The sequence below is a fragment of the Solea solea genome, chromosome 1, assembly GCF_958295425.1.
Source record: "Solea solea chromosome 1, fSolSol10.1, whole genome shotgun sequence".
NCBI classification, from domain to species: domain Eukaryota; kingdom Metazoa; phylum Chordata; class Actinopteri; order Pleuronectiformes; family Soleidae; genus Solea; species Solea solea.
Window position 1 is genome coordinate 33,513,199 of NC_081134.1, and position 144,179 is coordinate 33,657,377.

Here is a 144,179-nt window from a genome sequence, read left to right on the forward strand (position 1 = left end):
ATTCATCTGCTTGTTAATGCAAATATCTCATTAGGAACTCACATTTAAGCGAGACTTTTCATGTATTTTACCAATTTACGTCTTGACTAACGATTATTTCTTCTTCTTCTTTAAATAATTTCCAGCAGGTTGGCCCTAAGAGGTGTTATGCTGCCCTCCACAGTCCAAAGTTGTGAATCACAGTTCCTCTCATCTCCTCAGTCTCACCCTCTTCTTATCCTTCTTCATCACAGTACAAATTTCTTAAACACAGCTCAAGGTTCTCCACCCCGGCTACTTTCACATCTCCTCGGTCTCTTCATCACAGGTCGAGGTTCTCTTTCATTCTCATCCTTTTTATTTAATCCTTTGGGATTTTCCTCTCTCTCTCTCTGGAAAATATTTTTCTTCTGCCATTATATAAGGGTTGCAACTAATCTTGGTGATTATTTTCTCGATTAATCAAGCACGCGTTTGTCTGTAAAATGTCAGAAAATGTTGACCGATGTTCAGCAAACCTGGATATGATGAAGTTCTCAGATGTCTTGTTTTGTCCGCAAACCGAAATGATTCAGTTTGAATGATTTATTTGTGATATGGAGCAAATAAACCAGAAAATATTCACATTTACGTAGCTGAAAATTCAGAAGGGTTAACCCTAACCCTAACCCTAACCATATGGCAAATTTGAGGCCTCTAAATTAATTGAATAATTGTTGCAGCCCTACATTATGTATGTAATATATGATTATTATGTGTTTCGATTAAATTTGTTTTGCAAAACTGTGGCCTACAGCACGTGCTTTGAAAACAACTTTTACTTTGAACAACTGTCTCTCAAATAAATATAGTAATATACTGTAATACAATAAAAATAAATAACACATAATTATAAAATAGGAAGTGAATAACAACATAATTGTTCCAGTCTTTCTTTCCTGGTGGTCACTGAGTTGATTCTCAATCTCCAGCCTCTCATCTCATTTCATCACATCACAACATGAAACATCAGCAGCTGCAGTGTGATTGACTGACAGCACCGTTGGCCAATGGGAAGAGAGACATTTCCTGCGCAGCCAATAGAATACAGTGGGGGCGGGGCATGGAGTCGGAACAGCTTGTGTAGCTGGTGCTAGCCTAGCCTAGCCGTGCTGCTGAGCAATGACATGCTTTGGCGTAGAAATGCTATTCCACCGGGGCACAGCGTCTCATCGGCTAGGCTAGCTTGTGGGAATGGAAAAAATAACTGGCCACTAGCCACACTGGAGTCTAGATACAACTCGCGTGCTTCAACGCTCACTTTTTTATGCCGCATTCCATACGTTACATCTTTTTTTTCTCAAAGGAAATAAGTGAGGTTGGCCGTCAGAAATCAGGTAAGACTGTGTGTGTGACTGTATGAATCTGAGCTGCCACTGATGGTGGAGCTATCCGAGTCAGAGCTACAGGCTAGCTCCCGCTATCCTTAAATTCGCCAAATAACGTTAAAACTCACGCCAGTTACTGGTCAAGAGTGAGCCCAGACAAAAAACAGGCTGCCTTTGTGCCAACATGGCCAACATTACCGTTACCCAGCCGGCCAAATACTTTATACAACATTTGTCAGCATTGAAAGCCAATTTTTCCCCCAGGTTTCGTGTAAGGCACGTTAACGTTAGCTAAGTAAGGTTGTGTGACACGCTGTCAAGCTTGAGTCATAAGATAAAAGCTGAAATAAAACTGTTATTTCTTTTAAATGTGGCTTCATTTCGTGCTGACAGTGCACCACGGTAACGCTGTGATTTCTGAGGCTGGAAATGGAGAAGCCACTGCAAATGTATCCAGGTTTTACAGCGCAAACATCATCATCCAATTGTACTGCATTCACAATGCCTTGTTGTATTTTTAGTTGTTGTGTGCACAGATTGGAGTTGGGTCGTGATGCAGGCATTCCATCACGTTAACTTAGTAGTTCTTGTGCTTGGGTGAAAGAACTGTAAATGATGTTGTCTCTTCCTGTCTGTCCTTTTTAATATGGCCATTTTATAGATGGACTGGCATTAGGGATTGTTTCATTATTGATTGTCTGTGTCTTGTTATACAATGAATTGAGTGTGTCATGTAGTCCATTAAATGTCAGCAGAGGATGTCTGGTCTGACACAGAGGCAAAGACATTTTGCATATAAAATAAGATTTCATCAATCCCATGATGGGAAATTCAGTTGATGCATCAGCATGAAGGCAGTAACGGTTTACTGTCGGTACATGTCGGTACACATATATATTAACTGAACAGAAGATGGCACATGAAAAGCAAACTGTGTTGACGTAGAGACTACTACCCTCTGCCTTAGTTCACCAGAGTGTCAATACAGTCCAAAGGATACAGAAAACTCTAATCATCGCTGACTTTAGCCTTAACCTGCATCCCAAGGGGAAATTGCATCAAAATCCATCTTTACGTTTTTGAGCTATACCACTCACAAACAGACAAATGCCAGAAAAGACATAGCCTTTTTGGTGCAGCACAACTGTCTTTCCCTGGAACTGTTGGTGATTTTATTTTGCGTCAGCACACAATCTCAGCTGTAACTAAAGTAGATAAACTAATAATTGCACGGAAGTAGGGAACTGTCTCATCATTCTAGAGTAACCAGTAGTAGGTAGGGATATGTGCTTTGAAACTGAGATTATTTCTGTTTCTGTGACTGGTATTTACATGTTTGCACCCCCCAGTTTAACGCCCAACATTGTTTCTACCTTACACAACTAAAGCCTGACTCAAATGTTGTGCTTCTGTAGTACAGTGGGTGGCAAATCTGTGTACTTGTGGCTTATGTTTGTTTGACTTGTTACAAAACGTGAATAAACTGTAAGATTAATGTGATATTGTGCAGCATTGAGTCAAATGTGTGGTTGGTTGGCTCTGAATGATGTCAGGAGGGGTAGCACATGTGTGTCATCAAAGAGGAAGGGTGTCTCGCAGCTGCTGAATAGTACAGTTTCTGTAATTATTGTCACACTGACAGACCTCTTCACAGTCTCTCATTAAGGTTTCAGGGAGGTGAGAGGGGAAGAGGGACATTTGGTTCGCTGTAGCATTACTCTCAGTAGGAGTCAGAGGGAGGGTGGCCACAGTTTGCAGGGAGGGAAATGGTGGAAACGTGCTTACCAGTAGTAATTGCTCGAAGGCTGATATTATATTTCTCTTGAGCTTTCAGGCTAGAGATGTGGAAACGGCCCTTAGGAGACCTATGGAGAATGTTTACACAAGCTCAAACTCATTTTAAGGATTGTCAACTCCCCCTGATTCAAAGCTTGTGCACAGTGATATTGCAGTAGTGTAGCTATATTTCCATCTGGCTCGGAAAAAACACTGTATTAGCAACCTTGTTTTGAATGTTGTGTCAGTACAGTCTTGCAGTGATGAGCCCTTTTTGTAGAAGATGGTGCCTGCCTGCGAACACATTGGCCTCCAGCAGCCAAATCTGTCCCTGCAGCCTAGAGGAAAATACCAACTGAGCAGTTTCATGATGGCCAAAAAAACTAATGTGGCTGAAGATTTTCCTGGTAAAGTGACAAGCGTGGTGCGAGGAATCTAGACTGTTGTGTGCTTCAGATTAAAATTAAAAATGGGGAATTTTGCATTTGTCCTTTCTGCATTTTGTTTCACTTCTCTCTTTTCTCCCTCATCTTGTAAATTTCTCAAGATGTTTTCCATTTCCTCATTTTCCTTTTATGATTTGTTTTCTTTTTCTGTCTGACAGATTTGGCTTTGACAGCAAGTGCATGTTGGCATATATCACTGAATTCAGTACCTTTTTAAGTTACCGTAAATCACCTGTTGGAAAAGGAACCACCAGAAGCAAGTAGACCTGAAAACGTAGTGAGGCTGTGTTACAACTGCATGGGGACGTTAAGTGGGATGATATTCCTCCTCACTTCTGTAAAACATCATAATTTTGGCTGCGTGTGGTCCAATATATTTGCTCTCATTTCCCATTAAGAGTGAGAGAGTTGGATGTGCAGTTTCGATGGTGTTTTTTCTTATTAGCTTATCATCATTATGGTGCATGGTTTTGTTCTGTGGGTTTGGCAGAGATGAAAAAGAGGATGTGTGCAATCACAGCTGTCATTGTGATTGCAGAAGCTGTTGTGTATCCATAACTAGATTGAGCATTATTGTCAAAATATGGTCTTGGTTCTTGAGGAAAGTATACTTTTTAAGACTACTATGATTCAGTATATTTAGTCTGCTCAATGAAATGATGTCATGAAATTGTTGGTCTGTAGGGTAATTTATTCCTCCAGGCTTTTCCTGTCATATTTATGTTCTTTTGTTCTGCCCAATTGACTTCTCTTGTCTGATCTCTGCCTGTTTCTCTTGATAGTTCTAATTTAAACTGTATGATTAGTGAAACTAAACAAAACTTTGTCATCAACATTTGTGGTCACATCTGGAGAGGATATCAAAACTTCATATAGTGGCTACGTATTGTATTGTTATGAGGAAGTACACCAATTAAAACCCTTGAATGTTATTTTTGGTACATTATTTTGACCACACAGCACTCTTTAAATAGTTGCATTAGGTAATAAGTATGTTAGATACTGGTTCCTGTGTACTCTTATTTTGTATATTGTGTTAACATACACTGCACAGTTCTGTTGGCCTTTATGCACGCCCAGAATCTGCAACTTTTAAGCTCAAACGATGATTCATGCATTTTGACAAAAGAGAGAATGAAGAGTAGACCAGATCATTACGGTTCCCATTATTCAGTTAATGTCAGTTACATGACCACATTCACAGTCAAGACTGTTGGTTATCCACAACATGTTAAAACAAGCATATTACATCTTTTTAAAGAGACTGCACATAAAATGATGTAAACTCTGTCCGTCAGCACTAGTTTCAAAATCTTCATCAGATTCATTCTTACATTACGTTTTTAATGTGACAGAAAACTGCAATTATATTTCAATAGTGAAATCTCCAAATCATTTGTGTATTGGGTTATAAGTCAAGAACTTTTTTAGCTACACACATGGGGCTTTAAGTTAAATGGGATGAAAACACGGTATATTCTTGAAATCAATAATGTCTTGTTTCTTGAAAAACACAGTCCTGCAAAATGTGTGCTGTCTCACTCAGGCCTCATGGGGTTTAGAGTTTCTGTGGAAAGTGTTTGCTCTTTTTGTTGCTAATTTGCACAGATCTCAAGATTTTTGTGGCATCACCATGCAATCTGGAATGCCTTGTGCTTTCACGACGCTCAGACATGTTCCAACACGTGGCTCTTGCAAGACTTATGTCCCAAGTGGCTGCTTCAGTCCTAATGTGACAGCACCCTAGGGCTCATATTTGCCAGGATGTACGGATTCTGAGAGGAAGTCAGTGTATCCATTTCATCTCTCCAACACAGGCTGTCTGGGATTATTATCTTAGGGTTTACAAATGATTTGCTATTTTGACAGCAACAATAGCTTTTTCCAGAACACTGCATTTGCAATGAGGTATGCAGCTACCAGTGTATTTTGCCTCATCTGTTGTATTCACTCCTTAATGCTACTAATAGTTTAAAGTAGCCCGACAGCACACAAGACCAAACAGACCACAAATAGCTTTATCGTACTGTAGTACTGGATGTTAGGAATCTTTCTGCTTTGTAAACTTGGATTAGTCATTGGGAAATCCCCTGGAGTTCCCAGAGTTGATGAGGTAGCATGAAGGTTTATTATGTTGCTGCACTGATCTCTTGGATGTGGCCATCGTTGGACCTGGTACATATAAACAAATAGGCCACACGGAGCAACCACTGGCAACAGCAGGGTGTGGATGTGTAGGCTCTGCTTGTTTAGGTGGGGTCTGAGGAAATGGATCCTTTCTTTCACAGAGGTTTAATGTTCTGGTTGGTATCTGTTTACAGAGACGGAGAGATATTGCAAGTATTTTCATACTAGAAGGCCTCCTGCTAAGACCAGCTGTACACCCTTCATTGAGTGTAAATAATTCATGTTTGTTTTGCTCATTTTCCTTGTTCTTTGAAGTAGGTATGCTGTAATATTTCAATATTTGTTTTGTTCTATAACACTGTGGCTTCTCCCATACACTTGAGTTATGTATGGCTGTGATCAGACTTTTCAGGGCTGATACATATTCTGATAATACACTTTCACACCCTCTAAATGTTTAAATGTTGGGTCCTAATGCATAGCAAAACAGTGGCAGAGTGTTCCCGCATGTTATAAACTTAAATTAAAAACGTCGCCTTTTACAGAGAACGGGGTGACTGAATTAGACATTTATAGTCACAGATGTTTTACTAAAATTGGATTATTGTCAGCCGCTTCAGGCCGTGTGGTTCAGCCCTTTCTGTTTTTCAGCCATAAAAATGGCCAATCAGTTCACCAACACCATCTCTGTGTGTGTCTGACTTTAAAATTCTGCTTCGGGCTTGTGAAATAAAGAATATAGAGCCGTTATGAACTGGGAAGTGACTATGGCAGTGTGAAAGATTTTCATATTGTTTATTTGCCTTCTCTTACAATCAGTTACTTACGGTGATTTGTACTCACTCGTGAGTATCCTGTGATTTGTGTGGGTGCTTGGTCAAAAATACAGAGTCTGGTAAAAATGTTCCTCCTGCAGATTTATTTGTGTAATAGTGAGTGATAAAAGTTGTGTACACTTAAGTCTAGTAACGGAAAGATGTAAGCATAAAGTTTTTTTTGGATGAGATTCTCATAAGCTTAATAAATTCTACCCTTGTCCTTTTAAATGTACTTCATCTGGACAGTGAGTTAAAGTGGCTTGGCTTGAAACTTTGCATGTTGCGTCTAAATTGCTTTGCATCATATTTCAAGTGGTGACACTTGTGTACTTTTTTCACAGATTGGTTGTGTGTGGAAAGGGAGCCATTTGATGGGAAGTTGGCCTGAAAGCTTGAAGTTTTTGGTGTTTGTTGCTATGAGAGAAAATCTCCAGCAATTCTCAGAGGACATGAGCCGTGGTATATTTTAAGCTATTCTGAACAACCAAGGGTGATCCCGAGGGGTGGATAACCAACTGCTTTCACACAGTTATGAGTCAATATGAATCACCCAAAACACCGAGGGCCTCTCTGTCCCTAATTAGGTTTTAATTTGATTTAGAAATAATGTTGTTCTCTAATGTAGAAAAGCATTGGTTCTCCCATTAAAAGCAATGTTTATTCCAGTCCTTGACCTGATGTTTCATCTTTTTAATGATATTAACTGCATGCATCAATGCTAAGCAGTGATAGGTTATCTAAACTCGGGGGTCAATCCTGTTCTCTGTCAGATTGCATCACTTTCCCATCATCCGGTCACCTTTGTGTCCACATTTCCTGTCTCACAGCTGGCCTGCCAAGTATCCCATGACCCTTTGCTGCTATGCTGCTGTTTTGTTTTGAGAGAATCTAGGACAGCTGGGGTGAGCTGCAGTCTCATGGTTTTTAGTTACCACGGTTCAATTTAAAGGAAAAAAAAAAATAACACAAGCATGTGTTCGTTGGTTCATAGCTGTTCTGTTATGCTCTGGCGTTTGTGAAGCGGACCTGCCCTGAGGTTAAAATGTAAGTGGCTATAAGTTGGAGGAAGCGAGACAGTACTAGAGAGGCTGAGTGAGCAGTGTGCACACAGAGCACATTCCAGAAAGCAGCAGAGCCCTGTGATTTTAGCAGGCTGTCACAGGGATTAGGTTACTCTGTCTGCCTCTGTGAGCTCATGCTGTTGCTGTCCTAGTGCCTCAGCAATCCTGCTGAGCATTGGTACATTATTTTCTCTCACAGTGAAGACACAGTATCCACTTGTGGTGACTTGAGTCTCTCAAAGAACCTCTCATGTCTGTAGAGTAAATAAAGTTGGGGCCGTTTACAAGCATCTTTGCTGAACACCATATCCACAATATTCCAAACCTATCGACTTCCTGCTCCTAGTAGTCTTCCTGTATCATCATGCATTACCAAATAGGCCACTGGGCGTGCTATTGGCTGAGTCTCTATTTCTGAGTCTGTTTTCCCTGCACATACACAAGGGATTGTGGCAGCAGCTGTAGACTGCAGGATGTGGTGAACTCCTGTCACTGTTGGTTCATAGTAACATTAGAACTTGCAAGTTGCACTCTGCATCGCTGTGACACCATGTTGTGCAGTTGTTGTGGTTTGTGGCCTTCATTTTTGAAGTGTTGCCTATGTATATATTACTATTAACGTGTAGTCTACCTGCACATGCACCAACCTATTGTACAGCAATGCCACATTTGGAAGATTGATCTTCTGCTTATGAGAAACAGTTGTGATCAGTGTTGACACTCTTAAGAACATGAGTGGGTTGCTAATTGTAACACTGGTTCTGTCACCCACAGCTGCCGCTGCTATGGCAGCAGATAAGGTGGACATGCTTTATCAGCTTGGTATTTAGTAGTTCATAGTCCTATGTATTTATAAATAGATGCTTTTGTTGTTCTTCCTGCACTCTCCCCCATGCATAAACCTTGTGTTATGAGTATATTAAATGTTTTGTAGCACTATGGCAGGTCATTCTCTAAAATAAAGCCTAAAATATTAAGTTCAGGTGGCCATTTCATCTGTTGAAATTGAACCTCCAGCAAATTAGTTATCAATAAATCTTTGTAAATAGAAATAAAAAATAATTGGTTTCAGCCCTAAACAAATGTTCTGTACAGAATTCAGCTGCTGTCACTCACAACTCCTGTGAACTCCTGGTTGTGAACCCAGGTTCCAGGAATGTGCTTTCATTATATTGTTTAATCATAAACAAAGTGGAGGAACGAACAGTCCACTGTTGCTGTTCTGTCAGCAGATCAGTTTGAAATATAGCAAGGACGAAAGGGATGCAGAAGCATCAGCGAGCTGGGAAAACCCTGCCGTAACCACTGGCCACTGGACCCGACCACCTGTCTACTGCTCAGTGCAATTTGGTCGCCCTTGTTGACAACCACAAAGCTCATGCATACTGATCTTGTTTTTGCTTTACGTCTGGTAGCCGTGCTATTTTCAGAGTTTGTGTCTTCTTCAAAACATCTGAGCAGTTAATCATTGTATGAAAAAATTATTCATGACATCATTACTTCCGACACTATTACACAAAAGAGGCTTGCCTACCTTAAATTCTTCATAGCCACCAAGTTTTCCATATTTCTTGAAATAATTCTGAAAGAAATCAAAGTGTAGACGAATTGAGGCACAAATCAGTCAAGGACCAGTTCAGACTTGCTAATCTGTTCTCTGAATGAGACCATAATATGCCGTGGCAGTGGTGATGGATTGCACTACCTGTTAATTCTGCTCGGCAGCAGAGTAAACGGAGACCCATGACGACGTGAATGTGACACCATTTGAGCTGTTTGACCTGTCTGACCTTGAGTTTAGTGCTTTAGAGTGACGAGTGGCCTTGGCTCAGTCTGCAGCTGCGCGATTAGCTCGGAGCATCTGTTGCCTAACTTTTTGATCCTCCCTCACATCTGCACCGTCGTAAGTCACTGTAGTGTTAATGTGCACTTTAGTGGCGAGCCACCCTAGGCACGGGGGGTGGTGGCAGTTACAAAAGGTGAGACTGGGGATGCAATGTGTTTCTTTGAGAACGAGAGATAGCTGGGAAAGGGACAATCCTTCCCTGATGATTCTGTCATGCATTGCTGGGGAAAGTAGAAAATGGGGTGGAAAAGAGAAAGTCAAGGGGATGTTGTAAATGGAAATGGAGCTCACATTTCTCAGCCTCTTTGGCAGACAGTCACTCTGCCCAGCCCAGGGAGTGAGATTGTTGCCTTTGTCTTGGTGTAAGAGGCAGCACACAAGGATAGTAAACCACCTCTTTTGTTTTTGTGTGCCGCTCCCTAACATGGCTCCTAGTGTTCACTAATTTGATCAGCTGGAAAAATAGCAGGCAATGACATGCCATGAGATGAAACCACAGTATACAGTGTTCATCCCAGTGAATTCTGGTAATGGGAAAATACAGTTAAACTTTAAGCCCTAAACTCGTCACAGTCTTATTCATAAACATAGTGTTGTGTGATGTTGTGCTGTTACACCCCATTTCCACTGGTTTTAAAAACCCATTTAAACCCGGGTTTAAAAGGGATTTTGACCATTAGGAATGTGTTTAATCAGCGTACACTCCCGGGTAAAATGACTGCAATGCACGCAGGGTTTTATTGGCTTTGGCTCCAGTCGACAATGTTGGGAACGCAAGACTTTGAACACACTAATTTATTCTTCATCATCTTGTCTACATGGGACAAACTATCTCTCAACCTCTGCTTATTTACTTCTTATTCTACTCCTCTTGGTCCCATTGAGAAGTTTACATTACCTCCCTATCCTCCTCATGTTTGCCTTGAGATCAGGTCATGGTGGTGGTCTTATCTCAAGGCCAGCTGCAGCTGAAACTTAGACACCACTGCTTAAATTAAAAACCAGGCTCTCAATCAATAAGGTCAGTGTCTGGTCCCTGAAGTCATTCAGGGGGGAAAGGTGAAACTCCATCCACTCCCATGACGTCAGAGCAGCTTATTGGCAGCTCCAGTGGTGCCTCTCTCCCTCAGCGGTGACCTGAGAATCAGCAGTATTAAACAAACCGTGTCGATAGCTACATTGGTCATAAGACCAGTTGTTGTGAATGTGCTCATTGTCAACCGCCAACAATTTTTGCTTGTGGATCATAGCACTCCCAAGTCATAATTTTAGAAAGCCTAGAGAATGTGAAATGTGTGCAAATGAAATGCAGTTTATGCAATCACAACAGTTGCATAGGATGCACACATTATATGCCATTGCGAAATTATAATATTCCCTGACATAATTTCTCAGATCTGCACGCTATGACGCACACTGCCCCTTTTCTTTACTTCCCTTTTACAGCAATCTCTGCCATCTTCCTTGCTCCCAGGTTCATGTTTGATGCCTAAAACAATAGACAATCATTGGAGCACTGCTGAGAGGAAATCATCTCCTCTGTAAATTTATGAAGAATTCAGATTCTGGGAGATTAGCACTATATTATTCCTCTGGCAGCCTTCAGTGTTGAAGCCTGGAAAGAATAGACAATTATATCTGTTGTTTCAAGAATACAATTAGTCTGGTGGAGTTTATGTCTGAAGAGACTAAACTGTGGAAGTAAAACTTGGCATGTCATCGGAGTTCTGGCCTGGCTCTATTATATTAGACACTTTATGTTTCTTGTCATGAAGATTGATATTTTCTATAGTGAAGTGTGTATATTTGTCACCATCTTGTATTTGTCTACCTCTGGGAATCGCGCAGTATCGGTCATACACTGGTCAAAATCACTGGATAGGATTTAAATAAAAATTAATCTGATACAGTCCAAAAATCCTACATATTACATACAGTAAAAAAGTTAAATAAAAATGAGCAAAAGCATTTAGCTGAGTCATGTTTGGGCTGTCAATGTCAAAGCAATATTTGTTACACAGTTGGAGAATTATGTTTTTGAAATAACTCGGTAAAAATGTGTTGTTAACTGCTTCATAGTTCATAAATGGTCTGAAATGTGTGGAAGTCTAGACACAAAAACAACAATAATATTTAGAAATATGCATCGGTATTAACAGTAGAATGAGAACAAATTTTTAACTGAATCCAATTTTAATTCCCTTCCTTTTTCTATGTACAGGTCAACAGTGACGTCTCAGAGCCCTTGAAGTTCTAAGCTTTGATGCAGTACAGGTATATAGCCATACATTTCCATACACTGTTTTTTTAAATGTACTGCATGTGTGTCTCATGCTGTATCGTTGAGTCTTGAGCAAATGGCACAGTTTAAGAATAAATATTGTGAAATCAGCACACCACCCACACTACACTTGGTATTGTACTACCTACTTCTGCAATTCATCAACAATGGTTATGGCCATTATTAATGAGAAATATCAACCATTTTCTTCCTTTTTCTTTCCACCAGTGTACCTCGTGCAAGATGACGGAAGAGGTGATTGTCATCGCCAAGTTCGACTACATGGCCCAGCAGGACCAGGAGCTGGACATCAAGAAAAACGAGCGCCTCTGGCTCCTCGACGACTCCAAGTCCTGGTGGAGGGTCCGAAATGCCACCAACAAAACAGGCTTTGTGCCGTCCAACTATGTGGAGAGGAAAAACAGTGCCAGGAAAGCTTCTATTGTCAAGAACCTCAAAGATACACTAGGTAAAAAAAAAAACTTCTGCATTTAATCATTGTCCAGAAACATGTTTACTTTTAATCTCTCTCAAATCCTTGTTTGTTTTTATTACAGAAGATTTCAGTGATACGATTATTTATGTTCAGTCACTCAGAAAGTCTTGTCGGCAGACTTGAATTGTTTTATGCTCATGCACAGAAACAATAGTGTAACCTTTCATCAGGAAGTGCTCTTTTGTTTTCTGACCACATTATTGTGGTATCAAATGTATAAGAACATCTACAGGAAGATGGTCTCAGGCTGAGGTCTGATTGGTTGAAATACAGTAAGCTACTGTCTTTTTTTCAGTTACAGTGATTGAAAATTTAGTGTTTGACAATCGTGTGTGTGTATCCTTTTCCTTGATACTCGGGTAAGGCATTAATATATTTTCTTTATTTTAAGTGTTCATTTAAAGGGTAAATACAAATTGGATTTCAGTTTCACAACTATGTGGTTTGTGTGAACAGAAAATCTGAATATTTCCACTCTTTCACAACATAGAATGTCCTCCTACTCATTGTATCACGACCAGTGTGAATGCTGCACAGGTGTTGTTATCTTAACCGTCAACACAGCAGTCATATTTCTGGGTACTATCATTCGCCAAAAGGGCTTTGTGGTGCTAGTAGCAAGCCACACATAACTGAGTATGGAAACCAGAGTTACTGTTTGCCTTAGCTTAATTCTTGTGGTGACAGATATTTGTGATAATTTGGGTTACACTCTCTGACCACTGGCATCCAGCCTGGATCACTGCCAGATGCCTTGAATTTTGTTTTGGGGGGGTTTTCCCCTCTGAGTTCTCACTTTGGTCACTTCTTTTTCATGCCTATGTAAAATGTGAAAATCTTGAGGTTGTGATGTAAATGAAGTGCGTCTTGTTTTATCAAATTCATTGAAACTTTATTATCAATTTAGTGCTGGGGAGTATGACCAAACATTTACAGATGTATATCACGGTATCATGTAGCTGTTGAGTTCCGCTTAGCGCTACTATCAACCTGACAAGCCTGACAGCATGTGGTGTTTAGTGTTTGTGGTCCCATTATATCATATAACTATAACAAGAGATACCCTCTTCTCATCTGCTCATCTTTGATGTTGCGATGACGACTAACACCTGCACAGCGTGGCCTCAGCGAGGGGCCCCAGATGTGGCTTTTTCCCTTCAGAGAGACCTGAAGAATAGCAGTGTTCCGGCAACTGCTAAGCTAAAACCATATCACATAAATGCTGTGTTTGCAAAACACTTATCTGTTGGCCACGGGATCTGCGTCTTCCTGTTAGCCATGTGTGTGTTTTGTTTTTTTGAAAGTGTGTGTAGTGTTGTAAGAGGAGATGTTGTCGTGTGCTAAACTGATGCACTGATAAAAAAAGGAAGTGGTCTCTTGAATTTCACACACAGCTCATTAATGTTTGTCACATACAGCACTGTGCAAAAGTTTCAGGCACCACCAGCTCTGTTGTCTTTTCTGTCTGTCAAATTCTGTGATCATTGGAATTTGGAATGAAGTGATGTGACTTAAAGCTGGTCTTCTATATTAGCGAGCTGTCAATGAGATTAACTCATGCAACATGTGTATGTAATGCTCAAGCATGTCTTAAATAAACCTGGCGTAATAGATGTTTCTTACAGCAGATATTTCTTTAAATGAACTAGTAGGACAAACGCAGGGTTTACCAGTAACATTTATTAAGGTTCCACTCCAGTATTAACAGAGCTGTGTTATTGTTCAAGTGTAAGGGTAGATCACGCTAAATACTTGAGACCTGTAGAGGATGGTGTGTATTTTTTCTCGTTTTTTTTCTTTTAAACAACAAAAAACTGCATACATATTGTGTTCCAGTAAAGTGAAATAGAAATATCTATCCTCTATTGTCGTTATAGCATTGCTAAAACAACACATCTGATGGTGGCCTAAGACTTCTGCACAGTACTGTAGAGCTGAAACAATTAATCGATTACTAATCTATTACTAAATTAATCAGCAAGAATTTTGATAATCGATTTATTGGTTTGAAGCTTTTTTTTTCATGATTAAAACAAGATTTATGATTGTTTAGCTTCTTAAATGTGAACATTTTCTTAATTTCTTTGCTCTGGATAACAAAGAAATCATTAAAAGTTAATCATTTTGGTTTGTGGACAAAACAAGACATTTGTGAACATCATCATTGAGGTTTGACAAACACCGATCAACATTTTTTTTTAACGTTTCCTGATATTTTATGGACCAAATGATAAATCGAGAAAATAATCGACAGATTGATCAATTATGAAAATAATCTTTAACTGCAGTTCTACAGTACTGTATCTCTGATTAAAAATGACATTTACTCACAGGGTGCCTCCACCTTAAGGCTTTTCCCCCCCTGTAGAGTGCAGGTTTACATGTGCTAAATGTATGTATGTGTGTGTGGTTGTGGTTGTGTGGAAGTGTGTGGTCATGCACCACCACGGCCATGAACTGCCCAATAACCTCCCACCTGTCTCTAAATTCATTGATTGAATGTCCCCAGGTGAACAGCTGCAAGAATCACACACGCAGGCTTAATAACACACACTGGCTCAGGTCTCACTCACACATATCCAGTAAAGCACGGGCTAATGTAAAACATTAGTTACAGCGAAACTAAGCCTTGTTAAACACTAATGCAGCCCCGTAGCTTGTAAATACTTCACCTTCATGTCTTCGAGTTTATGATCTGTAAGTAGACTTTGGACATTTTAACGGGGGATATTGTGGGAGGCTATGTTTTGTACACAAAGGTAAAAAGGGAAAAACGTCCCCATGACCACACTGACATGTGTTATGTGGGAGGAAAAAAAAATCTATCTTTTTTTTTTTCTTTTAAACAAGCCTATTTCTGGGTGTGGAGTGCTGTCATCGTTCGAAAGAATGTGTGAGTGTATGATGCGTCCGCTGCAGATGGTTGTGCGTTTGTGTCGTGTGAGTGTGTGCTGTGTTTGAGGTCTCATGTTCCTGGGTTTGTTGTAAAGTTATGAGTGTGTGTCTACAAACAACTGCAGTCATGTGACACTGAGCTCTCACTGACTCACTCCGCTTTTGCTGCTTCCTTGCAGATCTCTGTAGTTTTTCTTGTGCCTTTTTAAGACCAGTAACTTCTTACACACATCAATCTCACTCCTCTGTTGAAAACTGTTCCTTTGCTTTCTCTATTTCTCACTTCTTTCATTTGTCTTTCTCTATTTCTGTCAGTCTAAGCTTCAACTCCCCCCTCCCTCCCTTCTTCTTTCCCTCTCCATGAGGCCTCTATACTGTGCCTTCCAGAATTGCACTGGAGGCCTCCCTATCCTGCTCTCTCATTGGCCAAGCATGACCACATGGTCAAAGGAGTGGGCTGCCCTGCTCCGCTGTCCGCCCAGCTCTCTGGGTGTTCCAATGGAATAACTCTACAGCTGCAGTGGGAAGAGAGCAGGGGCCGGGAAAGACACAGAGAGAGGGAGAGCGAGCCCAAAATGGACATGGCTAACCTATTCAAACATTTCTTTCGTGAGTTTTCAACTTTCCTAGTCTTCTGTTGTGAGCTACACTTGTTGGGATTCCTTGTGTTGTTTTACAAGTGGTGAAAAGAGCTTTTGTTTGAAGTTCGAGCGTTTCTTTTTTTCTCTCTCTCTCTAGCTGTGCTGAAGCCATTCTCCGGGGGGTGGGGGTGTTTTTATCTTCCTTTTCTAAACTCTCCGCTTTGGTCTTTGCTTAGTTTCAGTTGTAGATTAGTCAAATGATGTGTCACGTTTGGTGTGGGAGGAAAGTTGGGTTTTTGTGCTAACATGTTGTGCTGGCAGAGACAAGGAGAGGTTGTCTTAACAGCTTTTGAGGCAGTGTCTGTGTGAGCGGCAGCAAAGACTGGGTGGATATGCTTTTGAAAAGCCTTCTCCTGAGCTGAAGCCTGTAATTGACTCAGCAATCCTCCTCCTCTGTCTTTCTTTTTACACACACGCACAGGTTTGAGCAGCTATCCTTTTAAGGACTTTACATTTACTTCCATTCATTTGGACTGCCCAATCAAAGCGTTATCTCTAACCTTAACAATAGCATAACCAGTTAATGCTAACCTTGACCTAACAATTTAAATCTGAGGCCTAAACTTAACCGGTTCCTCAGAAATGAGGTTCTGCCTCATTAGGACCACTGGTCCCGACAAGATCAGTGTTGAAGCCGGAAAAGGTCCTAAAGAGGTAATAAATACAAGTCCACTCACATGCACGGTAATCCTTAATTTCTTTTCTCGCACTTTGTCCCACTGTGTGGGCTGTAACCCAGCAGATTACATTATCATGCTTGAAGACCCCGTCTCCACACCCTGTTTGGGAATATCTCAAGACATAGCCAAAGTCTGTTTTCCTTTATTCTACCCTCGGGGCGAGCTTGCTCAGTCTGGGAAGTGACAACCCGACCCCCCCCCTTCCCTTCCTCCCTACACACCGCCAGTCATGAGCTACAGTTGAAGGGACATGGGGTGCCCATGTAGAACACTGTAGTTATTGTGCTGAGAGGAGGAAGGGGGTCTCTGCTGATTGATGGGACCTAGACTCCCATCTCCTGCACCTCGCTCACTTATCAGAGGAATGAAATTTCCCAGCTAACTCTGTGGACTGTGGATACTTTACAGTGACACACACCACACTTTATCAACAGTCCCTGGCGCACGCAGCGCTGTAATATCACCTTGTAGCCATTGAGTGTTATCTTCTGGCTCTGTCCGTCTCCCCTATCCCTTTTGTGTGTCTACTGACTGGTCTGTTTACAGAGCCAAGGATCCAGAGAGTGACAAAAACACAGAGCTGATGTGTAAAATGCGAAGCAGTTAGCCTCCTCTATCCCTTTCCCCTCCCTCTGTTTTCCTGTTTCTCAGCATCCCCAGTGAGCGGAAACTCTAATTTGAGCCACATTTCTCCCTGAGCTGTGGAGGAGTGCAGGCCAGAGAGGAAGTGAGAAGTTGGGAGGAAGTTGAATCATTGTGCAGGGTTTGTCTGCTGGACCTTCTGGCAGTCCCTGTCCATCACTCCTCCTTTTCATCTCCAGCTTCTTTCCTCCAAACTACTGCTTACTATTCTCTGTCCAGAAATGATCATAATTGAGAGACTGGCAGGGGAGTTGTCAAAATCATTTAGAACTAAGATTGTTTTTGTGTAAAGCTGTCCAATTTCTCTTTGATTTCCTGTGTCTCCTGCAAACATTTACTGAATGGTTTGTAGAGCTGCAATCAATTATTTTATTTATTATGATTTACAGTCGATAATTCATTTTCTTCCCCCACAATAAATATATTGTGGTGTTTGTTTTAGTTTTGGCAGAGTGACGATCAAAAGGATATTCAGTTTGCCAGTAAACCATAAAATAATAATGTGATGAGCTGGAATCACTCAAGTTTTGCTTTTACTACTATAATAGTCTCATTTTAATATTTGAATGGTTTTAATGGCCCTCTAAAAAAAGTAGATTTGTAGTTTGTGTTGGCTTCGGTAACACTGTTATGTTGCTTGCTGCATTTATGTCATAAAAACAGTAATAAGTAAATCAAGTGGTTTGAGCTGAGGTATTTTCTAGTTTTCTGAATTTAGGGTGGATCTGAGGTATATACAGGTGTACTTTGAAGTGAATATGTTCAATTTGCAGTCTGAAGACCAGAGGTTAAGAAAAATAGATCAGCCAGAAATGTGAAATTAGTAGTGTGTTGGACCTTTATACTAACAATTGAGTGTTTTATGATAAGCACGTGTTCTTCTTGATGTAGTGTCTGACAGTAACCCTGCACTGTCCAGAACTCTTAATCTCTGCTCCAGTCCATCATAAAAATGGATGACTGCTGCGCTTGATGACTCGGAAAGCTTTAGTTGAAAGTGTTCAGGATGTTGCCTGCTCACCCGTCAGTCAGCCACGTTAGCAGCTTGATTGAATCCATTAGGTTAAAAAGCACTCCTAACCTTATCCCCCCTCTGAAGATCTGAAGAACACGGCAGCTCACCTTTTTGCGTTTGTTCCCTTTTAGTTTGTTTGACTCGGTCTCTCTGATGCCATGTGGTGCTATTACATTTAATGTGCAAGTCTCGCACTGAAACGCACGGCCGAACGTTGCTTCACGGTGTCACATGTCTGGTAAAACACGAGTTGCACTCGGACTTGAGGCGATACTTTCAGAAGTGATGGCAGAAATTGATAAACATTTCTCCATTTTAGGGACCAAACAACACATGTACTGTATTAATGAAGAAAATAACACACAGAATATATATTTGAATAATTTTTTAGTATGTGTAGTATGTAGGCAACTTGGTTAGATTTAAACCATGGTGATACGTTATGTTGTACATGAGGTTTTGTCAGTCGGATAACAAGCCACTACACTGCTGTTGCTCTTGTTCTGTTCCAAGTGTTGGGATGTTCAGGCGCTGTCAGACAGTCTGACGCGGGGTGTTGTCATCCACAGAGGAAGAGTCCTGAAATGGAGGGAAGCCGAGGGGTCGCAAGGGTCCTGGCAGACAATGGGCAGCCAGGCACTGTGGGGAAGCCAGTGTTAAAAAAAAAAAAAAAAAAAAAAATGAAAAAATAACTATTCCTATTTGTCATAATAGTGATAAACTCCCCACCACTTTATACTTCTCCTCCTCCTCCTGTGCCTCATCTGTAAACAACATAGTTATTTTTTTCGTGTAGGGGGGGTTGACGTGTGTCTTAAGGTCTTTGTCATTGTTTGCAGTGATTTACTCGCATCTGAAGCCACACGGTTTCCTCCCTCCACATCCCTCCACGGGAAATGCACAGGAAAAAGCTTATGAGGTAGAATGAGAGAAGAATTTCCAGTACACCGTACAGAAACTATTTAGTTTATTTTCCTGTCCTGTAACTTTAAGAGCAGGCATTGTTTGTGTGATTCAGAGGAAACACTAATGCCAGCTTTTCCACTACATGGTCCAGGCACAACTCGACCCGCCTGATACCTGCTATATTTTTTTTTTAGCTCTCCGAGGTTCCAAGCGAGCTGAGTCAATACTATGCGTGACGTCATCGCACTGCGAGTCACTGATTGGTCAGAGAGTGACGTAACAGGAAGAGTCATGAGCGTGACGTCCGACACGAGAATCAAAGTGAACAATGCCGATCTGTAGCTCAATTAAAACGACTTCAAAATCCTCAAAACGAGCGTTAATCTCCAACATATAGCAAGGGAATATCTAAAATCTCAATATTTAACAGAGGAGTCTGGTGTATTTAGCGACAGCACTGCCGACCGAACTTTGTGGAGTTGAGCCCAGGCGAGGCGAAGCGGTACTGTGTAGTGGAAAGGCGCCATAAGCTGCCACATATTCTCTCATGTAAACCTCACACGGTTGATAGTATTTAGGGTTAACATCAGGTGGATGGAGCACATGTGTGCAATGAGGTGAAGATGTCTTCTCTCTGGGAGGGAGGAGTTTAGGGAGCTATTGGGGGCTAAATGGTGTGTATCTTTGTGGTTTTTGCCCTCGACTATTAAACTATTTCTTCCCCTTTTCTGTCTGATATGAAAGGACAAATATAGTTAATTCTCCTAGATACTGACATAATGTCAGGTTAATCCAGGTCTGCTTTTCCTCACGATTGTTGTGGTAAAGGTGGTGGGTCTGAATATTGCTGCTTGGTCCCAAGAAGACCACCTCCAGTCCTCAGAACAACCAGTGATGTCTCTGGCAGAACAGCTATTTCCCGTCTGAGGTGCTCAACTGTGAAAGTGCTTTGTGGCCTTTCTCAAACAGCTGATCTGCTGTGCTACACAGCTTTGGGCTTGTTTTTAAAAAAAATATGTTTAGAGCAGAGGTCTCAAACCTGCGGCCCCCCAGTAAATTTCATGCGGCCCTCCATTATCTATCGAGATATAATGAAGTTATAATCTCTTTTTGTCATTTATAGGTTCATTTTCTAACTATATATATCATTCCATATCAAAACAAAGTATTTTATTTTGAAATTGTGTAGAATATTATCATGAACAGTTGATTTTTTTCCCCCCAAAACTGTTGGCCATTTTATTTTACATGATTTACTCTCCTGACCACAGACTAGAGGTTCACTGGCCCCCAGGTCATTTGAGTTTGAGGCTCCTGGGTTAGAGAATATAGTGCCAAATGAAAAGGTTGTCCGACAGTGTTGTAAGTTTCTGAACATAACTAAAATACAGCGTATACGTTGAATGATATTGTTTTTTTTTATGTGGCATGGGTACATTAAAGGCTGAACGATTAGTATAATGATTATTATTATTATTATTATTATTATTGATAAATCTTCTTCTTTCGGCATCTCCCTTTAGGGGTCACCACAGCAGATCATCTGTCTCCATCTTGTTCTGTCCCTTGTGTCCTCTTCTGTTACACCAGCTGTCTTCATGTCCTCCTCAACAACATCCATCCATCTCTGTGGTCTTTTCCTCTTTTCCTCCCACCAAGCAGCTCAATTTTTAACATCCTTTGTACAATATAATCACTGTCCCTCCTTTGCATGTGACCAAACCACCTCAACCAAACCGTTTAACCTGTGCTGTCCCTTTTTTAAAATAACAGATTTAGGTAAATGAAGCATAAAATTGCATGGCTACAACTAACGATTGAGAGAAACACACAATTCCAGAATGCCACTGGACATGTCTTGAGGCAGACAGCATGTTTAAGGGTTCAAAGACTCCCCACTAAAGTTCAACGTCCCTGAACTGACAAACCTTGACAGAATATGAAGGACAGCGACCTCGGCTCTTAAGCAGTGTCTTGTTGCGCGTGTCTTTGGTGCGACAGTCCAGTAAACATGAGATCCTTTGCTGAATTGAGAACGGAAACACTAAATCACAGTTCTCACAAATGAACTCTCTGCAATTGACTGACACCGACTTGAAAGACTGATGTCAATAGGTCTACAACTGCACAGGCAAAACCCACTTGCTTTGATTGTTTTCTTTTTAGTCAAATGCAGCAGTCATGGACTCTGCTCTTGTTTTTAATGCAAAGCTTTCGTGCGGCTGAAGCAGGAAGTGGCAATAAAAAGCCCTGATGGTGACACTGATAAGTGATGAGTTAAATGCTTGGTGTGATAAAATGGAACCTGTTGCCTCTCTGTTCCCCAGCTTGAACTAAAGGAAACTGTATTCATGCAGCGTTGAACTCTAACCTTTGTGTCGAGTTAACTAGGTCATTTTCCAACTGTACATGAGACACATCCTGGGGGCTTGCACCTGCATGAACATGTATCTTTTTTTTCCCCCTGCAACACGCTCATATGATACTTTTAACTGCTGTGGACCTCGAGTTTTTGTCATGGAAGGTTTTGTTTTAGGTTTTGTGAGATTTTATACACACATTTTGATTTTTTTTTTCAGGGCTGAGACAGTGTTATTTGATTTGTTTTGGAATTCTGATTTATTGTGATTCCCTAGTACCAACAATTGTGATTTTCTTTTCCACCTTGAAATCAAAATGAGTAGATGCATTTCTTGAAACGATGATCCACGAGTCCTGTTTATAAAATCAATACATATGGCATTTATCTAAACTGAATCAGACGGTGGACATAACTTTTACAACAGAAAAAGCTACGTTTTGCTGCCCCTCCTAAGAATAAAATAAATATAATCAGGAAAAGTGGAAAATAAAGTGTTTACTGCGCTACTGTTGCAAGAAAAGAAAAGAAAATGCTGGCCCAAAATGAAAAGAGCCTCTCAAAACAGGACACGGCACAAATGTGAACCTTCAAATGAAACGCTGTTAAGCAGAACTTCTAATTGTACCTTTTGAGGTAAATTGGCAGCTGCTACTTTTAGCCGTTTGTGTCCATCAAACTCTTATAAATGTCAAGATTCTCTGGGAGAAAACAATTTTGCAATTGTCTAAAAAAAACAAAGGCATTTTAAGGCAGTTATCTCTTCGAATTATTTAAGACGAGTTTGAGTCATGACTAGACCTTACCTGGACCGACAGACAGACATCAGCTCTAAACACCCTGTCTGTACTCTGTAGTTATGTACAGTGGTGTGTCTAATAACAGGCTCTACCTGGAAGCAATTTTGATGTCGGACTCCAGCTCTACCATGAAATTTGTCTGCGCTCCCTGAGTCACGGACACCTCTCAGTAACAATCTATCTGCGGCGCAAACACATTCGGTGTGGCGTTGTGACACATAAGTCATAATCCACAGCAGGAAAACAAACACCGGCCTCCCAGCAGTGTCCCGAGGGCTACACCCTGCCTTCGGGTATAATTTAACTCTGCTGACTTCTCGATTATTCGAGTTGAAGCCTTGCAAACGTAATCAGGAATAGAATCACTAGTTTCCCCACGCTCTCCGTGTCTGGTATCAGTGTCTGTCTGGTCCCACCTGTAGTCTGGTTTGCCTGCATCGTCATTAAGACGCTAGCGTTTGCAAGTGTGACGTCATTTCATCTTTGCGTGACGACGCAGAATTGTTGACTGTTCTTGTTGCCACGGAGGAAAGTTGTGTATAGACTGCCCGGCCTGTGAGTGTTAGAGCTGCTCTCTGGAGAGTAGGGAGAAGGCGTGATCTCAGCACTTGCATAGTGTGGTAGCTACACGTGTTTCATACAACTGTTTGCATGCCAGGCTGCCAAGTGGAAATTCTTGTCCAGAAGGACGATGACCGCAGGCCTGGCGCGGCTCAGCCTCAGGGCATATGGTAATATCCCCTCACTTTGGAGAGATGGTGTCACCGAGTGCACGTTTTACACCGAGCCAAGAACCTGATAAAATTCACTGATGTCATCCCTGATGATAAATTCTTTTAGTCATTTACATCAAGTGGCAACTCACTGTGGTGTCACCCACTGGCTTGTAAACTGCCATTTCAAAGCCTCTAAAGTTGCCATGTTTGGAAAAGTGGGAGATGAGGATGGGTCAAATATTGTCGTCCTTCCTCTCGCAATATCAGAATCAATATGCTAAGGCAAATATTTCTATTTTAATTAACAAATTAAGGTGCTCTAGATAAAACAGTCCCTGCCAGTTGCCACGAAACCCCACAAGGGAACTTGGCTTGTAACTGGAAGGTTGCTCCGCCCGCTGCTCCCAGTTCTAGGAAAGTTTCTAGTAGAGGATGGGTTAAATGCAGAGAAAGAATTTCCGCCTGTGGGACTGATAATCGACTAATTTATTTTATTTATTTTTCACTTGCAAGCCGTTACTACTTGATGTCTTTTACAGCAGAATAATGGCAGAGAAACCTACTTTAAGAGATGCTCCATCCACGTTCAATCCATAGACTTTATAAAGAGAGACATCCTGCACTCCTACACGGACGTTTTGTTTTCGTCAATATATCGGAATCGTTGTATCGTGATGTCATTGGTATCGTGGACAGTGTATTGCATATGTGAGGCACCCTGTGTTTCCCACCCCTAATGTCCACCTACACCTGCAGTCATGGACGGCATTAGCCGTCAAGCTCATTGTTTCAACGCCACAATAGAAGCCGTCAGCCGTTTGACTCAAAATGAGAAGATAATGTACAACATGGACATTATGCTGTATTTAAGAAGACCTGAAACTAATGAATTTAAAAAGGTTTACTGATGTTATTACTGCAAAGTACATTATGTTGGCATTTTGTTTCCCAAACGCATCGAGGAATTACAGTGGCCTTTACAGACCAATAAAAGGACGTTGTTCTTTACTATTTGACACCGTAACCTCGGCCTCAAAACGTGAAACACAATGAAATGAATGGCCCTTGCCTAAAGCACATACACAAGGCTTAATCTAAGGCTACGAAAACCAAAGTCTTTTTTATTTTTAAGCAATTATAGACTTAAACAAACATCTGCTACTAAATGTGACCTTTAATTGGGAAGTAGGGTCATTTTCTCAGACAGTTGCCCCCTGGTGGCTGTTCAAGGGAATATAGGTTTCAGACACTCCATTTTTTCATATACTGAAGTCCACTTCTAGGCTCACTTGGCTGGTTGAAGGAATGAGGGAGTGGAGAGTTTGCTGAGACAGAGCAGAGGAATGAAAGCGAGAGAGAGAGAGAGAGAGAGTTTTGGCACAAATGAAATAAGAGTTTGGTGTCCAGCTGTAGTGCAGGCAAGGCAGCAGGTGTCGGGGGAAGCCGAGGTGATTACTGCAACGGGATTAGCCGCTATCAGATGTGACTTAACCTTTTTTTTTTCTTTGCCCACAAAGTTCAAGTGTAGGTTGTAATTAATTTCGACCCGGTGTGACCTTAAAGGACAATGCCAAAACGAGTTTTCTTTAAAACCAGACATTGTGTTTTTTCTGGTTTCCCTCAGCAGCCCTGTCCTAATCCAAAAGAATGTATTTGGATTAGGAATGTGGGGGGTTAGGGCACTGTAATGTGGAAAACAAATGATATTCGGCTTCTGCTTACCCACCCTGCCTGTACTTCTGCACAGAACCTAATGCTTATTATCACAGCCTGGTATTTGTCTGGGATTTTTTCAACCCCCCCGCCCTTAAAAAATTTTTTTTGATGGTGTGGTTTTAGTTTTTCTGTTGGGACTTGTTCCACTTCAATGGATGGGTGTGAAAATAGGAATTCTGGGCACTTATGTTATAGTGAAATGATGACTTTAAAGTTCTAATTTACACCAAAAAAAGACTTGACCTTTTCCACTAAGTTCACTCTGTTCTTTTTGTTAACTTTACACCGTGTTCTCATTCTTTCTTTTTTCTTTCTTTTGTGTCCAGGAATTGGGAAGGTGAAGAGCAGAAAGGGAGGGATGAGAGACACGGCGTCCAACGCCGACACAGACATGTATGCAGATAACGGGGAGCGGCTGTACGACCTCAACCTGCCCGCCCTGGTGAAGTTCAACTACACGGCGGAGCGCGAGGACGAGCTCACTCTGGTGAAAGGCACGCGGGTGGTGGTGATGGAGAAGTGCAGCGACGGCTGGTGGCGCGGCAGCTACAACGGACGGTCAGGCTGGTTTCCGTCCAACTACGTGACGGAGGACGTGGACGGGACGGCGGGGGGCGGGGGAATGGGCGGCCTCGGCGAGCAGGGCGGGTCGCTCACGGAGAAGCTGGCGGCCGTGATGAACAGTACCACAAACGGGAACCGGGTGCTGCACACGGTGCAGGCGCTCTACCCCTTCAGCTCGGGCAACGACGAGGAGCTGAACTTTGAGCGCGGCGAGGTGATGGAGGTCGTGGAGAAGCCGGAGAACGACCCCGAGTGGTGGAAGTGCCGCAAAGCGGACGGACAGCTGGGCCTGGTGCCCAAGAACTACGTCACGGTGCTGGACTCCGCCTCCCACAAATCCTCGGCGGCGCTCGCCGGGCCGCCCACGCCCGACTGTGACTACATCTCGCCTTCAGGCACCGGGCGCTTCGCAGGGAAGGAGTGGTACTACGGGAAGGTGACGCGCCACCAGGCGGAGGTGGCCCTCAACCAGAGAGGCACAGAAGGAGACTTCCTCATCCGAGACAGCGAGTCATCAGTCAGTGATGTTTGAAACAGATAATTGTGTGGATATAGGGAGCTGGGCTTGCTTGAGTCTTTTTTTTAAAGATGTTTCAGCTCTTATTTAAAAAAAAGTTTAAATAGAACTGATGGAGCCTCTTGAATGAGAAGTGAAAATATCTTTACGAAAACTCAAGCAAGTCCAGTTCCCCATGAGCTGGACGACTTAGACCTACGCAGATAATTAACCTTGCGTCTCTTTCCCTTTTCTCTTCTCTTCGCAGCCAAACGACTTCTCCATCTCCCTGAAGGCACAGAGCAAGAATAAGCATTTCAAAGTGCAGCTGAAGGAAAGCCTTTACTGCATCGGACAGCGCAAGTTCAACTCTATGGAAGAGCTTGTGGAACACTACAAAAAAGCCCCCATCTTCACCAGTGAGCAGGGCGACAAACTGTACCTGGTCAAGGCCTTGGCAGCTTCCTGATCCCTCTCTGTCTCCCACACACACACACACACACACACACACACACCTCTACACAACTGCATCCATACAGTATATACACACACACCAGAACACACACTAACATATTAAACTCCAAGCCTGAGGACTTAACACATCATCAGGACTTTTTAATGCCCGATTTGTGAGCATTCCAAGAGGAGGAAGCAAAGGCACGGGAGAGACTCAGAGGAACAGAGAGAGAGCGAGAGAGAGAGGGGGGGAGAGAGGGAGACAAAGAGGAAAAAGACTATGGACTCCTGAGAGTTGACTACAGACCTCTTGGTCGCCCTATTTTAAATTATCCAGATGTGTTAGGTCATAGGCAAACAAACGCCATGTATTTCCATCTTGATATCTATTAGTTACATTTAGTTTCTTTTCTTTTTTTGTTTTGTTTTTGTCAATAATATATAATCCTTTTAACAGTTTCTTTTTTAAAAAAAAAAATGTGATTTTTTTTTTTTTTTTCTTTTTTAACTATCGAACACACGACATCCACCGCGAGGCATTCTCTCTCTTTTCTTTTTCTTTTGTCGTTTTCCAGACTCTATCCCCATAGAGGTCTGCATTTCAAACGTTCTGTGTTTGTGTTGGCTGTCTTAACGGTTGTGGACGACGCACCGGGTTCACAACTTCCTGCTAAATGCTAATCATGAATAAAAATTAAGTGACCAAAATATATTTATTGAAACAGTTCTATTAGGATTCACCGTTTGTGTTTTTTTTTTTAAATTTCTTTTTAGAGATATCGGGACATCCGCACCGTGCGGGTGTGCGAGTGTGTGCGTGAAAACGGAAGATGAATCATCTTCTCGTGCGAGGTCGTGTTATTTTTATTTTTTTTCATACCGCGGAACTGCTTGTCTCACGTATTGCTGTATCCTTATCATGTGAATGTTACAAAGGCCGAGTTGGCGAGAGGTCATACATGTGTCGGGTCGTGTGAGGAGTTAAGTGTTTTCCCATAAAGTTCTAAACCTCCTCCTCCTCCTCCTCCTGCTCCTCTTCCTCCAGTTCTGTGGAAACGGGAGGGGGAAATCCAGGCAGGATGATGTCACCGATCCTGAATTAGTGATCACTTGAGGGAATGAGGGAGTTAAAGGGTCACCCGGGGGTCACGTTTGTGCGGTTGCCGAGCGTATACATATACATCAAACTAAAAGCAGCAGGCGCACAAAGGACTTAAAGGAGAATACAGTTCCTTAGGGGAAGTCGGGCCATTTGTTTAAAGCGTGAGCTTGGAAGTGAAGTGTCCTCGTCTTGTGCAGCCTGTGTGAAGTCACAATACATGTCTTTTAACGCAACACATGGTTTGTATTTACAGCGCAGTGTTTAGCGGAAAGAATGGACAAAGTAGAAGTTTGAGCGTTGGAAGATCAGCAATCAGAGCCACGGCGGCAGCGACAGGGACGGCGACGATGGCGATCACAATGTCTGCGATGATGAGTTCTCCAGCTGTGGCCAGTTGGACCCAAGTACAGTGAAAGTAAGAGAGGGGGAGAAAGGGAGGGGAGGGGAGAGAGGGATTTCACAGAGGAGGAATGGAAAAAAAAAAAAGTGAATCAGGATCCAGGGAGGAGGCTTGGAGAATCTGTTCCACAGGATAAGAATATCTGGATTATTGCTCCCAGTCAGATTCGGGTGGGGGAGAATGAGCGGAGGCCAACTTTGGACGTTTTAATCAAAGCGTTAAAGAGACACTGGGTGTTTTTTCTCTCTCTCTCTCTCTCTCTTCATTCCCTCAGGTGATTGACAGAGCGATGAATACAACAAACGCTGTGGGGATGGACGACGCGCGTTTTCTGTCATGAAGTCACTTTTCAGTTTGATTCGCGGCAACTTTTCACATCCACAGCACGAGTAGTTTTTCTATATTAGAACATTCCGAGGTGAGAGCACGTGCGAGGACTGAACACATTTCTAAAACGATATATATATATATATATATACATGTATGCCTTTCTAAGTGAAAATCACGTGATTGTTTTTCATATAACTTGAGTGATTTTCCGTCATTTAAGGTCATGCATTACTTTTATTTCCAACATATTTGTGCCTGTTTTCCCACTTAAATTTCCCAATATCTAACCCGCCGTGTTGCCAGATAAGTATTTAAAGTTAGTTAAAGAATTCATGTCATGTATTTCACTCTTTCCCCCGCCCCTGGTATCGGTGCCATATTGCTGACACGTCGTGCAAAGATAGTATTTAGCGATCCACTGCTGTCAGCAATTGATTTTTATTTATTATTTTTGTTGTTGTTTGTGTACGTGTGTGTGTGTGTGTGTGTGCGTGTGTGTGTGAGAAAATCCCCTCCTCTTGGCTTCTGTTTCTGCACTAAAATGACAAACGCCAACACAGTGTGAAGGATTTAGGACGAGGAGATGTTAATGTGCCTTCACAGCTCTCCGTCAACCAAAGGTTCCTTTTTTTTCTCCTCCATTTTTCACCTTTCCTTATCCGATTCTTCCCACTTGTCACCGCCTCGTGCTCTTTAGTTATAACTTTTTTCATGTGGAGTCTGACCGGCGAGCGAATGTGTGCGACATTTTTTTTTGTCTCGATTGATGCATAAAGACGTCCAAACCCCCCCCCCCCGTTAGCTGACGACTGTGTTGTAGTTTCAAGTGACCTTATCATAGATGAAAACTTCATGTACAGAATAAAAAAAACAACAACTTACCCCGGGTGTAACCATGGCCTGAATCTCACGTTACTGGTTCTAAAGAAATTGCTTTTTGTCAAGACGTTCACTTCTGCAGTTTAGCCACTTAAATAACTGAAGAAATGTGTTCAAAATAAAGTCAAGTATAAAGTGAAGGCCCGCATGAGCAGAGCCTTCTGCTGTACAGGCATGGTTTTTAGATTTAACGTCAGTGGTGATGGATGTTATTGAGAGACTGATTCATTTCTTGATGATACTGAGGACAAGTGACCTTGTGCTTTTCCTGTCTTTGTTTGTTTGTCTCGTTTTGACGCTTCAGTGCTTTTGTTTTTTCTGTCTTTCTTCTGTGCTGCTTCCACGTTTCTTTGAGCGTTTCTTTGTCTCACCGAGCTTCCTTCTTCGTATGTGACGGTGTGACAGAGTGAAGGAGGACAGACGGGTGAGATTTTTTGGAAAAAAGTGACGGGATCCGATGCCACGGAACGATCAAGGCAGTGCTGTGAAAACGAGGGAGAAAAAAAAAAAGAAGCAAACGATGTATAATGTCATGCTCTTAATTACTGTTCTTATGGCGGCGACGATGTGTTCAGGTGTAATAATTTTAGGAGAGTTTATTATAGAGTGTTCAAAAAAAAGACGTAATAAAGCCACATAAAAATGACGATGTCTGCTGTTTTTATGGATCATCTCAACTCGGCCTCTTTCAGTCATAACATGACAAGACGAGGGCCACAAGGCGTGCAGTGGCTAGCATTATTGCCTCACAGCAAGAAAGTCACCAGTGTGGAGTTTGCGACACTTCTGAACTGACTGTCGTTGTTTTTTGTCTCTTTGTTTGCCCAGTGATGGACCTGGACGACCTGTCCCAGGGTGTCCCCTGCTTCTTGTCCTACATGTCAGCTGGGACTGTCTCTAGTTCCCCTTCAACCCTCACAGATCACTGTTGCCTCGGAACAAGGGCCTTACTGCATTGAGTTTGCATGTTCTCCCCGTGTGTGCCTGGGTTTTCTCCAGCTTCCTCTTACAGTCCAAAAACATGCAATTAGGTCAATTGGACACTCTAAATTGACCGTGAGAGTGGGTGGTTGTTTGTCTATATATGTGTCTGGGGGTGCCCCAGCTTTTTGTCCTCTGTCACCTGTTACTGTCTCTGGTTTCCCTTCAATCCACCCTCATGGATCACTGTTGCCTTGCCTAGTTTTTGGGGAATTTGGTCAAAGCTTTAGACGATGAGTGAGAAGATGACGTGAAAAATGGCCGATGTAAGTGATTTCAGCAAGGGTCAGGTTGTGACGGTTTCAGGGCAGGAACTACTTTAAGTCGTCCAAACGCTTCTGTAGCTCAGACTGCTTAAAGGTTAATGCTGGTTCTGATGCGGAGCCAAGTCATAAAGGTCAGAGTTATGTAACTGTGGTGCCTTTTAATATGGGAGGATATTGTCGTTCTGTAATCACCTGCAGGTTGATTTTGTTCTGGAAACAGCACAAGGTTTAGAAGTGTTTGAATGATGCTTCAGCACCACCCAGTGGCCAAAATGCCTCATTACATCACAGATGACACATTTGCTCACTTTATTTAAAATCATTTGTAGCAAAAGTACAAGGCTTTTGCAAAAGTACACATAACAAAGTAATGTGTACTTTTCATACACATTATTGTTTATACAAAACAACAAAAAAATGCTCATTAATCACTTCAATCAAACCCACTGTGGGAGTAATGCGAAGCGTGTGGGACAAAGTGTGATTGTGTTGCTGTTGCGCAACATTGACGGTGAGTCGAGCCAAATCTCACCACAGATTTACAGTAACTGACCTCGGTTTGTTCCGGAGGCTGTCACAACAGAACAGCGGGGGCGGGGCTCGACAGTTTCTGTCGAGCTCTGGTCCTCGTGCCAGTGTGGGGGCCCCAGAAAATTCCCATGAGGCAACATAAAGACACACGTTTTTAAAAAAGTATAATGTCACAGCAAATTTTAAAGACAAGGAGTGAATACTACTATAAAATGAGTGTCTGTAAGATGTAGAAAAGTGCAGCAGTTATGTTTTTTGCAAAAGTTTTAAGGCTTTATCAGTGAATTTCAAGTGCTGAGGAAAGATGTTTCTGTGAAGTGCGACGCACGTACACGACTGCAAACGTCTGCTTGTTTTTATGTCCGTCAGATTCTCTGATCGTGGACATTTGGATTGGAATGATGTGACGGAAAGTCGTCAACGACGGTGTGTCCTGGCGTCATAGACACTTTTTCACAGCAGATATTTGTTGACATGATATCGCGGGAGAACCAGGGCTGTCGTGCTATTGTTAGAGTGTAAAGTCAGGTCTCACGTTCACCTCTAGAAATGTGTGTTTTCAGTGTTTTTCTGAAGGTGTTAATGATGAGAAATAATTATAACATATGGTCATTCTAGTGTTGTAACATTCAGGGTTTCTTGCTCTCCCTAGTGTCTTTCATTCCTGACCCTTCTCTCTGTCCTCATCTTGCAGGATCCAGGTCCATTTTCATTATTATTATTAATAATAACAGTAGCAGTAGTGGTATTGCTAATGTATTGTGTGTCTAAATGACATTGTAGTACTTTAACATGTCATGACTGATTCAGAACTGTTGTGTCTAAACCTATAACTCTATACATGTATCTGCTTCTTGTCTCTTTTTTTTCTGTCTTTCACTTTCTCCCCCTCATTTTTCCTTTCACCGCAACCGGTCGAGGCAGATGGCCGCACATCTTTGTGTCTGGTTCTGTCAGAGATTTCGTCCTGTTAAAAAGACAGTGTGGAAAAGAAGAATCTTCGTTTTTAGAAGTAGAGCAGGTCAGATATGGCGGCGGGCAGGTGGGTCATCAGTTGCGCTCTGATCCACCAGTGTGGCTCTGTGGAGTTGTAGCGCGTGTAAGGGCGTTTGGACATAATAGCGTCGGTGATGTCGTCCAGAACGGGGCCCACGTCCTTACTGCCGCTGTTGCAGAAAGAGCGCATCTGAGCCATGTGATGCTCAAAGTGCGCTTTCCCATAATCCTCCTTCACAGACGCGGGCGCCTCGTTCCACAGCTTGTTGGTCTCGCTGGCCACAAATTCGCGCGTCATGATGCCTGTGGCCATGATGAAGTTTCCCGGCTCGATGATGGACACCTTCACTCCCCAGGTCTTCATCTCGTAGCGCAGGCAGTCGGAGAAAGCTTCCAAGCCGTATTTGGACACGCAGTAAGCCGAGCGCATCACGTTTCCCATCCTCCCGTACAAGCTCACCATGTTCACGACGCGACCTGTGGACACAAGAACCAGGTTTGTTCCATGTTAAATGCCAGTTTTAAAGAATGCATAAAATATCAGGTTAGAAAAATGAATGTCTGTAAGTTTTAAATGAATACGCTTAGTGAGTGTATAGTAGTTCATATTTTGATGGTATCTCATGTAGTAAGGCTCCATCTTGTTTTTAAATCTGTAGCACCGTAAATATTGAACTAAGGATTTAATGACAATTACAGTTCGGCTCATTTTCATTTGAATGACAATTAAATTGATTTACTGTGTGATATTTGTGCAGATCTGAGAGAAACAAAGATCTTCAGTCTGTAGAATATGATGTGTTTGTTTATAGATCAGGACAGTATTTATTTTAGTATCTAAAATGGTTCATTTGACACAACTTTGCGGTTTAAGGAATATTGCACCTCCTGCGATTTGAAAATTTAGATTCAGTTCTAATTAAAAAATTAAGTAAAATGAAGTAGCTTCAAAAACTTCCAGGTCCATAAATCAAGTCTTAAAAAAAAAAAAACAACACAAGGTTTTATTCATATTCTAATATTGGCTCCAGTGGTTATTGCATCTAAAGTGTAGAATAAACTACCAGCCACTTATTTTTATTTTTTTCTTTATTATTATTATTATTATTATTATTATTATTAATAATAATAATAATAATAATAATAGTTATCATTTAAATTGTCACCTAAACACATCATTTACAATATATTATGTTTATGTTTAAACACAAATAAATGAATTAGAATAATTTAAAGTATAAAAACCATTACAGGGCAAGACTGTTAACATTCCTCACTGAAATCATGGGACACGACTTATTGGATTTCTCCCTTCCAGGAATTCTAACTATGTTAATAATACACATATATATATATATGTATATATATATATATATATAGGTATAAGGTATAAGGTATGATAAACTAAGGTATAAGGTATGATAAACTAAGGTATAAGGTATGATAAACTTCTCCAGTGTTTAATCTACAGTGCAGACACAGATACAGCTGCTGACCTTTGGCTCTGCGGATTAACGGCAGCACAGCTTTGGTGACCCTGATGGTGCCCCACAGGTTGACCTCTGACACCTGCTTGTAGGTGTCCAGGGAGGTGAACTCCACTTCCCCGAAGGTCGACACGCCGGCGTTGTTCACCACAGCCCACAGACCTGAGTCAAAGACGGGAGGAGAGGATTGAGTGTGTGAGTGATCCTCAGGTTTTTAGCTGAGGCAGTGTTGTTGTTGTTGTTGTTATTTTACCTCTTTCAGAGTTCTGGAGGTTTTCTTGGACATATTCGACGGCCTGGTTCACCTGTTCCTCGCTGCGGACGTCCAGCTGCACCACCTTCATTCGATCTGAATGAAACTCTTCCAGCTCCTTTGCACCTTCTCCACCTTCGTCCTGCAGGAACGACAGAACGTCACACCTGTGGTACGGTATATTTTTTGAGAAGGTCTTACCACTTATGGATCAAATATTTGACGGTTCTTTTTATTTTGTATATTGTACGTGTTATTTTAAGTGTCAAAAAGAGATTTTTGAGGACTTCCTGGGTAAATAAATGAATGATGAAGACGTGGTGTCGCTGGCGTTGTCTCACTGCAAGCTCGTCGCCGTTTTGGATCCTGTTTTCGACTGAGGGCTTTTCTGTCTGAGGGAATGTTTGTTTGTCTCTGTGTGTTTGCCCTGTGATGGACTGACAACCCGTACAGACTAGTGTACCCAACCCTTTGTCCCTATGTCAGCTGGGACTGGCTCCAGCTCCCCCCACGTCCCTCATGCAGAGGATAAAGCAGTAGAACGGATGTCAAAAATGTGACTTTAAATCTGTCCCTGTACGGCCTCAAATTAAACCTGAGAATGTGGGGGAGATATATACATATATATATATACATACGGTGTAAAGTAGAACCTGCAATGCAGCACGTGTGTTCAATTATTCATACCGTTACCTTTAAAAGACACCCAGCGAAGACGGTGAAGCCCAGACTGTGCAAATGTTTGGCGAGTGCATGTCCAAACCCACCGTCGCAGCCTGTAATAAACACAGCTTTCCCGTTCACCTGCACAGGAGGAGCAACAAATACATTTACTTTAGCTCATGAAAAACACACATTAAAACAGATACAATCATATATAGAGAGTATGCATTAGGTTATGCCCTTTAAATATGAACAGAAAGTCAGGAAGTAAGCAGAAGGTTTATAAAAAGCACAATGTAACCTTTTAAAGTAATATTCATGAGGCATATATTCCGCTATAAGCGTATATATCCACACAAGTTGTGGGGGACATAGTGAACACAAATTAATAACTTAAAATAGTATAGTAATGTTCGTTGAAGGCACAATATCAACTGATTTTAGATTATTGCAGGAGTGGTTTGGTCCACTCTCACATTTTACATATTTCTTGTGACGTATCATATGAGTCTCCAGATCCAGATGTCATGTTCCAGCTTTACTGTTATATTATGAAGTTATTTCTTTGATTTTAGATCTTAATTCAAGGTGTTCAGCTTCTAGTTAAGTCAAATACTGTTAAATTCCCACTGTTTGTCCTCCCTGTGTCATTTTACAGCATACTCTACACAGGTTAATGGCATGTGGACTAATAAGGACACAGTTAATGACAAGGGATTGTAAGAATGTGGTTATTACGCAACATGTGGCCATGGTGTTGTAATACGTCTTAGTGAACGTGTTACAGGATTATTATATACAACAAAAACAATACTTCTCTCTAACATAAGTGCATGCAGATTTTGACGTTACCTCCACAAATCCTCTGGAAATTCTTGGCGTCGCGACAGACAGCACAAACACCAAATAGAGCACGACTATGCACTCGGTGACGCTGCTCTCCGGTAAACCGAACATTCTCATCACGGAGTTCAGCAGTGCGGGGAGTCCAAAGCCCAGCAACAGCGTGAGCAACACGGAGAAAGACACAAGCAGAGCCGCTCGGAGCGTGGACACCGAGGCCATGTTGACGGCGGTGTGCGTTTACATTCCTGGCGAACGGAGCTGTCACATTATCCGCTGTGCGGTCACGGCCAAATACGCCCACTCCTAGCAGACGTTATTAAAAAATAAATAAATAAAAGTAAGTGAGTTCTTTAGCGTTCTTCCCTTCACAAACCTGTAATAGAAACGTTTCCCAACCGTCACGTAAAACCTCTCTAAGCTTATATTTAATAAAACTAAATAAAAGTTTTATAAAAGTAGTCGTTTCTTTTTCCGGATGTAAGTGGTGCTCTTATGGGGGCTAAACCGGAAATACACACCAGGGTACCGTCTTGGCAGAAACCCCCTTTACTATATTTTAGATCAAATGCAGTAAATTAAACAGAAACTATGAAGTTCTTGTACGAGCAGGCGATAAACTGCATTATTTTCCACTATCTTCTGTAATCACACTTTTTTTTTATCGGACTGGAAACGTTCTTAATATGAATATTCACATAGAAAATTAGGACACATATTTAACAGTGATATTTGCATTAGCGTGGAAGCAGCCCCGGCAGCCCCCCCTTGTGGTTGCTGGAAACCCTGCAAAATGTATGTATGAGTAACATAAGTATCATATAAACTATAGTTTTGTGCACAGAAATAGTTAAAATGTATTAATGTAGTTGCTAATACATTATTTTAAAGGACATTTTAAGAAGGGTTAGGGTTGCACCACCATGCAGCCATTTCCTCTTCAAATGAGAACTTATTGACGGCCCCTATTTTACTATGAAAAACTGAATATCAGTCATGATTAGAAGAACTTCCTCTTGGAGCAAAAATTTAATTTATTTAATTTATTTCCCACCTGAAAAATTAGGTCAACACTAGGGAGACGTTGTTGAAAACCCTGTATCTCTAACAAGGGACTGGATGTGTATGCATGTTAAATTAACATACAAGGCTCTAAAAATCTAAAAACCCAGTGTTGCACACACACACAAACAAAATGAAGTGAAGAAAAGTCAGCTGAGCAAAACTTTTTCCATGTTTTTAATATACTACTATTGCAAGAATGTTTAAAAACCTAATAACTCACTGAAAAACTCCAGTCAAGGTAGTAGAGCGTGCAATAAACACCAAAGGCACTGAGGATTTAGTGTAAACTCTATGTGACCAAATGACGGCCTTAAGAAACACTGTAAACATGCTTTTTATACCCATGTTCAAACAGAGGCTGTTCAACTGCAAAGAAATTAAAACTTGTGAGAACACCACGCCAGTACTAAACGACTACTAAATCATAGAAAAAAAAAGAAAAATTAAGAATGTACATGTAAAGAGACTGCAGTGCTTACTATGACAAACGTGAGACCCGGCTGAGATTTCAAGAAAAACTGCAGTTTTTAAATGAAATTAACTCCTTTTTTGTAACTTTCACTCCCAGTGAAGCAGAACAGATACACGTGCCACAGTTAAGCAACATTTAAACAGCACTAACACTGATGTATGGAGAGGATATCGCTGGTGGAGTGAGTCACCTCGGATGCGAAAACCAGTAGCGGAAAAGAGACAAAAACAAACATGTGGTGCATTTGTTTTTACTGCAAGTGCTCTGTTATTTTTTAATTCTGCTTTCTTTCTTTCTTTCTTCATTTATTTTTTGAGAAAAGTATCAAGCTTTTTCTTGATATTGTCAAATGAGTCCACTCCCATGTAGTCCGCCTGACCTTGCTCCCATTTCTCCCGCCGCTCGTCCGACGTCAGCTTCTCCGTCGCCGCCGCCACTTCCTCTTGTGCCTGCGCTTGTGCGTGCACTTGTACGTGAGAGGAGGGGCTTTCAACCTAAGCCAAAATAGACAATCAAACACAACGATGAGACCATAGCAGGCACAGAAATAGACGCAGCGTGGAAAAGCACTAAGAATCGCCATACATAGCATTTTTCTAATAAATGGCCACAGCCAAACACAAGCAGAAGCTTCTCTTTTTCTATTTTCTTTTTTCTAGACGAGTAGTAGGAGCACTAAACCAGGCGCCAACAAGCTAGAAAAAACAACAGACGATTATCTCCATACCTGTATGCTCTCAGAAGTGACTGTGTCACCACTATACTGGGGCTTTTTGAGATGAATGGTGAGGGGGGAATAGAAAGTGGGTAGATCATCCAGAATCAGAGCAGAATGAATGTAGGTGACAATGCAACACATTTATGAAAACAATATTCCTTTTTTCTTTCAGACTCTCCCTCTCAAGGAGTCACCACAGCAGGTAAATCAACAAAAAGTGTCAAATAAAAGTCACAATTTGAACCGCAGCTTTCCGTTTGCTCCCCATTTACCTCCTCGCATCCTGAGTGGAACGGCTGGTCTCCGTACTCCTCGTGCATCATGGGTACGACAGCGGTGGAGTACAGGTTCCACCAGTCCAGGAGGAAGGTGGAATGCGTGTCGGCCTCCTGCACACTTCCGGTCACCCGTTTGGTTTTGGGATCATACTTGTAACTCCACGGCTTGGTCTTCCCTAAGAAATGGACCACCTTGGCACTGCCACCATATCTGAAAAGAAAGGTATTTGTTTTATCAAATTATTACTTAATTGTGACTTGATCCATTCAATTCAATGTGAAAACTGATTTTCTACAGCTTTGCTTGAGGACATATTCTATTCATTCTCTCCCTGACAGCTCCTTAAGAGTGGAACTGATCGCCCCCTGGTGGATGACTGTAGGATAAGTTGAATAAACACAGCCATCTCCAGGTCAGTGGACATGCAAACTAAAAAGAAATACACAAGAAATTTAGTTTTTTCAAAGTTTCAATCAATCACCAAGTGTTTTGATTTGTCAAGACAGCTGAGAAGACATCACATGTGGGAGATTTGTTCAGTTGTGTAACGTTTATGTCTCATCGCTGATATTTTCAAATACAATTTAAAGTCTTAGCTTTTCCACCCCACCTTTAGTTTGACTGTATATACACATTTTTAAAAGTGTTATATCTACTTTTATAAAGCGACGAGAGCTATAACTGACGACAATTTTCATAATCGTTAGGTCCATAAAATGTCGGAAAACGTTAAAAACCTTTGTTCAGTGTTTCCAAACCTGTTAATGATGATGTTTCTCAAATGTCTTGATTTGTCCACAAACAAAATTGTTTTATGGAGCAAAGAAACAAAGATAAAAAAAATCTGAAATCCTGTTAAAAAGCCTAAAACTGATTAAATCTATAAACAAAATAGTTGACAATTTATTGTTTCAGCTCTAAAAGCGACATGTAGACGCCGCAGGATTAGATAAAGAGTTAGATTGGGCGTATAAAGCATTTCAACACGGATGTTTTTAAATGTGCTATGTTAAGAAATTTAAAAGAGCTTTGACCTAAAATGTGTCTTCAACGTCATTCTTCAAACATCAGCAGTGGTGTCGACACCAAAAACATTTTTATTACCAGTGTCATTCTGATCTGGTTGCCAAGAAATGCCCATTGATGAGGATTGTTTTCCATGATGAGAGGTTTCAATGCAGAGAGACAGATACGGGAAGGAAGGGCGGCGGGTGCTGGGGTTTAAGATGCAAAGCACAATGACGAGGCTTAACGTTTTTAAAAAAAAGAAAAGAAAAAGCTCTTTAAATAAACAGGCTCTATTTTAGGGTTCGGCATCAGCTGTTCGCGAGCTCATGCTTGGACATTCGACCCAGAGACGAGGGCCTGCTGGGCTCAGCCCGCTGCAATCGCGCCCCTTGCCTCACTCGTAACCTAATGTCATGTCACGATGTCACTACATGTTCATGTGATCAGTGTCCGCTTACACCTTGGCTTTGTGTCCCCACACAACAGTCTTTGAGCCACACTCACCGGCAGCCCCGGCTGAAATCTAATAACCATGTTTAAAATATCATAAAGATATTTTTATTTCCTTTTTTTTTTTCCCCTGTAATAGCCACGTGACCTTGGCAGACTAACACTTACTGTTTGAATGCCGGGAGGTAAGTGTAGATGGCTATGCTGCTGAGGTTGTAGATGAAGGGGAGGTGTTTCGAAATGTCAGCTGTGGCCCAGTCGCTAAAGAAGCCATTCAGAACACCTTGGTCTCCTCCTGCAACACAGACAAGTGAGAAAATATTGACATAAGCTTCTTTTAGACCAACCTCATCAGTCTTTACATAGATTTAAAAAAAAAAAAAAAAGACATATTCAAGAAAAAAAAGGTGTTTTGAGATTAAACTTGAAATGTCGAGGATTCACGCGTATTAGGACAGGTTACAGAGTGTCCTGGTTTCTACACGGTCGGCAATGCCACTAAAACCAGAGAGACTTCACCGCTTCCTGTCAAGAAAAAGAGTTTCAGCAGGACAAAGACTCACGTTCACAACATCCCAACCACGTCTGACACAGACTGTCTGGATTCAACTTCGGCAGCTTCTGTGGAGCGGTCGCTCCCTCTGACGTGAGACAAAACGTCGGAGATTAACGTGGAGAACGTGAATCTCCACGTGTTATTCCTACTTTATCCTTGTCATTCTTCATGCACAGCCCTGATACTCCCGTAGTAGTTCACAGCAATTGTCACAAATATAAAAAAATAAATAAAAACGTCAACGTCAAGCTCAGCACTGCAAAAATTTAGGTTTGCAAATTAAGTGGAAAATGTAGAGGAGAACGTTAGTTGTGTGGACATGCCGTCACAAACTGCTGCGCTGGTGTAAATCGCTTATAAAAGGACCTCAGTTTGCCCTGAGTTGAGAAATATCTTCATTCTTTTCTTTGTCACATGCCCACCAGTGACACTTGGTCCTGTTAGCATAACTGTTAGCAAAGATGGCAGACCCGGTTTACATTCTGGGAATGAGGTCCTGTCCCCCTACGAGTGGGTCTAAAAAGTGCAGAATTAGCGTTGTAGTTTCAAGGCTCGGGCCAAGTGTCACCGGTGGGCACGTAACAAAAAAAAAGAAGACGTTTTTTCAATAATTTTTCAAACAAAGCTAAATGCAAATCGGTGGTTTTCCTTTAACTTTAAGTAAAAAAATTAATAACCATCACTTAAAAACCAAGAATATCATCACACTGTACCTGGTTTAACAGCAAGTGCCTGAAAGAGTCGCAGTAAAAAGCCTCCATTATACTTCTAATGCTGAGCTGACACGTGTTTGTGTGTGTACTTCAAACACTGGCAGCTGAAAGTGACTGTCGCCTGCTCAAAGTGCTCTCAGTTGTGGTTACAAAGAGAATCTAATCCTTTTACTTTTTAACTCTCACTGAGCATAATGACAATCAAAGTTGAATTACTTGTCAGCATTTAAACAAAGTTTGCAGTAGTTTAAAGGCGTTTAATAACACAGTGAGACGCGGGTACTTAAAATATTTTGTGTGTGTGTGCGCGCGTTAGTGACGTGAATAAACATTTCCCTCTGTGACAGCGCTCGCTTTCAAGTTTGTACTTGAGCTGCCTCCAGTGATAGAGCCCCACTCTCTCTGGCTGCTTTTTGAAGCGGGGCAGAGCTCATCATGGAGGTGGATTATACAAACACAGACCTCAGGACAGTCTGTGCAGCGCAGGGTTGCACAAGTAGGTCAGTTATCCTCCGAGTGTGAAACCAAAACAGATCTGGACAAATATGTGGAGTTACATCATCGACACAACACCGTGTTTTAGAGGCGGGCAAACACCGCGGCGGCAGATCGCCGACCCCAAACCCCTTCACAAGAGTACGTGTCTGTTCCAACTCTGAAGTTTTTTCTGGTCGCGCAGAGACAGACACACGTCTCCTCACAGGCACAGCTCTGTGCTCCCCGCACGCCAGAGATGGCTGTAGTTTAAAATAACACACATAGCTGCACTTTGTGTACGGACATACACACACCACCCCCACTCCCCCCCGCCCCTATGGATTTCTCAACTTCATACGACGCAAGCGTCTTCATTTTGAGGGTCCGAGAATGTGCATCAGTGCGGCCGTCTTCAGTGAGGTTTCCACTGTGACCCACAGAGAGAGACAAGGGAGTGCATGTGTGTGCGTCATGTGTTCCATGCAGTAGATATGTTAAAAAGGTCATCGCATGTACAGCTATTTATATACACAGCTTCACTCATTAGCATACCAGCGGGCTTACAGACGCTACACATAAAAACTTCATGGACCGTTATTGACAAAGAGAGCACACTTTCCTGGAAGGAGGACAATGATGTCTTGTGTGTGGATGTGACTAATGAAAAAACATTTTGGCACAAATGAGCTGGACGCTGGGCACTTGAAAGCGTTGTCCGTTATTCAGCAGACCAATTGGTCCCGACAGACTCTCTCGCTCCTATTCCACAGTACTTCTACACAAGTGAAAAAGGGCAAGTTTATTTAAGTGGCCATTAAATTCCACAAAGAACCATAGACATGTACGTCGCGGCGTATTCTAATATCCTCCGTTATGAAGTCTATGGGAAAATTTCACACTTGATTTATAACGTAAACAAGTAAACACTTACCTGAGGTGCTAATGGGTAGACCATTTTGTAAACAATGCTTCCATATAGGAGGAAAATAGATTTATGCCACATGTGAGTGCACATCAGTGTGATTGACAACTGGTTACAGGCTCTGGAGGCTTCAAAATGGAAATTTAAGATTCTTATTGGCGACATCAATCTGAAAATAATGCTTTTAAATGTTGCAACGATGATTACTTTTGTTTTTCTAAATGATTGTAATTGAAACACCAGTTTCGATTGTGGTTGTTTATCACAAGAAGACGAGATTTGTTTGAGGAGGCTGCCGTGCAATTTCTGTTTTTTCGTCCACGGCACAGAAGTGATTTTTTTTTGCTGACAAAATCAACAGACTGCACTGTGTCAAGCTCCACACTGTAGGAATTGGACTTCTGTGCTCGGTGCCCACAATAGGACGCAAAAACAACTGGGACAGTATATCCTGGGACAGACTATTCAGAGCGACATTCCTTGCATTTATAGAGAGCTCATCACTCAGGATCACTTTGGGAAGTCGGTGGTGATAACGGCGCTAGAATCTAAACGTCTCATCAGATCCCAGGGCAAAGTCAAATTTTCTATACAGGGAGGCAATTGTGCAATTCTTAGACTTATGTAATCAGAAGCTTATAGAGGGTTCAACAAGTTCATCTACAGTAATACTGTCTCATGTCGACTGGATACTTTTGCAACGTTAAAATAAAAACACCAATATCCGATTCCAGAACTTCCAGAAACACTGCAGACTTTTCCTGGAAAGTCAGAAAACCCAAAGATCTTTTCAGCCACTGATCCGAGAGCAGCTGTTTCAGGGGAGACCAGAACTCGAGACGAGGAGGCCGAACAACAACCAAAATTCAGTTACAGCAGAGTGTGTCTCACCGAGAGGAGAAGCAGAATGTCAGCCAGCGCTGCGAGCTAAACAGGCCCTCTCAAATTTAACTTCCACCCCACCCACCTGATCCAGCGAGAGCCCCCTGTGAATAACTCGGCAGAGCTCGACAGTCTGACAGGAGAGCCTTGTGTCCACACACTCTGGCCTCCACAAAGACTTCACTTACAGCTAAAAAAGATAAATATGCTCAGTTGAGCGTCACGTTACGAGTGGCGAGAAATAATGATCACGTCAAACTATGCTGTGGTGAACCAGGAATTAGTCCCATGCTGAATTCTTTCTGATACCGATTTGGTTTTAGGGATTGTGGATCTTAGTTTTTCTTCTGCCAACATTCAACAAACAATTTTAATTGGCTTATCCCTAGAAATGACTAACTAATTCTCATTTGTCTTTCAAGATTATGAAGAAGCCAGAAGCTTAGCATACCACAGAAAACACAAGAATTTCTTTTTAAATGCACAGACTAGAATTAGTATGTTACGCATCACATCTTTAAACAATGTGAAAAAGCATCAAGATTTGGCAGTTAATTTCACAAAATGGCATTTTTAAAACACTTATTTTGTGTTCTCACGACCTAAAATGACATCAGTTATCCAACTTAAAGATTTAAAAACAAAAAAGACGCATTATTATATACATTTATACCAAAGAAAAGGTTAACTCCCCCAATTTCTTCCCAAGTTATGGCAGTGAATAAATACCAGCTATTCAAACATGGTAAACATTTGAACAAGATATGAAGAGATTCGCTCAGAGCTGGCACAGGACAGGTTTCCCCCCCGAATGTCACAGGCATGGAGGCCCGATAAAAGGCTCCGAGATAAACACTGACTCAATAAATAATATCAATGTCTTCTGATCAAAAGCAAATAAAACACAGTAAAACGTTAGAAAATGCTCCCTCCTCTCTTACCGTCAAAGCTGCCATGTTCTGTACAGTACTGAAGCAGTTTGCCGTGAGTCTCCATGGAAGGACAAAAAACGAACACGCCGGAGTTAAAGCAGTCAGGCCAGCCAGGGTCGGGGGCGGCAGATAATTCTTCTCTGTCAAACAGTTCATCTATATTTGAAAGCACCTGAGATACAAACAAACAACTTTTGAGAACAACAACAACAACAACAACAACAACAACAACAACAAGAAAGTTTATTCCCGCTAAAAAAATAAATAATTTCTTTCTCACCAGCGTGTCTGCGTCCATGAACACACATTTGGAGTATTGCGTCAGCGTCCAGCAGTGGAGTTTGGTGAAGGTGACACCCAGGTCGGGCCTCTTCATCATGGACAGGTGTGCCGTGTCTCCACTGTCCACCACGTCCACCACCCTCACCTCGTCATAGATGCTCTTCAGCAACGACCTGACGAACACAACAACTCGGGTTCAGAAGCGTTCCAAAAAGCCACAAATGAAAAGTAAGATTGTTGTTTCTTACTTGCATGGCTCTGACACTTGTGGCCCAATAAGCACCACCAGCTTCTTGGATGTGTTGTGGTTACGCAGGGACTTGCCCAAAACCATGGCACCTCGAGCATAGCTGTCGTTAGTAGCCAACGTCACAAAAGCCTGGTCTGAAAAAGGGACACAAACCAGGAGACAGAAGTCAAACTTTGCATACTAATGTATGTGAAGATTAAGTTACATTGTTTACTTTTCTTTGTCGTACAAAAACAAACATTTAGATCATTGGCAACTATGGTATTTCAGTTAAACAGAGGTATAATGTAAACTTCTCTTATCTTAGTGTCCACTAAGATCAGTCAACTTAATCTACTAAAAAATGTAAAAGAAAATAATTAACAAAATGTTGTATTAATATCAGGAAAGAGGTCAGCTCCATGGACGCCACCATACATTGGTTCTCCAAGGGGTGAGGTAAAGGACACTGTTGCCAAATTTTGCACATAGAATCCCTAAAAAATAAAGTTTACCCATATAAAAAATAAATAAATCATTATTTGTCTGATTATTGTGAGTTTTATTCGCAGCATGGCGCCTGCTCCGTACCACCACCTCTCATGGCAGGGAGGGGGAAAAGTCGTCAGCTACCTGCCAACTCATGCTACTGAACAATGACTCGCCTGTGAGAGGACGAAATAAATTGAAACGATGAAGTCAGTGTGGCAGCTGCGGTGGCTGTGTGGACTGTAGCATGTGAGCCAAACATGAGTCCCAACTGCGGTGAGTGTGTATCAACACCTTGGTAATGCCGTTAAACCAATAATAAAGACAGAAAAAGCAGCACAGGAGTCGGAGGGTGCAGTGCAGCGTCAGTGAGGGAAAAGTTGCCGTCTCACTGCTTCCTCTCCTCACGCCCCCTTTTCGATTGGTGCAGCCCGTGGTGTAGTATTTATACAAGTAGCCTCCCATAAAACACATAAACTAAAAGACAGCGCTTCACAGTGAGAGGCATGCAATCCTCCGCCAAGGACGCACAGTTTCCCACAGCGTCAGATACACGGATCGAGATCATTAAGTTCAACCACACCACACTTACATGAGATAATACTGATAATATTTTGCAGGGTTACGTTGAAAACTTCCCTATTGTAGTAAAGGTAAACCTGATATTTTCATGAAAATCCACTTTTATTCACAGACTCTATAAGACATGGGCGAAGCCTTTGGAGATTGAAAAGTAAAGCCAATGAAGTAATAAGCAGTTATCCACCAGGGGGCGACTCCTGGGTGCTTGTTGGAGAAAAACAACAACAACAACAACAACAACAGAATTTCACTTGATTTATAACCTCACTGACATTTTCATGGAGTAAAATTGTCTCTGCGTGTCTTCTTTAATAGCAGAGAATGTCAATTTTGTCATTGTGTGATCAAATTGCAAATCTTGTTTTGGAAACCGAGAGACTCCGTCCATTCCTGTGCTTTTACTATGAATTATGCTGCTCATAAAAACAGACAAACATTTAAAAGAAACCAAGAGTAGCGAACGTGCACACGTCCCCGTTAAAGAGAGTCGTCGCGATACGGTTAAAGAGTTCAGTCATGCAATCATGCATAGGTTCAAGCACCTACATCGAGGTCAAAAGACAGTTTCAAATCATTTAACAGGCACACATGTCATGACACATATGACTGGGGTCCTGTGTCAATAAGGCAAAGAGCATTTTCCTCCAATGGAACACACGAAAAACGCACCTTCCACACCTACTTTACCTCATATAGTTCCTTTTTCAACTGGTGCTGCAGTATTTTTACATGTAGCCTCACATTAAAGGAGGAAAAAGTTGATAGAAACCAGTGCATGTTGCAATTATTGCCGTCCATTATGACTGTGGAGTGATAAATTATGATAATAATGTCATACAAAAGTCTCAACTCCAAAGTCCTGGGACAAACAGAGGTTTAAATCATTGACCACAAGGCTCAGAGGGTTATCTTTGTCTCCACACTGAAGCACAAAGAGTTAAAACAGAGTCTACATGAAGTAACTTTCAAGTATTGCTTTGTCTTAACGTTTAAGATAATTATGTCTGAAATAAACTACGTCAGAGATGCATGCAGTCACGTGGACAGCTTTTCTCTTTTAAATGTCCAAAATCAAAGTGTCTGAAAGTGACATCACGTCTGACATCATATCACTCCGCCAATCTAATTTCTCATTCACGCGTGTAAGATGCGCCGCATGATATAGTCCCCAGGTCTTAAAATAAATTAACTAATTAACTTAGTTATCAATGATTGACAGAAACCAGTCTACAAATAAACATAATTCAACTACGCCCTGTCTTGGTAGAACAACTCATGTCACCCGGACAAGACAAGAGATGTGCAACAAGTGCAGCCATTTTCACACTATTAACCCAACACTGACACAAAGTCCGGGACACTTTTTCTACTTTGACAAACTCTGCAGTCAACACGTTAGGGAGCTCACTCACTTACAAACCTCCGCGCAGCGTCAAGCTTCCACATGTTTCAATGTCAAAATGTAACGTACCAGCCATGACTGAAGAAGAACGAGTCGAAGCTACTTTGTAGCCCGAACTTGGAGACTCAGCGACTGAGTGTGCGGGGGAAAGAAGGGCTGAGCAAATCTCCAGAGGTAGATTTATACCAGCGCGACAACAGCCAAACGCGGCGTCATGTGACGGTGTCTCCACACACCCACCTGCTCCCTGAGTGAGCCCCCACGCCCCCTCACCCCTGTGTGTGGAAAAGACATTTTTAAAGGTCCAGTGTGTGACATTTAATGACGTTTTCTTGTCCAAAACTAAATAAACTACTCACAACTATGTTTGTGTGAGTGTATAATCTCTTAAAAATCACAACCTATTTGGTTTCCTGAGGCTTTAATATCAGCGCTTTACGTGTACGTGAGGCAAGGGGCTTGCTTTGTGGAGGCTAGCTACATTTGTGGATTTAAGAAGAAGCTTTACCACATTTATTTGACTACTTTATATCAAAAATGATCTGCTGTTAATACTTATTATTATAATTACTATCATTATTATTATTATTATAATAATAATAATTAGTATTATTATGTGAATCATATTCAAGGATAGTAGCATTTGATTATGGAATGACATCACATTCCAGAGTCTCTATTTACTGAAATAGATGTTTTTATTTTATTTTATATATATATTATTTCTCAAACTGGAATTATGGATAGTCATAATTCAGTTGCAGAAATATGTATGGATTAACAATATCTGTAATGACAACCTACATGCACATACATTATGAATGGAAGACGTGATGTCATTTGGATATCTGACATTTATTTGACCAGTAATAATTAAATTATATTGTATATGTATCTATATTGCATAACCATTACAGTACAGCAGGTCATGGAGTTCAACTATCTACATGTTTACATGTATAGTGTGATAGTGGCATTTGATACCTATACATAAGCCAAAAACGTCACGATGAGTCAGATATAACTCAACAGTGCTGCCTTGACCTTTGAAGCAACTGCCATGCAGTCGCTCCGCCCAGTGTCGTCTTCACCAGCAATGACAATGTGCCGCGGAAGTCACTCTGTGTTGCTGGAATGAGGGGGCACTGGAACATTTTTCCTCTCCAGTTTACATTTGGCATTTTGTCACCACCTGATGGAGCAAACGGCACACAGCAGCGGCGGGGAGGTGGCCCAACAGAGGCTGTAACCCTCTACTGTATTACACTACAGTGCTTTATTTTTAGCCGCCTCGGTGGAGCTCCTGAATAAATTCTTGGGGGCAAGTATAGTGTAGTGTTGCTTAATCTGGACACTGACCTAATACTTAAGAGAGGGGGATAAACCGTGCCCTACAGTTTTCATGTTCCACTCGAGTGTTCTTTAAAACACTGGTATGTGTGAGAGGATTTCTTTTAAAATTCTTTCTTTTGAAATAGACTTCCATGCTTGCGCTGTCGTCTTGTCATGTTTTGTCTTGTCTTCTTGTTCTTGTGTCAATCACACTCATGCGATGACTAGCTGTGAAAAATGATATGGCAATAAACCTATCCTTGATCCTTGACCCTTAATCCTTTTAAAGGAAAAATTAAGAAATGATCAAATTTGACAAAATTGCATTGGTCATTTCACTAAAAACAGACTCTGATGATTGTTTTTTTTCTACCTTCTGCTTCACAACTCCGTGCCAGGGCAGTTAAACTCCCTACTGTTTCTTTGGCTCCTTTATTTTCTCCACTCAAGCAGATGCTTGGTGGAGTGGACGCGCTGCCAGGGAGAGCTCTGTGCTCGCCTCACACTGAGCTGCTGGACTGCAATCCTCAAAGAGCGATGCCCCCGCCCGTCCGACCTCCACCACTGGAACGGTGCCAGCTGAGCCAGAGGGATCACCGGGGTTCAAAGGCGGCGGTGCACTAAGATGGTGCATCCCTTTGTTTCTCCAAGCATGTATATCCTTTTAAAAATACATCAGAGCTCAACGGTTTATTTAGCCAAGATTGAAAACATAATACAAATGAAGCTGCAGTTTTCTGCCTTATCTTATTTGTATTCACTGTGTTTGTCATTGTGAGACTCAGTCCACCAGACACTGCGTCGCTGTATACACATAAAAAAATTGATTCAGCGTGTTGGGGATGGATCATTGATTTTATTGTTTGCACTCATCTTGACATTCTGTCAAGCACAGCGAGGAAACATGGCGGGTGGTGCCCGTATCCATGGATACGGGCTGGAGACGGCTGAGAGGTTGGATGGGGCTGGGGGGGCTGGTACAGAGGAGAGAGGAGTTGGCAGGGGTCCTGGCAGTGCGGCTCCTAATAGAGGTTCTTCTGCACGTAGGAGGCGATGTACTTGACGGCCAGCATGGTCTCCTCGCATGTGGGCTTGATCTGAGACTCGGGCAGCAGGAAGCCGTAACGACCAGTGTCGCGCAGCTCGAAGGTGTAGGAATATTTCACTCCCAGGTCGTAGGCCCAGTCGTCAGAGCCTCCGGCAGCAGGGTCTGAGGGCAAATGAACACACGGGATTATTCCAGAGTGGAGTATATTGGTGACTTTGAATGTTGTTTCATACAAATACTGCGTTAGGGGGCTTTGTTTGCTAGAAATAGCTTTTGGTATCACTAACACAATATTAGATGGAAATAGATTCTTTTAGTACAATACAACTCCCCAAGGTACTCACAGATGGTCGTAGCACCAGGTCCGCTGGTGTATCTGGTGCCGTACAGACTGCGGAGAGCAGCAGATGCTCCCTCAGCGACCCTCATCTACAGTGCAGACAGGAAACAAGAATCAAAGGTCGTCATTTAGCCTGTTTTTCACTGTATGAAATAACACATTCAAAAGGCCAACGTGTAACATTCAGGAGGCTTTGTTGGCAGGAATTGAATATAAGTGTAGAATCGCTTTAGAATAAAAATGATTTGGTTTTTTGAAGCATAGGAAAATTGCCGTGGGAATAATTACACAACTCCTTATATGGACATCCTGGGGGTGTGTGTTTATAGGTCACATATTCAGGCTTTAAAACATCTTATGTGTTGTTGAGTCAAAGTTTGCCTCAAAATGAATCGGTTTTATTCGAGAGGGGTAATATTTGGCAGATTATACATTTTTACTTTGTGGCATGCACTTAAAGGACGACTATAAGCCACAACATGATTTGTTGTACTTGCCAAAAAACTCCTACCTTGTTAACGTAAATATTTTTATGCCCTAAAATCACTTGATTTCAATCATGAGGCTAATATTCGGCAGATTATACCTCACCCAGTCCTTTGTACTTGTTGGAATACACTTAAAGGGCCAGTGCAACTCATAAAATGTGCATTCACGCTTGCCAAATAGTGATTGCAGCTCCTACCTTGTGACTTTAAGGTTGTTATTTTGCCTCAAAATCACTTGATTTCATTCATGAGGCTAATATCTGGCAGATTATACCTCAACCAGTCCAGTGTACTTGTTTGAATAACTTTAAATTGCCAGTACAACCCATGAAACGCTCATTCGCACTTGCCATAAAGTGATTGCAGCTCCTACTTTGTGACGTAAAGTTTTCAGTTTTTACTGATAGAAAAAAAAAATCTATCAGAGAGAAGAGTTCCCACAGGAAATGAAACCCTCATGCAGGATGTGATATTTGTGGACCGCCCGATGAGTTACGGCTTCTCCCCAGAGCTCTTTTGTTCTGTGAAGTGTCAGGAGACAGCGTAAATTACAAGTGAGTAATAGGAATTAGAGAGAGAGAAGCAGAGACATGTGAGCTGCTCCAGTTAGTGTGAGAGCTGGAGTCGGGGTGTAAGTGTTAACTACACAGCCCTGTGGACACCCTGGTGAGAGGTAAAAGAGCCATGAGGAGGAGGTGTAAGAGCAGTAAGAGCACCGAGTAAATGATTTTGCAGGAGCTAAGTGAGACAAGAGTCACTTCGGAGTCGCTATAATATCCGAATTATCTGACCCGACGCACACCGTGCGCATGAAGCAGTTTGTGTCATCAATGCGTGCAGCCCAGATTTTGGAATCGTGCATAAAGAACGCGTTGGGTACTACAGGACCCTGACGCGAGAGTATACCAGGGTCCACGTGCACTTTGGTGCACGCTGCATGTGCGCGGAAGTATATCAGGGCCTTAAATTGTAATGCACATGTGTAAATGGTAAAACTCAAAGGCTTAAAATTGTTGAAAGTGCACCTATATTTTTTCAAGAAATTTGAGAAAGACATTTCATTCACTGCAAAACAAAGGGAAACATTTGGAGTTCTTGTTGTTTATAGGTTATTATGCTATGAACTAAAATGCGTTTGCCGCGGTATGACGACCGAGCCGCGATCTCAATATCGTGACACTTTATCATACTCATACCCGGTTGCACCCTTTCACCAAAGCATGTGACACTGTTGTGGTGAATAGTGACGTGACAGTGAGTGAGACTTACCAGTTCACTGTGGTCGGCAGCCAGCTTATAGCTGTAGGAGTAGGGGAAGAGCAGCAGCTGGGAGTAGGAGTGGACGGTGATGTAGGCCTTGATGCTGGCCTTGTTGTTGCGGATGAAGTTGGCAACGTTCTTGGCCTCGATCTCAGACTCGGGCTTGAAGCCACAGAAGGTGTCGCTGCAGGGGTTGCTGGAGGCTCCCAGGGCTGAAATTAAAATTAAAATAGTAAAAAAAAAAACCTGTCCTCTAGAGGTTAAATCTAATAACACAAAGCATGCACTAAAAACTCTGTGTGAAATGTAAGCGTGGAAGGGTCTTATGACAAATTCCACCCACTTTCATTTTGAAAAATGAAAAATGAAGACTCTAAGACATCTGAATAAAAGTTATATTCAGGATTTAGCTGCGGGTGACTGGACTTATTGAGTTATTTTGAAGAGATTTCACCTCTCATCCAAGAGGCTTCTTCAGTTCAGAACTGAATTTGCCTAAAGCCAACTCCTGACGTAAGATTACATTACAAACCATAAGATACAGATCTTTTTCTGCACTTCACTACACCTTATTTCATGTAAGTGCATCCCACCCCTTCAAGATAAAAACGTGTACATGACACACTTACTGCACCAGCCGGCGTCAAAGTTCCTGTTGGGATCAGCTCCAATGCAGCTGGATCCACTTTTCCTGGAACGGGTCTTTCTCCACATCCTGTTCTAAAATCCCCCAAGTGGATTATAAAAATTAAAATAAAAATATCAACATATTCTTTACGGTAACAATAGAGAAATGGTCTTGGCGTGACTCATTTTGAGGCTTTGAATTGCAACGTACGCTCTTGTGGGTGTAGTCGTAGCCGTCGATGTTGAAGACGGGCAGAACGTAGACGTCCATCTGGTCCAGCAGGCTGGTCATCTGTTGATCCTGGCCATAGGTGGACAGAGCCTGAGGAAGAAAAAGGCCCGCGTTGTCACCAATGGGGAACCTCCACGTAAACGTTTGCCGCTTTTATCCATGTGTGTGTGTGTGTCCTCCTTACCTCCTTAACAAACCACTGGCAGAAAGCAGTAGAGATCCACTCTCTGGCGTGAATGCCACAGTCCATGAAGATGGCGGGCTTGGAGGAGGAGGACTTCTTACCAAGCTGTGGTTGTAAAAGTGAATCATAGTCAGATGTTTTTTTTTTTTTTGACAACGAGATACAAACATACACAGGTTTTTAAGTCCTGGAATGTACCTTGAGAAGATTCATGGGGCGGCCCTCATAGGTGTTTCCAATCACCTGCTTACTAATGAGGTTAGAATTGGAGGAGGCAATAGAGTTGATCCAGGCCTGGATCTGGAATCACAAGCAAGACAAATGAGAAAAAAATATAACAGAACAGCAGCTTCTACAATTGTTAATAATACAAATTTTGCCTCATACTTTGTCCCAGCTGTTGTAGTTCGTGTAGCTGTGAGCTCTGGGAGAAGGTCCAGTGTCTTCCTGGGCTTCAACCGCGACCTGCACGTCCTCAATAAGAATCCTAGAGAGGTTTTAATTAACAAACGTGTAAGTGAAAGAAGTTTTTATTTGTGTTTATGTTTTGGATCTGGGGTTCTGTGACGTACTCGTGCTCCATTTCACTCTGCTGCAGGAGGGTGTTCACCATATCCAGGTAGATGGCAGGCACACGGATGTCCACATCGATGTCAATAGTCACCAGCTCAGGGTTCTCGGGCCTCCAGAAGTCGACCTGCAGATGGCGCCAAAGTCAAACAATTAAACACATGGAAGCATCATTGAGAGACAAGAAATCCAAACACAGCATGTGATTCAGCAACTGAAATATAAGATTTAAAAATAATGATAATAATAATAATGATCTGAGCATTTATTTGATTCTCACATCTGAACAGACAATTATCAGACCGTGCAGTGGGTCCAGTTTAGTTTCCGACACCATTAGCAAACCGGGGAAACCCCTGCAGTGAGTGAGGACAGGTGGAGTGTGACGGTGTGAAAGCAGATACCTCGATTTTCTGAGCCAGGTCCTTGATGAGGGTCACATGTTCATCAATCGCAGGCTTCAGACGGAAGACCTTCTGTCTGTAATGAGAAAAAGAAACACAAATGTAGTACAATCGTAGGGCTGCAACGATTAATCCACTATAAATGAACTACTATTTTATAATCAGTTTGAATGTTTTCTTTCCTGACTTTTCAGCTTCTGACATGTGATTTTTTTCTGGATTATTTGCTCCCAAAAACAAGGAAATCCTTAAAACTGAATAATTCTGCTGTGTGGACAAAACCAATCAACATTTTCTGACGCTTTATGGACTTTAAACTGGACAATTAATGGGAAAAAAAAATCGACATATTAATCAGTTACATCGGTTGTAGCCCTGTACAGGAGACACACAATGGTGGTTCACATGACAGAGCACAGTAGCCTTACTACACCATTAAGATGCACTATAAAACAATTGTTTTGTCATATTTTATATGGATCTGTACGTTGGTTGTCTCTTAACCAGAGGAGGAAATTGCATATGTTGATTTTTACTATCAAGGCCTTGTTAGGTAAACTACCTAATGAATGTTTCTAGCCTCTTATCATTTTTTGAATAGGCTCACCTGAGAACTGAAATGCAGATGCAAAAACAGTTTTTATGGCTTGAAAAAAACTCATGATAGATCATTTCACACAGACGTGGAATGAGCTGCAAAACATAATTTCACGACAGACACTGCCTCCTTTTAAACACATACAAAGGCATTTCATGGACTGTCATGCAAAAAACATGTTGTTTTACATAAGTGGTGTGATATCTATCTTTTTTTTAAATTCTCTTTTAATGACCTCCTTTTAACTAATAACTGAAATTGTCTTGTTTCTGTAACTATTTGTATTATCTATTCTGCTAACTTGACCAGGACTCCCTGGAAGAAGAGATCTTGTATCTCAATGGGACGTTCCTGGCTAAATGAATGAATGAATGAATGAATTAATTAATTAATTAATTAAAAAAATTTAAAGTGCAAAAGACTGAAATTGACATAGTGACTTTTTTCAAGCCATAAAACCTGTTTTTGTATCTGCATTTCAGCTTTCAGGGGAGCCATGTTGCTAAGCAGTAGTTTACATTTAGTAATGAGTTAAAATGCTGTCATATTTTAAACTGATTGGAGACAATTTAACAATTAACAGTGGAAATGTTCTATTTATACCTGTTTTATATTTGTCTGCCTAGTATTTATCTATCTATCTATCTGGTTTAACAGTTAAAATTCACTAAAAGAAAATTGTGCTAAGGTTCATATGAAGCAGGTGATAAAACACATTATGCCTTAAATCAGCCCTGCAGACTTGATTCTTACACTCATGGTGCCTCACATAAGTGAATCTCTCCCCTTTTTCCCTCCTTAACAAAAGATTCAAAGTTTACCCCTCAAAGCTGTCGGCCAGGGCCACCGCCACCAATCCAAAGAGCAGGAGAAGCTTCATGTTGCCAGTGAGGCTGGTGTCGCGGCTGGACCTCACTTATAACCCCTGACCTGCTGCACGTCAGCCAATCCCCGCCTGGGGTTCAGCAGACGTGTCGTGCATCCTCCCCGTGTTGTGCGCCTTCTATTTTTACATGCAGCGCGAAGGAGCATGATACACAGTCAATCATTAACGCATGCGGGGACGTACATTTGGGAACAATTTGGACTATAGCTACTTTAATTTTTACTCTCTATGTTTGACGCCAAACGTTGAATGGGGCTATCTGGTGAGTTAAGTGATAAAAGAAATCGAGGAGTGTAGATTTTCCCTTACGCTTTATTCATAGTTATTCATATATTCACAGACTGTACACTTAAATTGTAGAAAAAAAGAAATTATCAACATGTTTAAATACCACAAACACAGCCACCATCACCCAACAAGGACGTGTTTGTGTGCCACCCTTATTTATACAGTGTGTTACTCGGAGACATGGAAACAGCATCACGGTCAGTTAGATATGTACGTAGAACACTTATTATACACTTTCCCACACAGAACACGGTCATTTGACATTACGACGTCATATATATGTAACTCACTACTTTCCATCGTCAAATACGAATATACATTTAGATTGTGTTTTTTTTTTTAGGTACACATTTCCAATGGTTCCTTTATAAAGTGGCGGCAAGTACACGCTTCGTTGTTGTGGTTGTTGTTTTTTGACTTGCTGACCGCTCGCTCAGTTATTAAAAGACATGCAAAGCACAAAAGATGGGTAATCAATACACAATATATCACTGCACTATCCTTCAGGTATAATCATGCAGCACACGCATGTATATCTTGTATTTATAGATTTAAATAATGGGAGAAATCCATTATTTCTATGATTCCTTCCTGTTGTTTATTTCATCTCGAGTGTTAAAGGTAATTGACTCACAACCAGACATGGACACAACTTTACAGACATTCTCTATAGTTCAGTGCTTGGTAATACAGTTGGGGATTTAAAAAAAAAAAGAAGAAAAAGCATGGAATGTCTCCATCCCTGGACTCTTCAACCACAAAGCGGAGGAACAGAGAGAGAGGGAAAGATAGAGGGGGATCTTGTACTGTCTTTGTCTTCTCTTTGTCATTTAATGTCAGAGGAAGCCTTATTTTTGGATGTAAGACTCAGCGCCTCTGAGGCGTGGAAGGACAGGGCGCTCATCTTGGAGCTGATGCTCGGGTGAGGCCCGGGGTGGCCACTTGGTGAGCAGCGCAGCAGCCGCAGCAAGTTCTTGCGAAAGTTGTGTCCCACGAAGCCGTACACGATGGGGTTAACGCAACTGTTGAAGTAGGCGATGCAGATGGTGAAGGGCATGGCGGTGTCGATGATCTCCTCGATGGCACAGTTCCTCACCGTCCACATCTGGGTGAGCATCTCCATGAAGTGGAACACCTGGTGGGGCACCCAGCACAGGAAGAAGGCCAGGACAGCTGCTGCTAGCATGCGCAGCACCTCGTCGTCGCGGCAGCGTGAGCTTTTCTGGATGTGCCGCGCGCCCACTAGGGCTCGGCCAATGAGGCAGTAGCAGGTGATGATGATGATGAAGGGCACGAGGAAGCCCAGCAAGCTCTTCATGAGGCTGATGGCCACCAGGAGCTCCTTCAACATCTTGGTGTTGATGTTGCTTGAGTGCAGGATGCCGCACACTGTGGTGTTGGGTTTGTTGATGTTGTGGACGTCTCTGGTCAGTGCTGTGGGCACGCTGAGGACAAAGGCGAAAAGCCAGATCACAACACAGGTGATGCGCGCGTACACCACCGTGCGGAACCTGCGTGACTGCACCGGGTGCACGATGGCGAGGTATCGGTCGATGCTGAGCGCTGTGAGGAAGAAGATGCTGGTGTAGAGGTTAAAGATGACCAGGCCCGCGCTGGCCTTGCACAAGAATCCTCCAAAGGGCCAGTAATAGCCTGTGGCGGCGAAGGTCGCCCACATGGGCAGAGTGATGAGGAAGGTGAGGTCGGAAATGGCGAGATTGAGGACAAAAATGTTGGCCACCGTCTTGAGCTTCATGTAACAGTAAATGACAGCCACCACCATGCTGTTGCCGACAATGCCGATGACAAAGTTGCAGCCGTAGACGATGGGTATCAGGGTGAAGATGAATTTATGGCTTCCAGACATGCCACAGTCCAAATCTATCCCGCCCGTCGCTCCTGATGTTATATTCTGCATTTTCTTTTTTTGCCTTTTTTTAGTGCCAGATCCTGGGACTTTCTTTCAAACAGAGGGCCCTGTCAGCGGGGTGCATCTGTGGTGACTGATACAGGCCTTGGGGCGAGGACCTCAGCGAGTCCTATAAAAGAAACACAACAAAAATGTCACAGGCAGACTCTGAGAGGAGCAGTCGTTACCGCTGGCACGGCCCATAAACGCTAATCCACACGAGCGCCAATGAAAGTGCTCACCCTACACCAGCTCATTAAAGACCTGCACATTAAAGCCATCCGGACGCTTTATGTTATTTCTGTAAAATAAGACGCCATGAAAAACAGATGTTGTATGTTATTCAATATTCCCAAAAATGTGCTTTGAAGCATCATTATTCAGACGGCCATTTTCTTTAAATCGCCTCGCAGCTAATGAACGGCAACAGTAAAAAGTGCACAGTGTTTATCAAGTGGCACCGTCCATCTGCGTGGACCGTCAGCAAAAACCAAGAACGAGCGCATTAATGCCTTGCGTTATGACCTGTGTTAATGAAGACTGCATGGCAAAGTGCGAGCTTGGATAACAGACCCATTAAAACACTGAGGTAGTGAGGGAGCGGGGAGGGAAGTGAAAAAAGAGCGGGTTGAGGCTCCAGTCACTGTAAAAGACATGTCACGTTCCAAACCCTTGGTGTGCAGAAATACATTGTACCCAGCATGAGAACTTCTAATCAGTACACACCTAAACAAACAGGACAGCAGGGATTCGGCTCTATGGAAACTTTGCTCTGTGAGAAAATAAAACCTGCGTGCTCCGGAAAATTTGCCCTGGGGCGAGTTTTTTTTTTTTGCTTCATTTGTATATGAGCCGAGTGTGAAATGGGGGGGAAAAAAAGAAAGAAATTCTCCCTTTTGTTTGGAGATTTTATGTCCAATAAATCAAGCTTAGTGTTCATCGTTAGCGGGGCTGATGTAATAATATTAGCATAAGCCTCATGTATAATATTGTGGTGTAGTGTGGCTACAAAGAGAGTTTCTCTTAGCTTCTCCCTTTAGGGGTCGCCACAGCGGATTAAAACGCTTTTTTTGTTACTAATTACATGAAAATGAAAAGATTTTGTTTGCAGTTGCACAGCAGCCAGACGACAGCAGGAAGTGTCAGCAATCAACCTCTGATTTTAGGAGCTTAGAAATGGAAAAATATGGCAAAACATGATAAATTGTCAGTTTTAAATGAAAGTTATAAAATAGAAATCCTGATTACAACTCTGCCTAAGCTCGACTGGTTTGTTGCCACAAGATGGCATCATAGAGTCAATGTTCCACTGTCCTACCAGTGCAGGGACACCATGACGTAACCCTAGTCAGGACATACAGTGCTGTGTATTTATTTAGAACATATTGGAAAGTTTCTTTTGACGCAAACCTTCCCTGTCTCTATTTCTGCTGCCCTCCGGTCGGTGGTAAAATAGTCTGAGCCCTTTGCAGGAGAACTATTTTATCTCCCATTCCAACATCTGATTTGGTTTCAGTGGACGAATGGAAAAAACAACTCTCACTGCATTAAAGCAACAACTCTATCCGTTGCAGATGTGTGTGTGGCTTGTTGAAAGACGTGCGCAAACACTATCATGAAATATCTCGGAGGGTTTCCTACACAGATCAAATCCAAGTGTAGTAAACTCACCAACACAGGTGTCACTACTTAGGTAGGGAGCTGCAAATTTAAACTCTGCAGTTCATGTTCTCAGTCTGAGGATTTACAGCGGTTTAAGATAATCTCTCAGGTTGCTCAGAAGACGTCTGGTGACCACAAATGGAAATATTATGGCAGAAAATTGACAACGTACTGTAGGCCTTTCACAGTGATTGGAAATGCTTGGCATTTAAAGCGCCAGTATTTTTCCATGAGGGAGACACTCAAGGCAACGTGGACGTGTGGGGTTGAGTGAATATAAACAAAGCTGAGAAGTTATTGCTGCCTATATGTGTAAGTGAGGCCCCTAATAAAAAGAGAGAGATGGCACAGGCCGTAGGTGACTTAGAGTGTCCAGTGAGCTACTCTAGACTCTCGTGGTGAGATATGGCACATAACCGAGTGACAGGCATAAAGCCTGAGCAACCACAAACAGGAAGGTGACTTCACAAGGTCCGAGAAACAAGCTGCATCCTCAAGACAATGGACAGTGAGGTCCGCCGCTGATTTGCAAACACAATAGTACAGCATGTATGTGCTCTGCGTCGCAGTGGCCGACTCCTGACTGACAACGCAGTGGCAGCATACCGTTTCTAATCCGACGTGGGTTATTTTAACACTGTCTGTCCGCGGGATCAAAGGAGTTTCTAAAGTTAAAAGTCACCGCGTGGACAAAAGTTCCCCTCAACAGAGCCATCTACAGCCTGAGCACCTGACATGAGCACCACCATCTGGCTGCACAGAGAGAGACAGAGACAGAGACAGAGAGAGAGTCACTAAAATGTCTGCTTGATGGAGTTAATGATTTATATCAGCCCATTATAAAGTGAGGTTCACCTTACTGGGAACACGCCGCCTCATGATCATTTACTCATTTAGGCCTTTGGGTCAACAGAGCGTTCGGCAGCAGCTGGTGCTTCCCATTGTTGTAAAGTCGAGCTTTAGTTTCCTGTATTTTCTAACAGGTTACAGGGACACACATGAAATGTGATGTTTATCTAATGGTGTGAAGAAGCGCCATCACGTGTAGCCTCCCACATCTCACTTACTCGTGTCTCAACATACAGGGAGTCACTTCTGCCGAGGAGGTTTTGGAGTAGGGAACTTGACCGACAGCAACCTCACTGACTGCTGAAGACACTTTTCAAGTAAAGTCGTGCCATGCAATACAGAAATTGTGCATTGTCTTGGACAGCATAGGATCGGAGTGCAGGGTGACAGTGTCCTGCAGGAGAAGAGCTGATGGAAAACAGTGGCTTCAGACATCATGTCTGCATTCTCCTGTTTACCAAAACCCCTTTTTCATGTGTCTTGCACAATTAAACAGCACAAACATCTGCATGTGAAGTGAACTCTATCTCCCCCCTCTACTCCCTCATTTCCTGTGATTTATTTTGGAGAACGTGGCCTCCTGCACTTGGATTTACAAGAGCAACAATCACAATAACAGTAGCATAACTGATTAAAGTTGATTCATTTCCACTCGCTTGTTGCTGCTCCTGACAGGATACTATAGGAGAATATATATATATATATATATAATCACTCTTTGCTTAAACAGTAACAGCAGAGGTAATGATTAAAGTTCACCTTATGTCATCTCTTTTTCTCCAGTTACTCTTTACCGTTATTCTTCAACCATTGTGTCCTGTCAGTTTTCCATAATGTGAGGATTTCTGAGGAGCGCAGGGCGACTGTTTACCAGGAAGAGGACCCACTTATTCAAAGGGGAGACCTGGTATGTCGGAGTAAACTTTGGCACAGGCTCCATCTCTCTGTCTCTCTTTATAAAGAGAGACACACGCAGATATACAGTAGTCCGTTTTAAAAGCTCTGCGTTAAACACACACAGGACGTTCACATGGACAAGTTGAACAAACAGCAACAACAGGTGGCAGAGAGGGAGAGGGAAAAATAAGTGAGTGAAAACATTCAACATTGTCATTTGGTTCCTTTGGCATCCACTCAGGGGTTAAAGCAAAGTCAATAATTCTTCATAAAGGAATATTGTTAACTAAACTCTTCAGTTAAATCCCTGAGAACGAGATAACGAGTGAGTCTTACCTGTGGCGCTGAGCTAAGAGGCTGCTGATGCTTTTTTCGGAGCAGGATGGTCAGATAGAGAGAGCGATGGAGAGAGCAACAGAGAGAGAGAGAGAGAGAAAGGGGGAGAGACCACCACTGCAGTGTGCCAGTGACTGCCTCTGATTTAACTTAACTGGTGGAGCGAGACGAGCAGGAATACCGTCTGACACACAAACCCACTCACACACCCCCCTACTCTATTTCTCCCTCTCTCTCTCTTTCGCTCTGACACACACACACACACACATACACACAGACAACAATAATGAATGAATTATACTGGAGGGAGTCAGCCACGCATTGTCCTAGCCCAACACTCTTTGGCGAACAGCCTGTGCACACACAAACTCACTCAAGATCTTACACAATAGCACATCTCCTCCTCCTCCTCCTCCTCCGCTCCCCGAGCAACATCCCTCCTCTGCCTCTCTTAATGTCTGCTTTTAATCAAACACTTTCTCTTACATATGAAATTTATTGCCCGCCTCTTGACAGGTGAAAGCTGATTAAACCTTGTGCGAAACCTTGGCCTCCTGCAGGATCGTCTGAGGGCGTTTAATTAACTCACCTGTACACACAATCTCCAAGTTTACTTTATTGTCTCGGACCACCTCTGTTCCTCCACTACAGTATCATTTCTCATGATAACGTGACCGCTCGATGCCTGAGCCTTGTCTTCTGCATTCAGAGCATGAAAGGCAGAGCCAGGCTCTGATTGTGATTTGACATGTCGACACACTATATTAATAGCTGCCACAAGCTCACCCTTGGCTTGGAGCAGGGTGTATTAGGGGCTACAAGGGGGGGAAAATGACGGGGCGGAGCAAGTCGGGTGACTGCTTTTCTTCCACTGTGTACTGAGCTTCCTGAGAATATTTCCCATTTTCCAGGGTGTAATTCAGATGTCACTCATTTGTCAACCTTTTTTTCTTTTTTTTTTTGTCAAATAGATGGTGAATATTGCCCGGGAGTGAGTGAGGGCCAACTCCCCACAGTCGAACTGGCTTTGTCCAGGCTCTTTAAGTGTGACTGATGCACTTCCCGGTGAATGTGACTGGTAAAATGGCGCTAAAAAGAATAACTTAAAGTACAATTTGATTGGTACAAAAGAGGGAAAGGTGTGTCAGACCTGCACACGTTGGGATAGTTTAAAACCAGCTGTTATATTAAGGATTTCTGTTTTTATAAATGGCAAACATCAATCACACACAGTTTGGAGCTTAACTATATGTCTCTCACTATTCTTTTCTCCCAATTCGAGGTTCGTAACGAGTGTTGAGAAGTGAGCCACATCCTCACCTCTCCTCCGCAGTCTATTGCAGCTGTCATGGAGATGGATAGTGATGGATGAGGCGGGCGAAGCTGTCATCCCCTAAATGCCCTGAGTTTCAGTGTCCACACTGTTGACGGCGAAGAAAGCCATCACCTAGGATAAAGAGAAATGAGGAAAGAAAGGAAAAACAAACACTTTGGTCTAAGTGGAGGTCCTGTTTGGTGGCTTTTGCTCAGTCGGGTGTGACTAAGACATTTGAGAATGATCACATTTAACAAGCTGTCTATGGTTCAGAGCCTCCTGGAGGTCACATGGAGTCAAAAGGCAACAGGTACAAAGATGTTTTGAAAAACAAAACAAACCACATGCTCTTCGGTCTTTATACGTGTCATTTTTCAGGAGGGGCAGGTTGTGAGGGAGAGTAACTCACTTAACACAGCAACAGAGCCATTTACACCTTCAGGGGATTATGATCCTGCTCCATTATGTCTTCAGTTACTGCGAATGATAAGAATCATCCATTAGGCAAACGTTTTCTGATTGCATATCCTGTCACAGCAAAAGAAATTTGTACAGCATCAGATCATCTGCGTGGTCTTGCTTTTCGCTGCCGCGAGAATGATCAACAATGTGTATCTGACCCGCGAGACCTTTCAGGAAGAGAGGAGAGAGTTTTGTATCGCGCTTTAAATCTCCGTCGTCCACTGGACAAATAGCTCTCGGTGGGGACAGGATGTTGTTGCGACATCAACATTGAATCACACTCCTCAGCTACAAGCAGAAACACATGTTGGTGATTTGAAAATAAAGATCTGACGGGAGAACATTTCGGTGGTACGGAAACGTCCTATGGGACCGTATCTTTTCAAAATGAATAGGTGGTGCTTATTTCATCTTACAAACTATAACTCCATGTCCTGACACCGAACTCCATAATTCACTCTAAAAAACACACTGATAGTTGTTCCAAGAATATGTCTAAATTTATGTTGAGTAACATTTTGCAATATGATGCAGAATCCAAGGAATGGAATCGTTTGTCAACTTTTGGCTAATATATCACTTCTGGCCAGAAAAGAGGACGAGGCCTAATCTCAAGCGCTCGTACCCTGGAGCTGTGATAGTGCGTGATGTTCTGGCTGATCACATCACTCTAACAAGATTAGCTGTGTTAGCACTTAAGCCGTTGCAGAATGAAATGATGAGTGAGGTAATTACTGGTAGCACACAGCACCGCAGGAAAGGATGCGCCTTTTGTACGAGAACAAACGCAGGCGATAAAATGCCAAACCGACGCAGCAACACCTGCTGAAGAAAGACAATACTGTGTGAGGTTTGGACACCAAAGCTTCCACTGTGAGCTGCTGTGTCATAGTAACACCTCTATAAATATATTTGACATGTTTACAGGTTAGTGCAGCACGTTTCCCCATCTAAAACCCACATGTGTGAATCCACTGCATTTTTAAATAGTAGCAAGGGGCCAAGCTGAACTTAATAAAGTAAAAAAAATGATGGGATGGGAAACTGTTTTTTTCCCTCACTCACATGTTGCTCATTAGTTTCGGAGTTCAACTTTACCCAAACTGACAGTCCTCACAAAACAAATCCCTCCCAATAATTGACAGTGAACTTGAAAGCAACACTGACTTATTATTTTGGGTTTTCTTAATGAGAAATTATTCTCGTTCAATCCTCACTGCTCCCTAATCAAATGCACACGGTTGCTTTTTATGGTGGTCCATGTGTGGAATCTTCGTAGCAGGAGAAGCAGAGACGTGACATGAAGCATGGCCCTGTTCCAGCGCTATGGTACGAAACAATTCACAGCGTTATTGGATACACCTGCATTTGACATGTTATATTATACGCACAAGGAATGCGTCTGTTCAACATTACCTTTTAAGGTATTGCCAAAAGTTTTTGATTGATCCGCAGGGATTTTGTTTCACCCTTTCAGAAAAACACATGCTGGCTCTGTGAATCAAATGTAAGGACAACACACAAGAGACACAAATAGGCTCCAAGCTGAGGAATGAGCGTATGTTGATATGTGGTTATCAAATAATGCTGTGAGGCTTGTTTGTTTACACAGAGCTCGATAATGTTCCTTGAACGCACCACAGGAAAAGAGGCGGGCAATTTAAACTCCACTTCCGGTCCGCGCGCGCGATGGCAGCAACGGTTGTATGTAGCATAATGCTAACTCACCTGGCACCTGTTGTATCTCCACAGTTTCTGCAAGTAACAGCTATGTTTGACGTTTCCTCCTCGTCTTTCTTCCTCTGGTCTTCGTAAACGCCCTCAGCAGATTACAACCTGAACGTCTAACCAGAAGATGGACTTTATTCTGCACCTGCTGCTTAACGAGGTTTGCTGTGATGCCCCCCAGAGTCTGCTAACATGCTAACATGCTATCACTGCGTCACCTGGACAAGGTAGGAGCTGGTTGCTGCTTTGCTAAAGTGTGGGTCAAGTGCTGATGTGTTTTTTTTGTGTGTATTAGTTTGTATATTATTTAAGTTTATAATTTGCAAAGCAAAAAAATACTTAAATACTTGAGTAATAAATACTCAAACTCACACTTAAATGCCATTCACTGTAACATTTGAGGTACAGAAATCTTGTGAGGCATAATAATAATACTACTACTAAAAGCAATACTTACACAATTACATTAATTACATTACATTTAAAACGCTTGTTTTTGGCTTCTAATACAGTCTCAAAATAAACCACTAGGGTTTAAATTAGTTTGACCTCTTATTGCAATAAGGACATGTGAATAGCATATCTGCTCCCCTGGTTTGTTATTTTGAATGACACAAGAGATTTAGCTCATTATTGTAGTTTTAATAACATCCCTTGCTTAACAGAGGTATATGTTGTAAAAGCTTTTTATTTAAAGTGGCAGTGCTAAAGCTAAATTGATTGGATTGTTGTTGTTATTATTCGGTCTCTGTTTGGTCTTTGTGAACAGAAATGGACTGAAGGAACTTGCATATACAGTGCTTAAAATTATAGTTATTTATTTGCATTCCTGAAGAGAGTTCTGATTTCTCAGAGAAGTCCAGTTCAAATTTGAGTATAACAAGGAGAATTCAGTTTGTTATTTGCCAAATGAATAACAATAAAATGTTTAGTTTTAAACAAGTTTTTGATAGATTTCTAAAATATCTGTTTTCATTCATACTCCAATCGGTTTGCAGCCATCATGCTTTACTAGCACATTGTGACTGTCGCCTCCGTCTGTCATGACTTAAAACACATCACTTCCTGTGTGCACTGTGGGAATGTTGCCTGTCGACACGAGATCTAAACACTGCTATACTCAGAAACACAGAGTAATGTGGAACTGATAGGCTTACTTGGAATTGTCTGAGTGGTTTGAATGTGGTGGACATTAATTTAAACTTTATTGTTTCAATAGTTCAATCACTTTATGTGGTTTCAATGGAAACTTTACATGTGTACCACAAGTCTGTAATGTGCCAGCTTACTTTATTATCTTGTATTCTTTAGCATTTACTTTCCTATTTTGTGGTCTTAAGCCATTTACACTATACTGGATATCACAACCTGAATCTTGCACACGTGCCGTTTATTGGTGCCAACGATCAGTAATCAAATAGCTCATGTTGCATTTTATAACATCCCAGCATCCACATCTCTGTCCAAACTCTGTTGTGCTGAACTTGGTGAATACTTGCAGAGATTGATGAGGTCAAAGTGGAAATGCCAACTCTGTGAACTGTATGTGGTGTTTGTTCACATGTATCCATGTCGTGTCATTTCGCTACAGAACTATAAACTACCTACAGTATGTCGGACATCTTAGTGATCAAAAATCTTTAAGAAATTATGAATATATAACATTCATCAATATCTATATAGATGAATAACTTAAGTCATCTTGTTGTTGTACAATTGAACACATGTTCTTCAGTTACTGTTTTGTTTATGACAGATATTCATCAGGGTAACCAAGTCGTTCAGTTGCTTTAGTTAACACTTTAACCAACGTTCATCCGGCTATAAAGGCTATAAAATAAACAATAAAAGGATGATTTTTTTTCTTACGTTACTGGACTCCATCAAAACACCTTTTTTTATTGTTAAATGGATGCTCATTACCTGAATGCCTTGTAAGATGAAACAAACATCCGTCTGTACAGAGCTAATTTCTGAGCTCTTGACAGGCCTAAATATCCATCACTACATAAATCATCCCGCGATGGCCCATAAAGGACCCGTCCAATGCGACTTTAACAAGCGTTTTATTTTCTCAGCGTGCTGCATAGGTGTCAAGGACAACTCCAGCACCATCCCTCTGGTGCAGTCAAGGCTGCAAAAATATTTACTGCATCACACACATTGAACGAACCTGCCTTGTTAGTGTTGCTGCACACATCAGCCTGACTAAAGAACTGCACTTATGTGGGAGGTGGAAAGGAACATGGGCAAAGAGTAATTTAAAAGAAAGCATGTTTTGTCACATGAGCAATGTTTGTTTTTTTATTTCCTAGTTGGTACTGTGAGGGACATGTGTACCACTTGCAATCACGCTTGTTTTGGACTGACCTTTTGTCCAATTGACTTTCAATTCCTGCTCGACGTCACGGAAATCTCTGACCCCTGAGGTTGACCCTGGCGATGTAAAATTATATGGCTGTCACAATCCTCTTGATCGGAGCAAAAGAACAGATATGTCAAAGACAAATCTTTTACACAAACAGGAAACGTCCAAGAGATTGCAAGGGAAAGTGGTGGGAAGGCCTCTAACAGGCCTCTAAGAGTCACATTGTTATGGTCTGAGCTCCCCAAGGTTGCCTTTTCACTTGTACACACAGGGAGGGATGGGAAAATACTGGGGAGGGGTGGGGGGTACTGAGTGGAGGCTTGCTGGTTTTAGTGTAACCTCTCCCATGATTTTTTAAAGCACGTTGTTAGATCTGTTGAAGATTAAAAAAAGACATTTGTACCAAACCTTAGAGTACTGGTCCTGTACGGTTTATCGGCCGGATGGCATTTGGATTTGATAAGACAGTGAGTTGTCATGCAGATGTGTTTTGCGTCAGATGTGTAATCTATTGAGTCGAAGGTGCATTAGACTTAAGATAATGGAGGAAGTGGCAGTGTTGCCTTCAAGGCAGAAGTTAGTGCTGCGTTCAAGCTTTTATTCTGCTTATTAAAGCAATTTGTTATTACGTTCAGACACAGTTTCCGGAAGTATGTAAACAATTAAATTTGCTTTTATGTTAGTTCATTCTAAAGGTTCCTTATTTATGTCTTTCAAATGACTTCCATTGCTAATATTATATAAACTTTCCTTAGTATGTCTCCATATGAGGTTATGTTCATTATGTTCAAAATTAACACTTTTGTTTGTTTTTGTGTGCGTGCGTGCGTGTGTGTGTGTACCTGCATGTGTACATGTGTGCCTAAAGACAGCAAAGTTTCACTCAGACAATGGCCCACTTGGGGTCTGGAACCAGTTCTTATCCTCGGCCAGACTTTCCTTGTATAAACAATGTGTGAACAGCATTGAGTTTTCTTTCTCACCCATGACACGCTCTTGTAAAACATCTATGACTCAGCAGCAGATGATTACAGAGGATGACATTTTAAACTATATTCAACTGAAATTGATACAGTTTTTTTTACACCTTTAAGAAGCACTTGTGCAGCAAACGTATGCACGTACTGTATCCCAGCTTGTGTCCACTGTCCTTTTTAAAACACCCACTGTTTCTCTCCGGGGCTGCTGGGGAATTTGGGCTCAGCTGAGTCAACAGCCTTGGGGCCCTGCAGACCGTGTAAACACCCGCGTCCTCCGGGAAGAGGGTGACTTGCACCATGCTGGTGATGTTTTGTCATGTCCTCAGCTCTGTAGTAACAAACAGAATAGTCTTTGACAAACGTGTTTGGAGAAAATGGCTCCTCCGTCTCGGAGAACCTGTCACATAAGAAATAAACAGGCTTTGTTCATTGAAACACAATTTTTTATTTTTGTGCTGCGTATAATGCGCTGAAAACCAATTTTGGTCAACTTTGAAAACAACATTGAAGAAACAACAACTTTTATAAAAATGTTTTGTGCGGAACACACAGATTTATGAAATTAAAAGAAATTTGCTCGTGAAATTTGGAGGTGTACGATGAACGTCTGTGGCTCAGGAGGTAGAGCATATTGTCCATTAACCACATGGTCTGCAGATCATCCATTAACCACATGGTCTGCAGATCATCGGCTCCTTCAGTTTGAGAAAGATGTCCATGTAACCATTTATATACCATTACATGCAATTAGTCTGTCCTGTCCAGGTGTGATCATACACTTTAGGATGAATTCATTCCTTCTGGATGGAGATACAGGCTCCCCACAGCAAGAAATTATGTAAATTTACTGTCGTTCACAATCGATTTATACAATTCTTGGCTGAACTTCTGTAATTGCACTATTGACAGTACATGAAATTTGATGGGGATCAAGTTGCAAATTTCTCCTTGAGGGACAGTAAAGCTCTGAACTGAACCAAAATGTCCTATCTGAGACGAAAAAACTTTGGAGAAACTCTGATACCACGACTAGTAATTTCATGTTTATTCACTGATATATAAGTTTCTTAAAATGAAAAACGTTAATAAACTGAGTTGTCACTGCACTCCGATACATGTTGGATCTTCTGAACTTGTCCTGTTGGATTAACCTTTCTACCTCAGGGTCAGATCTAAGAGTCAAAAAGAGAACACGTATCCTCATGAGTCCATGAAACATTTCATAATGTCTGTTAAAGTCTAGTGATAGACATTAGCATTTTGCCTTATAAGGAAACTATTTTATATTTTTACCGCATTGTTTGCTTTCTTACTCTCTGTATGGTAGTTAACTCAATAGGTCTCGTATTTATTGCACATTTCCCTGTAATTCACATCACTCCACTGTCCCCTGTGTGTTTTTGAAGCCATAGCCAGTAAATAGCCATGGTCGAATTTAAATACAAATACATCGGTGTATAACTGTGGCATAATTCTTCGTCTGGCTGTACTTCTGACATTTTAAACAAACAACAACATACAGTTTATTCGGAAAACCGGTCTCTAGATGGTCTGAACCCATGTCTTTCAGTCATCTCCTTGTTCGTCATCAGATCTCTGCAAGTTTATTGCATTTTCTGGGATGTTGAGTTCATTTGACCTAAAGAAAGCAACAGGTCAAGCACTTCCAGCCAGCAGTCTTCATCCCTCCAGTCTTGTTTTGTGCACTCATCTGCAGATAAAAGCACATTTGTGGATATAGTATGTGTGCTCAGTCATGTAACATCCCATCCTTTGAGGGAGATTTAGAGTTTGCAGTTTGGTACATTTTGTCTGCCTTCCTATTCCTGGCCTTTTCTGCTGAGGGGGCCTGCTGGAGCAATTTGTTTTGGCTGTGTCTTACAGGAGTGCCAATTAGAGGAAAGCACAAAGGTCTCGTAATCAGTCCTTGGAAAAGAGAAACTCATTTAATTTTCTAATTTTGTTTTTTCCGATGCTGCTTTTAATTTGGAGACCCGGCAGATGAGGCGAAATCACTGTAGCTTCTGTAATGTGAATCACTCGGCATGGGAAATATTCAGTAGGGATGAGAACAGACTGTTCAGAGATTTAGTTCAAATTCTGCATTGGGAGCACAAATCCCTGGAGATGAACATTTTGTCTATTTACATCATTGCTAATGAATTTTTAAATCTTTTATTTTCCCCTTTGAACTTGAAATGCATTCAATTATTATATATTTGTCAGGGATGGGAACTTATGGAATAAGATTTGTGTCAATATTTTCAAACAACACTTTTTAAGAAGCAAATTAAATATTGATTTAACCGTTCAAAAATATTGTATTTTGTTGGAGTTACAGCTCAATGGACTGGAAGTCGTCATAGGCTTGGAGTCGCTGTCCGTCTGGAACTCTTTCCCCAAGTTTTCCCCGTCGACATCCGACAAAAGAATTGTAAGTATCTAGCGTTTGTCAGATTATAAACGTTAGATACTTAAAATTATTTTGTTGGATGTCAACGGGGAACGAGTTCCAGGCGGACAGCGACTCCAAGCCTGTGACTAAAATTCAGTAGCCAATCAACAGGCAGCTTCCCAAGGCCTGCCCACAAACAAAAAACCACGGCGCAGAGAACAAGTGAATTTTTCAAAAATAAAATACAATATTTTTGAATGATTAAATCAATATTTTATTCGCTTCTTTAAAAAGTGTTGTTTGCTTCGTGAAAAGTGTTGTTTGAAAACACTGACACAAATCTAATTCTATAGGAATTGGTAAACTGATAAATCAGTATCGGTTGATAGTCGAGTTTGTGATATCGTGTTGGACACAAAGAAGTGGTATTATCCCATCCCTAATATTCATCTAGACATACATATGTGTATGTATGTATGTATGTATATATATACATATGTATGTATATGCTCATGTTTGTTATGGGATTACTGGGCTATGACAAGACATTACACAGTCATCATCTTTAAAAATAGAGATGTCTGATTTATTACAGTAACAAATATTAGAGCTTAGACTAGTGGTTCCCAAACTTTTTCTGCCAGGTCCCCTTGGAGAAATGGAAAAAAAGCATCTCAAGCCACAGAGTCTCTTGTTAATTTACTAAAAACAAGTCCTCACAAACACACTCATTTATTTATATATATATATATATATATATATATATATATATACATAAAAACACTTGCTAAAATTGCTAAAGTTAATATTTTGTCAAAGAAATAAGTATAAAAAGTAGCTTTATTGCAAATTCTCTCAGCCTTCTTTGCACACATTTACGCAATAGAATTCCATCTTTTATGGATTTTATTGGGAGTAAGTGCAGGATGAGTCATCTGAATATTATGTATCATTCAGTGGGAAAAAGGCAATGTGCTCAAGAGTGTTTTTCAAAGTGTTTCTTAAAGAAAACTGGAAACCGAACATTTGATAAAGGGATGGAGAAGAGGCATTATTCGAGTCTTGTCTTTAAATGACAAAATTAATACATAACATCCAAGGCTTTTTTTTAACATTCAGTCACAAAATGAAAGGGGTAAAATATTGCACTCTGAAAGAACACAATACACGCAATGTTTGTATAAGTAAAGCTCTTTTTCGATGTCAGGCATTTTGAGTATGTTCCCTTCTGTCAATGAACAACTTGGCCAAAGTTTTAGGAACCAGGCCAAGGAATTCCCCAACTGGAGCCAAAACAGCCAAGTGTGTTTTCAGTGGTGACATTTTCTCCCAACTACAAATACATCATGGCAACAGAATTCAAAGAAGAATATAAAAACATGGGGAAATATGGATAATATACTTTTTTTAATTAATAACTGCCAAGTATTCCTCTACATCCTTGTATTTCAGAAGTTCAGTTTGTTCAGTGTTAACCTTAGGCTTTCCCTAATTATCCAAATATTGTTTAATCTGCATATACCATTGACCTCCGTCATAATAACCCTAGCCCAGTAGCTCCAGAAGAGAAATATTTGCTTTAATACTGTATGCTGTTATCGTGGATGGGAATCTGTGGCTCCTAAATTGGTTAGAAGAAGCATACTTTGCGATTATCAGGGGAAAATAACAGAGGCTTTTAGCTGCCCCATGGGTGCTCACTGTGTTTCTGAGGTCAGTTAACCCCTGCTGAGAGAGCTGGAGTAGATGGCGGGGTGGGGGGGAGCAGGGCCAGAGGAAATAACACAGCAGCGGGGTATCTCATGCCTATTAGCATATATAGTATAACAAAGTGAGGAACACAAGACAAAAACACTGATGCACCAATTTTTCCCAAGAATGTGTGGGTTGATGTTTTTACCCTTGAGTTGAAAGAGTGGTTATAGTTTGAATCATATGTTCTCAGTAGGGCTGTGCTTTGTTTCCCTAGATTTAATAATATACTGTATCTCTTATGTTCTCAGGCCTTTGCATTCCCATACGCGCATGTGCTCAGTTTGACTCCTCGCGATTAAATTCATAAGTAATTGGGCATCTTATTTTCTGCCTGTACCGTATTGTGTGTGTCATTATGGTGTTTAACAGGGGTAACCATGTGACTTGACATTCAGGGTCAAGTTTCACAGCACTCCCACTCGTGTCTGCACGGAGGGAGAGGAGGCAACTGGCCACGAGGCAGCTCCTAATGAAGTCTCTTCCTGGGAGCTCTGTAAATATTTTCATCCTCTCCCTCGGCCTGTTGATAGACTAATTCCACTTTGCTAATTAATCACAGAGAAGGGGAGAGAGAGATGCCGTGACGGGAGGAACTGGATAAGTGGACACTTGGCTGTTGTTGGAAACGGTCCACATCAAAACCCTGTGTGCAAGTCAGTCATCTGGCCTCTACTCAGACACGTGTATGACGAGTAAAAATAGCCTTTGTGTTCCACAGTCCATGGTGGCAACGCATTTATTGTGATGGCCATTCATTGTTTGAGTTAGAGCTGGAACAATTACTCGATTAATCGACTATTAATCGATTACCAACTATTTTGATAATCGATTAATCGGTTTGAAGCTTTTTTCATTATTAAAACAGGATTTCTGATTGTTTTAGCTTCTTAAATGTGAATGTTTTCTGGTTTTGTTGCTCCAGATAAAAAAGAAATCATTAAAAGTGACAGATTAGTATGGCTTAAATCTTGTTAAGTAGGTTGTGACTTTGAAGGACAGTTGAACATTATAGTAAATATTTTGTTAGTTCATGGGATAGTTGGGTGAAAATTTCAATATCAAATCAAACTTTATTTGTATAGATACATGAATCTCAAGGCATTTTATACAACATGGCAGAGACCTTACAACCTTATAGGTCATATAGATTATCACCATATCCATGTATAATTGAGCATACATTTTAATTTTATGTTCAGATTAAATTCAACTGCATTAAAGTAGTAAAAAAGCCTGGAAAATGAAACATTTCCATAAATCAGCGTTGCTCATGGATTTGTAACTGATAATTCCGTTTCCGATAATTCCGTTTAACCACATACCTTACAGGACTGTTGCCTCAGTAATTATGGTTAGGAAAGTAATCTTTGAGAGCTTTGCATTTCCATCATCTCACTTCGGTCGTGTCTCAGCCGTGTCAGAATTTGTTTTACACCCTGCCACATTCTCACACAGTGACTGGTTTTTAAGGTCACAATAAGGTTTCACCTACAAAATGACATTTTTTTAAATTGAAATATCTGAAAAAACAAGCAATCGAAACAATGATCACCATAAAAAGCTGCTTTTATCTACACATGGGGGAGTACAAATCTCTATTTTTAAAGTTTTGTTTTCATTAATTAAGATGAATCCCTCTTATCTGCACCATGATAAGCATTAAAAAAAAAGGCATTGGACCATATTATTCCTACATTTTTATTGCTAAAGATAAACCACAATCAATCAAAGTATTGAAATAACACGCCGACTTTGTCATGAATATATATTTATATACTCCCGACTCATCTCTGGATGGCACATACTGTAAATACACACTCTTACACATAATCTGTCTTTGGCAGGTGAGGTGCACGCATCGTGCCGAGGAAAGTGCAGAATCTTCTTCCAAACCTTTTTTTTTTGCGGAGCCTAAACCCCCTTCACAGTCATCCTGGTTATTTAAAAAGCATTACTCACTGATGGCAGTAATACTGATTGATGAGGTTGAGTTTCCACATACATGAGGTGACTTAGAGCCGCACCACACATGGATACAATTTGGGTCTTACCTGAAGGCAGGCAACCGCTCATCTTCTTTTCAAACTTTCCAGCCTTTTCTACGAGTCACAATTTATTTAAGGATAAGACCTGGTTGTATGAATTGTAGTTTTTCTACAAAAGCTGATTTAACTCAGCCATTTCGGACCACCATGTTTTCTACAATAGCCCACAACTGACAAACTATACATATTTTCAGTTTTGATGCTGGACAGGTGGAGGTGAAGGATATTCAGTTGCATTATGCAACTTAACCAGTACATGTTGCTAAATTTTACACGCTGAACCATTAAGGGCATTTAAAAGCCTTGAAAAGGTGCAAACAAGTGTCTCATCTTCAGCGTTTAAAACCCCAAATTTGACGTTAATAGGGTACACTTGTTCGTACAAGTGCATACTAAACAGACGTCACGCTTAATAGGTTTTCAGAAACCTGTCCATCATGTTTATTTAATCACTCTTGATGGGCTTTGGGTGATGCAGGGAGATATTGCTTTCAGAGCTAGCGCAGCGAAAATCAGGTTAGCGCTTACACCGAATGTGGAGGAGGCCTGCAAATCTGGCCCTTGTTCCATTTCCCCTGGCTGCATTACCCACTTCTAACAAAGTTACCGCACACTTCTCATTTTTCATTGGATTAAAAGGGCTATATAGATTTGGACATGAGACATGGTGGTACATCAATCCCCAAGTGCATCTGCCCTATGTTCAGATTGTCTCACACACACACACACACACACACACACACACACACACACACACACACATACATATACACATACACACATACACACCTCTTTATCTCTCATGAGCTTCATCACTTTTACCTAATATCTTGGTTTAGTGGCTGCTCATTAGCCATTTTGTCTGTGTCTCCTGCTTGATCACATTTGGAAAGGACAACCGTGCTAATAATCATGACTCAAACCCATTAACCACAACAAGAAGGCAGACAATAGAAAGTATACAGCCACTGATGACTATATTGATGATTTTTCTTGTTTTGTTTTTGTAGTTCTTATGTGAGCTTGTGTGGGTTGGGGAAACGCGGTCGCTGTGTGCTGTTGTGACATGGAATGAGTTACTGTCGGAAATGTACCGAGTGAGGGGTGATTAAATCATGTTGTCCCCAATGATGGTGGAAAGCCAATAGCTGAACTCTTTGACATAAATTTATGCAGGCTTTTCTTCATTTCATTCTTTCCCAACCCAATTTTTTTCTCAGTTACTTAACAATTTCACCCAAGGAATTTTCCTCCATTTTACGTTTATTGCCAGCCCCTCGCCCATTTTGACACCATTATATAATTCCTTGTGGGGGAGGCAAGATTTCACAATAGAAAATAGGAAATAGGGGCCAAAAATGAGCTTCAGAGCTTATGTGTCAAGCTACATTTGTGTCACCTTGACATTTTTCAGAGCTGTTGCACACAATGGATGCTTTACATTCTGGCAAAGCTAAATTCTGTTATTCTCCACGGCTCATTTCCTTTACTGTACATCTGTTTCATGTTATGCATTATATAAGTCACTCTCCTTTGGGCAAATTACTTACAAAACCCCCTCAATAAGTGGGTTAAAGTGACATTTGAGGCACATCTTCCAATATTTTCCTCACCTTTTTAACACTTTTCACAGGTTTTGTTATCTCAACCTCCCCGTTTAGTCAAGGACATGTGTTAACTGTTCATGAGAAATGGGTTTCCCCCTTGCGGAAAAACCGTTGGACTCCCTTTGGTTTTCAAGGTTCTGCTTGTTTGAAAGAGGATGTTTTCCATTCCTGTTTCTCAGAAGGGTTACGGAATGCAATTTGCACAAAAGGAAAGTTGAGATTTACTGCTTGTGTTTCCAGCAGGTTGCGTGACTGACAGACGGATTGCAGAAAAGTCTCAAGTTTAGAGTGTGGTGATGAGATGAGGATCAATTGTTGTAATTCAGGAATCTCTTCACAAGCAGAGTGTAATTTTAGCTTGACGTGTTCCTGATCCACCTGACATTGCAACATTACAATAATGTAAGAGCTTTTGATCGTGACGGATTTACATGATCGTTTAATTAGAGTTTGAATTTAGGAGCATAACAAATGAGGAGGGAAGAAGGAAAGGAAGCAAGTAAGGGAGGTATAAAGGGAGGAAAAACATTTAGGAAAGGGAGTTTTTACAAACAGAGATAGGAATCATGGAGCTGAACTATAATTTGATGAGAGGAATTAGGAAAGGGCTAAGAAAAATAATTAAGAAAGACCTTTAGGAATTGAAGAGGGCGGATGAGGGAAGGATTTGGGAGTTAAATGAAAAAAGGAATTCTTTGGGAAGGAACACCTCATATCATTATTCTCTTTGTACTCTTTGAATGCCACTGGGGTTGTCTCATACTTTATTAATGGATTGTTTAAATACAACTAATTACTTACAATAATGGACATTATTGGGCTATTCCCGGGGTCACTTTGTCATAGCTTAGGGCTAAATATTTAAAACTACACCATCGAAAATGTCACACTGTTTAGATCATACCTTTTTCGTCATGATATGGAAGTATCAGTGAGGCCATCTGTTGATCTCTGTTGATCATCTCAAGGCCCATTTTTTTTGTCTGGCACATGAAAGGGCCATACTGTTTTTGTAAAGAGGCTTTACATCCATTAAGCCCACTCATGTGGAGCCCACTGACACACAGAGAGACAAAGGCGTCACCAGGCAGGTTGTTAACTGAGTAACCAGACTGTGCTGATGTCACGGCAGAGGATGTATACCGAGCAGCTCGTCACCAGGAAAGCAGTGTTCCAGGAGAAAGCAGATTCTGTGCTGTTTTATAGGTGACCAGTGGATGACCTCAGTTATAGTTGGCACTTTGTACTTCCCCCTGATAGCATTTGTAATTTTCCACATTGTTTAGCTTTATTTGGGTTAACTGCTGCTATGAAGAAAGATAGATTTTTATACGGTGTATGTTTTTCCTTTTTATGTCCCGTCGCATGAGTCACACAGCTTGTTTGAGAAACTGTATTTTATTTAAATCTTTTTGTACAGGTTTTTTCTACCAAAGTATGAACCAGTTTCCACTCATATCCCCTCTTTCTCATCCATGTCTCAACTCTGCCCCGTAGTGGATGCATGACTGAACAGCTAAGAGCCACATAAGTTTAAAGCTTACACTGCTCTGATTCAATAGTTTTCAAGTTAATGCAAGTTACCATTAGATAACCTTCTTTCCATAACTATTTCCATTTAAAAGTGAATAAAAATACCCTCCATCATTTTACAATGGTTGTTATCCAGAAGTATTTCAGTGTAAAACGTTTTAAATGTAAACAAAAAAATAAATACACATATGAACTTAAAGGATAGTTGTTCTTAAGATCACTTATCTTCCTCATATTTTTCCCCCCTATTAATCTGAAAAATCTAATTAAACAGTTCTTCTCACAAGGGAATTATGTTAAAGTAAAGACATCACAGCAGCTTGTTACTCAATTTGGGATCAAGGCAGATATGGGATTTTAAGATTTGAATTGGATGGCTGCCACCTTGTGGTCTGCAATTTCTATTACACAAAAGCAACCATTCAGAGAGAGGTCATTTTTAGAGAGAAAAGAAATGGCAGTGAATTGTGCTAATGTAACTAATTTAATAACCTTTAGGCTTTTATTTAATAGGTTGGTAAAGGCTGGGCAGAATAATAGAGACATATGATCTGATGTCAATCAGATGTTTTGTGATTAGAGATGAGATTGGATGTTTTCATCAATCTATTCCTTATTTCGTGCACTCTTTGTCTTTATTGCGTTTTATTCTATCGATGTGTCTCTTTTATTAAAGTTGCTTATACATGTTCTACTGCACTGAAACATGGGTTTGTATCCCACATTGTTCACAGTTTTCTACTACTACTACACACACACACACACACACACACAGATACATACATTAAGCTACTTTTTTCTTTCCTTTTCTGCTTCATGAAATCTGTGACTAATTCTTGAATTGATTGTGACACTCAAATGATGACCCCCTTTTTATGCATGCAGTATAAGGTGCTCAGCAGTAAAAGAGCAGCTAAATCACTGGAAGTGCACACAGTGATGATAATAAACATTGAGTTTGACCACGCAACTGGAGTTCAATTGATGCGCCGTGGCATGCAGTTAGCGGCTGAATGTTTGCAAGTCCCGTGGTGAGAAGTTAGGGATGCTAACTCTCTCTGCCTGCACACCAAGCACATCAACCAGCTAGCCTTGGGCAAAAGAAGTGAAACATGCTGCAGTGTTTGAGTCAGTTTGCATCCCTAATGTCAGAACAAAACGGTAGCCCCGGCGGTAACGCTCAACGCTTTACTTGTTTATTTATTTCAGTATTTTTGCCCCCTTCTAATCTCCTGTTCCCGAATTAATTACTCAATTAGCATAGTAAATTAGCGAAACAATTATGATGCATGGAAAACTTCCAGCACACACCATCACAGCCGGTCTGGATACATTTAGTGAAGTGAGGAAGAAGGAAAAAAAAAAAAAAAACCCATGCAGGCAGGGTGGCTCACAAAGTAAAAGAGACTTTGTAGTGAAATAAAACATTTTAACGAACAGTCCTGCCCAATGAAATGTGATATCCTCCTCTCTGTGTGAGAAGTAATAAAAATAGCTGTACACGTTTATTAGCAATGTATAAAAGTAGCAAGGAATTAATTCTTCGTGCATCTTAAGGGGTTGCATGGAGTGCACCAAAAAAAATTAAGTGCTTCCCTCTCTCTAACCCACTCACACACTCGCATAGTGATGCTGGAGATGTCAGAAGGTGAAGCCAACAAAACGTATGGGGATGAAGATGGTTTTTGATTTTTATGTGTACAGTAAATGCATTGTATGCGGTTTAAAACATAAATCAGCCATCAGGACGCCACACAGCGGCATGTCTGTGTAAAATCCTACATCTCAGCCTTTTTAGGTTTCACCAGAGCAGTGGGAGAAGTGGCCTTGTGACATCTACACGACTGGAAGACAGTGCAGCCACACACTTGAAACAAAAATGCAGTTTTAGCAAAAAAGGAGAATGTTTAATATATGTTTTAATATATTAACTAGTTTTAAGAATTACTGCGGTTTTGTCTCGGAAGAATCGCAGTGTTTATGTAATGTGATCTAGAGCTGAAAGAATTACTTGATTATTAATGGATCACTAAATTCATCGTCAACTATTTTGATAATCGATTAATCGGTTTGAAGCTTTAGTCACTACTACTATAACAACATTTCTGATCGTTTCAGCTTCTTAAATGTGAATATGTTGTTTGTATAATGTTAATGTTTCTTTGCTCCACATAACAAAGAAATCATTCAAAACTGATATGAGGACAAAAACAATACAAAATCATGATTTCTGGGTTTGACAAACACTGATCAATATTTTTCAACATATTTTTCAACATTTTTTGCACCACACCTTATTCTGCACTGCATCAGTGAGGACGTGCTGTAATGGTGGTGGGATGAACTAACCCTCCGTATGCATGTTTTCCTTTTAGACTCCTTCATTGTGTAGGAAGTTGAATCCCCCAAATCATCTATTGCAGCAGATCTCATTGTTCAGCCCTTCTGCAACTCATGAAGTGTCATCATGACTACCTTTTTTCTTTTACTGTGCCCAAAAAAAGAGCTATAACTTCCTTCTTGAATGTACAAGGCCTTCCAGGTTCCTGATTTCTCTGTATTGTTGGCCTTGGTCCAATCTCAGAACTGAGACTGTACCCCCACCGTCTTTCACAACAGAGCATTTACTTGGTATCACAGCCTGTATGTTCAGTTGTTGTTGCTGTTTCTTTGTTTGCCATAGTTGGAAGACATGCACAGATTGCACCAGCCTCTGGGCACTACAGGCACCTTTTTAAGTGACGTGGTGAGGAAATCAAAGTCTCACTCTTAGTGTCAGGATGGTTGTTTGTGAATGCCTTGTGTATGATCCAAACTGTTGTATGTGTGTGTGTGTGTGTGTGTGTGTGTGTTATGGAATGGCTTAATTGAATGCATCTTTCCTATTTATATTGTGGTGTTTTCATTAGTCTTGTAGCAGGACACAAGCAGTGCTGGACAGTAGCCTGTTTGGACTGTCGTGGACACAGGAATGGCAGATCTATATTCAGAGATAATTTACATTACATATTATGTACAGTTAGGTTTTTCAGGCAGTGAGAAGGAGAACTCATGATCCTCGCTTAGTTCCACACGCGAAAAATGAATACGATTGTGGATTCAGTGTCAAGAGCGGATTAGACAAATTACTTGGACAGTTATGAAAGAGGGTTTTATGAGTCTGTGAGCTTCAGGCAGGTGAGACATGGTGGCGTCACAAATTTCCACTGGCATGATCCCAGTGGCACAAGTTCCTTGTGAATATCACATACCTCATTACGCTCCACTCAGTTTAGGTTCAATGTGTAATTAGTTTAATGAGTGTTGTCCACCGAGAGTACTGTGGAGGGACGCGTCTCCTAAGCTAATGTATTTGCATGACAAAATGAGAAGTGAGCAGATTGCACATCATAGTCTTAACAGTAGGCTACTCTCCTATGTGTAATAAACCATCAAAAAAGTCACTGATGGTTGGAGTGGACTAACATAACATACTCGACAGCTCTCGCCTTTTTAATTGCATTACTTTATTTGGCAAATATCTGCTTTAATTCATCCAAATGTGTTTTTTTTCTCTTTCCCCCTCCTCCTTTCATTTATCTTTTCCAAGGCTGATACAATCTGTTCAGTCTTGTCATGTAAATAAAAGCTGCATCTTGAATAGGGGGAATTAAATTCAAAGTATCCCACTGGCTGCCTGGCAGCTACATCAAATGGCTGAAACAAGAGTCTCTGTTGCACTTTCGCTGTTGTCGTTTCGCTCGAGAGTTTAAAGCCACTGCGGGGACAAAACAGAGTTCAGTGGAAGTCCGAGGACGAAGTGAAGGGAGGGACGGCCCCGCAAGGTTTTTGAAGAAGCGAGTGAATTCAAGTGTTAAGTGTGTCTCAATCTGCCCATACTGGTGTAATTAAATGTTTTCAAAGGCTTTAATGCACTAACATGGGACGTGACTGACAGTGGCATACCTTTACATTCATGCACAGACGGCAAGAAGAACAAAAAAAAAACCCTCAATTAAAAATGACTACAAACAGTCTTCCTGTTGGTAAGAGACAGCCTGTTACACTTTAATTCAAAACCCATCTATCTCACTAAACTGTGTTTTTCGCCCGAGATTGCAAATTCTCCTTTCTTCCTTTTTTTTTTTTTTTGTCGGCAGTCGGAACGTCACCAGTCTTCGCCTGTCAAGGCTGTCACAGCTGGACTCCGCTTGTGAGTTGATTAAAATAGGAGAGTCCACAGCTAATTAAAAAGCTCTTCCCTTTTAATGCGAGAGTGTTAAATAAAGGAGCGGGAGAGGGGATATAAACAGCCTCCTGACAGATCGTTCATTTGCACAAACTCCAGGCTCCCTGTTGGCCTGAGCGGAGTGTTGATTTGGGGTGGAAATGTGGTGTCAGAGGTCACGGCAACACATTGCCAGCCTTTTTTAATTGAGTGTCCATCCTTTTATCTACAGTGCCTAAAAAAAGTTTTATTCTGTGATTTCATCGTAGGTTTTTGACATTGTCATATTCTTTTTATGTTATTGTTTCCTCTACCCACAGTGAAGATGGGAAAAGAGGTAAAAACCAGCCGTCTGCATTTCCTCTCCTGGCTCTAAGGGCAGGTAAAGTCTTCAGCCCGAGTTTTGCGCTCACTTTTACGAGCGACCCCCACCACTGCTGCCGCTGGTTAGAGCTTCCCCTGGAGGTGGAGATGATGGGGTGGGCGGAGAGGGGCAGGTAGGGAATGTTTTCCAGTTTAAAGTTACTGTATTCTTGGACCTTGGTCTTAGTTTATACTTGACTCCCTCCCTCCCGCGCTGTGAGAATGAGCATCAAGTGTTGTTCTAATGACTGCTGGGCCATCTTGGAAGGAAATTGCTAAGATTATGCTTCACTTTTTCTGTTTCCTAAGCCATATTTCATGACACTACATTCTCCAAATTAGTGACATGTCATAGAAAGGAATATGATGTATGTCTTATTAGGCTGCAAACTTTTTGAACACCCAAGTGCCACTATAGTCACCCATGAGGTTGCAAGTAAGTGGTGGAACTTGAATGTTAGGATCATTATTCAGTACAGTGCTGTTTTTTCAATTTTTCCACTCCTCAGGTGTCGTAGAGATTACTTCACTCTGACACTGACGAAGAGTGATTTCTGCTGCGATAATGATTAAAAAGCTCCTTTTACATTTGTTCAAATAGAAGACATGATTCAAAAATAGAACAGTTTTCCAGTATATTGCGTCTTCCAGGTCATGATGGTCTGCACGAAACATGCCACGTTGCACATGTAGGTTTAGGGTGACTGGATTCCTGCTAGCAGGCTAAACAAAAAGATAAATAAACAATAGACTGAATGAAAAAAAAGCATTACCCAGTGACAATTTGAACAGTGAAATATTTTCAAGCCGTAAATCCTGTCCAGTCATTACAACAACAAAGCCATGCAATAAAGGAAATATTGTTTTGAACGAAAGAAGAAGCGGACAACTCGACTTCGGCCCGCAGTTGCATAAATAAAACCGGCTTCACATAACAGTGGTCCTTGAGAGCTTTTGTGTGGCCGTTGAGTTTTATGATCCTAATTCTTTTGCATATATTGCCAACATAAATATGGCACTTCACCGTGGGATGCTCCGCGGAGGGTCGTTAAGACCAAGGCACGGCAGCAACAGGTTCGCATACACAACTTTTACTGCAGGCCCTGTGAATTTTTCCCATCAGTGACTTCTCGGCATGTTTGGGTGTGAGTGGAGGCTGCACACTGTGTGTCCTTTTCAAGAAACCTGGATTTCTACTGCTGATGGGAGATGAATGAAGGTTCAACGTGGGGTAGTAGTTTTATCATCTTGAAATTTGAGCAGTCTAATTAACTAAAAGACACTGATATGAGAGAAATGCCTTCACTCAACTTGAAGAACCGACACCACAAATAAGTGTTTCTCATATTAAGTATTGTAGTGATCTAAAGTGGGTGAATTTTGATGTATAACCATCTTTCAAACAAATCATACAGCTAAAAATGTGACATATTTGATAGAAGACAGGAAGACAGATTGTCACTCAGTACTATAAACAAGAAATATTGTGTCATGTAATGTTTGGGGGGAAACAAAAGATTAATATTCCACTTTATCCAGTATATTTAAGATCTTTGAGAAGACGGAATATGAAAACCTGGAAGGCTTTGATGCACAACAGGAAAAAGCAGTTGACTATATCATCGTAACCCTTTGGCAACAACACTGTGGTGGGTGATTCAGAAACATGTGCTGCCATTTTATCATGCCGAGGGCCAAGTTTTGCAGCCTTAAACACCCCGCCAAGGCTTGATAAATCTGGCTTGAAAAACCTCATTTGCAGAGAGTTCGGCATCTGCAACAATATTTATCTTCTTCCCTGTCCAAGGGTAATGGGTTAGGCAGGATGGATGAGGGCATAGTCCTCTTGCCTTCAGGTGCAGGGATCTCACAGAGGACCCGTACACAGGCTGCTTATGACGAAGCAAAAGGAAACACATCAACTCCCTCAGTAAACATATCACCATGGTTGAACAATTGGCTATTAGCATAATTAGCCAGCCTGATCTTAGACTTTTTTGCGTGTGTGTGTGTGCCCTATTTTTGCTGTTGTTCCACAGCAATTAAACCCATCTAATTTCAAGAAGAACAAACATTCTTTGGTGGCTGGGGGAAAGCTTCGGGGCGCACAAACTTCAGGAAAAATAAAGTCCTCGGTGACACCCCAGTCTCGTCTGATGATGTTTGCTAATTATGCAGCCAGGCACTTCCTGGGAAAACACAAAGTAATAGGCGAGGGTGTGTGCCTGAAGCTTATCAAGAAACAATCAGGCAACTCTGTCCGGATATGGCCTTTTGTCTCTCGTACGGAAAAGATGAAGGACGGGGGACGATAAACAGGAAATCTAAAGGTCAATTTCGAGTGAAGGACTCTGTCTCAGATATAATTAACCTCTTGATTTAGGACGCACTGTCTCGTAAGTAAACTGGCAATTAGTTTATTTGGCTATCATGTGATAGTAATGACTCTCATTAGCATGGTGTGACCTATCCGCTGCCTTCCAGACTCTTTACTCGTTTTTTTCGTCTTGTAAAACTAGCCTCTGATGACTACCGATGTTTTCCCAATGATTGAACACTTGAGTCCAATGTAAAATATTGCTGTGAAGTCTGCACGTCTCATCTTATCTTTATTTTTTATTTCTACCAATCTCATTTGCTGCCCGTCACCGTGTCTTATCTCCAGAAAGAGGGAGGTCGGACTTTCTTTGTTCGGAAACACTTGAGCAATCGCGTACTTTCCAAATTAGCTCCCCCAATTCTTCTGTTCTTCGCATCGAGCAAGACATCAACCCCGGGAACTTCCCTTGTGAAGTTTGTAAACAAAGTTGGACGGACAACAATCGTGAGCAAAATGTCTTCACACTATCAGGTCTGAGTTGGAGTTAACGAGGCAGTGCATAAAGGGAAACGTGGAGAACATGGACTCTGAGACTGTAAGCCAGGAAACCACAGGGTAGTAAGATGTGTGAAATGGTTTTCCCTGTGCCGCCCCGCTCAGCGAGGGCCACAGATGTAAAAATGTGGCCTGTTTTACAGCACACTGACTTTATTGGTGAATTCTGATATAAATGGCAGTGGCGATTGCCTTACTTGGAGCTGACACACATTTATTAAGCTTGAAAAGCTTTTATACCTTTTGCTCTCGTTTTTTTTTTGCGACCTTGGGCATGAATTGGTGTCTGTCCCGCTAAATGACATGAGCCAACCTATTAAACTTGCGATGATAAATAGGATTATACATATTTAAATTACTAAACACTGTATACACAGTTGAAAACCCTACTCAAAGCATAGACGTAACATAAAAGTCATACACTGAAAAACAAAAGCTCTTTGCTGTGTGTTTGTGTAATACATCACCGAATGCTTTAGGCTGACAAGCTGCAATTAACCGTGGATTGAGAAGACATTTATAAGCATTTCATATCTCATTAAATACATTTATTTTGCACAAAAGGGGTTTTTGTTTCCAAAGAGACAAATGATAATTTAAAAGTTGAAGTTGTGGAAGATTAGATAAATAGGGAAATAAGAAAAATAATGTGAGGAAATGGATAAATGTGAACATTGCATTCGTATTAATCATGTAGAGACACATCATAATGGAAGATACACCCTTGGTATCAGTGTAAAATACATGCGGATTTCCTATGTGACAGAAAAACGGCCTCGATCCACTATTACTGTCAGTACTCATCCCCCTTTTTTAAGTCCACATCGCCTGTGTTCTCTCTGAAACAGTCATTTTATGTGGAATAAAAATGCAGCTGTGGAGAAAACAGCTGGACGAGGAACAGCGGTGGCACATAACTGGTGCTAAAGTTAATGTCAGTCTTACTAAGCATTCAGGATTACGGCCTCAGACCCTGTCCCCTAGCAACAGTGAAATAACAGTCATAACACTTAAAAGGGCTACCAGTCTCTGTTGAAAGACCTCTATCATCAAATCATAACCTCACTGACAAGTCCCCAAAGAGACCATGTCTTGTACGGTATGAGGATGTGGAGATTTCCGACATGACCTCTCTCGGTACAGAACCTAATGAAGAACTGCGTTAATTATTTAAATTGCATGCAACTTAATTGCTGTTTTGAGTCAAGGAAGGCCAGAAAAAGGATAAATTGCCTCTGAGATACCCTCAGGCTGAGTCACTCAGGCTCAAAGAGGCCCAATCATTTCAAAAATAGTGAGGAGACTACAGACAATGACAATACAGTGTGTACTGCATATATACAGAGGACGCACAAACTAAATCTGTCCTTACAAAATCCCAAAACAAAGAAGTTCCACCTTGTACTTCTTACAATGGCAAAAACAGTTTTGAGGCTCTGTAACAGAATAAGGACTAAAGATCTGATTGGAAGCAGTCAGTCCAAAGGAAAAAAAGAAAAAGAAATGGTGTCTCTGTGTTTTCTTCAGAATATCCTGCTCGGGCATGTTTGCGTTGGCTCCAGCGCGGTGTCCAAATCATCATCTCCTCAAACATCAAAGACGTCTGGCTTCAGCTGCGATGTTTATCTGTGACTGAGTCTTGAAAAAACCCCAGCCAACAATAGTGTTTTCTCACCACCTCGGAGTCCCACGCTCGTCCGACTATGCCGCGAAAAACGGTCAATATCGCAGGGTTCATAGCTAGTGCAGCCATTAAGCATTTCTGCTGTGAGCAGGCTATGTCAACTGTGTCTTAGGAAAACTTTAAAGCCTCCCCTCCATAACTACTCCGAGCAAAGGGAGAGGAGAAGAACTTCCTCATGTTTGCGTCCAACTATGTTTCCAGATGTGCCAGGGGTCAGGGGTTAAAGATAAAAGTACCAGGATGTGGCGTACCCCGTCTCGAAAACTGGCTTTGCAGTGTGTGCATTCCTCACTGGAGGGGGGCGATGAGCAGAGCGCCTTGTGTTTCTTCTCTCCACCGCTCCCAGTGAGCGGCCTCATTTTGCGGCGGTGAATTATGACACCACAACTTTCATGCCTGCTACTTTGGCAATGTTTACCAGAGACACCGAGGCAAAAAATACCAGGCGCGTTAAATGTTGTGGGCGAAAAAACAAGCGGGGAAGTTGTTTTCCGGCAGGAGCAGAGGTTTAAGACGTGTCTCTGACCATCTCCCCATGGAGTCACTGGAAGTGTTATAATATTCCATTTCTTTTTCTTTTTTATTGCAGAGCAAATTGAATCATTTAGCAACACACCTTTTGATTAGAAATTTAAAAGACGGAACTTGCACGTGCATGTAGGCCAAGCGCAGAGTGAGGTTTGACTGATCACTGCGAGCGAGGGAGCGGCCTTTCCACCCCCTGCCTGGTGCTGAGCAGCAATAGAGACATCACAAGTTGCCTATAAGAGTCTATCATGTCAAATGAAGGATGTCTCCCAGAAATTGGGCTAATTTCACCAAAAAAAAAGAAAAAAGCGCTAATACGATTTATTTCAAGTGTGTCAGAGGCTTAATAAGTGTGGAAATTGGCCTGTCATATAAGACCTGAGAGTGGTGGTAAATTGTGTGATTACAGTCGCAAAGCCTTATTGTTTCTTTACATATCGTAATCTGCTAAATGAAAACGGACCGAACAACTTCATTATAATTCCCCCCAAAAAAGTGGGTAACATTAATATGATGGAGTTATTGTGGTATTACGGTTATAATGAGCTTTGAAGGATGTGCTAAAGATTACATGTCCCTTGAGATGGCTTCTTTTATTGTTAGGCTTTGAATGTTGGCCCTGAAAATTGTTTTATTCCCCCCCCCAGCCTTTGACACACTGGTCCTGCAGAAGCATGGCCACACTGCCCCCACTTATTACAAGCCACAAAGAAATAGGGGTAATCATAAAATAGGTTTATGAAAATGTATGAACTTTAAGATTAGATTTGAGGCTTCTTTTAAATGTTTACTATAGTTTTGAGACTGTTATAGGGCACCTAGGAGGTGAAGTAGTATAGGTTGTCTAGTTATGGGAGTCTGACGTGCTGAAGAGAGCCCTCAGGGCCACTAGATGGAGTTAGATCCCACTATAGAGCTTTGGGACCTCGACTAAAACAAGACAATAACACTAGAAGTGAAGCATGGAGTCTCTTCACGTGTCCAGACCTTGGGAAGTGAGAATGCATAGTTTCTTGCACAGAGACCACAGCACAGTCTGCCAGTGACCCAGTCACGTTTGGTCTCCTTTTTGTGATTCATAAATTCACTCTATGGTCCACACACTTACACACATGGGAGCAAGTACTTTTTTATTAAAATGAAAATGATAATCACCTTGTGTGTGCATCCCCCCAGCTTTCAGGCTCCTTTACACAGTGAGCTAATTACCTAAGGTCTGGTGTTTAGTTTGGCCGTACAGTCAGTGAGTGGACACTGTGTGACCAGGATGTTGTTTCTACATTTTCGAAAATGAACCCATTTTTTACAGCTACTGCTGTAAAACTGCACATTAACATCTGAACTCCTTTCTGATTTAAACTCTACCAAGTTTGTTAATTTAACAAAAAAAATGTTTAAGGGGGCCCCTTTATGATTTAAGATATATTTTACATGGGTTTTCGATGAGGGAAATCACAGGCTCCATCATTATTATGATTCAGATTATAGTTTTTTGAAGTGCAGGAAGAAAGGAATCAAACGCAACATGAATTTGGCTGACGGCGCGCCTTACCGTGTGATATGATAATGCTGATACAGAAGCCTGTCCCAGCCGCTAATGGAGAGAAAATTATATAGTTTGATAAGGAGAAGGTGACATTCTTTTCCTTTGTAATCCTCTGCTTTGAATCCGAGAGTGGCATTTTTTTTTTGTGTTAATGATGGGTAGCAGAATATTTCCAGGGTAGCCTATATAGTTAAAAATGATAAAAACCAGTTCCTAAAGAATAACACGATTACAAAGAGAAAAAAAAAATACATCTTTTTAACAGCTCTATAAATATGATGCACTTTATATCGGCACCATAAGTCACCGCTATGATGTCACAGCGCTGTGTAACATTGAAGGAAAACAAGGAAAGTGCGAGTCCCTCGGGAGTAAACATGAACTCTGTCAACAAAAGTGTAATGCTGTGAAAGGGGGGGGGGCGAAGTATCATTTCTCTGCATCTCTCATGTGAATTGCGCCATTTAGCATGTAGCAGTTGGGACAGGTAATTGACTTCAGGATTATTTCTGTTCATGGTAAATAATGCGTTGTTTCAGAGCCTTTATGAACATTTATAGTTTATGCTGATTAGATATTGCATCAGTGCATATATATGGATATATTAATTTATATATAGACAATAACTGCTTATTTCCTGTTTCACTTGAGCTGACGTGTATCAGCTGCAAAGCAGCAGCTGATGCGTTTACAATCCCGCCATGAATTAACCATTGTTGTTGGATGATCTCATTTACGTCCTTGCTCTCAGCTCAGCAAACTTCTAATTCTTTTTATACACTGAAATATTAAAAGCCTAATATGTCATCTGTCACGACTGTCATTTATCATCTTGGCTGCAGCATGTCTTGTGTGTGTGTGTGTGTGCGTCTGTGAGGATTTCACTTTTTTTTTGTATTCCATTGCCACCATTTGTTCCTGTTTCTGCGCCTGTCCCTCCGTTTCATATCCAGCTCGGCTTCTTTAGCAGCTGCCTATCTGCGTCCTGAGGTTTTGCCCCTTCCGTGCCTTCATTAACCACTTTTATCCCGCGTCCCCCGTTTCTGTCTGGCTCAGACAGCTGAGCTGATTAAGAAGTTGCCTTTTGAACACTTAATTTATTCCACTCCACCATTTTGTTGTATGGGCATTGTTTCATTTAAAGTTTACCCGGCTTCTTCCTTAGATGGAAGTCACGCTAATTCTGATTTCCTTTTTGCAAAAAAAGCTATTTAGTCTTACAATGTATGATGGATCTGATTAGTGATTCAGGCCGGCCTCTGCTTTTATGCTTACATTAACTAACACAAAGAGCCCCCCTACAGGTTAAAGTTTAAATGTGGATTAGCAGATAAAAAAAAAGCCCTCCTGATTAGGTTACTGTGAGGCTTAGAGGGGAAAAATGGATTTTCTCTGCACATTATTTCACAAACATCTTTACTCTTCCTCCTTTCTTTTCTTTTGGCGGCTTCATCCTCTCACACTCACTCCCAGCATGGATATCTATTTTGGCGCAAAATCTTTGAACAATTATGCAAATGCATGTAAGGCAATGCACAATACAGTATGGAAATGGCTCGGAGAGAAAATGGACTCATTAAGGACAGATGGCATGAGTGCAAAAAGCCATTTGTTATGAATGCAGGAAGACATTTCAGACAGTGTTAGAACCTGGGAGACATCAGATATGTGTTTTTTTTTTTGTACACCAAGCACCATTTGTTGTGGTGGTGTAGTTTTTGATTATTTCAGCATGTTGATGATTATAGATGAGCTTGATGCAGCAGAGACGTCTTTTAATGTGTTACGACTGTGGCGTATAGATCTATAGAATATGCATTTTTGTTGTTGTTTAACTGCTGAGAGAATTCAAGCATTTCATCATCTCAATATGTTTTCTTAATTTTTTTTGGTGGTGGTGTTGTTAAATAATTTTGTTGATCACGAAGAGGCGTTTAACACGATGATGTACAGTATGTTTGAGCAAAACAGCTCTGTGGTGTGATAAGATCACCGAGGCCAGCAGGGAGAGGAACACAGAGGCGGTTTTGGTGTAAGCTTGTGAAACGACATGCTCTATACGTATGACTTATGCACCGATACATTCCATACTTTGTCACTTTGTACATAAATGGAACCAGGTATGAAAGGAAAAAAAAATCCAAACACGAGACACAATCTTTTTATATTTGTAACACGCTTTGAAACGGCAACACAGGCCAAACATACAAAGTGAACAGTGGGGCTTTTTTTCCACAATTAGGTAAAATTAAATCGTTGGTAAAGGATAAGATGTTTCATTATCACCGAGGCCAGTTTCAACCCTGGGTGGCGGAGAAAATGATTTTGCTGCAAATGATTGAGCTCAACGGTCCATTGTAGACGGCAGCACAAACACAACAGCATGGATGCAGGATTCAGTGTGAAGACCTGCCACAGTAACGTGTCTGAAGGGGGGCGAGTTGTAGGTGGGGAAAACGTGGGCTCTGACACAGCCACTGTTTATTTTGTCTTTGGCTCTCTGTGGGCTTCCCTCAGTACCACTGTCTGGGCCTTTGATGTCACTGAGGTTATTGTTGACTATTCTCTGCTGTCTGCCTCAATATTCATCCGAGCTTCACATGGGACACAGAGGAGAGAGGCAGAGACTGCCATTTATTTCTACACTAATTTTCCATTGTGATGGATGGCTTTCTTATTGTGTCATTTGCGCCTTTTGAAAAATGCTCCTTGAAGCAGAAGAAATTACCAGCTTCCAAATCCTACAATCAAGCACAGTTTTATGTAGAATAAGGGGAAAAAAAGAAACAAGACAAAGCTTGTGTGTAAAGGCGACAGTCGACTCTCTAATGTGGTGTAAAAATAATACAAATTTAGATTAAAACGTAGGGTTTAAAAGTGCTTTTATTGCTTTGAATTTCACAAATTTATAGATCAAATTATTACAAAATGTACGTCAAATGTATATCATTAATTTACTTATTAAATATTGTATTGAATTGGGATCCATATCATGGTCACATTACTTTATAAGGTAAGATCACTCCTTGAGTGAGTGCGCTGTAGGAGACGGCAGCATTTTCCAGTCGCTCCGCAGCACTTTCTTCTTTTCTACACTTTTACCTCTTTTTTACTCTTTTAAACACCTTTAAACTTCTTTGTGAAGGATTTAACATGTATCCCATGGATACACTAAACTTTAAAACACACACAGGAGCCAGCTCTCTCACTTATTCTCGAGAGAAGTTACTGGCTCTCAGGAGGACAACAGACGGACAGAGGCACAACATCCCAGCGGAGCTGCGGAGGAGCTACCGGGGCTGTAAGGCTGGGGCCAAGCTAAAGGCTAGGCTAGCGGAGAACCGGAGGCGCTTCAAACCATCGCTTCCCTCCGTGATTATGGGGAACGTCAATTCGCTGCCGAATAAGATGGACGAGCTGGCCGCTTTGGAGAACCAGCGGATCTATCGGGAGTGCAGCTTGTTCATCCTGACGGAGACATGGCTAACCGACAGCATACCGGATGCTAACGTGGACCTGCGGGGATTTACTGCGGTGAGAGCCGACAGGAACGCGGAGGCATGCGGCAAACGCAGAGGTGGGGGGCTCATCATTTATGTGAACAACCGTTGGTGTAACCCCGGCCATGTCACCGTGAAGGCGGCTTTGTGTGACCCGAATCTGGAGCTGCTTGCCGTTAGCCTGCGGCCATACTATCTGCCGAGGGAGTTCAGTCACGTGATCGCCCTGTGTGTTTACATTCCTCCGGAGGTCAAGGCGCAGGCTAAAGCAGACGCTGCTTGTGATGAGATTCTTAAAGTCACAGCACGGCTGCAGAGGCAACATCCTGAAGCCTTCATAATTATTTCTGGAGACTTCAATAATGTCACCCTGGACTCTACCCTGGCTGCTTTTCACCAGGTTGTCAACTGCCCCACCAGGAAGAATAGGATGATTGACTTACTGTATACCAACGTTAAGGAAGCATACAGAGTCACCGCCCTTCCCCCACTGGGAAAGTCAGACCACAACCTGGTGTACATACAGCCCCAATACACCCCCCTGGTCAAAAGGCAGGCTGTCACCACTCGCTCCATCAGGAGATGGACTCCTGAAGCTGAGGAGGCACTGAGAGACTGCTTTGATACCACAGACTGGGATGTGTTGCTGGGTGAGCATGCTGAGGACATTGAGGGGATGACTCACTGTCTCACAGACTATCTCAACTTCTGTGCAGACGTGGTTGCCCCCACCAAGACTGTTCGGTGTTATCCTAATAACAAACCATGGGTAACACAGGAAGTCAAGGTTGTCCTCAACAAAAAGAAGAAGGCCTTCAGGACTAATGACAGAGAGGAGATGAAAGCAGCACAGCGGGAGGTGAAAGTCTGCCTGAGGGAGGCAAAGGACTCCTACAGGAGGAAAGTGGAGCAGAAACTTAGGGATAACAACATGAGGGAGGTCTGGAAAGGTGTCAAAACCATCACAGGCCACAAAGCCAAATCCAGCACAGAGGGGGGAGGAGTGGAGAGGGCAAACAATCTGAATACCTTCTTCAATAGATTCAGCCACTCCACCCCACTTCCCACCTTCACTGCGGCCCTCACTGAAGCCTGCTCCCCTCCCCCTCCTGCGACCACAGCCACCCCCCAACCTGCCCCCCCACTCCCACCTCTCTCTGACACCAGCCATCCTCCCCCCCTTCCCTCCTCTCAGTCACCTCCCTGCTTCACAGCTGATCAGGTGAGGGGAGAACTGAGGAAGCTCCGGCCCCGGAAAGCAGCAGGACCAGACCAGGTGTGTCCACGGCTCCTCAAAACCTGTGCTGCAGAACTCGGGGAGCCACTCCAACGGGTCTTCAACCTGAGCCTACAACTTGGGAGAGTGCCCACCCTCTGGAAGACATCATGCATCGTTCCAGTTCCAAAGAAGAACCGGCCCAGCGAGCTGAATGACTTCAGACCGGTGGCACTCACTTCACATCTGATGAAGACTCTGGAGCGGCTCTTCCTCAACCTCCTCAGGCCTCAGGTACAGCACGCTGAGGACACTCTACAGTTTGCCTATCGGGCAGAGGTCAGTGTAGATGATGCCATTCTCTACCTCCTACACCGAGCCCACTCGCATCTGGACAAGGGAAGTGGCACAGTCAGGATCCTCTTTTTGGACTTTTCAAGTGCCTTCAACACCATCGAGCCCCTTGTACTAAAAGAAAAACTCACCAGAATGCGAGTGGACCCCTGCCTGGTTGCTTGGATTTCCAGCTACCTCACAGACAGACCACAGTATGTCAGGCTGAAGGACATCACGTCTGACACGGTGGTCAGCAACATCGGAGCTCCTCAGGGGACTGTGCTGTCTCCCATCCTCTTCACTCTGTACACTGCAGACTTCTGCTACAACTCTGAAACGTGTCACATCCAGAAGTTTGCAGACGACACGGCCATCATGGGGTGTATCAGAGACAATGAAGAGGAAGAGGAATATAGGAGCCTGGTGAGGAACTTTGTTGTCTGGTGCCACATTAATAACCTGCAGCTCAACACCTCAAAGACCAAGGAACTGGTCATCGACTTCAGGAGGGACAGACCCAGTTCGAGACCAGTTCTAATAGGAGCAGAGGAGGTGGAGGTCGTTCAGACCTACAAATATCTTGGGCTGTGGCTGGACAACAAGCTGGACTGGACAAGCAACTCAAGGCATCTGTACAAGAAGGCCCAGAGCAGGTTGTACTTCCTGAGGAGGCTACGATCTTTCAACATCTGCAAAAAGCTCCTGTGGATGTTCTACCAGTCTGTGGTTGCCAGTGTTCTCTCCTACGCCGTGGTGTGCTGGGGCGGGAGCACAACTAAGGCAGACTTCCACAGACTGGAAAAACTCATCAGGCGGGCCGGCTCGGTGGTAGGAATGAGGCTGGACCCTCTGGTGACAGTGGCAGAGAGAAAAACTGTGGACAAACTGCTGAGCATCCTTGACAATGCCAGCCACCCTCTGCACACTGTCATCAGCAGCCAGAGGAGCCACAGAAGCCTCAGCAACAGGCTGCTCCTCCCCAAGTACAGGACCAACAGGCTGGGGGACTCGTTTGTCCCCCGGGCCATCAAACTGTACAACTCCTCACTGGGGGGGAGGAGGGCAAACAAAAAAAAAAAAAACAGTACAACCACAACAATAACATAATAACATGTGCAATAAAACCATAGACATGTGCAATAAAACCATAGACATGTGCAATAAAACTGTAGGTGTGTGTGTGTGTACCTATGTGTGTATATGTATGTATATACATATATGTATATATGTGTGTATGTGTATATGTATGTATGTGTATACATGTAGATGTGTATGTATGTATATATATATATATATATAGGTGTTGTGTGTATGTAGGTATACATACATATATATAGCATGGGTCACTTTCATATAGCATGGGTCACTTTCATTTTTATTTTCATTTTTATTTTTATTTTTATTTTAATTTTTATTTTTATACTTATCTTATTTTATTCTACTCTCTATTTTTAAACAGTGCTGTGTGTGGATGCTGGAGATGTTAATTTCCCCGAGGGAACCTCCCAAAGGGATTAATAAAGTTGTCTGTCTGTCTGTCTGTCTGTCAAGATAGTCCTTTATTAGTGGGGAAATTTACATTGCCAGCAAAGACAGTAAAGATAAATATAATAAATGATAAACATGCGTTTCCACATTATGTGAAAGCACAATATAGAAAGATATTAACCTACGACGATAAAAAGTTAAAACAGTGTATATTATAGACGGTTACCAGAATATATACAGTGTGGACTTGATGTTTACAGTATAAACAAGGGTTAAACATGAGATAACATGACATAAATATTGTGTAACTTCACTTATGCTTTTTATATTTTACAGTTGTATGCATGCATGATAACATAATAAATGGAAACACCACAGTGTGGACACAAAATGGGAACTAAAAACACATCTGTGAAAGATTTAAAATTTCTTATTTGCACTCCCAAATAAGATGCAAATCAAAAATATTTTAGCATAAATGTCTATGAATGATGAAAAACAAATCCCAACACAAAAAAAGAGGCACAAAACAAATAAATGGAGGCTATCAAAGGCTTTCATAGTCAGGCCTTTTCCTTTGTTGTATTCAGGTTGTCTTTTTGTCAATCCTCCGGCTACTGTGACAGAACAGAGACTTCTAAAGGGCAAAGTTTCTTATTAAATTATTTCTGGGTGAGATGAACGGGGGCCTGAATAGAATCATTAAACTTCACCAGTTATAGGAATGCATGCGCCGTGCTGCCGTCTGCTGCGAGATGAAAAGCTGTGCATTTTCATGCTCCTTCAAAACCTTTAACTTGCCATGAAAAGATATGACATCAATCCTGGCAAAAAAGAGAAAAAACAACACAGGGGAGAAATGAATGTTGCCATTGTGGTCTTTAAACATCAATCATGCTCAATACTTTGAGAAAAACAATACATTTTTGTTTGCATTTCAGAGGTGACAAACAACACTTGTGACTGGCTTAACATTGTCAATTCCCATTACTCAAAACCTGAAGCAAATCAGAATTAAACTGTGGCCCTGTTGCTAGGCAGCTGAGTTCTCTTGACATGGTGGTTAGTTTTTCTTTCATTGCTTGACAAGAGCGTTGTGAAAGGAGTTTAGAAAAACTTGCTTAAGGCGCTCAGAGGAAGGGGATAATTGGAGTCTGTGGATTGTGTAGTGGCCCTTGTGTGGAAACTTCCAGAGCTGGAGACAGAGAGAGTCGGACGCAACAAAATTTTAACTCTTGTACACAAACTTGACCCCGGCACTGCTGCGGGGTTTTCCACACTTCATTTGCAGAGTGTTTGCCCCAGTGTGGCCCGGGGCCCATTGTCAACAACGCAGTGTGTAAAGAAACAGGTTAGGGGGCAACGCTGGAGAGCAAGTCACGACAACAGTCACAGTTCCCCCGGCTTCTTATCCACATTTATGATACGCAGAGAAAGTGTAGAAATAGAAACTTTGATCATCACTAAGGGACCATTTTCACCGAGAGGAAACTCGCATGCATTATAGCGCATCATTTTAAACCTTCTCTGTCAGACAAAACATGATCAAGTGAGGTCATCTTGATACTGTAGCCATGGTCAATTTTATTAGTCTATCTCTTGAAATCCAGGAGAAGCTCGTTAAGTGAACAATGAGAGAGGGTTTATGCCTTTAATAACCCGCGGAGGAGACCGGCCTGTGAAAGTGCACACCCAGTTTAAGAGGGAACCAATTAATGGTGGATTAACATTCATGGTTATTTACAGTTGCTTTTGTGCTTGTTTCTGCACTCCGACTTCCACACAGAGGAGAGGCAGAGAGAGCAAGAGTGGGAAAGAGTGAGAGAGGGAGGCGGGGAGAGAGGGAGAGAGAGAGTGCGCGCGCCAAGGGCCACGGAGAATGGGGGGTTGTTTGGACGCAAGAGGTGCAGCGAGGTGGCTGGGTCCATTGTGAGGACACCACCTCTCTCATTATGCCCTCTCAATCAACACTCCTGCTCACAGGAAGCCCCTGTAAAGCCCATCTGCCATAGCTAATCTACAGGCAGCCCTGCGCTTGCGTCTGGGCCTGCTACCCTCAGCCGTATTATTCTCAGATCCAAGGCTGCGCCAGGGATCAGCCAAAGCCCATTAAAGTAAATAATAGCCAGAAATGACAGGCTTAGTGAGGATTGGGGAGGAAGTTGAAGACCAGTTTGAGCTGTGAGCTCTGATTAATAGAGAAAAGCATTTTGGGGGAGAGAAGGGGTTAGATGGAGAGAGAGAGAGAGAGAAGAAGGGAAAGCGAAAGGGGGTGGTGGTGGTGGTGGGGGTGGTGGTGGCAAAATGACCTTAGCCTGCTGCAAAGAATTCCTCAACCTCAGGGTTGTTAGGACTAGTGCTACCATCTGAAGCATTAGCAATCCTTGAGCTACTTTTGCTTTGATGAAGCTCAAACAGGATGGGGCAGAAAGGAGGGGAAGGGGAGAACGGGGTGATGAGGCTGGGGGTGGGATGCACAAAGGGGCCTGACACAGAGAAATGTCAAAAGTCAGACGTTGCAGTGGAGCCAAAAAAAAAAATCAGTTTGTGGATTTACATAATATTTATAACACAACCACACCAGGTTATAGGGTTATATATACATACACATAAACATAAACTATTATAAAATTCTGAATTTACCATTATTTTCATAATCGATTAATCTGTTTATTATTTTCCAGTAATCGTTTGGTCCATGAAATGTCAGAAAATGTATTTCTCAAACCTAGAAAGGATGATGTTCTCAAATGTCTTGTCAAAAATCCAAAAATGATTCAGCCTGAATGACTTCTTTGTTATGTGGAGCAAAGAAACCAGAAAATATTCACATTTAAGAAGCTGAGAAATCAGAAAACTTACTTTAATTCCTTAAAAACACTCAGATCAATTATGAAAATAGCTGACGAGTAATTGTTTCAGCCCTATAGTTAATAAAGAAAATTGTTTCTAGATAGAAGGATAGTAGTCAGATGAATGACTGTGTGTTGCACTCAAATTCATGAATATACAAATTTTGGACTTTATTTTACTTTATTTACTCAATTGTGTTGAACCCAATATTGATTTTCTCAGTGTCCTGTCATTGTCTTTCATGTAATCTCAGTTGTGCGTGTGTGTATTTTTTCTTTCGCCACAACATTGTCATTCGTAGTGGAAATAAGCCTATTGGCTCGTTTGAAAGAGCTACTTTGTCATGGTCAGCTTAAGGTTAAACAATTAATGCTGCTCCCCAGAGTCAAGTTAGTGTCAAGTTAGGCACAGAGACCAATGGTTAAGTTGGTTATAGAGGAGAAGAATACGGCAGCCGACTCGGTTAATGGTTAACTGACCTGCTGACACCCTGAGGCATCACACCAAACGTGACCCCCGATAGCCTGAGATCACAGTCAATCAAATGCGCGACATCATAGCTGTAAATGCAGTGAGGTCATGCTGTTTCAGTTTATATTATAGTTTGGTTACTTTTTTTTTTTTAAAGGCACAGTCAGTCCAGGACACAGATTTCTGAGTAAATGTCTGATACCCTATTTCTACTGTGTTCTACTGTGGTTTTCCACCAGTGGGAATATATGTAATCCCTATTCTCTCCTTGGTCCTTTTGGTTTTTATCTGCTTCTGCTCCAGTTGTCATCACTGGGAATGAAGACCCGAGTGAGCGTACTTATTTCTTCTTTGTCTGCTTTGTTATTGCTAGAGATTAGGGATGGGACGATACCACTTTTTTGTGTCCGATACCAATATCACAAACTCAAATATCTACCGATATTAGTCTGATACAGTTTTATTTTAGACTGTTTATGAACTATGGCGCTGTTCACAATAAATTTGTGCTGAGTCCTTTCAAAGACATAACTCTCCAACTGTGACAAAGAAGAAATAAACAGCCCAAACACGACTCAGCTAAAATGCTTTTGCTGATTTTTATTTACATTTTTACAGTCTATGCATAGTAAAGTTTGCAATATATAGGATTTTAGTATCGGATTTAAAATTTGTACCTATCCGATATCTGATTGAGTGATTTTGACCAGTGTCAGACTGATGCTGATTCCCAACCCTACTAGAGATGCACCATTTCCAACACAACGCACATTCATCTTCCCGACGCTAGTGAATCCGTTAGCATTTATGTTTGTAGCAATCCTTACTTTCTCAATATCATTTATTTCATTAATTATAAATATTGACTGAAGTAAATAATGCAAACAAGTAGTCATTTTTCCCCTATCTTGTTTTGTTTGCGGCACATCACCATCACAAGTCACAAACAAGTGATGCAGGTCCAAACAACCATTGGCAAACGAAATGGTGTTATCACAGTTTAAAAATCCCGCATATACCCTGTAATTTTAGTGTGCAAGAGGATTTTGTGAAGGATGTATAACACTGATCACAGGAATGTTTGTACTGTCTGTACTCGGATGTTTATTGCCACAAAAAAAAGAAGGAGAAGCTTATTCCACTTTGTGCTTGAGCTCAGTTCAGCCTTAGATTTAACATGATTTGTCACTGGGCCGACAGTGGAGACGGTCAGAGCGAGAGATTATGTGAAGCAGTTCCACCTCTGCTTAACTACTGTAAAAATTGCTTATACGCCTGTGAAGGAATTGGAATGCATTCAGGAAACAAATGATCAGGCTTTCAGTCAGTCAGGCTGCCTGTTATGGGATCGTCTGATTGGACGGGTGCACCAGACAGGCGAAGGCACAGGAAGAGACGAGTTAGCGCTGCATGAAAGGTGAACTCACTCACTCTCGGAATATTGTCTATTGATCTATCAGTTAACAGAATCTTCAAAAACGTTTGCGAGGGGGAAATAGAGAGAGAGAGAGAGAGAGAGAGAGAGAGTAGAAAAAGATGAGTGGACCTCAGTCTCGGAGATGTAATGAAGAATTTAAGATCCTCCCAATGTTTTATTGACAAGAGTCTGTAAAAAGATATGATACATTGAAACCGACAAGGCCTCTAGGGAAACACTTAAGGTTTCTTAAAGAAGTGTTTAATGGTATCGATTTTTATTGTTCAGTGAACAGTGTGAAGCCTTTGACTGTTTTATTGAACGGCTTTCGACACATGCTCTTAAACACAGAGAGGAAGAAGAAGCCTTTGCAGTTCTTAGATTTAATCCATCACAGAATGTGTGCATTGAATTTTAATAAGCCTCCTGACTGTTAAGCCTCTCTGTACACTGCTGCTGATTTCAGATGTTGCTGTTTGGTTAATTTTACAGTAACTGCTCTTATGTCACAGCCCCTTGTGTAGGTTGTGGTTTGTTTCCCACTAATGCGACAGATGTTAGGACCCCAGCAGCCAGTAGAGGCCTCTCATGTCTTATGCAACCCTTGATGCAAGTTGGAGAATTGCATGAGTAAAAGCTAAATGGCCTTTTCAGCATGATACAAATGAAGCTGCCCTGAATATTGCCACTAAATCTTCAGAGAAATGAAGTGAGGATTTTTGTGTTTTCACAGATGATCAGAAAAAGACTTTAGCTCTTGACAGGCTCGTTGAGCTATTTTAGGAATAAATGACTCAGTCACCTTTCCTCTTTCTGCCTGGTGAATTCAGTGGCTGGAGCCGCATCACAGCTCTTTGACCACAGCCCCCCCCCCCTCTGTCCAGCCTGATCTTTCCTCTTCAGAGAGCTGAATACTCATCCTTGACCGGCTCGCCTAAATGAACCCTGCTCTCCTCGTGTACTACAAAAGTGCCACTGTGTGGTGTCACCAAGGCGCTTTTCTTTTTTTCCCAGGAGACAGTGTGATTTCTATATCCGTTGTCATGGTGATGTGGCAAAAAGGGAGGAAAATGGAGCTCTAACCTCTGGCTTTAGCTGTTTCTCAAGACCAGACGGTTCATTTGGGGAGAGCAGCAAACAACACTCTGCCTGTTTGTTTGTATGCTGACAATAGTAGCACTTCAAAAAGTGAAACCAGGGCATAGAGAGGTTCTATCTGAGAAACACTATGCTGTGATCATGAGGCCATACCAGGCAAATATAGCATACTGTAAATGTCAAAAAGGGCTAATGAAGAAGGTCTAAACCAAAAGACAAGCACACTTTGTCTTAACAAACGGATGAAACACTATTACAAGGCAGAGAGAGGCTTGCTTTATTTCAACATCCCTCTCCAAAAGCAAACTCTCTTTCAAAGAAGCAAACACAAATCCTCGTTTTCAGAGGATTGCTTTCACACACTCGTGCCAGATACACCTGACACTCCTTGAGCTGTGAATCAAAAGAACAGAGGTTGGGTATTTAGTCCTCCACAAAATAAAGGAGAGGGGGGGGAAAAAAAAACAACAACCCACATTTAATGCTGGAAGGCAAAATGAAGACATGGGCAGATTAAAATCAAATCACATGCCCTCCCCTCCTAATGACGAGGGAGTGCCATGGCCAGTCGAGAGGAAGAAAACACGATTTTCTATTATTTTGGCAGTGTGCCCAGATCTCATTCAACCAAGAAGTCTTCTCAATCCAAACTTAATCCCAGCCAATTAAAAGATGGCGTCTCCTTTCCTCCTCCATCGTTATGCTGATGAGACGGCAGTTCATCACCAGGAAGGTGGAGGCTTGTATTTTTTTGCCATGGAAGAACATATGGAACGAGTTCAGGAAACTTGAAAATATTTATCTTTTGAGTATTTCTGTCAAAGTGGTTATTACTCCAGCCTAATAAACCCTAATGTGTTGCAATGTAGTGACAAACTTGAAAAAGGAATTGATCTCAGAGGGGGATGAATATTTATTGACACAGAAAAGTATGCTTTGTGTTTTTTTTCCCTGGCTCCTGGGAGAAGGTGTGGAAATCTAATAAAGCCATTCTCGGGAGACGTGGCTTTGATCAGAGATTCTCTAAACAAGCAGCAAGTCCCACGTGAACGTGAGATCTATACGCACGATGGCTTTACATCTCGACTTCTGTTTTTGCTAAAAGTTAACTGTTATATTGGAAACAGCTGAACCATTTCAATTTCTGCCTGAGGCAACGCACTACTCCTAAAGAAGTGTTGATGCGCCGCGTGTCATAGATATTTTCCATAAAGTCTGTTCAAACTACTTATTTTGCCTCGTAGCTTCTCAAGGTGTAGATGTGATGTTTTTCAGAAAACACAGTCTCATGTTAATGAGCTCGGATTTGTATGATATTTCTATTTTTAACGGTAAACTCTGCCGAAGGTATGAAACTATTGTTTGCTTTTGTAAACGGTGTCAAACAACGTCTCTGTAGAGATTATGAAACAAGTGTAAATATGTACATGCCCTTCTGTTTTCACACTCAACAACACATGGTGTACATACTAATGACTGAAAATGTATGTATGGAGAAAGACGGTGATGGAGGTGAAAATGTTGAAGTGATGCTTTGGATTTTAACACTAAATATAGAGCTATAAGATACATAAGTAACATCCCTATTCTTGCAGCATTCAGATGCTTGCCTTGTGACACATTACATAAGCTGCCACAACTATTAGAGGGGGGTGAAGGAGTAGAGGTGAGAGCAGTCGGTGTCAAAATAGCCTGCACAAGTAGCCATGGTGACGGTGATGTCGAGACAGTGCTGGCTGTTTCTCCATGCAGAGTCTGTCCTCTCACACTTCAGAAGGTTACACACCAAGTGACTTGCACACACACTGGTGCCAATTACACGACTTGGGTCAGTCTCTTGAAAAAAAGCCATAAAGTTCTCATTCTACTGGATTAAACTCCTGTATTATACTGATAATTGATATGCAGCAAAGCTGGCTGTGATTGTGTTTAACGTTTCTCATTTTAGTATTAATTTAAGCTCTTGTCATTCATTTTCCAATACACAGTAATAACAGGCTAGCGTTATGCTCCACCCCCTTTGGTCAAAAAAAACAAAAAACTGTTTATGGGTTTAAAAAGACTTTTGACCAGTGCAAATATGTTTAATATATCACATAAGCCACAAAATGTCTGTCTGGACTTTTTTTTTTTTTGCTTATTTTAATCATAAAAGAACCAGAAAATGTCCTGTGAGTAAGTGCTTTTGTCAATTTTTCCCAGAATAACTTTCAATAGCGACCCGGCCCCGGATAAGCGGAGGATGATGATGATGATGACTTTCAATATCTGGCCGTTATTTACAATTTACTGCATGTTAAAATGGAGTATTAACAATTTACAAGTTTTATTTAGTAAACTATATACAGGCGTTTTTCCAATTCTCTCCTCGCTGGTGACAAAGAAGCTGATTGGCCGGCTTCCTGCAACAGCACGGCTAAATTTTCCCTAAAATAATTGACTTTGACGTGCAACTTCACAGCTTTCAGAAACCCTAGGAATCGTTGAGTCAACGTTGAGTAATTACGGTGAGGCAAAGTGTGCGCAAACATTTCGTCTTTGATACACTTGGTGTTAAAGGGACTTAATCTGTATTCGCTCCTGGGTCAAATGACTCGGCATTTAGGTTTTTATAGGCTTTGGCTCCGTGAACATGCTACTGTAATTTCTTTTTCGTCTGCTTCCTTTTTGGCAGTATCTCTTGATCCTGCATCATCCCCCAGTGCAATGCTACAGTGCATATTTATTTTCCAGGTGTAAGCCTAGCTGTTAAAATCCGAATCAGGTTTATTGCCAGGTTACACAATACTAGGAATTTGCTCTGGTCATTGGTGTGCATATATAGAGAGACAGATAATTAATATAAGGAAAATAAAATAAGAAAGAGTTAGCCATGAATGTTTGTAGTGAACCTTACTTTTTGCAACTGTCACTGAGCTCCATTGTGGTTGTTGTTTTTTGTTGTGTGCTGGTTTTTTTTTGTTTTCACGACACGTTTGTGATGTAACCATTCACGTACAGGTAATGCAACAAAACAGGACAGACCGACCACTGGGGATACAGACGAACGTTAATCGCCTTTTTATAGCGGGTGCACCCAGGTTCTGAAATCTCGGGTATACCCACTTAAAAGAGGCTTTAGAGACCGGGGCAGAAAACGCAGCAGCTACAGAACATGTTTCAGTGGGATAGCCATGCAGGCGTGTGACAGGGCAAACACACTTAACTAACAACTTCCTTCACATTGGATGCACTTTGACAAACAGCCCTGCTCCTCAGTGCTTACGCCGTGTGCCTCAGCATTAACGCTAACGCCCTGTGGTATGGTCGGCTGGACAGGCACTTGACTGATGGCTCTATTAGAGCCCCCCACCACGGCACCTAGTCCCATCCTGGTCCTTCCCCTGGACTGAATGTGCTGCTGACAGTGGCTGATGAGCTAAGGGGATGACTAAATGGGGGCTCTAAACACACCAACAACCACATTCAGAGAAATGCCAATAGACCAACACACAAAAAAATAGACAAGGGCACATGTGTGCATGAAGGGAGATATATGGATGTGGCTGTCCGCACACACACACAAGAACCACACAAGGAAGTAGAAAGGGATTTAGCAATGCTTCACCTTTTGTATTTGGCTGGAACAATGGCTTACACAAATGCAACACACAGCTGATCCGCACCCCTCCGATTCTGCCTCTTTGGTGGCTTGTTCCTGAGACCACCATGAAACATGGAGGCCACTGAAAGGCTTGCTCTTGATAATCAGCACTGAAGGGGGTGGAAAACACAATTCATATCTCCACTCTTCGTGGTAAAGCAACCACTGGAGCAGGAAATGACAGTGGATGTTTTAATCTTCAAACGGTGAGCACCACGCTCCCTCAGGCTAGATGGAAGAATCTGCTCAGATGTGACAGAGCTGCCTACCAATTTGAGCAGCCTGCTCACTATAACAGCTTAGACCGCTTTTTTAAATGTTTCCAAAAATTGGATGTCTTTCGAAGAATAAATGTGTTTTTTTTTTGTCTGTATGGAGAGGCTGGGCTGTGATATGAGGCTAAGACAGGCAGACGGTACTGTCTCTCGAGGCCCAGGATGACACCACTCTCTTGGGCAACACTATAAACACCTAGCCCCCCTGGCACCTGTCATCCACGGCTGCCTGCTCTACTCCAACAGGACTCGTAGGGAATTTGCAAGGTGCTGAGATGACATGACAAACAATTACATCCTAACACCTCTGGGCATGTATGTTGCTCCTTTCATGATTTCCCTAAAATGATTTAGTTGTGTATGATATAATTTTTTACCATACACAGCCTGAAGAAAGTAGAAAACAAAGAAAAAAATTAGCAGAGAAGTATAAACAGGTGACATTTAACCAAATGGAGTGTCTCTGGTCCAAATTTGGATCAAAATGAGCTCAATTTATCAATGTCAATAACGGCGGCAATCCCAGGATAGAAAGACATACATATTAATTGAAAATAACGAGATTAAGCCACTAGAGTCTGACATTTTCAAATGGGCACTTTATCTTCAGGGCTGGAGTGATACAAGATTGCCTATGTACAAATCAGAGAACACTTCTTAATTGCATGTTATCACCCTATGATTGCCTTGGCATTATATAAAACAGTATGGTAATTACTCCACAGATAGTGATGTAAATAGCCTCAGGCTGTGGCTCCCATATGAGGAAGTGGAGAGAGGGAGCACGGGGTTGAACATCTGGGCGAGGAGGTAGCACATTCACAAGTATCGCGAGGTGATTAGCTACATCTCCGAGGCGTTAGCAGAAACATATATTTGACAGCAACATTCACACGTTTTAGGAACACTTGACTCTGATCTTTTAAACAGTGTCAGCTTTAAGAGGTCCTTAAATGTACACAAACATAAGTTAAAAACTGTAATCTATAGGAGTGGTATAGGATGTGTATGAGAGACCTTATTGGAGAATAATGTAAGTGGCCCTCATGGTGTCACTACTGGCCAGCCCAGTGAGCAGATGCACAGCAGGCCAGCTGGAAGTCCCCTCCTTCAGAAGTGGCCCCCAGCCCCGGAGGAAACACAGCTCTGAGGGCTGCTGTCATATGTTTTCAACGTTTGTACAACGCCTGATAAATGTAATGTAAAAGGGGCTTTGTGTGCGGGGGGCAGTGGGGGTTGACTGTGATTGCTGGTAATAACTGACTAATAGAATAAAGCAATAACGTACAGCCTCGGGGCGAGAGCCCTGTACCGACGATTTCATACTGCAGATTTATCATGGTGTGGAAATTAGCATTTCAGTCTGTTCGCTTTCCCATCTGAGGGCACTCCGTCATGCGAATGTGCGGCGTGAAAAAAAAAAATCTGACGACTTCAGGTCTCCTTCATCACGACACTCCATAACTTTGCTCACAAAGATTGGAGTTAAACATTTCTAAGTTGATGGGGAACAATTGTGGTGGAGATCTCTCATTTATGAAAAATGAAGTCAATCTGTTTTAATTTTTATGACTATTTGACATTCAGAAAATTACTCATCCATTTCTAAAGTGGCTGTTCTGTATCCTTTAATTTAAACACACTTGATTAAATGATGAAATGCAGTTTTCTTTTAAGCCATTACTGCATGCATTTCATTAACAAGGCTGCCCATTAAAGTACACACATTGATTTGTTGATGACGGATAACAGGAGTTTTGCCCATACCTGGTAATTTTGCACAAATAACATATATTGGTTTCACAGTAAATCTCGCAAAAGGGTTAAACATAACAGTATATGGTGTATTTGGTCTCAACAGGAAAAGGTGTAAACATGACTCTTTGAGAGTTACTTTAACACTGTAATTTTTCCTGAGAAGTCCTAACTTAACTTTTTTTGTTATTCACTTCATTCAATTTATTGTTAAATATATATGTTTTTTTTTTCTCGATGCACCCATGTCACAAACATGAAAAGAGAAGTTTGACGATGAAGACATTATGAATATCTTTTTTAGTTGCGTTTACTTTTTTTTGGCTGTGGTTGTTTCTCAACCAGAATGTCTCGGAGTGACTGAATAAGCAAATGGTGCTCGCTGGATAATTTTGCTTACAATGTTCCGGAGGCCTATGAGTAGAATATTAATTAGGCCCATCTATGACAGTCAGATAATAACAATGTCACGAGGCTGAATGGATTCTGTGACCTGTAAAAGGCCTATTCACAATCTCCAGTCTGCCATAGTTCATTCTTTTGGCCACAGGCAGCAGACTTTTTCACACTCTTTCTAAACGTTCTGATTGTCCCTCGCTGAAACACTGTGGAGGGGAGGATGTTAAGACATACAAATATGTTGGAAAAATAAGTGCATGTTTTACGTCAAACAAAGTTGAAATTGGCAGCTCTTTTTTTTGGAACTTTCCTCCCTTGACTTCACATACAAAGATGTCAATCAATGTGCTACCATGAAAAGAACTGACTTGCTATGTTTGGGCTTTAATTACATGACATGGATCACAAACTCCAGAACAGAAGAGACTTCCTACCACACCCACAGCCGATGTTCACTTGTCCCTTTAATGAACTGCCGATGCTATTCTTAAAAGCCTAAAACTTTGCGCATATCTGAACTGAAAGATTAAAAAAAATGTGTAAATTAATTTCTGTACAAGCAGAAGATTTGCAGGATCTTTGAATTAATAGTTGTGGTGTAAAGAGTATATCCCTTGTTTGCCCCATTAATGTGAGGACATTACTCAAATTGTGTCTCCTGGGATGTTAGCGAGATGCCTCTATTCGGATAACGTGATTCTGCAGTTAAAGAAGCCAAAGCCAATTGTCTCTACGGACTCCTTACAGCAATCAGAGCACGGCCAATAAAAACACTACATCTTCACATTGACCAAAAAGAAGGCTTTTAAGGGTCAGTAGGTTCATTGTATGTATTATTGTTAAGTCTCTTGGGAAAATGCAGGACAGGCTTTTCTTTTTTTTTTGTTTTTTTTTAGTCCACTGACAACATCCCATGAAACAAGATGGGCCGGCCATCCTAACCCACATGCAATTACTGAGTTTCCCATCAAGAAAAGATTTGTTTTTAAGTTATTCAGTAATATGTGTCTACAGTAAAGCTGGACTGTTCAAATCAGCTGTCTGACTACTCCTATTTTTTAGAACTTAATGGACACATTGTACATTTCACCTTGCCGTGACATTGTAAACAAATGCAGCATGTGATTATTGTAAGAAGTAACCCCACAGTGGTAACATATTGTCCTGATATTTGTATTCCTGAACCTTTTCCAATACTGCCACACCCAATATCCCTTAACCAATCTTCCAAGTGTGCTGAGCAGGTGTGCATCAATAAGTGGATGTGTCACAATGTCCGCAGTTTAAACTTAATACTTAAAATACGCAACGATAAAAGTAGAACAGGCTGCAACCTGTGCTCTGCTCGAATGTTAAGAGGAGGAGGTGAAAAGTAGATCTTTTAATTGACACTTCAGGCAGGTTTTATGCACAAACAATAACAGGCAAAGTGCTAATGCAGCTATTTTCAGTTGGGATTCATCCAGCACACTATACTTTTAATTGTTTTATCTATGAAATATATGAAATAATACTGATCACAATTTCCCCTAAGAGACCTTTTGAAATTGCTCGTTTTATCTGACCAATCGTCCAAAACCCAGAGATATTCAATTTACTTTCACGCTTCAAAAATGACTTGCACCATTAATTGATCATTGACGTACAGGAGTGGCTAATTAATACGTTCAAACAAATGTTTCAGCTAAAGCAGAAACCACAACCAGAGCAAACCAAATAAAATAAAGTGTAAGGTACACGATGGCTATGTTTCTTTCGGGGTAACTCTCCAGTGAGCATAAGGCGTAAATCAACCCATTACCCCCACCAAAAAAAATATTATTTTTTTTTGTGAATCGAGTCAAAGAGGCATTTTGTCATTTCATTTCAGGAACACTTAGTGTTGTGTTAGAATCACTGGGCTGGCAGGCATGTGGCTAGTGGCAGTGGACTGTGGTGAATGAGTTAAATCAGCCCCTTGTGAACTCGACCTAGTGTCGTCATGAGAGGAAAGAGGCCAAAGACTCACGCAATGAGGGTAATCCAACAGTGAGTCGGTGTGGCAGCGCTGCATCCCGCTGGTCCCAGAAAGGCTCAAATAACTCCCATGTGTACCCAAGGAGAGCAGAGGACAGGCATATATCAGAGGGGGAGCTGGCGGTTGGAGGAGCGTGGATTTATCCCAGAGTTTGAGAGAGAGAGATGTTCCAATTGTAGCCTCCACCGAGTTACTTTAGTGTCATCAATTCTGCCAATAGTGGAGTCATTGACTTTTGAGGTGATGGCTCTGTGTACTGTCTGCTGTCACAAAGATTGGTTACATGAAGCTGTGATCTAGCCAACTCTTTTTTTTTTTTGTGTGTGTGTATAGTAAAGGTTATAGTATGAAATACTGATTTAAATGTATATTATGTTTGTTTTCATGCGTAATCTTGGTCAACAGTTAATAGTAGTGGACACCAAACATGTTCTTATTGCGATTTATTCATATGTTGTTAATATTATTTTAATCTGTACCCAGTTGTGATGCATGGGTTGGAGATTTTTATGAACCGCACCCACCCAACCCATTATGAAATCCACACATGCCCCGTATAAATGTATATGTTAATTACGACCCAAACCCGACCTACGATTCTCAACTTTATGTATTTAGGCTTTATTGAACTCAGGTGAAGGACACAGTTAAATAAATAAATACACAAAATAAACAGACATTATTCCAAATGAACAAATTAAGTAAACAGTCCGTGCCAGTTTCACTGACCTGGCATCGCTACTTGATGTCTCCTCACGGCGGCGCCTCTCAAAGTAATAATAGAAACTTGGGTGAAAGTTAACTGCGGCATTATGTCGGAGAAAGAAAAAAACATCCACGTTCAATACATCAAGATCTTTTGTTTTCTTCAGTTAGATATCCTGATGTATTGGGATGTCTTGCAATACATTGATTGTCACAGAATGGTATTGTGATGTCACTGTTCTTGCGGACCATGTATTGCGTATTGTATCACAAGGTACTCTGTGATTCCCACCCTTTATATATATATACGTATATGTATATCTAAACAAAAGCTACGGATGCTCCCTGAGGAAATAGTAAGACATTGGTGATGTCTCACTCTGTATGTGTGTGAGAGAGAGAGAGTAACAGAGAGGAAAGGGTGTTGGAAACTATAAAGTCGAGTTGTTCATAGTTTATTTATAATGGTGTCATCTTTGTGGTCTTTTGACTGACCTCTCTGAACTTACTGTATTTTTTTTTCCCCCAACTCCACCGCATCACTAGTACTCAGTAAATGTGAGCTGAGCTTCGGTTGTTAACAAACTACAAACAAATCTACTTTAAAATGGTGACATGGCACAGTCATCTCCAAATTATTAAGTTTTGTGCCATTTATTCATGTTGTTTATCTATTATTAACTTTATTTTTTATTTAAATTTGTTTGCTAATTATTATTTTTTTACGATATTTGATGTCTGTGTTAGTTTTCACCTGATCTACGCCAACAAAGATTTTTCTGTAACAAGCACATGATGACGGATGTTGGTCTGATCAACAAATTGGTCGTCCACGTTCTAATAATTGCAAAATTGCTCCCCAAAATGTCCCACGATAAAGCTGCGCATCTTTAATGTTGTTAATATGTTGACACAAATCATGTTGTCAAAAGTATCTACTAATGGCTGCAAATGTTATCTTCCAATAATTTATCCTCCGCCGTCAAGTGTCTGCACTGTGTTGGCTTAGCAGACTAATTAATTTGAACTGAAGATTTCCCCAAGCAGCTTTTGCCTCGACTAATGAGAGACAAGTGCCAGTCAAACTGGGGGCCATACTGCTGTCCGACATTAAAATAGAAGCCTTCAGCAGTTTTGTGAGGGGCGTGACGGGGGTTGGAGGGGTGATTACTCCGGCCGGCAGCCACCACCTGCTTTGCTTGTTCACGCTGTCATTGGTGCCCTTTTTTGGTGTGAGCAGAGTCTTTAAGAGTTTAGCTATGCCTTTGATGCCTTCTTTGATTTTTAGAATATGCACAGGATCAATAAGGAGCACAGACTTCAAAGCTCTGCCCCCCCCCCCTCACCTTCTGCCAGTCTCCAAGTCTGAAGTGTTTCCAATCATGTACGCGAACTAAAAAAAACAGCCAGGAGGGACAGGGGAGGAGAGCTGACTTCATGATCAATAAAAACCAATACCATACGTGTGGAAACTTGATGTTTCTTTTCTTTTTAACATGATATCTCTTTGCGTGTAAATAAGAGCGAAGCAAAGGGACAGCAGCGAATTTCAAAGTGGAACATACACGACTGCAAACGCCTTAATTTTTGATAAATCCAATACACACACGCACTTCAAAGTGCTCAGATTAATGCGCAATAATCTCCAAGAGCCATAAAGATTTATAATAACTCACTCAGATATCTCTAATATGTCAATCAAGTCTCAAACACTAAACATTTTTGATAATAATGCTTTTTTTTTTCTTCTTCCTACAAATCTGGTAACCCTAAGTGGCAGCAAAGTTCAAAGAAGTAGATTGTAATGCATGTTATGGATATAAACCCGGCTCTGATTATCCTTTAAATCTTAGGCTGCCCCAACCCCCTCTAAAAATGGCTGTCATGATGAAATGACTATCCTTTATTACATTCTTCTCCCTTAATCCTACTCAATTTATTAGAGGGGGAGTGCTTTGGCACAACAATGCCAAAACGCATTTCCATTGGAGCCCACACGGCATGGTGTCCACGAAGGGAGAGACGACTGATTTCCTATGCAAAGGTTCCTTTTGAAAGGGGGGGAAAAGGAGACAAATGATTCTTTTATTGCAAATGACAGTGTTTTGTTTAGGGGGGCTGAGGGTAGTGGAACCAGCATGACTTCTGCTAGCACACTTTAATTCAGCTGATGCAGGTGCATGTTTAATTACAGGTGTGGCAGTGACCAGCCTCCACCGTTCTGTATATCCACACGTACACACACACACACACACTAAGACCCTTGGTTGTCTGTATAGACATTAGCCAGGTACTGAGAGAATGGAATCAGCGAGCAGTTCATTTGCATTTCGCCATTCAAACTCACACTGTAAGTCTGTGGAGAAACTGAAGGGCCCTATTCAGAAATGGTAATAGTCTGTTGGATAACGCAGTGTGGGAAAGCTAATCACAAACTTTTCAGCGCGAGGAAAATTTACAAAAGACTTAACCATGAAGCCATGGTTAGCCTACCGTGTTAGCTTACTGTCTCTGATGTAAATAATAAGGTGAACATTCAGTTTAAGTTACTTATGGAGAAGCTTGAATATGGCAAATAGCCAAATTCAGCAAGTGAGTGCCATAATGTAAAGCTTATTTTCCCACTTTGTCTGTTAAACAAGATTTTAACCACACTCATCTGTACTGATTATGCTCTTAAGAAAATGTGACGTGAGAAATACCGTCGAAACTTCTAAATTAAACCTCTCTCTCTCTCCAAAATCCTTAATAGAAGAAATCACTCAAGTGATTATGAGACTGTTGGCATTATAGAAATCAGAGTGTAAGAATAGAGTCAGGAGGGGGGGAAAAAAAGGCGAAGGGGGTTGGCAATTTGTTCTCAATGGACAGCGGATGAAGAGGTGGCAAGTTAGTCTCCAATCTGAAGGGTCTCCTTGTAAAGCTAATTCCAGTTAATGGCCAGGCAACAAGGCTTTCACTAACCCACTATAGCTGACATCCTGGCTCTAGGCAATCAGACTGACATTAATGCAGCCTCGAAAAGAGACAACCTCGTCATCAGGAATTTTCCTCATTGGCACCGAAAATGCCAGGCTGCACACCTCTGACTGCGTGGCCCCCACATCTATTAACCTTATTGATTTGGAGCCCCGCTGAGCCCCTCCAGAGCTCCTGCCCCCCTGCTGCCGGACTGAAGTGGATCAATCCTATGCTGGGGGCCACAACTCGATAGCAACCCAGAGCTCAGAGACTACTGTTTACATCCTAAAATGAATACACACACACACATACAGTAGTTACTGCTCCTTAGATTTTCCTGCTTATCTGACACTATGATTGTCTAAAAGTTTTCATTATACCTATATCATTATTTGGTTTGTGGACTGTAAACTGTGTTATTTTGAAGAAAATAAAAAACAAATGATATAGTTAGTTTTTTTTGTCAGAAGGAGATCATACTGTATTTTTAGCTCTGCTCCCACAGGAACAGTCGTCAAAATTTCATTTATTGATTTTTCAGTTAAGTTAATTTGCACTAACAAAGTGCCCTTCAGAATAAACATTCTGCATCGCACACTTGAGGCAATCAGCACACACTGCCCCACATTTTGTACTCTTAAAGTTAAATCAATGCAAATTACATGTAACAAAATGTGTAATATTCTATATGGCCCCCATTGGGACAATAACTGTTAGTTTAGCCCCTACAATTTTGTACAGTAGTGGCCCAAGTTACTAAAACAGTTTTTATAGTACAATTCAGAATAATTCCTTAACTTAATACTGCATTCTTCTTACCTGCCTCTGCAAGGACACATAAATCAATATTTTAACTAGTAAGCCCACACTATAGAGACAATATATGTGTATGTCGATTCAGTGGTTCACATGCACATCCCAAACTTCATCCTATGATGAGACAAGTTCCCTTCCTTTTTGAAGTGGGCTCTGAAGTAACAAAAAAAAAAAGGCATCTGTGAAAACAACCCACTGTGTCTTTAAACTTTGAGCACATTCTGACTGACCAGCTGTATCAACTCCAGCAGAACAGCAACACTCCTCAGTCACTGATATCTATTATAACACCGTGGGACCCTTGGTTGGAGTCTATGATCAACATTGTGACTGACGATGTTTAAACTTTCTCAGCGCCATTTCATCTTCCTACGCTCGATACAGTCAAGCAGCTCTGGTATGCGCTAAGTACGGCGTGACAGAAGTAGCAGCGGCACGTGCATTCTCTGCTAATTTCAAAATGTAGCTCGTAATAACTTCAGAGTTCACAGTTGCCAGAGAGGAAAGCACTGTGTGGCAGTCGTGGTGCTCAGGCGCCTGGTAAGTCACTATAGGCTCTGTGTGTGTGATGGAAGCACAAGCATCAGTGTCGAGAACGGTCGGTCACATCTGTGACTCATCAGCCAGTGGAGCCCAGCAGGGGGAAAAATGTACACCCAGGGCAAATCTGTAAACACCAATTTAATCTGCATGGAGAAAGTTACTGTCATCAGCTGTGACAGCGAAAGCCTGTGGGCCACGCCAATGCGCAAAGAGTCGCTCTTCTCTCCCCCCCCCCCCCAAATATCTCTGTCAAATGCAGACATTAAGCCATTATGGATGTCAAAAATCTGCCACTGTGAAGTTATTTTCTCTCTGCCAGTCAGCACTGCAAAATGGATTTTATAGGGCCACAGTGTAAATGATGCGGATGCCCTGCAGTTCCTCCTGTACATTAATTGCTGGCAAATTGCTATTGACCTTTGAAATGAGATAATGTAGCATTTATCACCGCATAATTATTCATCTTTCATGATTTGATTTGAATTTTTAACAATAAGGTAAGCAGCGATGGGGAGAATGTGTGACAATCTTGTTGTAAATAATTTAGACTCACACTCTTAAGAAGGTTTTTACCTCCTCAGTAGCTTTTTAAATTCACTGTGTTGTTCTCATGTTGCTTCTTGGCGGCAGTGCCAGGCGTAGGCAAAGTCAACACACGGGACGATGAACATTTAACAATAATGAGAATTACTAGCGGTCCCTCCCCTGTTTTTCATACCCTAACATCCCGATTTCATGGGTGACACTTAGGGACCCCCCAGGCTCTCTAATGTGCGCTTGGGGACCCATGTGGTCCTCATAGCCAAGGCTCTTTATCTGACACAGGGATAAGTGTAGCGGTACAGAGGAGACGGGGGGCTGTGCCGTGTTATTTGATTTAATACAGCGAGTGTCTCAAACAAAATGGATTTAAAAGCATTGTCTGGAGCTAAACAGTTGTTTACACAAATCGTGGTGTGGATTATTTTCTTGTCCTTGCAAAGTTGATAGCTGATTATCAATTTCCCGATTGTCAAAGTGTGACCACACAATGCTGGCAGTTGTCTTACCACCAGTAGAAACTGATGTCAGCAGACTGGTGGCCTAGCGTCCACGGTCTGCGATCTGTCAATCCCGTTTGGGGTCACCGTGTTTGCAATGGCAGGGACTTACACGGTTCAGCTGGCTTGGACCCAGAGAAGAGAAGGGGGTAGGCCGGGTGGGCAGGCTATCGCACCGCCCCCCGGGGCAGCTACTGACAAACTAGGAACATCAGGACAGATTTGGAAAGGCAATGTCGACGGGGAGCATAAGAGGGTCCAGTGGCAGGGGAGCGTCCCTACAGCAGGGCAGCTTCCCAGAGTTCATTACTTACAGCTAATTTACAAACGAGGGGAAAAACCTGGCTGCAGGACAGACTTTGGCTTGTGGCGTCCTGCTAGGTTCATGTGACTTTTCAATCCTTGTTTTTCTTGGCTCAGTTATACAGTAGTAAAAGTGAAGTATCTGAGACGGGGATCGTTAAAGCCTCTTTCATATTAAAATTAGCTGGTACATGCAACTCAAACATGGGCTAGGACACCATGGAGTGGTGTTACTATTTGTTTTAATCTTTTACTTCTGTTTCTATTTCAATCGATCCTCAGTTGATGTGATTGATGAAATTAAAAAAATACTGAGCAATGCCACCAGCATTAATGACTAACTGTAAGCTGTAAGATGAATGCATGTCATAGCTTTGCACTAGAAAGGAATGATGTATCATTGCCAAAAAAAGTTTGTGTTTGCACCCAGGTCTTGCGTTTCCGATAGTCGATAAAAACCCACATACATTGCAGAATTATTTCACCTGGGACGGACAAATTCCCACTGGCGAAAACCCTGATTAAACCCAGGAGTTTTTTTTAAGCTAATGGGATTGGGGTATTTGTTTATCATACATTTTGGCCCATTCTCAAGAGCACACTGAGCATATTCTGGACAGTATCTGACCTTACAGGATCCAGTCTGCTCTTAAAATGTGCATATAAAATAGGTGATTTGATTTTCTTTACACTGCGTGCATTTTCTGTCTAATCAAATCGCAGGTCCGTGATTCACTTTTAAAGATGCCAGAGGTTGAGGAACATCTCCAGGAGAGCCACATATTGCATCACACCTGCTGCTTTAAACCATTTATTTCATATTGCCAAGCCAAAGCCAGGGATTCCAGCATGGGAGTGGCTCTGCGTATAGCGCTGGGCTAAAATAATTAGATGACACCTTCAATTGTCTTGTCACCCACTTTAACCTACAAATTCACAGCCCATAATTGAATGAGCTGGGAGGAAGGGAAGCCCAGACAATTCCAGTAACTAGTAAATCTTCCATAAACATTATTTGTTGGGAAAAAAATGGTGAGTCCCATGCTGTTTAAATTCCTTAAGCCTGCTGTTGTCGATTAAAAGGACAGTCAGCTGGACACCCCTGTCCTACTGTGTAATGGTCAGTGGCCAGGCCAGCGACCCCTGCTGCTTTGAGTAAATTAACACAGGGCAGGACATTCTCTGTTGTTTTTAAATCACTATACAAATACATGGGCAACAACCTCAGGAGGTCAAATGTCAACACAGATTAAAAAAGTAAAAAATGTTTGGAAAACCCTTCACGTACACTATAACCACAAAGCTTTTATTTATTCTGCAATACTTCCCTGAGTAGCTGGTGATTGGATGCTAACTGAGAGAATGTTGTCAGGGATGGTGGAGAATTAAAGTGGCATCTAATTGAATATTTGCTGTTGCTGTAATGCACAGTTGCATTATAAAGCTATAAAAAAGCGACATGTTTAAAGGAATGGCACTCAATACAATCTTAAAATTAGAGATGGCCTTTAAAATGTAAATAGATGGTCCCAGTGTCCATGCTGTAACCTGCATAGAAATTAAATTACACAGGGATAAAGCATAATTAGATACCATTTAAAAAGGGGGGGAAGGAGATAGTCTAATTATTGGTGAAGCAGCTTAAGTTGCTTTGCTCCTTAATTGAAGTACATCATGATTGCAGTGTGAATCTGTCGTGGCATGTTCAAACCAAATCTAAATCTTAATTAAATTTTGTGCAAAAGAAAGTGTTAGTGAGAAACCTTAATCCATTTAAGGGAGGATGGTGAAGGGCTATTAGAGGGTATTAATTCGTTAATCAGAACTTTGTGTGGCTATCCTTTACTATATTGAAGTCTGCACTATATTTGAACCACACAGCGGGAGGTGTATACAAACAGCCTCTAGCCATTGTGGATGTAGGTGCTTGGCCAGGAAATTAGAAAAGGCTTTGAGGAAAAAGTCAGAGGAAGAAGAAAAAAAAACCCTATCATGATGGTGTAATATTCTCTTTTTCATCGGTTTTCTCCCCCATTTTCCATCATGTTGTCCTATTATGCCACTCTGTTGATATTTCCTATTGAAATGGGATCATCCTCAAACAAGTACCTAAGGACAGGTAAGCTGTGAGTGGCCACGGTAACAAAGACACCACAGGGGTCAAGTTCCTGTGTAAAGCCTTGTTAATGACATCGTAATGAACAGGAGGGTATGGTCTGCCTGAGTCCGACTTCAAAGTAGGTGAGAGAAGGAGGGAGAAAAGGAGCTTAGGAGATGAGGAGACCTTTCTATGACCACATCCTCTAATGGAAACACCATCCGTCCTCATGACGCAGCATGGCCCCTTGCTCTCAAAGCCTCTGGCTGCAACACAAATTTATGCACTGAAATGCACAACAAAGCCAATTGCTTTTAAGCCCACAATTGAGTTTTCTAGTCCTAATACAGCTGCTGAAGAAGCAATGTGCCATTCATGATACTTTACTTCTTTAAAGAGAAGTTGAGGACACATCCTTGACAAAATCCTCCTTTCAGACATAATCCACCTAGCACCATTTTACTTGAGGAGTGGAGTGCGTAACATCTGATCTTATCCCGAAAGCTATTCAGCAAGATGTAGTGCTGGGTTGATTATGTTCCTGGTACACACAGGACCCTTTCACTCCCCAGTGCCTTCACACCTGGGATAATAAAGAGGATTTAAACAGGTCTGAATAGGTTAACCAGGTGTTGAAACAAATAATGGTTTAAAATTGTAATTAACATGGCTTGAATAGAGCATTGCTCTTGGTAAAGGTCTCCTCTGTTGAATGACTTTGGTATGCAAGTGAACACAAGGCTGAAAGGGCCTCATCTTTGTCAGTGGAGAGAATAAGGAACTAATGGGGAATCAAGATCTTTAGAGCCTGTGTGCTTCTGTTATATGTTTTTTTCCCCTTTTCATGTAATGCTACAGTTCATAGTGCCTGCCCAGTGAATTAGTTGCACTTCCCTTAAATGTTTAACTGCTGCCAGTGTGCTATGGTAAGATATAACCTAATTAAAAGAGCATACACTCCCTTACTACCACAGTTACTCTACAAAAAAAACACACAACAGACCAGAAAACAAAGCTTTATCTTAGTGTTTTTGTTGTTGTTGCTCAGCTTTTAATGGAAATGTAGTACAAATACAGGTATGGTGTACAGAAGGACATTTGCAAACGTTGCGTAACTCTTAGCATTCAAATCACCTTCTATTCTTTCATTGTGGTCAGAAACACATGCTGCTTCTGTGTCTGATTTAGACACTGTGAATAAGAAATAAGACGTGAGCGCACACACACGTAATCTATTTGATATGAACATGAGGACATTTATTTTTTTTGTTTGTTGTCCTCACGGTTAATTGGAGCGAGTTACCTACGAGTCACACACAAAAAATTCAATTCCTCTCAGCTGCAAGTTAGTCGAAGCCAAAGGGGTCACACGGCAAAGTTTCCAAACATCAGCCGAAGAACTTCCACACGCTTCTTCATTTCCTCTGAGTGTTTTGAAGCCCCCCGCCGAGAGGGTCGTAATCTTGACGCATCAAGCAATGAACAGAGAAAAAAGACTGATTGCGAGTGATTGACAGCCCATGCGGTTACCACAGTAACTCCTTTTTAGTTTTCTGTGGAAGTCCAATTCATCATCAGAATTAAATGACTCTAAAAGGGCCTATTATAATAAAGGCTGCACATGTGAGTGGCGCAATCGACTACCTGCAAATTGATCGAACTGTCTGAGTCAAACACTCAACAGAAAATGCTGTGGAGGAAATGCTGGATTTTTTTTTTTTTTTTTTAGCTGTGCTGCTGCATTTTTACTTTTCTTATCTTGCTGTGTTACAGCTGCTGATGCTGCTGAATTGTTTTTAATTTTAGGTCAATTGCCATTTTATAGGATTATGTATTACTTGCTTAAATTCGAGCGAGGCCTCGTGATGAATGGGCAGTTTCACGCGCAGATGCAGCTCATGTCACTGAAATATTAGTGCGAGGAAAAAAACAGATAATTACCGTATACCTTAACGTGTATTTACTTATTTATTTTTTTAATGGGCAAAGGCACTTCCTACAAGAAAATCTGCTTTATTACCAAAGTGGAAGTTTTTGATGACATAACAGGAAAAACAGCGATTTCACCCCTGCAGAGGAATGAGTAATGAGCAAACATATCCAAGCTCTGCCTCTTCATCGCTCTCTCGTACTCGCACACACACACACACGACATAAATACCAAATGGTGTTATTGGCACAGAACAGATCCTCCTGAATAGAAAGGTCATCTATGAAATAAAGTTCTCCTCGTGTCTTTCGTCGTGGTGTTTCAAGTTTGAATGCCTTTTGCCGTTGTTTGTGAAGAGTGTTCTTGGATTACATCTATATTTAAGTGGTATCCCATTAACTGGATAAACATGTTTTTTATTAATTTGTCCAAGCAAACAAACATAAAATCCCCTAATGTTGTTTGAGTATGTTTTCTGTGAACACAAGCAGATTTTATGTGCGTGCGAGTGCATGCGTGTGTGTGTGTGTGTGTGTGTGTGTGTGTGTGTGTGTGTTTACATGGTCAGGAAGCAGGCCAAAGCAAAGCGTCGGCATCAGCGTCAGAGCTGTGTAGCATCAGTGTGTCAGAGGCAGCGGGGGCCGTGGCACCCATGCAGGCTTCCCATCAGCACAGCGATGGAGCTGAGTCGGCCAGACAGCACCACGGCGCACTCCAAACTTACTTAGTGTAATTAAAGTTGAGAAAGGTTAAAGTTTGACGCTGAGAGGAGGCGAAAGCCTTTTTCTCCCAGGCAGGACACAATATAGGGTATGTCGTCAAAGCGGCTAACCGGTGAAGCCTGTGATACTCCTGGAAAGTAAGTGAGACACGGTGGAAATGCAGACCAAACATCCAATTTCATGATTAGGCGTCGGCGCCTGAGAGGAGAGGACATTGTGTGCACATGCAATTAAAATGGCCAACCTTTTGTGGCACCCCTTCCGACTCGGGCAGATACAGGAACGTCCGTCTTGAAGGAGGACCGCGTAATAGTCTGTGATCTGTGTCTGGACGGGTTGTGTGGATCTGCTGAATATAATCCTTAGAACCAACCACAGTGAGATTTCATGTCAGCTCCAGAAGATACTGGGAATTTAACGGGTTGAGAAATGCTTCAGACTCGCTTGTCATCAGTTCGCGTTCAAAATAATCAAGCTTTAAAGACCGTAACGCGTGTCTTGTTATATTTGATATTGTTCTTACCTATATTTTATGAAATTAATGTATCTAAAATGGGGAAATGGAAAGGTATGTGTACATTAGTTCTTAAAAGACCAGAATAGATGGGTAGAAAAGTTTTATATTGTTGACTTTTTACATTTATTTCCTTTATGGGTTGAACGTATAGTGTCTGTGCCTTTTGCCACTTAAATTACATGTAAAAGCAGGGCTACACTGTAAGTGGCATGCGGATTAAATTAATGCAACTTGATTGAAAGATAAGTGAGCTATGGTAACTACTGGCCATCACCATGACTGTAATGTATGCTTTAAAAAAAAGAATTAAATTACAGAATTCATGGTCTGCAGTCTGCACAGTGGGATTTCAGTGTGTTTTCTTAGAAAACAAGTCATCAAAGAAAATCTTAGCCTTTGTCCAGTAGATAATTGCTTTTTTTTATTAGCATATTCACTTATTTAAATATTTTAATTTGTACATTTCAACTTGTGTGTGTTTTTTTTTTATACTTGTGGGACCCTGCACACGAAGATAGAAAGATGGAATCGGACGGAACCGCCCACTCTTATATACAGCACAAACACACACATGCTTAGTCACCAACCAAAGGAGTACAACAACAACACACACATTGAAACGCAAACGTGGCCCATATGTATTATTCAGCCAAACACACTCACATGCACATGTAGAACAACTGGCACTTTGTGGACGGGGTCTTCGCTCTTTCAGGTTTGAAGAGACGGAACACATGTCCGGGTCCTTTGTGGATGTCAGGCTCCCCATACAGGAAGCCCACCGTGTTTTGTTGATGTGTCACTTGCACCCCTCTCCCCCTCTTGTTGTAGTGAAACCCAACGTTCTGAAAATGATAGTCTCCTTTGTCTGCCGTCAAATGGACTCCCTTTTACTCTCCTCCGTTGTCGAATGGGTCTTGGCAGCTGTCATGCAAAAGTGGCGAATATCATTACAAATTAATTCATCCAATCTATAAGTAATTACAATTTTTTTCCCTTTTCCCTTTCCGACCCCCCTCCACCTTAACACTGCATCAAATTTATCGCTCCTAGCAACAATCTATACCATCCCGAAAAACAAATAAACAGCAGACACCTCAAATCATTTGTAAAGTGAGCGGGTGATGCGTAATAGAAACATCATTAAAATCATACGTTTATTATGCAAACGCTGATGGAGTTAGTTATGTCTGTCCAAATGTCTGCATTACAAATGCCTCACTTGATTAACTGTCAAATTTGATTACAGATGGATTATATATTTAACAGCTGTAGGTAGACCACATCCTGGCGCTTCCCTTTTATGTTTTCTGGTCAGTCATTAACATACAATTTGCAAGCATATGGGGGGGTATGTGTGTGTGTGTGTGCGTGTGTTACAGAAAGTTAAAAGACAGAATGGGCTGTGAGCTGGAGCGTGATAGTGGGGACAAGAACGTTTTAAAGGAACAATAAAATGACATAACCGAATAAACCAGATTTTTAAGTTTCTGTACACATTACACTCTGAGGTCCCAGAAGATATTAACACATAATGTGCAATCTCACACTTTTTTTTTTTTTAAAGTGGAGAGGGTAATGGGCATCTCTTTTTGATGTCTTGTCCTTTAACTTTTCAGTCCCGTCGTCTTTAATCCAGTTCAGATTAAAACAGTCCCCCTGTTCCGATGCTCGAGCTCTGCAAATATAAAGCTCCTAATCTCTGGTTCACAACCGTAGAAAATCCTATTAAGATCACCTTCAGTTTAACACACACACATTGTTAGGAAATGCAAAATATGCAGCTTCGCCCGTGCACTTTTAATTGAGGGTAAAGTGCCGCCGGTCGATAGATGCTGCACTGTATGCAAAACCATTAGAGAAATTTTAAGAATGTCTGTCAAGGAGAACCTCCAAACCACAGATTCTCTCTTGGGGGCTCCCTCAGGGCTGATCCACGGGTGGGGGGCACAGAGGTTCAATGGGGGAACATCGGGTGTCTCACAAGAGGTGTCAGCTTGGGAGGATTTGACTGATTAGGTAATATTCCTACATGCTCTTGTGTAAGCAAGATTTCCAGGCGCCTATCCCCCTGTAATTCTTGGCCTTCACTATTTTACGGCAACTTTCATCTCTTAACATGGCGACTCAGTACTTAAAGAGCTGTCGGTGACATCTACCTTGATGGCGGTGTCAGGCGTCAGCTTTCCGTCGCAAAGCCACTTACCCCAAGAGGCCCCCCCCCCCCCCCCCCCCCGGTGTATATGTTGACGCTTAAATTGCCCTCACATCCACCATAGCAACTGCGCGATGACATGGGAGAAGAGCAACTAGGCAGAGGTTCGTGCTGCCATTCATCATCATAACCTCCTGTCCCGCAGAAATGACCTCGTAAATGCATCCGGCTCATCGACTAATGAGAGGTTGCTAACCTGTTGTTACTGACTGCGGTGTCAGTCTCCCGGAGGTGCAAAAAAAGAGAAAAAAAACCCATCTAGTTTCCAAGGTGACCTATGATTATTTCAATAAATACATTTCTAATTGAAGATTGCAACAAAGATAGTAGAGTGGTTCAGGTTACACCAGGAAAAAAAGCCAATGCAACTTTGAAAAACGTAAACGACCACTTTATAGAACATAAAAGAGCATGTCGGAGCACATGAAAGCCCCCGAGGACATCTGACAGACTTTTGATGTACAGTAGCCTCCTCACAAAGCGTTTCTCGACTCCTCAGATAAATATGGATCCAAAGATTAAACATGGCCTCTTATTTGAAAATCCTCACGCTGCCCTTTGATTTTACTGCATTATTAAGACACAATTACATGCCACATCTTTATAAAGTGTTTCAGCACCTGCAACCCGGTGCCAATTACCGCTTGTGATTCAGCAGTAATCATATAAGTACATTATCGGATTGCAATGAAAACTGACCCAGAATTAGGTGACTGGTTTATGATTCAACAGGAAAAATAGGGAGCTATAATATGACTTCTTTTTATTCCCGATTTGTGTTCTGTTCAACCCAATTTCTAGATCCCTGTTTCAGATGCTCATGTGTTGATATAAACATGACGGTGGTCAGCCATCTGTTCTAAAGATAAACGTGTGATCAAAGAGCATAACAAACCACGTAAGGGCCCTTTTTTCTTCCTCCTCTGATTTTTTTTTCCTCTTCTTGAAGGAGAGTTTAAAGAATGTGGAACGGTTTCCAGGGGATACAAATGAAAAGCTTTTCGGAAATGTGGGGAGGAATTGAGCTGAAGGGGCAGCTTCTGACAGAAATTCCCCCCGTAGCTTTCGGAGCCATGTGAGGAATCACCAGGGTTCTTCTCAACACACAAAGGAAGGTGGAGATGTGGTAATATTCAGTTAGGGCGCTCCCCACTACTCCTTTTAATAAATGCTGTTTATTAATAAAAGAGACAGCAACACGCTGGCGCCTCTAGTCCACCTTTAACCTCTAGCATGTCCCCTGAAATTGCACTTCTTATTGCTAGTGTTTTTAAATTTACTTATTGGCTCCATGAAAAACATGGACAAAATGGCTTTATATTAGAAACTATGAACTATTATTATAGTTCATTTGGATAAATGATTACTACACAAGTCATTGCTGTTTAGACTAGAGAAGGTCAAAGATAAGAGATGTAGTTTTATAAATAACACAAGCAGCCTTTGCAGATGATTACAGCACATCATAAAACGACTGTATTACTATAAACCCTTCAAACCTTTCCAACTTTGAACTCATAAAATCAGCATTACATTTAAAGTTTTGCGCGTCGCACATGAGACATGAGTGGATGCGCCAATAAAACGCCTAATAAAAGCCGTCTCTGTTTGTTTTATCATCGTTAAACTAATGACTTCCGTTCGTACGCCGAAAAATCCAGATGAAGCCTTTTCAAAGCCCGCTTCTGTGTTACAGATGAACAGCTAAAGGTGGAGAGCTGGAGGGAGACGCTCGCCCTCAGTGGTTCGCCCAGCAGCTACAGTCGGAGTCTGCCTGCCTGCCTGCCTCTTGACCCCCTTTACACACAAAGGATTAAAGAGGGGAGAGACATCTGACGGAACACACGCCAGCCACACTCACCCTTGGCTTCTCAGAGGTGCCTGCACACACACACACACCCACATACACGCAGAGGATAAACTTTATATTAAGACGTGCGCAGATGTCTGCAATATGGACGAGACCTACAACTACGTCTCAATGAGACCTGCAGATTATCAATACAACACATGCTCTTTATATTCTTCTTTAACACGTGCAGGGTTTTTTTTTTTTTTTCTCTCACTGGCAAGGTTGATGTCAAGAGCCATGATCACGTAAGATTGCCGTAGTCCTTGCAGTCACCTTAGCAACCAATCAATCTGAGGGAAACATGCTGCACTATTACTTACAGCACAGTCAGTGCACAGTGTTTTTATTTTTTGAAATGTGTGGCAACCTGGATGTGCGTATTCAAAACAGGAAGTCATCCGCGGCCTCCAGTGTTCTCGTTATTGTTGCGTTGATCATTCTTAGCCGCCTGGCCTCATTAAGTCTGACAAGTCATGCAGTGATTAAAAATTGGAATGCTGCAACAACAGTGTAAGCATTAGGATCAGTGACTGCCTTAACTCCCAGTGACAAGGAAAGCCTGGCCAACGACTCCTCTCCAGTCAGTGGGAAATCTTCAGCCTGGCTGCCTTCTGCCGATTCAAAGTGACAGCTCCTGAATGTCTCAGAGAGACCACAAGTCCAGCAAGGGATTCTTGGGGTGGGGGTTGGTTTTTCCACTTTGTTTTTATTTGGGTTTAATGTGCTGCAACTCGAGCGTGAAAAGACGTTGCACAAGCAAGTACTCCAAGTAAGAGAAATCACTTAAAACCAATATCGCCACTTTAAGTGGAAAATAGTATACGGGTGCATTTACCATATGCTGTTTTCGTAGCTCGCGCCATAACAAATATCCAAGTTGACAGTTGCGAAGACACCCAAGCCAAAGTGTGTACAGTCACTTCCTCACTGCAAGCGTGAGTGAGAAAACATGGCATTGGGAGAACGGAAAGATTTGCGCGAACGTCGTCCAACTTCAAGGTCCCTAATTAATCATTTCTGAAGGCTACGTTGCACCTCAGACGACGCTCTGAAGTGTCAACACTGCACAGAAGAGCCCTAGAACTAGAATAGGTGTCAGAAAAGTCAATTTTGGCATCACCTCATATCGCATGATCCACAGTCAACAGCGTTGTTCAAACAAATTACAAATAGACGGATTCAGACTCCTATTCCTGTGCGGTCTTGCTCCATTTGTGGGCAAAGGTGATTATTAGATTATTGGGGAAAGATCCAGTACAGTGCAGTGTCTCGACGCATATGCTCACGATGGCAGGAAGTGAACGGGCAGAGGCTCTGCACGTGCCAGCCTGGCTTTGGCCTGCCACCAGACCCTGTCATCACCCTCACCTGCTGGGAGAGCAAGGTTGCATGCGACTATTAACATCAAGACGCTGAAGCACTGAACCAGAAAACAGACCCCCAACCCCCCCGCCTCTTTTCTTTTTTTTTTTAGAAGGAGAAGACTGTTTTAGATTTTAAAGGATAGGTGGTGAGAATCAGAAACCCGCACCCGTCCAAACCCGTGAAATGGAACCAACCCGTTAACGCCATTATGTCTCATGCAATACCGCAAACGCCCGTAACTGTGATTTAAAAACAAACAGGCTCTCATACTGACACAAAAAACATAAAAAAAACCAAAAAATTAAAAGTAAAAAGAACGCCTCGCACATATTTACTTTACCGCTCCAGTACTCCACCTTTAAGGCCACATAGCACTGCTATGGAGCCATGCAGTGAGTGTGTAAGTCTTTATTTTTTCCTTTTGTTGACGCTGACATTCAAAATAAAAGTAATTGATAAGAGTGATTTACTTTGTAATGCACATCTTAAAATTAGTTTTATTATGGGAAACAAATATATCTGTTACCACCCGCTGCCCGTACGGGTGTAGTACATTTTTCTGTTTCTCCTTATTTGAACTTCCTGAAGCTAAGCAAACAATTGCAGGGGAAAGAATCAACTTCCTGTTTACACTGCCATACCATGCCAAACACTCGTCTGGAGCAGATTGTTTGTAAATCTGAAGATTTAATAACACACAATAGTATGAATGCCTTTAGCAGAAATTGGACTGAAGTAGAAGCTTTAAGGGGAACCATTTCAGTAGTGATGCTCAAAAGCAGCAGTTGGCTGGAGGAAACTTATACTAAAGCACAGAATAGAATCAGGGTTGGTGCCTTGTTGAATTCACTTGGTGACAGACGGCCAATTAATAATTAAATGGCAGCACATTGATCTATTAAGAGCAGCACTTGACTCTGTAAACAGAGAAGAGGTGGGGAGGTTAAATGAGAGGCAGAGCAATGAAGACATCTCTGTAGACAGCGAGCAAGACAGCGGTGAATAATGGACAGTGTCATTTTTGAATTTTCACTATTTCTATATTTAATTAATAGTGTGTGCTAAGCGCAGTAGCTTGAAGTTCTTCTTTTTTTTTTGCATTCTTATTTCTATGTCATCGTTTTTAATTGTACGTTGGCAGGGCTTAAGATCTCATTAAATTTAAGGGGTATCATTTGGATGGCTTGAAAGACAGCTTAGTGTCACTGTGATGGACATAATAAATCCCGTGCTTTTCTAATCCCGTGATGTAAAATTCATTTCCCCAAACCTGCATATAAATAAATCGGCAAAGACAACCCCGCTGAAATGCGTAATAGCGGATGTCACGGCGTCTACAGACAAGTTGGAATACCCTCATTTCACAAGTGTCGGATAAAGACGGAGAGAAGTCAGAGAAGAGGAGAACCTCTGTCACCCTGTTCCCATCTGTAGTAAAATACTTGTACATCATGGCATCTTAAGGTTTGTGTGATAAGGTCATGATATTCCAATAACCTGAACACAAACACATGCTACTTAAGAGTTAGCCTCTCTATTAATCACACTAAAGTTAGACTTATTTATTCACATTTTTTGATGGTTATAATATGAACCGTTGAGGAAAGAAAGATTAATAACGTCTGTCAATATTTTTTTTTATAACTGCGCATCTCATAGTTGGAAAACCCATATAAGTAGGAGTCTGATATTGTTCATCATCATGTTTAGGGATGGCTCAGTACCACTTTGTGTTCTGTAGTGACACCAATACAACCTTAAGTACAAACCAATACCCATATTTGAACAATACAGTCGCTTTTTACATTTTAAAACCCACTTTCCAAAACCTAATGCTCCAACTTTGTCATGAATATGTTTGCGCCCATGATCCACAAACAAAATGACACTTGTCTTTTATCGTAAAATGAGTCCACACAGCTGATATGATGCTCTCATGCATGTCCAGGTCACCTGTGATTAGGGATACATTTGTGTGATATTTAGTAGGGATGGGACGATACCACTTTATACCGATATCGCAAACTTGGTATCTACAGATCCCAATATTAATCCGATATAGTCATTTTAGACCATTTATGAACGTATGAAGCTGTTAACAACACATTTGTGTTGAGTCATTTCAAAGACATAAAAAACAAATATCGTTTTCCCAAAAAGAAGAAATAAACAGCCCAAACATGACTCGGCTAAAAATGCTTTTGCTGATTTGTGCTTACATTTTTACAGTCTGTGCATAGTGAAGCATGCGATATATAGGAGTTTTGGATTGTATTGTATTTTCCATTTTTATCTGTCCGATATCCGACCCAGTGATTTTGACCAGTATTGGACCGGCTTTTGTGACGTAGCATTCTGCCTGGCAACATGAACTTTTGCAAACATTCAAGTGTTCGTAACAGTAAGTAAAAGGCGTTGCTTAGTGGAGGTCGGAGGGTAAGCCTTAGTCACTGCGCTGTGAATAATGTGCTGTAAAAAAAATAAAAACACTCAGCGGCGCGACGTCGGATGCTTCTGTGTGTCTGATTGCTGCTCGATCAACCTTACACCGACACTCTTGTTGCTTCATCCATTTGTTAAAATGAGAGAGAGAGAGAGAGAGAGCTGTGTCTGAAATGTACAAAGCCATTAAAAGAATCAAACCTGATTCCTAACATCTGTCCGTTCACATTAGAACATTTCCGGGGTTTAGTACACGGTGGACAGAATTAGATTAAGGGATTGTACTCATTGAGCCAAGCTCAGTGTTCACTTTGAAATGAATGAGGACTCAACAGGTAATTACTCCACCTGGAATTGACACCGGACATTGATTTTTTTTCCACTCCCCAGACTGGATTAAGAGTTGTGTTTGGGAACATTGATCAGGGGAGAACAAAAACAAGGTGTTAATTCTCTCGGGCCGCTGTGCCAAAAACAATTAATATCTGAAATGAATATTCCTTTGCAAACAAACTGAATCATGCTTTTTTTTTCTTACTATATGATGGATTCTACGCACTTCCAGCAGGTCCAGACGTAGCGAGAGGGGGGTAGAGTGATTACATAAAGACCTTGACGTGCTAATCAAAATGTTGTGTAATTACAGTATTAACACGTTCACCTCCTAATGACTTCGTTTTACTATAAGTTATGAGTAAAAGTGGTGCAATGTAAACTCCCAAAAGTTACTAATAACAACAGTTAGACACTTGGAATCACATAATGGGCCCACAATGTACTAAACCCAGTCCCTCCATCTTATACTATTTCCCAGAAACACATTTGCATTCGTCTACATGCCTCAGGAATTTACTTATTTACTTGTGATGGATATTGTTTTTTTTCTTCCAGTCAAAAAATAACATCATTCTCGGATATTGACTGTGTTTTTATTTCAGATGTTAAGTGTGTTTTTATCCTTTCTCTCCTAACGAAACAACTACGTTAAATCAAGTCCATAATGTAGCGTAAGAAGTGATGGGAGTCGCACCTTGTTATTCCCAATTGATGCTTGCGATTCCAAACAAACTAGAATTAGAATAGATTAACTGTTCGTTGGGAAACAGTCGTAAACTGCACAATCCCTCTCCTCAATGAGACTTTGGTGTAGTATCCATTTCAGAATAGATAACGGTCCCCCGCTGTTTGTTTGTGTTCCAGCGCCGGTCCTATATACCTAAGAGAGAATGTTTTCCCTCAAACTCCAAAATTAGATCAAAACAATATAAAACACACAATCCCAGAGCCAGTGGTCCAGAAATGCAATAACATGTTTTTTCTCATTCCGGCATTAATGAAGTTCATTCCTAACAGTTTACTCTAATTCGTACAAATTGAAAGATGGGCTCCGCATTAGCAGCAGTGAACAAGTACAATGACAACTTCATTACCATAAGTAGAACTGTGCATCATAAAAATCATATTAAAAATTGTTCCCCAAATTGCCATATTAGTTTCTTTATGGGGTAATTTCTACACTACATGCAGTAATAGAATATTTTCTTTACCCTCCAGTGCATATTAAACTCACTTATCTTCCCCTATAAAGTCTTGGCATTGTTAGTTTAATGGTGGAATAAGGGAAAGTTGCCTCTTTTGTATCCAGGGAAGCATATTTACAACGCGAGGTGGATGCTTTAGAGTAGAAAATGGCCATTTTAAAGATCACCACATGTCATTTTATTTGTCATATTTAGAGCGGCGCCTTTTCAAAATGGCACATTTACACTATAAGCACTGTAGTTTCCACACAAAGGACGACTGGAGCGTATTGTATATCGCACGGGCGCTGCGGCTTAAAGGATACGTCCAGGTTTGGATGGATGAGACGGCGAGTCAAAGAACGCCAATAAATGAGTGATAAATGATTCGGCTCTGATTAGAAATATTTCTATTTCTCAGCCGCTGTCAGTGGAATAAAGGCATCAGCACAATGGACTAGTTACTGCCTTTTTCATAATTGAGACTAGACCTTCTAGCTGTGCCCCACAGCTTATCATTAATCAAGCTGAATGAAGCAGAGGCGATGTGACAGCTCTGGACAGCACTAGATGGGGAAGGAGCTTTTTCCAGGTAGAAAGAAGAACTTCAGCTATTCATCCACAACTCAAGCACTCAAGTGTTTGCCGCAAGTTTAAAACGATTGTGTCGTCTTACTTATTATCTCATTTGTTTTCATGTTATTTTTTAAAGAATTTGTGTTAAGTGCTGGCTGATTCCTTCTTTCGTGCCATCAAATCCCTGCTGCTGTCTTATAGACTGCTGAAAATCTGCACTAATATGAGGAAATCCTTCAGTTGTAATTAGAAATAACCCCCAATAATATTAGTTTTAGTCCTTAACGTTTGACGCATGAGGGAATAGAAACCCCAGTAAATCCATGAGTTGACAGTGACAGGTTATCCTAAATGGTTTGTCACTTAGAAATCAATAGGCTGGCAGAGTGGCAAAGCCCATTATTGTTGAGAGAGATGTTCATTAATTATGTCATTTAATTGGATTTAGGCAGGTGCACAATGAACACCTCAGCCAGGGTGGTCAATGGTGGGAAAGGCCTGAGCGTCACTCTTCTCTTTTTCTATTAGGAACCAGCGTGTCCCCTGTCTCCTGAAATTGCTGTGCTCTTTATTGATTAATGACCCTAATTTATTACAGAGAAGAGGGCTGTAAGTTGTGCTAAATGTACTATTAATCAACTTTTCGGCATCAAGTTATGAGGATCTGTGTTGAAAATGCCAGTCGGAAAACGCAGGAGACCAAGTGGCTGTTTTCCCTCGGCTCCTGTAGCCAGAAGTCCAAGGTGCTGATTTTTAACGGGAGTTAAGGGTCTTTCCCATCTGACAAATGCCTTTGTGAGGAACTGAACATAATTCCTTATGATGGAGCGACTGCCATGTTCTTGCCACAATTCACAGTCAAGCCAACGAGAATAATGAAACACCCGTCCACTTCCTTGAAGACCATCTATTCATTTTCTGAGTAGGAGTGCTGGTGGTGGTGGTGGTGGTGGGGGGGGGGAAATGCCTGCGGCTCCAAATACATCACAGATAAATCAACAATATTATATTAAGCTGAAATCTGATGAGAGGTTAAAGAACTGGAGGCAAGGCGACAATGAATTTCATTTTTCACGAGTCACAAGGTTATTATTTCCCGCTGAATCGAGACATTTGTGTCACGTTAAATCCAGCTTTGCTGAAAACTGCAATTGATCATAATATTTTGAACACATTGCCTAACACGGGTCCCCGCAGAAGTACCGTCATTTTTCTTCCAATGGCGCGTCGTGACGTATGAAAACGGCACGATCGGAACCTTTTCACTTTACATTATCAGGAAGAAGCACATTAACTGTTGTCGTCTAACTATAAAGGTTATAACTGTAGAAAACGACAAAGTCCTTAGACGTTGTATATTTAAGCATATATGCTTAGATTGCACCAACAAACAAAAACAAACTTCACTATTGAAACTGAAAAGTCGTGAGAGTGTGAAATCAGTTATGATTTGATTCGAGATTTTCACATCCGCAGCTGCTCTGCTCGAGTTGTTTACGCGCATAAATATTCATTGCACTGTCCCCGACTGAAGTAAAATACATATTTCCTTTTTATACAAATGACCGTTTCTACTTTAAACAAGCTAATATTAGGCATGTTAAAATGCCGCCGTGAGGAGGCGTGTTATATACTTGGCTGATTTTGCTTCTCTGATGGGTGCTTTATGTGTTGCTCACTAGTGGTTTTGCAGTTGTCTGCTGGGTGTCGTTGCTCGATGGGAGACCACATTTTCATATCCCTGCGCTATGAAAAAAAAGAGTTGTTTGGCCCTTTGCAGAGATGTTCTAGAGATGTGTAACCAAACACACAGCACGGCTGTTGCACTATTGTCTTTCAAGCTCAAATGAGTTGGCAGTTAATTGAAAATTAATCCGTTATCAATTCTGTTTCTAAAATCTAAGCTTCTGCCCCTTGTCCCTGTACCGAATATCCTTTTGTTGGTGGCACAAAAAAAAGATATTTCTTATCTATCTCTAGTATCTATATCAAATGATTCAAATAGAGTACTTCAGAACCGAGGAGAATATCACAGTTCAGGGTGTCAGACTGCAGCTCGCTACCGTAATCAATTACGTCTCTAGAGGTCAAAGCTAGAGGTCAAAGGTAATTGTAAACATGCTGCTATCTAGTTAAGATCGGGATGTATACTCCCTGAGGGAAAACCCTGGTGTCACAGACAGAAACAAGGTCAGAGGAAGCGTGGTAGCAGTCAGAAATCACAGGGGAAATGTAAACTGTATCCCCCCCACCACCACCACCACCAAAATGGGTCCACGGTACAAGATGACAGGAACGAGATGATCTCTGGTGTTGAATCCCACAAATGGTGTGGAATTAGCTGGGGGTACTTTTTTCCCCTTTCATAAGGACGGTAACCTTTTGAGCTCATTTTTAATTTCCCATGCAGCCCTCACATTCACAGTGCTGGCAGGTGTCTCCACGAGTCTGCGGCTGCTGGAGGAAACATGCATGGCTGAGCTGCAAGAAAGGCAATGTCCCATGATGATCGGGGGGGGACAATCCGCCGGTTTGTCAGAATCCCTGGCTCCAGCAATGGCACCTTGTTAGATTGAGGTGCTCAATCAGCAGAGCGCTGGAGTGCTCGGCCAGGTTGAGAGTGGTGATTACCGGGGCACGGCTGTCCAAAGCTGGTGAAATGCTCCACCTCTCCACAGGAGGCCCTCTGACATTCAAGCCTGCATTTTCTGAATCAGTCTTGAGTGATTAGGGCAGCGACAGGCAAAAGGACAGCTCCAACAATTATTCTTCCTCACCCTCCTCTCTGTCCTTTTGACATGAGGCAGAGCAGGATGAGTGTGGCTCATAATTTGTATTTTTTTTTCTTCTTAAAAATCCGTTGTGATAAAAAAAAAGAATAATTGATGCAAAAACAGACTTTATTTTCTCTTTTGAATTAGCAAAGTTGTTTGTTTGTTTTGGTGGTTTCTGTCTTTAAAACCACAATTAAGGTGTTCCTTCAAGCGCAAAAGTCAACCTATGTAACTGTTTTTGGAAAAGCAGAGACATTTAGAAGAGAAACGTGAGCGTTATTGATTAGATCACAGATAAAACAAAGGAAAATCAAATGCAACATGCTACAAATCCACTTGCACTGCCGGCGAAACGGACGACGCGGTCATGACGCCTGTCGCGACGCCCATCACGCGTCTCCTCAGCATTTTTGAGCGTTATTTACATTCCATTTAAATGCCCTCTTGCCTCTTTTGTCATTTGCTGCTGTGCTCTGACTGAGTGTGAGCTGCAGGGACACACAGCGGTAAAAAAATTAGTCAGCAAAAAAACAGGGGAGAGGGGAGAGTACAGTATGTGTCGGACTCGGAGCACAAGAGGGCAGTGTAAAATCCACCCCGACACCCCATCCATCTGACTAACTCGCCTCCCACCTGAAACAACAGCCATAAAACCTGTTGTCGGCTGCCAATCTCCAGTGGCTGTTTTCCTCCATGAAGCCACGCAGGCCCGAGATCTAAAACCGGACCACAGTCTGCCGCGAGAGATGGGGTGACAGTGTTGCATAACCCGTTCAGCAGGGAATCCACTTTGATGTTTTGGAGGAGAAGACTTTCCATCTGTGCGCGAATGTTTTCAGCCATAACAACAAACAGTATTATCAAATTAATAAAGGGGAAGAGGAACAGGAGACGAGCGTAGACACCCGCGTGTTGTCTCGGCTACGCTGACGAGAGGAGATTGTGGGTAATGAGTTGAAAAATGTAAAACTCAGGGAATGATCATAGCACAGCTCTCCGTGAACAGTTCTTACTCTCTGTGGATCACTCACCTGCGATTGAGGGGGGGGGGAGATATGAAACGTGAATACAGTGCATCGTGATGCCAGTGAAAATAACTTAAACATTGATATTATCTTCAATCAAAACTTGGGAATGTTGCGCTCGCCGAGTGATGTGATGAATAACCACAAAGCCGTTGAGGGAACTAATCCTGGGAGGAAATTATATACTATAACAGCCTGATCACTTTGATATAGAGGGCACTGTAATTCGTAGTTTGAGAAGCTGTGAAATGTCACATGGATCATCCTCGGGGAAAAATACATAGTCCTAAAAATACATGTGTATACGCTCCTTTATATTATGGAGTAGCATACATTGTATGCTCTGTGTGTGTGTGTGTGTGTGTGTGTGTGTGTCTGAGAGATTCTAGCTCCATTCTGAAGTGTAGCCTTGAAAAGTGGCCTCGCGCTTCAAAGGCTGAGGGATTAGTTTTTCTATCCCATAATTAATATGACTGAGGAGAGTGCGGCAGCACCTGAAAACCGGACAGAACAGCCAGTATCCTGCTGTGGCCAGAGAGCACCCCCACTACCCACAATGCACCACAGGCTGACTCCATCAAAGACACAATACCATGTCCACCCCATGTCTTCATTGAATAGGCTTAAGGCTATCTTTTTTTTTTTTTCTTTCCTTGCTTGGATTTCATCTCTCTGATTTTGAATCACAACGTGTGTGTGTGTGTTTGTCCAAATTACAATTAGAGGCGTCACTGTCTTCTTGTTGCTGCTTTAAATTTATTCCGGAGGAAAATTCCTCACATGTTTTTTGGCCTTTAACCCTTCTGGGTCATTTTCATTTCCCCTCGTGTGGCAAATGAGACGGGAGTCTTTTGAAGCCCCGATGAGCCCCCCCCCCCCCCCAGTTTCTCTAGATAAAATCTGCCGCTAAAACTAACACAAAAACATCTTTCATCGTGATGTGGTGCGACACGTGCGTAAACTACACAAAACTGTATGCAATACATTGAATAGATGAATAGATGGAAGGAATATTGAAGCTAAAATAAAACAAAGAAACAAATAACTCTCCCTCTTTGCCTCTTGTGACATGCTCTACTGTATCTTCTGATTTTGACATTTTCCCCCGGTTATCTCATGCTAGAATACAGGTGAAAGGTTACATTGCCTTCAGAGGGAATGCTGATTTGAAATTGCCCGCAGTTGTTTTGGAGAATTCCCTGGTTGCTTTGAAGTCTGCACCCCACTGAGTGTCCTAACTTTGACACACAGAGCCATGGCTGCAGCTATTTATACATCTTCTTGTGGGAGAAAAGGTTTCCCCATGTAACAGAATTTCCCCCCTTCTTCTTCTTTTTTTTCTTTCGCCTGTGCGACTGTCCCCACAGCACGCTGCGATGCCACAGAAACGAGTGAAGGGGAGTCGGTGTGATAATCAAAAGATGCGCCAAACGGTTTTCGCGGCATGCTGTTGTCTTATGTTGTTATTTCTCACCATTGTCGAGTATCGCCGTTTGCAACCTTCAAGACTTTCATCTAGTAAAGTAGCGGGGTCACAGTCAGAGAGTCCAAACCAATGCATCTCTTACAATTCTCACAGTCTATTGATTCTCCCTCTGAAATTTATGTTGCTTTTCAGTGGGACCCCCTACTGTGACCCTTGCTGCCTCCCCCACAGGAGGGTCACGGTGACACAAGAGTGCTGGGCCAGATGCCGAGTGATCCCCTCCGATGCAAGTCGGCCTCTAAAAACCACATCCATTGCTACTATAGGACAATCAGCCTGTGTTCAAATACCACACACCGAACCTGAATCACCAGCATTGCTCGCTCTCCTCGCGTTTTTTTTTTTTTTTTCTCCCTTCCATTCTATCAACAACAAGTGTAAATCTCTGGAGCAAATGCTCAGAGAGAGAGAGAGAGGGATAGAGAGAGAGAGAAAAAAAAGATTGAAGAAGAACTGAGGATGATGAAGAGGGAGGGAACAGCGAGAAAGGGAAAAAAAAAAAACACAAGTGGAGAACAAAACAACCCAGCTGGTCCACCTTTGCCACTGGAAGCGAGTGAAGTCACCCTGTGTTTTTGTGAGGGTGTGTGTGAACAAAACAGTCTTTGAAGTCGGGTTACAGCACTGTACTGTGGCATCACTACGGCCACTACTAAGCCCCTGCAAAAATGTGCCGGGCGATTATATAAAATGCTATAGAATCCCGTAATAAATCAACTAAATTTTCATGCAAATGGCCTCCTCCGTGGGGCATTTATGTCGTGTGTGTACAGCGGCATCAATGGCGCATAAAAGGCGCATTTTGGCACTTAAAAGAGAAATCATTGAGACATCACAGCCCAAATGCACACAGAACCTTCAAGGTCAAACACTGCGAAATAATAAAACACTGACACACACAGAGAGACACACATACAAACACACAATTGGGAGGTACAACAAGACCGGGGAGTCGTTAAGGCTTTTATCTTCTGGTTGAAGGAGAAAGATCCACCCGACATCCCAGAGGGTACTGATCAATCACCGCCTGACTGGTTCAAACTGTTTGTGCTGGATTCCACATCTATCACCATCCGATGGAGCTGCGTGTCCGACTACAGCACCGCAAAGAAAAAAAGGGGAGCATTTTCAATTAGGGCATGGCGAAATAGATTCACACCTCTTGATTTATAGCGCAAGACTAATTACACAAGCCCCCTTTTTTTGTGCCCTAATGCAGTCGGAGCTGAGACTGAGCTTTGTACTTAAGGAGGTTATTGTCTTACATTAAATGGCAGGCAGCGACACAGGCAGCAAGTTTTCATGTCCTCTCGAAAAAGCTCTTTTACGTGTGTGTGTGTGTGTTACGTGAAGGATAACGGCGCATTGAGCCCCTTTGATGTTTCACAGAAGGCGCTTGTCATATTTCATTTGTTGTTGATGGTATTTTTTAATAATCTGAAGCGTAAGTCAGAGTTTATAAACTACGTGGAAGATGTCAAACAAGCTGAGAAAACATAAGTTGAAGAGTTAAATTGTATTCCCTACCTGAGATACTTACAGCTTCAGTGATGCCTTTGATATAGTGTGCATATATGTAGATTATGTCACTTCCTTACATGTTGCCACTGGCCCGTATCTCTGGGGAAGATGGGAAGGCTTAACAATAGGTACAAGCTACAGACTGGGGCACACGGCACTTCATGAATATCATTAACTGGGAGCTGAATTTGTATTACTGTGGGATTACATCTAACCCCGTAATGCAGCCTGATTGTGATTGCCAAACTGGAAATATGTAATAACATAATCATATGTAAAGCAAATGTAAAAATACAAATCATTTTGCGGCATTAAAACCGTTCCCGGTTGGGTTGGGGTTGTGTAGAGAAGGCATGGGAGTCGGGATTCGTCTTTCTCATACGGACATTTATATAGTTTAATTCAGCGCTCCACTTAATGTAAACAGGCATAATTAAAAGAACGACTAAGAGCTAAATAAATAGATGCAGGATGTCTTTATTGCCGCAACACAAACACCCTGAATGCATTTCACTTCAGGTTCAGGTAAATGGTAACAAAAATAAACCTCCATGCTCCTTAATTTTGCAATGAAATGAACCAGATGGCTTTTACAACTTCATTTATCCACTAAGCACACAATTATCCACCTACTACGTTTCCTCACTTGTATTTAAACACTCTATAATTAATGCTACAATGGGCAGTTGATCGAGTATTTTCGTCAACCAATATACTTTTAAAGGGAAATATCCCTAATGAAGGCGTTGCTGTGTTTACGCGTCGGCGGTTACGCGGAAGTCAGTTCATAACCTGTGACATCCCTTTCACCCAAAGACACTGGATCCCACAGTAGCAGAGGCTGGGTGTCAAGTTGGGGGAATTGAAACACATTTTCCAGCACTGAGCCTTCACTTTCTCACTTACGACAGCCCCACACCTCCCAGTAGGTGCCACATGTAAAATGAGGGATAAGAGTATGTGATGGTGTTTTGTAGAAATCCCAAAGGGAAGGATCTCATCTTTAAGAGTGCGACTTGTTGCAAGCCGACATGATAACGATTAGCTATTTAGACAATAAAATGATCATGTCAACATCAATCAGTCAACGCATGCAATGTGTTTGTCTGCATTTTAGCGTCAACAGACATTGAAGACAAATGGCGGACATTTAAAAAGCTTTCTCTGTTTGCTCTAAACCACCAATTATGACAGTTTTGAGGTTTGCTTCCACATCAAACCACCAAAAAACCCCTCTGAGTGACGTTCCACATAAAACACAGCATGATGGAACAATTATATAGCATGCTATTATTAGAGGCAGAAATTATGTCCAAAATCTTCTTGTATTTATTACCATTTTTTATTTCCATGCAAACAGAATTACCATCACTCTTGTGCAGTAAAAACACAGCCTTGACAGCGTTTGTGGCTCGGTATCATCACACGAGCGACCAATCACAAACTCGCAGAACTACAGCGCCAACATCGAGGGTATTTTCTTAAGCTTTTCCAGATTTTTTTTTTTTGCAATAAGTTTGAAAGGACGTCACTGGAATTCGGCGCTGACACGAGGTTCCACTCTGAGTGAATGTGAGCACTGCTGATCAACACCCAGTTAAGGCCTAGCGATCAGGACGGACGCGCCACTTCGGAGATTAGCCGGAGGCGTAAACGCCACTCTTCCTCCTTAAGCGCGATGAAAGAATGTTCCGCTTGATACGCAACCTCCTAAACACTTTGACGTATGTGATCGACTGACTCCATCCCCCCCCCCCCCCCCCCCCCCCCCCCCCCCCACACACACACACACACTAAAAGACATATCGTGAAAACAGATGATCTGCTCAGGTAAGCACCATCTTGTGTGCTTTACGTTGCAACTCGTCGCTGGATTTCAAAGTCACTGCTAGTCTGTGGCTCGACAGATTTCCTGCCCATGCGGATGTGTGGTGAAGTCACGCATGTCTCAGAGGCACAGGTGATAATAGGGCCCTAATCGCCCTGCTGGTTCTGCCTGTCCCTCTCAATGTCACATATCCCGATGAATGTGGTAAATATCAGCCCTGTAGTCGGAATAAAGACACTTAATCTGCTTTTGTCAGGACCAAGGTCCTGGTCACGTGACGTGGGTGAAAGATGAAAGGTGTAGGAAAGCGATTTTTAAAGTCAGTTTACCGCATAATCACCAGGTTAATACTGTTTGGATGGCGCAGGTGTGAAACTCTTGGATTAAAAAATAAAGCTGAAATGCGAGATGTGTGTTGTTGAATGCGAGATGTGAAGGCTTTCTAGAAGGGAGATGGCTGCTTTCAGTCCAATTAGCATTTTTGACATTTTTAGTTTAAGCAGACAAGTGTCGAGATCGAGATGTTTTTCAGAAACATCACAATTCTTTTCATTGCTTTGCGGACGATGTCCAGATTTTCCTGCTTATTTTACTGCCACTAAGGTCAGTAGGCAAGGCTTTGATTGCTTGAGTGATGTTAAAACATGGATGAGTGCTAATTTTCTAAATCTCGATGAATCCAAGACAGAGATTATCCTGTTTTGTTAGGAAGCACCTCCTCGGCCTGTTCTGCTGATATCCTGGGCCCCCTGAGTTCCAACATTCAGGAATCTCTGTGTCATTTTTGACAAGCAGATCATTTTTTGATCATTTTTTCCAACACCGCCTGTTAGACCAGGACCAATTCCTATTTTTCGAGGAGATCGACCTTGAAAAGGTTATCCGTGCCTTTGTTACATCTAGATTAGATTAACTCCCTGTACGTTGGCTTGGACCAATCCTCTCTCAACCGCCTTCAGCTCATTGGAACCGCTGCCGAAAAAGCACTACCACATCATGCTAGTCTTAGCTTCGCTCCACTGACTCCCGGTCTGTTTTCGTATTGATTTTAAACTTCTATTAATTGTTTTTAAAGCCCTCAATGGTATGGACCATATCTGTATCTTTCTGAGCTCCTGCGTCGCCACACCCCAACCAGAGCCTTATGGTCTTCTGACCAACTGCTGCTGGAGGTTCCTAAAAGCAATCTTAATTCTCGAGGTGACAGTTGCCACTGCGGCTATCCCAAGACTCTGGAACAGTCCCCCCCCCCCCCCCTTTTATATCCTCCCTTAAAACTTTCTCTCTGATGTTTTATTATTTTTACTGATTACTGTCATTTTATTGTTTTTATTCTCATCTATTTATGTATTTTTCTATGTAACCTGTGCCTGCTTCTGTAAAGCACTTTGGTCGATTGCTGTCATCTTAAAGGTGCTCTAGAAATAAAGTTTGAGTTGAGTTTAAGTCAATAGTGTTCATAGTCACAATTCGTTGCGATTGTAGACAAATGGAAAATAACAATAGATCAACTATTTAACGTCTATTTTGCTCGTGACTAAATAAATACTAGGAAATAACAGTTCCCCCAAATGAATGGTTTGATGAGGAAGGATCTTGGCAGGAACATGGTACCTCAGTTCCTCCCTTTCCCTGACTGGCCGTAAGTCATTCAGTCATGCCTTACCAGCATCCCTGCTGTTCGCTACCATCTCATTTGTCATGTATCAAACGCGAAACTTCAACGCACTGCCCTCACATATGCTGTGGAAGACGGAGCCTGCCACAGTGATGCTCTGGCTGCTGTCCAATCCTCAGCTGAATAAACACAGGGACCATTTGCAGGTTGGCAGACGCCGAGATGTTTGTCTTTCAAGGCGAAACCACCTCCCTCCCTTTACTCCCGCTGACCCCTTTCTCTCTCTCTCAGACACAAAGGTGAAGAGAAAGAGATGAGGCAAGAGCCCCGTAAATGTGCGCTTCACTCTGATCTCATGCACCACAGCGGTGCTGCGAGTGGCGGATGACAGGAGTCTGCGGAATGTAGAAGTCAGTATATCATTTCAAATCAGATGGAGTTTCATTAATCAATATAATCACAAAGCCACTCTGCAAACTGAGACACAGATTAAACCAAAAGGTAAATATTGGTATGGAGTCTAATTAACCAATTGTACATCTATAAAGAATCCTGATGTTTGATTATCGTGTTATCATCTAATGCTATATAGTAGACCCAACCCTGTCTGTCTTTGAGGAAATTGCGTGTATATAATACTAATTTGTTTTGTTCAGTTAAGGAAATTGAATTTCTGCCTGGATCAGGTTCAGAAGGATCAGGGTTTTTTTTTTTTTTTTTTTTTCTACTCCGGGGGAACTGCTCTAAAGCGGTGTGGAGGTATAGTGAATGAAGGACATACAGAGCAGAACAAAGATGCTTTGTTTAAAAGATTATCATTATTTAATATTAATTTATCTGATGACGAGGCTGATGAAAAGAGTACAACTGCTGTCATCAAGCCTGGCTAAACCAAAAAAACAAAAAAAAACAATTCCCTAAAAGCTCACTTGTGAAAATGTTAAGTGTTGTTTTTTAATTTGTGTAAAAAATGACTATTTTACCTACTGGTTATGCACTAGCCTGGCTGAGATCTGTAACTTCCTGGAGTCTGGCTGTGTATTTTGTTACCTGGCAACTGCTTAAAGGCAGGGGGTTAGTAAGTGCTGGACTATTTCTTGCCTCTGAGCAGCAAATTTAGTTAATGTGGGACTGGCGAGCTGTTTTATCTCCCAAAAATGTCAAACATTTCCATCAAGGTTAGAAAGAGATTTTGGTTGAATGTTAATAACATTAACTTATCATGCCTCATGCATCAACATTTTATTTTATATTTATTGATAAAGTTACATGTTGCAGCTGAATATCCCTCATCTCACCCTTACCCAAGTGTGTTGGAGAAGCTGTAATCTTCTTCTTGACCATAAAAACTGAAGAACGATGGTGAAATCTTTTTAATTTGTCCACTGTGGGCAATTGTACAAACTTGGTGGTCCAAAATGGCGACCCCCCCCATAGAGCTGATCCCGGCTCGTGATATAAAGGCTCATTCTGGGGTAATGAAAATAATCAATTCATACACTCAGTCGATTGTACAAATCAAGTTTCACCTACATTGTACACACTGCACCTTTACTGTAACCATAGTGAAGTTTATTCATGCATAAGTTACGGCATTATCAGGGAAAACAACTAAAACACTTTATCCCTGAGCATTTCAGCAAGCCAGCGTCATTAAAAATGTCATTACACTCTTAAAAACCTGACTCGGGGTAGCATCGTGTTTCCTTTTAGAAATTTTTTCTTTATTTTCTTTATTTCAAAAAGAGAAGATATGCTAGACCTCGCCACAAACTCCACATTTCAAACACTGTAGGAGGAAAACTCTCATTAAAAACACGAGCGCGGCAAGTGAAACATATTCTAACCTCCTGGCATAATGGCCACAGGAAACAACAGAAACTGAAACAAGTGCTACTCTGAAGACACTGTCCCATTGTGTATTCATGACCGGGCTCTCGTTTGGAGATGCTCTTTCACCGACACAAAAGCAAACGGACTCTGCTCTTTCCGTCGGTTTAAACAAATAACAATGAGGTAAAAAAAGGAGTGCTTCCAGTGAATGTGAAAATGCGCTGCTGAATCGGCCCACAATGGTTCCACCACGCATCACAACAGCCAGGACAGGCTCAATATTTACATTTCCTTTTGACACGTGGCAAAAGGTTTTCTTTAACCCCTGGAGGTTGAATGGGGAATTGGCGGATAATAAGAAATTAAAAGGTAAAGAGGACACAGGGGAAAGAGCGAGGGAGAAAGCCAAATCCTAGCCTCAGGGCTTAATGTTAGAACACAATGGCCGCCAGGGCAGTAAAGGAGTCAACATTTCTTATTCGCCCCCTCCCCTAGTGCCACCTGCATTACAATTAACCTCATGGCAACCTTGAGGTCTCTGATTAGTGATGGCCTATTGTCTCGATCCTATTAATGCTTGGCCCCCGCTCTGCCCTCAGCACACTCACGTCAACAAATCAAACCCAGTTTCCGGCAGAGTCTTTTACTGCGGGGAGCTGGCCTCTGATATGGGGCAACTAACTAAGAGGAGGGCTGCAGAAAGAGGATCTGCAGACAGCTGGTTACCTGTGACAGCAGGTAACATTGCAGCCAAAGAATAACTCGGCTGAAGATGTTGTTTGCAATGACAGATCCAAAAAATAAGGAAAGAATAAACTCGTAATGAGTGCCTTTTACTCTTAAGTGTCTTATGTACTTAAAATGTTAACACACGCCACAGTTTCCCACTCAGCCGAAGAAGAAGACACAAACGTGGTTAAAAACCCTGAGTGGTGCATTTTTGGGACTGACGAGGAGACCGATTTCATGCTCTATCATCATGAAATATTGTTAACTTAATGAATGCCGGAGAGATACGGAATTACACTCGACATGCTAATGACTACCCACCGGCTAATGTCGTTTATTGGCACTTTCCCGTTATTCAGTCCTCCCTCTGCTGTGCTCGGACTCAAGACAAGCCGTTTTCCATTACTTCATAGTACCTCCTCGATGTGGGCGGGGTCGTGCCATAACATTGTTTTATACTGTACTGAATCATTAGATTAGATTAGTTAATTAAAAATATTAGTTTGGTACTTTCTGCATGACTGGACAAAAATACGGCTGAATGTGTTGTGATTTGGTTCACGATCCCCGGCTTTCGCCAGTGCTGTCACTAAGTACACCAGACTCCTCTTAAATATTGAGATTATAGACATTTCCTAGCTAAATGTTGGAGATTAATGCATGTTTTCAGGATTTTTTTAAGTCTTTTTAACTGATCTACAGTTCGGCATTGTTCGGTTTGATTCTTGTGCTGGATGTCGTGCTAATGACACTTCCAGTGACAACACTCTCTGACCAATCTGTAGCCGGCAGTCTGTTGACATCACATTTTGGTATCGGCTCAGCTCGCTTGGAACCTCACCAGGGCAGGTACCAACGAGTAGAGTTGAGTCAAGTGGAACCAAGCTGTGAACTGTATAATGGTCATTTGTCTGTGATGCAATACGTCGACCAGAAAACAGCCAAAAGGGAACATATCGCCATCTAGTGAAGTGGAGGTGGATACACTTTCTCATTCACCAAACCAGGCTAGTGTTTGTGTACTGGGACTTAGACAGTAGTCCAATTAAACGACGTAGTCGACCTGCAACAGTAGCTCAATTTAACCGCGCATGGAAACGTAGCGACTGACAACTGCAAACGTTCCAAAAGAAAAGAAGCCATGACCCAGGCTAATGCGGTTGGTGATACTCAGAAGTGAGAGACATCAAAATGGGACTGTTTAAAGAATTAAAAGCACACCAGATGTTGGGAACCCCTCAAGGAATAAACCAACACATTAAACATAATATCACCTCATGCACTGGAGTGCAATCACTGGTTCTCTCCGGGGAGCTGTTACACTATGTGTTGCTGCCACAGTTTAAATCTCAGGAACTAGGAACTAATGCACCACAGACGGGGTGGGCCCACGCACGGAGCACACTTGGGAGCTGCGGCTGCCTCAGGAGCTTACTGTAAAATGCAAGAGCTGTGTTTCTATTTGTATCGAGTTCAGAAATCAACTCGCGAGTGGTTGTGTCTGCTACCATTAGGGGAATAAACATGTAAACATCAATGAACTGGTGAGTAAATCTGCCTCTTAATGTTTCCCTTCACCCCCTCCTTCACTGCCTGTGCTTTCTTAAATCACACGTCTCTGCTGAGACGTTATCAAATTATTCACACGGCATTAATAACAAGACGGATCCATCATTTAGATACAAGACAGGTGCCAAACTGTCAGCGGGTTTGACAGAT

The 144,179-nt window shown here is 41.7% G+C and overlaps 5 protein-coding genes across 7 annotated transcripts; 1 reads left to right on the forward strand and 4 right to left on the reverse strand.

The window, feature by feature from the left end:
- The first annotated feature begins 1,117 nt into the window (after nt 1–1,117).
- On the forward strand, nt 1,118–29,440 carry nck1b (NCK adaptor protein 1b). 3 transcript variants are annotated; one of them, XM_058632915.1, is made up of 5 exons: nt 1,119–1,355; nt 11,642–11,694; nt 11,930–12,170; nt 24,894–25,648; nt 25,896–29,440. In XM_058632915.1, exons 3-5 carry the CDS (start codon nt 11,945–11,947, stop codon nt 26,094–26,096), a joined length of 1,182 nt encoding a protein of 393 aa, XP_058488898.1. In that variant the 5' UTR covers nt 1,119–1,355; nt 11,642–11,694; nt 11,930–11,944; the 3' UTR covers nt 26,097–29,440. The 3 variants fall into 3 exon arrangements, with proteins under 3 accessions (XP_058488899.1, XP_058488898.1, XP_058488900.1); XM_058632916.1 differs by lacking the exon at nt 11,642–11,694 and having other exon boundaries at nt 1,118–1,355; XM_058632917.1 differs by lacking the exons at nt 1,119–1,355; nt 11,642–11,694; nt 11,930–12,170 and adding an exon at nt 15,591–15,701.
- A 1,966-nt stretch (nt 29,441–31,406) lies between these two features.
- On the reverse strand, nt 31,407–35,239 carry bdh1 (3-hydroxybutyrate dehydrogenase, type 1). Its single transcript, XM_058632918.1, has 5 exons — nt 34,824–35,239; nt 34,002–34,112; nt 33,309–33,450; nt 33,065–33,217; nt 31,407–32,045 (listed from the first exon to the last, which is right to left on the reverse strand). Exons 1-5 carry the CDS (start codon nt 35,034–35,036, stop codon nt 31,579–31,581), a joined length of 1,086 nt encoding a protein of 361 aa, XP_058488901.1. The 5' UTR covers nt 35,037–35,239; the 3' UTR covers nt 31,407–31,578.
- Nucleotides 35,240–36,030: 791 nt separating this feature from the next.
- gyg1b (glycogenin 1b) lies at nt 36,031–46,463 on the reverse strand. Its single transcript, XM_058650499.1, has 7 exons — nt 46,342–46,463; nt 43,819–43,954; nt 43,569–43,743; nt 43,298–43,460; nt 38,975–39,101; nt 37,342–37,558; nt 36,031–36,845 (listed from the first exon to the last, which is right to left on the reverse strand). Exons 1-7 carry the CDS (start codon nt 46,346–46,348, stop codon nt 36,657–36,659), a joined length of 1,014 nt encoding a protein of 337 aa, XP_058506482.1. The 5' UTR covers nt 46,349–46,463; the 3' UTR covers nt 36,031–36,656.
- A 1,977-nt stretch (nt 46,464–48,440) lies between these two features.
- Nucleotides 48,441–54,275, reverse strand: cpb1 (carboxypeptidase B1 (tissue)). Its single transcript, XM_058643190.1, has 11 exons — nt 54,177–54,275; nt 52,758–52,833; nt 52,356–52,480; nt 52,171–52,270; nt 51,982–52,083; nt 51,784–51,888; nt 51,579–51,689; nt 51,370–51,460; nt 50,750–50,952; nt 48,997–49,081; nt 48,441–48,814 (listed from the first exon to the last, which is right to left on the reverse strand). Exons 1-11 carry the CDS (start codon nt 54,233–54,235, stop codon nt 48,627–48,629), a joined length of 1,245 nt encoding a protein of 414 aa, XP_058499173.1. The 5' UTR covers nt 54,236–54,275; the 3' UTR covers nt 48,441–48,626.
- A 260-nt stretch (nt 54,276–54,535) lies between these two features.
- agtr1b (angiotensin II receptor, type 1b) lies at nt 54,536–60,508 on the reverse strand. Its single transcript, XM_058643203.1, has 2 exons — nt 60,183–60,508; nt 54,536–56,568 (listed from the first exon to the last, which is right to left on the reverse strand). Exon 2 carries the CDS (start codon nt 56,445–56,447, stop codon nt 55,356–55,358), a length of 1,092 nt encoding a protein of 363 aa, XP_058499186.1. The 5' UTR covers nt 56,448–56,568; nt 60,183–60,508; the 3' UTR covers nt 54,536–55,355.
- Nucleotides 60,509–144,179: the final 83,671 nt, after the last annotated feature.

Excerpts from the sequence above, each read along its gene's own strand:
- agtr1b (XM_058643203.1), bottom strand. The coding sequence starts at position 56,447 with ATGCAGAATATAACATCAGGAGCGACGGGCGGGATAGATTTGGACTGT.
- nck1b (XM_058632916.1), top strand. The coding sequence starts at position 11,945 with ATGACGGAAGAGGTGATTGTCATCGCCAAGTTCGACTACATGGCCCAG. Across the intron at positions 12,171-24,893 it reads GAACCTCAAAGATACACTAG|GAATTGGGAAGGTGAAGAGC; the intron begins GTAAAAAAAAAA and ends TTTTGTGTCCAG. Across the intron at positions 25,649-25,895 it reads TCCGAGACAGCGAGTCATCA|CCAAACGACTTCTCCATCTC; the intron begins GTCAGTGATGTT and ends TTCTCTTCGCAG.
- gyg1b (XM_058650499.1), bottom strand. Across the intron at positions 37,559-38,974 it reads TACCTCCCGGCATTCAAACA|ATATGGTGGCAGTGCCAAGG; the intron begins GTAAGTGTTAGT and ends CTTTCTTTTCAG. Across the intron at positions 36,846-37,341 it reads TCCACTCAGGATGCGAGGAG|GTTGAAAGCCCCTCCTCTCA; the intron begins GTAAATGGGGAG and ends ATTTTGGCTTAG.
- bdh1 (XM_058632918.1), bottom strand. The coding sequence starts at position 35,036 with ATGGCCTCGGTGTCCACGCTCCGAGCGGCTCTGCTTGTGTCTTTCTCC. Across the intron at positions 34,113-34,823 it reads TTTCCAGAGGATTTGTGGAG|GTGAACGGGAAAGCTGTGTT; the intron begins GTAACGTCAAAA and ends CCTCCTGTGCAG. Across the intron at positions 33,451-34,001 it reads TCGCTGGGTGTCTTTTAAAG|GACGAAGGTGGAGAAGGTGC; the intron begins GTAACGGTATGA and ends TCGTTCCTGCAG.
- cpb1 (XM_058643190.1), bottom strand. The coding sequence starts at position 54,235 with ATGAAGCTTCTCCTGCTCTTTGGATTGGTGGCGGTGGCCCTGGCCGAC. Across the intron at positions 52,834-54,176 it reads CTGGCCGACAGCTTTGAGGG|ACAGAAGGTCTTCCGTCTGA; the intron begins GTAAACTTTGAA and ends TTCTCATTACAG. Across the intron at positions 51,889-51,981 it reads GCCCCATGAATCTTCTCAAG|CTTGGTAAGAAGTCCTCCTC; the intron begins GTACATTCCAGG and ends TTACAACCACAG.